Here is a 144,179-nt window from a genome sequence, read left to right as displayed (position 1 = left end):
TAAACCTGAAATCTCTGGTGTTCGATAGGAGGAGCTGTCAGGCCTTTACAGGCCTTTGCTGGTAAAGGCCTTAGCATGGGTAGGCCAGCCTTTGGCTTTGTCCTTGGTTCACTTGCCAGCTTCATGTCAAGTCCTTGGTTCACACGCCTGTAAGATCTGTGTACAGTTTAGTTTGTCCTGTTTGCTGCAGCTGTAATTATGTTTAGTCTACATTTCCTGGGAACCCTTATCTCGGGATTGCTCTGCCTTGTTTTGCCTTCACAGGCTCGAATGCTTTTAAACATGTATCCTGCCTCAATATCACCATTAATAGCCTTCTTCGTTTTGTAGACAGTCAGTTCTTTAATGTACCTTTTTGCTCCTAATAAAGTATTACTGCTTCAGGACTACCTGCCTGGACGAGTTTGCTGTCAGGGATGCTAGGGGTAAACGCCTAATCCTGACAGGAGCATCCCTCAAAATCTTCTTCTGCATTCCTGACAGAAGTGACACAAACATGCTTCATAAATATATTCATCACTACTCAGGAAACATTGATATTTGTTGCTCAAACAATTATTCCAGGACAATGACTCCAAAACATTATAGCAAAAAAAAAGTTTATTCTATTGTACACGCTAGCTTTGCCAATGGGCAGTATGTTAGCAGTGATTATGAGCATTTAGGTTTTTAATGTGCTTTTTAAGAACTGGTTTTAAAGTTTTGCTGATATATACTTTTTGTGACACAGCTCTTGGGGAGTATTGGTTTAGTAGAAAGGATGAATTCTTAATACCGTAAATAAACACAGTGATGTGTTAAAATAGACATAGGTATGTGGAACCATCAATAAGGAAGGAAGAAATTTTTTTTTCATAATGGGTTTTGTGCTCATGGATATATAATGATTCTTTTATTTTAATGCCAAGGGTCCATCTTACTGCTTGGTACGATTGGCTTTTAGTGCTATCTATATTTACTTCAGTGGGCTGTTTCATCCAGTACGGTTGAGTTGGGATGATTCAGTGAATGGATTGGACTCAAGATCAAGCAAACTGTGGTACAAAAGAAATTTCACCAGGAATAGACTAGTCAGGGATTGAAATGGATGATGGTCTAGAATGGTCTGGACTTGCAAAAAAGAATTGAATTAGGTAGTATTTTATGTCCCTCCAATTGTGTGATTGAGTGTATGATTGATTGCTTGAATCATTTGATTGCCTTCTACAGAAATAATTCTGAAAGACATCTCTGAAATACTGTACTTTGATGCTTGTTCTCTCTCTCTCTCTCTCTCTCTCTCTCTCTCTCTCTCTCTCTCTCTCTCTCTCTCTCTCTCTCTCTCTCTCTCTCTCTCTTTTGGATTGTAATTATTTGATTGGCATTTATAACTTGTTTGATTGTATGGATTTGATAAAGCAGATATGGTACCATTTGGTAGGAAACTGGATTAGACATAATAAAAATTAATGAGGACTGATACTATTAGGACAATAAGAGCTAATGGTATTGGAATATCTTGCTGCATCACTGAAAGAACACTTTTTTGAGAGTAAGCAACAATGGATAGTCTTAAGTAGGATTCTGAGTATACCTCCTTAGGATTGCTCTTCAACAGTGCAATCCAATGCAGAGCTACTCCAGTCTAATCCCACTGATTTAAATAAATTTAGACTGGAGTAACTCAGCATAGAATTGCATTAAGCAATATATTTGATTCATCTTTGGTTCTTTCCTGCCTCACAACTCTATCATTCTACATCAAAAAAGAATGAAAGATCAGCATTGCCACAGATACAGGAAGCTCTGCTGCTCATGATGACAAGACCCATTTACTGAACTGCAAAATAAACCTGCAATTAAAATGACTTTTAAGCAAGTATGTAGGAGTAACAGCAAGATTGTAAATTGAAAAATGGAAGTATCTGGAAAATAAATATGAGCCGTCAGAATCTAATTGTTTTCCTTTCATCAAAACAGCAACTCATTTTTCAAAACGTATGTCACCAATGAAGTTAGCTATAGTCCTATTTGTCTATCATTTACCTGTCTTCTAACATGTCTGAAAGTGTCTACTTATTTGGAAAGCAAGTTAAGCTTCTGCTTATTTCTTCGAGGGTGGTGAGGAAATGATGAGCTATCTTGGTGTATCAGGAATAGTAATGAAGTGGAAGCAACCATTTGATGTGTGTCTGAATCCTGTAAATGAAGTGGCCCTTGAATTAAATTTATTTAAAATCTGGCAAATATTACTTGGCATGTTTGTCAATGTGCCATATAATTATTAATTTGTTCATTGAAGCAACTGTATAAATAAATAGAAAGCAAAGTGCCATGATTAAGCTAACATTAAAAATCCAGGGTCAAGAAGCTCCTCTGTACAGAGATCTAAATAGCTTTCCTGGGTCCTATTTTTACATCGCCATACAGATCTGCAGGTCTATAACTGTGAATTAATTGGCACACATTTAGATGCCAACAGGGCTTTTGTATTCTGAGTGCACATTTTGTCTTCTCAGAGTGAGATGTTAGTAATGGAGGTTTTAATATTACCCCTAGGGGAGCACCAGAAAATCTTAACAATTTCCTTCACTAGAGTATTTTCATTAGAGCTAAATGCTGTGCAATTTACATTTGAAATCAGGTGTAGGGTAAGTATAATGTAACAAGACATATTCCAGTGTTAGGTCTTTTTTGTGCAAATATTCTTTATTTACTGCTACATACCTGCAGAAGAAAAGTTTGGGATTAATTTTTTTAATCTAGTCTTTAAAAAAAAAAGTGCTTCTAATTGGGCTGTTATTAAGATAACAGAAACTGTGACAGTGTTTGTTCGAAATACCTAAAGTACAAACCTGAATAGCTGATCAGTTCATTATTAATGAATCAAGCACATAAATCTCAGTTTATAAACAATAATTGTATGAGTTGTATGCTAAGCAGAATGCAAATGCCCCCAACTTCAGGTTAACAATGATGAAGATCTTCCAACAGATTTTTTGCAAACACCTGGCTCCATGTTTTCAGCACAGCGTTCACCTTATATGAGTGGTTCCAGTAGCATGTAACAACACTGGCATGAAAGGAACAAGTGAGTTAGTAGCTTGATCAGAACAAAGAGAAGCTGCTATGATTCTCTATCCATCCAAAGGAGAAAACAGAAGGGAGTCCAAATTACGGCTGGCATTTTTGTAAATTTCAGGTTCGGGTTTATTGGGCCTGGGTTTTTTTTTTGGTAAATCCGTAATAATAAACTTTGCGATTTTTTCCTATGGAAAATGGGGTGACCCCTTTGGGACCCCATAAAATTGTGCCCCCTGACCCAATCTTCACCAAACTTTGGGGTTCATGTAAGGACAGTCCCTTTAAGCTACGCTGCAAATTTGGGGGCTCTGCCTCTAAAAATGTGCCCACAGCAGCTCGAAAAAATCCCCATAGACTACAATGGCCCTATTTCACATGGGAATTGTCAAGCCAACTTTCCCATGATTGATTTCAATGGGCCCATGCAAAGCAATGGGAGGACAGGTCTAAGTTCCAGTGGAAAAGCAGAGAGGTATGTGAGTAAGCACAGGCCAATGCCTCCCTCCCCAAAAACTCACGCAAGCCCTTCACAACCAGACACCAACCCAATCCAGCAGCGCAACAAACCACATAGAGAAATCTAATGGAGCTGACTCTTTACAAGAACCTGAAACACAACACACCACAACAAAATCAAAAGTGGGGACACTTTTGCCATCTCATGCAAAACCACAATTTGACACTATGCGCAAGATGGAGGCTAAACAGCAGCACCCAGTCACGCTCTGGCAACAGATGCCCAACAAAACCCATGTCCAGCCACACAATGCCAGGTAACTGGAGGTCTGAGGGCACCACTGCCAGCCCAGATATGGCACCAAGCCAATTCAACACACAGGAAAAACCCCAACAACAACCAGGCATGCAACAAAGATACATACCCACACTTTTCCCTTGGAAGGAAGGCCTCAGAAAGTGAGAGGGAGAAGGTTCATTATGCACCCAGGTCCTCCTTTCTCTGCAGTCCACCAGGTGGAAACTGTGGTGCTGTGGCCACCTTTCATCATCACTGGCTCTCGTCTTCCCACCTGCCACCCCTGCAAAGAAGAAAGTTAGAGGGGAAACTTGGCCATCCTCTCATGAAGCAAATGCTTCATGGGAATGACCAGAGCCAGCGTCGCTGTGTCAGATGAGAGCAACTGTGTGTAGTCCTTAAAGGCCTCAAGGACCTCCATGGTTTGAGAGAGTCAACCACTCATCCTGGTTGAGATGGCTTTCTTGCCACAACACATCGCTCTCACGGAACAATGCATTGAGGGCTCTCCTCTGCTCCACCAAATACTCAAGCATGGCTTGGGTGGAGTTCCAGCAAGTGCTAACGTCACCCTTAAGGCTGTGCTCCAGCAAGTCTTTCTGAATCTACTTCTCATGCAGCAGAAATTTGTCCTTCAAACTTTGTGAGAATTGACTTGTGAGATGCCGGCATTTCATGATGAGTCACAGCGTCCAGTCTGGATTCATCTGAAAAGCCCAAACCCAGGGCATCCCTCACCACAAGGTGGACAAGGTGGCTGCACTGTAAATCCATGTCTCCAGGCCCAACGCTGCTGCCACCGCCCTGATATTTTTGTCGCCACCCATCACAATGAATCCCACGGTGACACCCCTGCCTACCCAGGATGCTAACTGGTGTCTGATGGCTGCGGCGATGTTGTCTGACATGTGTGCCGCATCAAATTGCTCGGTGTTGAGCAGAGCATGGTGATAGCTGGCCTGTCGGCCCTCACCCTGCCTAGCACTGCTCCCCACATGCCCACCCAAAACCTTGTCAGGTTGCCACCAGTGTGCAGTTAGGGAGAGTTACCCATGCTGCGACTGTGGGCTACTCCAGATGTTGGATGTGAAGTGCACAGTTCACCCAACAGTGCAGAAAATTTGTGTCTTCACATACTCCCTGGCAGCCCTGTACAATGAGAGTATCATGGCCCTGCTCATCATGGTGCAAGCAGGAGATGTGTACCAGGGAGCCAGATCACAGAGCACCCTTCGGAAACTGACTTTCTCTACAATGCTGAAGGGCAGCCCATCAAGGGTGATGATCTCACTGATGAGACGAGTGGGCCTTCCCACTGCCACTTTAATCCCACCTCTTGGCACCCTAGTGCCAGCCTCAACAAGCATCTTGGAGAGAGTTGCTTAGTGTACCTTCCCTACTGGAGACCCTGTACTGTATGCAGCGGGGAGAGCATGAGGTGAGGGCGGTGATTGACTCTTCCCTCAGCTGGCTCCTGGCCCCTTGGCCACCGGCTCACCAGCCTCTCTCTCCCCCTGAAGAAGCACCAACTGGTGGTGCTTCGTCAGATGGTTCTGGAGAACAGAAATTGAGAGATTATTAAGGTCCCTCCCTCGACTGATCCGGGCCCTACACAGCTGGCACTGTGCTTATCGTGGATCCTCTTCCACCTGGAAGTGCTTCTAGACCGAGGATGTGAGGGGACACCCACACTGTAGAGCAGCTCTGGGTGCCACCGGAGGCCCCTCTTTGAGGAGCTTGGGGCAGACATGCTGTGACTAGAGGACGCAGGGAGAGATGGCAGCAGGGGAAGGTGTTGAGATGGCTGCACCTTTGAGTGCACCGCCATCTCTTCCTCTTGCACCTCCTCCACCCGCTCCTCCTGTCACCCCTTAGAAGGACTACTGGGGTGTGAAGGAGGCAAAGGTGATGTTGGCCCAGCACCTCTGCAAGCTCCTCCATGACCCTCCTGGACCTTGGGGGGAGCTCTGAAAGACTTGCATCCATGAAGCTCAGTTCAAAAGACAGCCCAGGCTACCCCTCCTCCCCCTGCTGCTGGGAAGGCTCAACAACAGCAGGAGGAGGAGGGAGAGCCTGAGCAGCACCTGCAGTCACCTCTGCAGTTGGGGCAGCTCCAGAAGCCCCCTCAACAAAGAGTCCTGCGTGGATTCTTCATCACACCACTCCTGCCAGAGACTGGGTTGGCTTATGGCGGCTCTGGAGCTGGTCTCTGCTCAGGTCGTGGGAGAACTGCAGCCCTCCCCTTCTCTAGTCTGCTCTTTTGCTTTGCCCCCAGGGCCCTTCTGAGCTGCACCCCTGCCACTCTGGGAGCCAGCATGGTGTCGTGGTTAAGAACAGTGGTTTGGACCGGTGGAGTCTGATCTGGAGAACCAGGTTTGATGCTCCACTCCTCCACATGAGCAGCGGAGGCTAATCTGGTGAACTGGATTTGTTTCCCAACTCCTACACATGAAGCCAGCTGGGTCACATTATCTCAGCCCCACCTACCTCACAGGGTGTCTGTTGTGGGGAGGGGAAGGGAAGGTGATTGTAAGCTGGTTTGAGTCTCCCTTAAGTGGTAGAGAAAGTCGGCATATAAAAACCAACGCTTCTTCTTCTTCTTACTCTTCCTCCTCTTCCTCCCCCCCCAGGCCAAACTCTGGCTATTTGTAATGCAGGGAAATTAAGGGCCTATCTATCTATTCCTGTTCCTGCCCTGAAAACCTTATATGGATCCTCCCCCAAGAAAACAAAGGGTTTTTGGGAAGAAGAAAAAGAGGCACTAACCTAACCTTGAGTTAATAATTTGTTGTTTGTTGGTTTGTTTGTTAAACAAATACCTGGTGATGAGTTCCTGGTCTAGACCTGTCCAAGTTTAACCTCTCACACTATCCTGCAGATGGATTTAGGATACTTTTTTAAAAATGGGAAGTACCTGCACTGAGAATATTAAACCCTATCTAACTCTGTCCTCTACGGATGAATTCCCAAGGAACCAGGAGGAGTTTTTCCTACAAGGAACTGCTTTCCTAACCATGGAACTGTAACTCTAACCTCAGCCAGTCTCAACAGAGCCTGGGACAGAGCCCACAAATAAAATGTTAAGTGATTATTTATTTGGAAATCAATATCATTCGCTCTTTTTAAGGCCTAACAGAAGCCTAATTGGTAAGAAACTACAGCCCTACAGCTATGGTTTAAATTTGAGGGAAATGTAACTCAACAAGTTTCTAACAGGCCCTTATTAATGCTAGTAGTGTCTCTATGGCTGAACAACAAACCTTTCAAGAGAGTATGCTAGACTCAATAATACACCAGAACCTTATGCAGACCAGAGAACATAGACACCAAACTGCCACCAAAAACCTCTCTCTTAAGGAAACAATGACATCAATGACAACTACAAAGCAGCCCCCCCAAACATTGATTCAAATCACCCCCTCCTTTCAGGTGAAAGCCAGCAAGATCCGAAGCAGAGAAAACCCCAACATCCAAACAGTGCAACTTTGAAACTGCAGTGGAGAAAAGGAAGCAGGGCCTCCCCCAAAAAAATAATCAAATCACCCCCTCAAACTACAAAAACCCCTCCCCCACAAACCAACAAGCCAAGGCCTGCTGGCTTCTAGCAAAATTTAAAAAATAAGCCCCAAATACAATAACTAGTTTAAAAGGAAAACAATGATATCTCAAACTGTTTGATGTCTTCTCCTCCAGGCAGCAGGCAGGAAGGAATCCAATCCAAGCAGCAGGTTGTAATCCAGCAGGTCAGGATGAGGATCCAGGAAAGCAGAGGGAGAATCAGGCGGCAGGAGCTAAAGCAAAGCTTTGCCACCAAACTCTCTCAAACCTCTGAGGAATGGCCTAGCCTGGAAACCAGATCTACTTTTATAGTCTTTGGCCAAGCACAGAAAAGTCTGAAAATAATTCTAGCAAAGATCACCTTCCTTACCTGGGTACCGATTGGCCTCTGAGAATTCCTGGCCCTCCTCCCTCCCCCGTCTAGGTTGTCCTCTGTCGCAAAAATCAAGGTAGACTGCACCAACTGGCTTTGCAGCCATGCAAATTGCACGGCTGCCATTGGACACATGGGAAGCTCCAGTGAGCCTTCCTATTGGCCACTCCAAGATGCCTGCTCTCTCCCTCTTGCTGCCCTGGAAACTAGCCAGGGGGTAAGAATATGAAGAAAGGAGCTCTCCTTTTAACATAACAAGGGCCACAACAGATACTGCAGAAGGCGACTATCTGAATCCCGAAAAGCCAAATATCCAGCTTTTCTCATGAAGCTCCTATTCAGCTTTGAGCTGCTTCCCAGGTTTTGGAATTCGGTAAATCTGAAACCCGAACGAAGCCGAAACAGCTAATTTCAGGTTTATTTTCGGTTCGGGTTAATTGATATGCACAACCCTAATCCATAGTGATATTTGCCCTACAGCCTTGGCACTGGCAGAGACCACTGGCAGAGACCACCTCACCATATGTCATGTCACTTCCATCTTGCATATAAATACATTAGTGACAGTGTTGAAGGGGGCTTAGGAGAGAAGAGGAATGGAACTGTGGAAATGATGCCACATGAAAAGCTGCAAAATTGCACATTGTGTCACTGTGTCAAAAGATTACCAGTATTTGTCTGTACTGACAAAAATAAAGGCAATGTGTCTTAATGACTGTCAATATCTCCTCAGTGGGTGCCAAGTATTAGGAAATGGCTCTCTTCAAGTGGTCATCAGGGCTTGGAAGAGGTGCTTGCTCTAGATGAAGGGAGGGGTCAGTATGAAAAGAAAGCACAGTTTAGATTATTGAGTGAGGGAAAGAGGAGGAGGAAGAGGAGGAGGAAGAGTACTCTCCTTGGAAGTGGTTAGAGCACCTTGGGCTGTAGAACAGGGATGTTTGAATACTCACCAGTTCAACTTATGCCCTGTTTTCCAGTCACTAACAGGGAGTACACAATCCTGGCTGCATATTAGAAGAGCTTTTTATACTTGGGATTTAGTTGTGGGGAAACATCCCTAACAGCATAAATTTAGGATCAAGTTCAAAGGTTTCCTGAAATATTTTCTGAAGTTCTGTGTATACCGATCGCCAATATTTTTTATTTTTGCAACAAGTCCACCATGAATGGTAAAAAGTTCCTTCCACATCTGTACATTTCCAGCATTTAGCTTGGGGCAAATTGTACATCTTCTTAAGCTCTTTGGGTGAAAGGTACCATCTAAAAAACATTTTATACCAGTTTTCTTTGATGCTCTGTGAAGAAGTGAACTTAATCTCTGATGTCCAAAGTAGTTCCCACTGTCTCATCAGAATAATTTCTCCAAAGTTCTGCATCCATTTGCTCATACAGGTTTTTACTTGTTCTGTCCCAGTATCATATTTTAGAAGAAGTTTATATATGTTGGTCAGCAAATGATCTTTAGTTTGAGTCTATCAACTATTTGACAATATGTAAACCAAGAAATTCTCATACCCTTCTTCAATAGATCCTGGAATAGGTATCATGTCTGCTGGAATAAAAAGTAAAATCTTTTTCCCTGGGATGCTTTGATCTCCAGACATCAATTAGATTCCAATCTTCAAGAAAGGTAAAGACAATTTTTGGCAATTTATTTCCTTTTGCATGACCTGTTTTATCTAATTTAGGATCCATGGCACTATTCATGTCACCAAAAATAGGAATTTCCCCTTGATGGAACTCTTACAGAGTGTCAAAAAAATTCTTGAAAAACTTTTCTTTTGCATTGTTAGGTGCATATATGTTTGCAATTGTAAGCTTATTTCCATCTGAACCTTGTGTTAACGAAATCAAAAATCATCCTGATTCATCTTTAATGACGTCAATTAGAGCCAATTTGTTTCCTTTAATATAAGTAGCAATTCCTTTTTTTAATGGAGAGGAAGAAGAATATGCTGATCCTAAAGCCTTACATTGGAGAAGACCTTTCATCTTTGTTTTATATGAGTTTCTTGCAAACAAATCACATCCAAAAATAATTTCACCAATTTCTGAAAAGTTTTCTTTCTTTTGATTGGTGAATTCAATCCATTGATGTTAATTGAAGTTATCTTGAGGTGATCCATCTTAGTTGAGTGCCCTCGCTTTGTCTAGTTTAAAACTTTCATCTTGCACTTCTCTTTCAGTCGTAGTAGGTGTAGCTGAAACTGACTCTCTCAAAAGATCGCTTGAAGAGATTCTGGAGAAAGTACCTTCTTGACTGTATCAAGCAACTTCTTCACTTCTTGTTGTTCTTGAGTCGAAGTCAAGGGTTCTAGATGTGTTAACTGTCTTACTGTTTCATTTAGACTGTGTCTTCTTTGGGTTTTTAATGCTTGGATTAATTCTCAATACTGCTGGGCTGTGCATTCTGAGCCCCTTGTAAAAGGTGTCTATGGATGAGAGGAAAGCTCTTCTATGAGGATGTCTGCTTCTTCTTTGTTTCTGACAATTCTGGTCCCAGTGGACAGAGAAATCCGTAAAGCGTATGGCGCAATCCAACAGAAACAAATCAATTTTTGATGCAACAATGTTCTAAGTTCATCAAATTGTTTTCTTTTCTGATTGACGCTGGGTGGTAGATCAGAAAAAAACTTGAATTGTTGTCTCTTTGTAGGTCAGAGGATCATTCCTTTGAAGGCGGAGGATTTTGTCTCTTGCTCTTTGATGCGTGAATTTCATCAGAATATCTCTTGGTACTTTCTTTCTTTTGGCGAAAGAGGAATTATTCTATAAATTTTCTCTACTTGTAGAAATTGGTTCTGTAAATTATTTTGATCACAGAGAAGAGCTTGTAATTCTTGTTCCAGATCTGATGAGCCAAATTGCTCCTCAAGGCCTCTAAATTTAAGATTGTTTTCTCTATTAATTATTTCTTGCATCTCAAATCTCTCTTCGGATTCTCTATGTTTCAACTCATGAAGTTCTAAAATGGCTCTTTGTCCCATTAGTTCTTTCTGTCTTTGCTGTAGAGATTTAATCTCTTTAATATTGTCATCAATCTTTTTTCAATCTGTGAAAGAGTCTTTTGTATTTCTTCAGTTTTCTTCATATTTTCCTCAATCAGTTGTTTCAAAGAGTCCTTCAGATCATCCATCTGTTCTGGAGTCTAAGTAGCTGGTGTTTCTTTTTGTTTCCCTTTCTTTGTTGTTGTCTTTGATTTCATAACAGGTTGTGGTTGATCTTCTGTTTCTACTTCAGAAATTTCAGGAAGATTCTCTAAGAACGTTAGCAGCCCCTCCAGTCATAACAATAATTCTTGGCAATTTTTTTCTTTTTGATATATTCAAATACTTTTTCATAACTTTTTTTGGGGGGGAATGGTTAACACTTAGAGTAACTGTCAGATATAAAAATATACACAAACAACCTGATAGCTGCTTTGTTGACTTCAAAAACAAATTCTGTTGACTGTTGGAAACTATGAAACTTATCACATGACCGGGGTACGCCCCTTCAGATAGCAGTAATTCAAAGTTAACTTCTTCAAAGCAACCTAAGAGTAATTTGCTGAGCTTCTAAGTATCTGAATTGTATAAAATTATATTAAAAATACAATTCCGTTGGAAACTTTCCACCAAATCCTCTTTGTCTTATACAGATTTTATAGTCATATACAATAAATTTTCAGGGTTCATATGATTTGTGCATTAGCATGTTAATGGGTTTGTTGGATTAATAAAATTCATTTTGTAAAGGTAAAGGTCCCCTGTGCAAGCACTGGGTCATTCCTGACCCATGGGGTGACGTCACATCCCGACATTTACTAGGCAGACTTTGTTTATGGGGTGGTTTGCCATTGCCTTCCCCAGTCATCTTCCCTTTACCCCTAGCAAGCTGGGTACTCATTTTAGTTGGCGTTAATTAATGGATTGAATATTTATTACTTAGCCTGTAGTTAATAAGGAAATTGAATAAGAAGAGAAATGGCAGTAATTGTGAAGGTGCACAAAAGCCTTGAAGTGTTAATATTAGGAGGAAAGGAAGCACTAGTAGCAAATAGAAATATTCCAAACGAATTGCAGTTCAGTTTTAAGTTTCTTGACCGGTAGATGGCAGTATAACACCAAGATATCCAAACCATCACTCAGGTTTCTCCCTGATGGGAACTTCCAGTTGAGAGGAAGAAGAAGGGAGAGCAGCAATGGCATTGTCTAAAGTCCTCTTCCTTTCTTATGGAGAGAAAGAAAAGAAAAAAGGCCCCTTTGCTTGTCGGCCTCACATCCAAAACAGGTTGGGGTAGCAGGAGATAACAAACAATCCTGCCTTCCAGTCACTTGTTGAAACAAATGCTCACCTTGCCAATTAGTTGGGAGGGGTGCCATCTGGAGCTGCCCTTGTTTGGCACAGTGCCAGCAACTCTGGTAAGCAATTGCAGCTCAGCCCCCCCCCCCAGGCTCCTTTTGAACATCCCTTTCTCTTATTTACTCTGACAGCTTGGGCAATCTCAGTCACAGCTGTCTTTGTTTTTATTGTCCCAACCCCCATCAGTAAATTTCTCCCCCCTCCCCTCATGTCTTTTAACCGGTCAGGGTGGAAGCCAAACGCAGTCCCTCCTTCTGCCTCGGCAGCAGTTAAAACAGTCTATATTTATTTATTTGATTCTTTGCTTCCTGGTATGTATCTCAAGCAAGTCTCACCAGCACCACCCCCCACCTCTCCAACCAATACTGCACCGCGGTGCACCCCCCAAATGGGGAAAAAATCCAAGACGCAGGGGATCTCACGCAAGCCGCCCCGTTGCACTCAACCCCAGGCTAGAGGCAAAAACAGTGAAAAACACCAAGGAGGAGGCTCGACACCAAGGGTGCCGAGCAAAGAGAGACTCGCTAGCCGCCGCACAGACTCAACTTTAAACTTAACTTTAAAAGCAGTACACACACTCCCACAGAGGTGAGCGGTCACACACCCCTCGGCAGAATGGGCGAAAGCCTTCTTTGGCTTTCCCCCCCCCCACAGAAACTGCCCCCCACAGACTCTGCTCCCCCCCCCCACATACACATGGGAAAAAAATTAAGATTAAAGCCCCAAAAGGGGTCTTACTGTGGATGTCTTTTGTTCCATCAGGAGGGACTGGGTAATCCAATACGATTCCATTTAAGCACGGGAGGTTTTGCCTTGGATTTGCCGCTCTCTAGATGCATAGGATTGGCTGATCCCATTCATCCCAATAGGGAAAAGGGGGGACCCATATCTCTGGACCCCCTGATCCCATCTTTACAAAACTTGGGGGTTCTTGCAAGAAGCCTCATCTGAAGCTACGCTGAAAGTTTAGGGGCTTCACCCCCAAAAATGCACCCCCTGCAGCCACAAAAAGGAGCGAATGTGTACACGCACACACCCCCACGGGGATTTCTCTCTCACACAAACAGATACTCTCTCTTTCTCTCCTCAGGCCACGCAGCAGCTGGGCTCACGTGCTCAATCGCGACTGTTTGGCCAGAAGAAGACCCTGCTTGGCTAACGATTGGCCACGGGAGAATGCTGCTTACTAACTAACGGTTATGCTGCTGTGCCGAACCCTGAATTTGCTGAATTTATTTGCCGAACACCCCGAACTCGCCGAATTCAGCTCCCCGGTTTCCAGCCTTTTTTGAGTTCGGTTCCATCCGAACTAAAAACCGCTGAATCAGGGGACATTCGGCTGTTTTTCTGTTCGGGCCGAACCGAATCGACAGCCCTAGTGCCACTGTCCCTGAACGCCGAAAGCTCAGGAATGCACTGTAACTGTTAGAAAGTTCTTCCTAATGTCTAGACAGAAACTCTTTTGAAATCAACCCGTTGGATCTGGTCTGACTTTCTGGGGCAACAGAAAACAACTCAGCACCATCCTCTATATGACAGCACTTCAAGTACATGAAGATGGTTATCATATCATCTCTCAGTTGTCTTCTCTCCATACCCAGCTCCTTCAACCTTTCCTCATAGGACTTGGTCTGCAGACCCCTCACCATCTTTGTTGCCCTCCTCTGAACAAGTTCCAACTTTTCTACATCCTTTTTAAATTGTGGTGTCCAAAACTGAACACAATACTCTAGTTGAGGTCTAAATAGAGCAAAATGATACCATCACCTCGCGAGATCTGGACACTATACTTCTGTTGATCTGCCCAAGACTGCATTTGGCTTTTTAGCTACTGCTTCACAGTGTTGACTCATGTTTAGTGTTTGGCCTACTAAGACTCCTAGATCCTTTTCGCGCACACTACTGCTAAGACAAGTCTCCCCCATCCTGTAATTATGCATTTGATTTTTTCTACCTAAATGCAGAACTTCACATGTATCTCTGTTGAAATGCATTTTATTGGTTTTAGCCCAATTCTCCAGCTTGTCAAGATCATCCGGTATCCTGGCTCTGTCTTCTACAGTATTTGGTACACCTCCCAATTTAGTATCATCTGCAAAAAAAAAATTAAAATGTATTTGAATTTTATTACATACATAAATATAAAATTCACAAAATTGGGGGGAAACCAATCAACATTACATACCATTACAAGTAAAGTAATAATAACCGGGAAAAACCAGCTGCGCATATTAAAGTCAGCAAAAACATTACTCTTCTTCCTCTCCATGTTCAAGATATTTAAAAGTTTTTTCCATTCTGAAGATTATTGGGATCCAAACAGCGTCCAGATCTTTCATGGCTATCATTGTCAGGCCTGCTCTCTGCATTTAGGGATAGTTTTGGTTTCACACAGATGCTCTGCTGTGCTCAAGGACTGTTTTCCTAACTATCGCATTCCTCTTAGGCTTTGAAGCTCACGGGAGCTCGTGGGAGCCTGGCCTGTTGGACGGAGGGGTTACCATGCCAACCTGTACTATCATGATATGAACTATTCCCCCATATATTCTGTTGTATGTCCCTTTTGCTCCATTCCTGCCTTTTTATTTTTGCAAGCTCTGTATGCCTGTGTGGTCTCCATTAAAGTCAACTCTATTTCGGACTTCCTGTCTGCGAGTGTTGCTTGGGAGTGCATCGGGAACAAGTGCTTACAATCATTTTTATAATAGGTCAGCTTAATTAATACATAAGTTTGTTTAACCTTTATCCAATTATTTAGATCTGGGAGTTTATTTTCTTTCCAGTATCTTGCAAAGTTAATTCTAGCTGTTGTTATCATATGAAGGAATATGTCTTGAAGATCATTTTGCATATCTGGAATATAATTTTATACAGTTGTTTCAGGTTTTTCTGGAATATTTTTTTCAAGACTATTAGATATAATTTGGGTCACTTTCTTCCAGTATGCATTAGCTCTTCTACAACCCTACCACATATGTAAAAAAATTGGCTTTGGCAAGGTTGCAGTACCAACAATTACTAGTGTCTTTGGCTTGGCTCAGCATTTTTTGTAATCTGTTGGGAGAAAGATGCCACATATGTATAATTTTAAATAGGTTTTCCCTAAGCATAAGTAAAATTAGAACCCTTCGTGAATATAAATGTCCATTTCTTTACATCTAGTTCCTATTCCAATTTTCTACTCCATTTCTGTTGTACAGGTGGCTTTATTGGCCTATTATTTGTAAAAAAAAAAAAAAGCATAAATCGTACTTACAGAAATTTTGCTTGAAATTAATAATTGTCCAAATTCATTTAAGGCCCTAGGAACTAATTTGCTCTTTTGAATTAACTTTACTAAATAATTTTGAATTTGAAGATGTCTGAAAGGAGCTAATACTTTTCTGCTTTCCTCAGGGTGTTCTATATAGGAGATGATTTGTTGGTCTTTTAACCAGTGTCTATATTTATCATAGTCATTTAATTTATAACTAAGTCAGGATTGTTTCGCTATATTCTCTACCATCATATCTGTCATGATTGATGCTAATAAATATTTTCCTGCTTTAATTTATGCCTTATCTGATCCCATACATTTGTTAAGATGTTAACAACCCTACTGTCATTGTTGTAATACTTTTTCCTATGATCTTTTTCAATCCGTAACCATTTCTCCAGTGGAAACTTATAAAATCTTGTTCAGTGTTAACGAACGATAAATTATCTTCTGGAGCAAGCCAGGCTTTTAAACCTTCTATTTTAGCAGCTAAATATTACCCAATAAAATTCAGATACCTGTTACACCTTTCTCACCTAACTCGTATAAATTATTATATTTAACTCATGTTTTTTTTATTCTGCCAAAAAATTATTGCAAATCAGTTGCCATTCCAGAATATATTTTTTGAATTTCAATAAACAAATTTTTGAATTAATTAAGTTGATCCTAACAAAAAAGGAAATCTTCAGTTTCTGCCAAGAGTGAATTTGGGTTGTCATCCCCCAGATCACAATTTAACTTTTCATTTTCCTTTTGATCTTAACCAGATACCTAAATATTTGACTTGATCAACAATCTTCATCCCTTCTAAAGTTTTTATACTATTTACTTTATTCTTTGTTAATTCTAAATAAAACTGTATAATCTCTGTTTTCCCTTTATTTAATTTGTATCCTGAAATTATCCGAAAATTGTTAAATTTCTTCCAATAAAATTTTACTGGCAATTTCTACCTCTGTTAATACAGTTACTATATCATCTGCATATAAGCTTATGTTCAATCCCATTTATATTAATTCTTTTTATAGCTCTATTATTCTTTATAGTAATTACTAATGGCTCAAGTGAGATGGCAAATAATAGAAGAGAAAGAGGGCAACCTTTCCTCATCTTTCTTGAAATATTACAAGGAGCCAATAATTCTCCATTTATCCTTATTTTTGCATAAGAATTGGTATAAAATATCTCCATAAAATATTAACAAATAAATCTATTTTTATTATATTGTGCACAAATATATGTTAAAATGTAGGCTACCTAAAAAGCATGAACAAATATTAACAACACATACTCAGTTGATATCAATACATAAAATGACCAAACTTCGACCAAACGCATTTCAGCCTTCTATAGGCCTTCCTTAGTGGTCATACATAAAACAATCCTGACATTTATATACACATTATACAAAGTAAAAAATATATAAAAGCCTTTTGAAAAAGGAAAAAAGTGAAAAAGTCAATTATAACCTTATAAATTATATACCCATATAACCTTAATAAATTATATACCCAAATAATTTTTTAAAAATTAATTGTATGGTTACCTTTTATTTTGTGTGGCTTATGTAGAAATATTTAGTTTATGTGTGTTAAAACATGGTTGCCACCTCACACCTAGTTCAAAAATATTATATTTTTAAAAAATGTAGTTATACTGTCCATAAAAGAATTTTTCGATAACTTCCTCCCTTTCCTTAAAATTGTCCCATATTACCCATTCAAACTAACCTTGTATATGATATCAAGCTCATCAGGATGTGTATAACATCAACAAGTGTGAAAGAAAGAGTGGCATAATCTTTACTGCATTGGCACTAGCAGTTAGAGTAAACCTGACTTCTTTCCCACTGGTTTTAGTCTCTGTTTATATACCTCTTGCTAGATCAAGTAACACTGCACGAAACTGGGCCCTGGGAGAATTATTTGATGTCATCAAAAACAACCATCCAACTATCCCAGTTCTTATGGCTGGTGACTTTAATGCACGAATAGGGCCAGATGATAATACTCTCTTTCAAAATCTTATAGGGTTGGGCAAGATGGCGGAATGACCGCACCTCGCAGGAGCGGGAGTGAAAATACCTGTTTTGTGGCTAAAAACTCCACTCTTTGGCCCTGGGTCAGAAGATTTTCTTCAGAAAACCCAACTCTCAATAGAGAGGAGGAACGTTGCTACCCAACAAGGGTTTTTGGACGTACCAGCAGGCAACTTCAGGCAAGTTCTATATAATTCCAACCTCCCAACCGACTACCCCCTTTTTTTCCTTCCCCTTCCCCTCCTTTCCCTTTTCCTTAATAACGCTACCCCCGTGCACACAGAGATTAAGTTATTAAACTGGAAAGAACTTCACTAACTTTGTCCTTTTAAAATTTCCGAGGAATCATCCGCCTGAGGACGGGAAGGAGAGGAGGCAGCGAGGTGACGACGAGGGCCCCAGAGGCTGGCGGCATGTGGAGAATTGTAGAGGTGGCGGCGTTGACTCCGGAGGCAGTGACATCTGGTGGAGGTGAAGACGGGCGAGGTCGGTGGCCCACAAGAAGTTGCAGAGGCTGCAGTGGCGGCCCTAGGAGCGGCGGTGGCAACTCCGGAATTCGCAGCATCTCGGCGGCGATGAGAAGCGGTGGCGACTGACGGGGCCGGGTGGTTGTGCGACGGCCAATGCTGGGGCGAGGTGGCGACTAGTGTTTCGGGCCGCGAAAACCCCGGCTGAGAGAGGACGAGGAATTGACGGGAGCAGTTGATAAAGACGGTCACTTTAACAAACTGATCCTTCTCGGCCGGGACATTGAGAACTTCCGGTGACGCGTACCTGCAATATTAGAGTTAAACTACATCTCCCAGGAGGCTTTGCGGTTAACTTTGACTATGGCTTAAAGACAATAACGTGCAAGATTCAACTCAGCCTGCCGGACCTTACACTTTGCAGGCTAGTAAAGGTTCTGGGGAAATAGCGACCTTAACTGAGGATAACTGGCTGGGACAACTGATTAACATAGATGAATTTCATAGATAATTTAATATAAATACTTTATTGTGCCTTTGACATATTGCGTAGGGAAAAAGTGGAGATCATTGCAAAAGGGTAATTAGTGGGTTCAAATGATTTACTTATATGAAACTCATAGTGCTACTAAGATAGATAATTAACTTCTGGTAATTTACTGGGTTAATCTCATTGATAAGAATCTCATAGAGGATTGATGGCTAACAATTGATTTTGACTCTGATAATTGTGACAAGAGCATGTTGGAAACAAGGATAATCACATGAGCGATAAAATAAGCAATAATTTAAGGAATACTAATTGAATTAAATAATTTCATACATATCAACAATAAGCTATAACACTATAGATTCACTCGTGCATGTCTGGTACATACAAAGAACTACAAACTAGAAGATGAATTTACAGATGTAATTTAATGAAAAAAATAGAAAGACATGGAAAAAATCTATCCCCTCTAAAAAAGACTTGGAAGATCTGGAGAAAGAAGAAGAAGAGGAAGAACTAGAAGGAGAAGAAGAATAACCGATAGAACAGTGATGATATCATCAACAATCAACCAGTGGGACGAAAACCAAGAAGGAAAAGACACTGGAAAAACTGGCAATCCAACTAGCCGCTCTCACAACCCAGCACTGTGCCAGGACGACACGCACCCTCTGCACTTCACGTCGGAGAAATCTCTAGTGGATTAACTCCTACCGACCCATCCGGGTCTCGGATTACAAGTGCCCCAGTGAGGGACAATTCTCCTTCCTCTGATGAGGATCGCACCTGGGATCCCCCTGCCCTCAATCTGGAATCTCCTCTTGATCTGTCAAAAAACGGGCAGGGTCTGCAGTGAGCGGAGCGACACCACAGACCCCTGCAGCTTCTTCTGCAAAGCCCAAGGCTCCTGTTATGGTGAGTGAAGTTGAAAATACTGTATATGTGGATGTAGTATTACAACATTACAAACGAGGCCCCAAACTACAAGTTAAAGCCCTCATAGACTTGGGCTATGGGCACTCCTTAATCAATGAGGCCACTTTCAATGCACTTAAGGTTAAGTCTGAGACGCTACCTGACCCTATCCAGTTTGCTCAGATGGACGGCAGTACCTTTAGGGGTGGCCCGGTGGATCGTCGCACTCGCGGCGTCGCAATGGGTATCGGCTCTCATTGGGAGCAGATAGACTTCACTATAGCCCCCATCCGATACGAAGTCATTTTAGGAATAAACTGGCTAAAGGGGCACAGCCCCTCTATAGACTGGAAAGCTGATACTATCACTTTTTCCCATCCTGACTGCGCCCAGCACCGACACAAAGTCGCTGTAGTTCTTCCGAGAGCCTCAGCCTTAGTCTCTGACACCCCCCTCCTCTAGTACTACCTGTTGAGTATCGAGATTTTGCAGACGTTTTCGATGTAAAAGAATGCAATGCTCTACCCCCCCCCCACCGTAGGGTGGACTGCGCCATCGAAGTGGTGGGGGACAGTAAACTTCCTAAAAGTAAAATTTATCCCATGAGCACTGCCAAACATACTGTATTAGGGGCCTTTTTAGACAAAAACCTTGCTCGTGGTTTCATTCGACCATCTTCAGCTCCCTACTTAGCTCCTGCTTTCTTTGTCCGTAAAAAAACAGGCGACTTATGCCTGTGCATAGACTTTCGGAAGCTCAATGCTGTCACTCAAACTAATGCCTACCCCATCCCTTTAATTTCAGATATCTTGGGACAGCTAAAGGAGGGGCTCATTTTCACTAAACTGGACTTAGTCGAAGCCTATTACAGAGTTCGCATTCGTGACGGGGATGAGCCCCTCACAGCCTTTTCCAGCTGTTTCGGTATGTTTGAGTTCCTTGTCATGCCCTTCGGATTACAGGGGGCTCCGGGGGTCTTCATGCAATTCATAAATGAGATCCTCCATGATTTGTTATACCGGGGCATGGTGGTTTATTTGGATGATATCCTTATTTATTCTAACTCCATGGAAGAGCATGTAGCTTTGGTGCGAGAAGTGCTACAACGTCTCCGGGACAATCAGCTCTATGCCAAGGTATCCAAATGCGAATTCCATCAAAAACAGTTGACATTTCTGGGTTACATTATCTCGCACCAAGGTCTCACCATGGACCCCGCCAAGGTTCAGTCGGTTGTTGGTTGGGCTCCCCCCTCAACTCGTAAGCAAGTGCAACAATTTCTTGGCTTTGCAAACTTTTATCGGGGATTCATTCCCAACTTTGCCCAAATTGCTCTGCCAATCACTGATCTCCTAAAGACTAAGGGCAAGGGGGCTTCAGCCTCTTTACCCACAGCTAAGATTCAATGGACTCTCCAATGCCAAACTGCTTTTGATACCCTTAAGCAACTCTTCACTTCTGAACCGGTTTTAAAACATCCTGATCCTGATCGTATGTTTATAGTGCAAGTGGATGCTTCAGATGTAGCCATGGGAGGTGCTCTTCTGCAGCAGGGCCATGATGGTCTGCTGCACCCCTGCGCTTATTTTTCTAAAAGGTTTGCACACTCCCAACTCAACTGGCACATTTGGGAAAAAGAAGCGGCTGCCGTCTACCATGCTCTAACTACATGGCAACAATTCCTTTAGGGTTCCAGGGTCCCCTTTGAAGTCTGGACCGATCACAAAAACCTGGAGGCCCTTACTGGGACCCATAAGCTGTCCGCGAAACAACTTTGGTGGGCTGACTTCTTTTCCCAATTTCGTTTTGTACTCAAACATGTCCCTGGTATGTATTAGTCAAGTTTATTTAAAACAGTCATAGACCAGAATATAAATAAGAACACAATTAATCCATAAGTAAAATAGCTTACATACTACCAATAAACAGCTTATTAAAATACGAATTTACATAAGGCATCTTTATACGCCACTCCGCCTTTTCTTAATTTTAAGAACCAGCCAACCAAATTTGGCAACTTTACAGGTAATCTCCTGCTGCTTATCCGATAGCAGGATTGAAAGAAGAGACCTTCTATTTTCATGAGGGTAACATGCAATTATAGGCACAATCAGGGATTCTCTAATCTGCCTATATATTCTACACTCAAAAAGAATATGTTCTAAAGTCTCTACAGAGCCATCACCGCACTCACATAGACAACTTCCATATGGCACGCCTCTATATCTTTCCTCTAGAACAGCTGTGGGTAGCATGTTATATCTTAACAAGGTAAAAATCCTCCTATATTCCTGGTTATCCAATAACTTAATATATGGCATCATGACCACCCTATTCAACCCACTTATATCATAAAGAGGGCTCCTTAGCCTATTCATATCGTGCTGTCTTTCGACATCCAATATACGGAGTTTAACCATTTATCTTGCCTGAGCATAGTCATTTGTTTTGTAAAGTTGTTTCGACAGGCCATAGTAGCTCAGTTTTTGCTCAATCATCTTACTCCAAGGGGAGACAAAGGTATCTGCCAGGGTGAGTGAAACAAGTCGCCCAGGGAAGTAAATCAGCTTAAGCCAGTAAAAAATGGCAGCGATCCAAACTCTAGCCTCGACCGTAACCATTCCAACCTCCAGTCGAATGGTAGCATTTGTCCCTGGTAAGCAGCACGTACTGGCGGACGCTCTCTCCAGACTCCCCCAGTATTCTACCAAAGTTGACCGTCCCACAGTCTCCTTATTCACCCCGGCACAAAGGGATCTCCTACCCACTCTGGCCGTCCAGGTCGCAGACCCAACGTCAGCCCCACGCTGGGGGGGAGGGTGTCCAAAAACCAAACCCAGCTCCCTCGCCCGTCTCGCCCACCCCCCCAGCGCCCGTACACTCGGACGAGCCGCCCTCTCCACCCTCTCCTCCGATTCCCTCTTCGGTTCCACAGCCAGCCTCGTCCACCTCGCCGAATAAGGTGGACTTGCCTGATTCCTTCCTGGACTCGCTCCGTGCCCTTTGCCAGGCTGAGCTCTCCGCTCACACTCTCCCTCCTTCCCTTTTAGAACGTGGCGGTTACTGGTACAAAGACTCCAAACTATATGTGCCCAAAGAATTGCGGAGGGAAGTCTAAAACTAGCCCATGGAGCTAAAACGGCGGGACACTTTGGATTCTTAAAGACCCTTCACTTGTTGCGCAGGCGGTTCTGGTGGGCGGGAATGCTTACTGATTTGGACTCCTTCATTCGAGGTTGCCCAACTTGTGCCACTGTCAAACGTTCTCAGGGGAAACCCCCCGGACTCTTGCAACCGTTGGAAATCCCCTCTAGACCCTGGGAGGTTATTGCGATGGATTTTATGACTGACCTCCCTCTTAGTGAGGGTAAGACTGTTTTATGGGTTGTTACTGATCTTTTCTCCAAACAGGTACACCTCATCCCGTGCGCAGGTATTCCCTCCGCCCCAAAATTGGCCCGCCTCTTTGTGTCACATGTCTTCCGTCTACATTCCTTCCCGCAGAAGATAGTGAGCGACCGCGGGGGCACCTATGTGGCTAAATTTTGGAAAGCTTTCCTTAAATTGGTGCTTTCCATCCCCAGACTGACGGGCAAACTGAACGTGTCAATGCTGTGTTGGAATGTTACCTTCGTTGTTATGTCAATTACCACCAAGATAATTGGGTTGAATTGTTGCCTTTTGCTGAATATGCCTACCACAATGCTGTTCACCAGTCCACAGGTTTCAGTCCGTTTCAAGCAGTGTATGGTCAAGATTTTGGTCCTATCAACCAACTTAATGTCTCCAGGGGGGAGGGTGATGTGGATGTGGCCACATGGGTAGAAGCAATTCACACCACCTGGCCCTGGCTAGTTAAAAATTTGGAACGAGCCAAACGTAAATACAAGGCTCAAGCTGACAAGCATCGGTCTCCTAGCCAGGACTATAAAGTGGGTGACTTAGTCTACCTGTCTACCAAGAACCTTCGATCCACCCGTCCTTGTGACAAACGTAGTGCCAAATATGTGGGACCTTACCCCGTTTCTCGTATCATCAACCCAGTTACAGTGGAACTCTCTCTACCAAAGGCACTAAGGCGTGTCCATCCAGTTTTCCATGTAAGCCTTCTGAAACCTCACACTTCCTCCCCAGAGTGGCACCCCGACCCACTTCCACAGCAACCGGTGATGGTGGGGGGGGGAGGAACATTTCGAAGCTGCTAAAATCCTGGACTCTCGCATTCGCCACGGCTCCCTCCAGTATCTCGTTCGTTGGAGGCACTTCCCCCCTGCCTATGACAAATGGGTATTCGCCCGCGACGTTGCCATCCCTCAGCTAGGACGTGCCTTTCACTCCGCCTACCTCCACAAGCCAGCCCCCTTTCAGGCTGGGAGGGGGCCCTAAGGGGTGCAGGATGTCAGGAGCGGGCCTGTTCTCGATGCTTCTCGACTCTCTGGGTTGTTTTGAATTTCTCGCAGCTTCTCACAGCTGCTTTGCTTTGCTCGTCTCAGCCAAGGATTGTTGCTCTAACGAACATTTTATCTCAGACATTCCTTCTGGCTCTTCTCCCGTGGGAGAAGGAGTTGCCATGCCAACCTACACTATCTGCTATGCCAATATATGTTACTGAAATGAACCAGCCAGCCATTCCTGGCTTAGTTTTATGCAAGCTCTGTTTACCTGCATGATTTCCAATAAAGTCAACTTGCCTTAGGACCACCTGCCTGGGTTGTTGCTTTTGGGGATTTTACGGACCAAGGGCTTACATAACAGAACTAATGGACAATATACAAACATATGATGAAATGGCAGGATACAAACTTAACAAATCAAAAACAAAAATTTTTCTAGAAAATACAACGCAAGAAGAAGAAGCAAGTATAGCTGCACAAACCAGTTGTATTATATCTAAGAAACTGATAAAATGTTTGGGGATATTTATACCAAAAAATAATCAAGATCTCTTTAAATATAACTACGATGCAGTTTGGAACAAAATAGAAAAAAAAATTCTCTTATGGTCTAAACTAAGAGTTTCTTGGTTGGGTAAAATTGCTATTGTAAAAATGAATGTACTACCAAGGTCAAACTTTCTCTTCCAAATGATTCCAATAAAAATTACCGATAAAATACTATCTACCTGGCAACAAAAAAATCAATAAATTTGTATGGGAGAAGAGGCGTCCAAGAATAAAATTCAAAATCATGAGTGATGCTAAAAAAAGAGGAGGACTTGCTCTTCCAAACCTAAAATTATATCATCAAGCAGCAACTTTGGTTTGGATTAAGGATTGGGTAACTTATCCAAACAATAGGAATATTAAATTAGAATTAATTAACTGGCAAGTTGGTCCACATCAACTTCTTTGGGGGGGAAATCCCAAAAAACAACCGGAAGAAAGAAGAGATCACCCGATCGTGGACATGATTACAATGTGGAGGAAATTAAAATCAAGATTAAGTCCTAACCCTTCATTAATGATGGCTCCATTTAGTGTCTACGGCACCACAATGGACAGAAAGCAATTTGGATCTTTGAGGTATCGAGATATAATAAAAGACGGAACATTTAAAACATTGGCAGATATGCAGGAAGATTTCCAACTGATGTCTTGGATGACATATCACCAGCTTATGTCAAGATTTAAGGAAGACTGCACAGTCAGGGGTAAACTCAGAAAAGAGGCGGAATTTGAACAACTAATGGGCAAAACAACACAACATCTTCTAGGAAAGATCTATAAGCTTTTAATATCGTTTGACACTGAGGAAGAACATGTTAAAATCTGTCAAATTAAATGGATGTAGAATTTATACTAAACTATAATGATTGAAGAGTGGGAACAGCTATTTCGGAAGAATCTTAAGTTTACTCTTTGCCAAAATATCCAGGAAAACTGGCTCAAGATCCTGCACAGATGTTATATAACTCCTAGCAACATTCAAAACATGAATAGTAAATCTTCGGGACTTGTTGGGAATGTCATAAAATCAGAGGCACCTTTTACCACTGCTTGTGGACATGCGAAGTTGTTCAGAAATTTTGGGGAAAAATTCATATGAACCTCGAAGGCATCTTGGGACAGAGCATAAAATATGATCCCAAACTCTTCCTTCTGAATAAATCACCAGATACCATGAACAAAGATCAACAGATTATATCAAAATATCTTGTAACGGCGGCGAGAGTTGTCCTGGCATCACTTTGGAAAACAGATAAGATCCCCAAACAATAAACATGGATAGATAAATCCTTGGAATACATTACGATGGCACAACTAACAGAAAGATAACACACAGGAATATAATCAAGAGAGATGGAAATCCTTTTATGAATATATTACAACTATTTGATAAAAGGATTAATTAATTCAAGCTGTTTAGATAAGAAAATATGGAATATGGTATTATACTTAACAGAGGGGTAGATATACTTAAATGTCAACAAAATGATGTTTAATTAATATTACCTTCCCTTTTCCTATTTTTACTTTCTTTATACCCAACTCACAATGAATTTTTTTTTTTTTAAAGTCTTATAGGGAATTTTGATTAATCCTTCCTGAGCTCCCTATGGTACACTAGAACTTCTAGGGACTCGGTAATTAACTTGGCCAGCTTAAGCCTGGCCCAATTTGCTATTCAGAGAAATCTAATAATAGTAAATGGGCGAACATGGGTTGACCCTAATAGAGACTTTACTTTTTTTAGTCAAAATGGTGCCAGCATTATCTATTATTTTCTGGTTCCACTTGATCTCCTACCTTTAATCACTAAGATGGGCAGTGACCATCTCCCTATTTCTTTTACGGCCAACCTAACGATCTAACATCATCCCACTATCAAACACTGCATCAATCCCAAAAAGCCTTAGCATGTGTTTACTGTAGTCCTGAGCTTGACTCCTTGGTGCACTGCAGAATGCAGTTTTTGGAGGTGACCTCGCTGAGAGCTGCCATTTTTGGGCAAGAGTCTGCAGCTACTGTTCTAAATGTTTTCTTCAGATTAACTGATTTATTTAAACCCTTATTTACTAAGGAAATTACTTCAAACCCACAAGTCTTATTTAAATAAAATTCTTGGTTTAACTGTGAGTGCAGACTCCTCAAATGTGCAATATCCAGGAAACAGAACTCAAAAGGAACAATACTGTCTCAGTATTGAAGGAGCTGTTAACCATTAAAAAGAACTACAAGGATTTGGTAAATTGGAGGGGAAAAGAGGCCTTATATAAAAATTGGCGGAGCTTGATTACAGCATTCAGCTAATCTGTCCAAATGAAGGATGATGTAATCTCCCCCATGCATTGTTTCATACAAAGACGTGGGAGGGGAAGAGATGAAAAGGAGGAAAAACAACAACTTTGAACAGAGTCATTGGCATAATCAATTACAGCACATCCAGTTTGCTGACTCATTTAGACCTTTACTTTATTTGTAATGGTGTGTAATTGTATATAGATGTCTGGATGGGCATTATGCAATTATGTATGACCACCGAGGGAGGCCAATATAAGACCAAAACATGTTTGGTCTAAGTTTGGTCATTTTATGTATTGGCATCAACTGAGTATGTGTTGTGAATATTTGTTCATGCTTTTTAGGTAGCGTACATTGTAGGCCTAGTGTTTTTAACATATATTTGTGCACAATATAATAAAAATAGATTTATTTGTTTATATTTTATGCAGTATCTAGCTCAACCTCTTCGGTTTCCTTTGACTCCCAGGTTGAGTTTCTTCTTTCCCCTCCCTTTTTTCAGTTGTTTTATAAAATATCTCCACCCATTTCTGAAAACTGTAACTGAATCCAAAAGTATTTATTGTCTCCTTCAAAACATATGTTTTACCCTGTCGAAGGCTTTCTCTGCATTGAGAAACATAAGGACTAGTTTTAATTTATAGTTTGCAATTGTTTCAATTAAATCATTTGCTTTCCTTATGTCTTTGAGGAATAAATACATTTTGGTCAATTGATATATATTTCCCTATAATCTGTTTCAATCTATCGGAGAGGATTGTAGCGAGTATCTTACAATCACTGTTTAGTAGACTAATTGGTCTGTATGAACTGGGAGAAGTTTGGTCTTTATCTGGTTTCAAAATAACCACCACAGTGCTCTCTGACCAAGAGTCAGGAAATTCCCCTTGTTTGTAAATATCTTTTATTGCATTTAGTAAGGGATTTTTAATTAAATGAAAAAAATCTTTATAAACCTCCAAAATGAAGCCATTTGGGCCTTGTGCCTTATTAAGTTTTAATTTTTTGATCACAGACTCCAATTCTTGCGTCCTTATCTCCCTATCCATTTCTTCCTTATCTTCTTTTGATAATTTAGGGATTTCAATTTTCTTTTAAGAAAGCTTTGATTGCATTTTTATTAGGTTGTTCGGAGTTATACAAAGTCTGGTAGAAATCATGAAAAGTGTGTAGGATTTTTTTATTGTCATAAGTTAACTTACCATCCCCTAAATCAATTTTTGCTATATTTTGATTGGCTTTAATTTTCCTAACTTTATTAGCTAATAATTTTCCAGCTTTATCTCCATATTCATTATATTTTTGTTTTGTAAATAATATCTGTTTGTGAATAGATATAGTATCCATCTGCGCTAATTTCAATATCTCTTGTCTAATTTCTATCATTATTTCTTTGCTTAGCTTCTACCTAAATGCAGAACTTCCCATGTATCTCAGTTGAAATGCATTTTTAATATGCATCGCCTCTATTCCTTCATCCAAATCATTTATAAAGATATTGAACAACACAGGGCCCAGGACAGATCCCTGAGGCACTCCACTAGTCACTCCTCTCCAAGTGGATGAGGAACCATTTAACAAGCACTCTTCGGGTGCGATCTGTCAACCAGTTATAGATCCACCTAACAGTAATAGGATCTAAACCACATTTTCCCAATTTGTCAACAAGAATATTATGTGGAACCATATCAAAAGCCTACCTGAAATCAAGATAAACTATGTCTACAGCATTCCCCTGATCCAGCAAGGTAGAAACCTTCTCAAAAAATGAGATAAGATTAGTCTGACATGACTTGTTCTTGAGAAACCCGTGCTGGCTCTTAGTAATCAGATCCATCCTGTCTAAAAGCTGAAGGACTGACTGATGATTTGTTCTAAGACTTTTCCAGGTATAGAAGTCAAGCTGATGAGTCGGTAGTTACCCAGATCCTCCTTTTTCCTCTTCTTGAAGATGGGGACATTTTCCCGCCTCCAATCTTCTGGCACCTCACCAGTTCTCCAAGAATTCTCAGAGGCCCTGAGAACTTTGTTTCATTTAAAGAAACTAGGTGTTTATGTATTACCCCAATAGTAATCCTAGCCTGCAACTCCCCTCATCATGTGTTCTGTTTTTGCCATATTGAGCACCGTTTCTGTTGCAAGAGAAGATTGAGGAAAGGTAGGAATTGAGCAGTTCTGCCCTCTCTTCATCTTCTGTTATAATTTCACTTTCTGGTCCCCACAATGAGCTTATCATGTCGTTGTTCCTTTTAATACTCTGAACATAGGAAAATAACCCTTTTTTGTTGTGTTTGGCATCTCTCGCTAGACTAAGCTCATACTGAGCTTTAGCTTTACAAACACTCTCCCTACAAGCACTGGTTATTTGTTTATGTTCATCCTTGGTTATAAGGCCCTCCTTCCACTTCCTAAATGAGTCTTTTTATTTCTCAAATCATTAGAAAGCTGTTTATGGAGCCCCCCAGGCCTCTTTAGCCTCCTCCCTTTTTTCCTTCTCATAGGAATCATTTGTGAGTGTGCTTTCATTATTTCACTTTTAAGAAATTCCCACCCCTCTTGAACTCCCTACTCCTTAAGTATTTCTGACCATGGGATTCTACCCAGTAAAACTTTAAGTTTGTTAAAATTTGCTTTCCTACACTCCAACCTATATGTCTGATTATGTACAGCTTTTCCCTTACCCAAGATTGTAAATTCCAAAATTACATGGTCACTACTACCCAGGGGGTCCACTATTTTCACCTCGTCAACCAGTTCTTTCCTGTTGGTGAGAATCAAGTCCAAGATAGCAGACTCCCTTGTTTCCCTCTTCACTTTCTTGAAAATGAAAATGTCAGCAAGGAAAGTCGGGAATTTATTTGATTTTTCACTTGTAGCAGAGTTGGACTTCCAATAGATATCCGGGTAATTGAAATCTCCTATGACCCCTGTGTCCCATCTCATTGAGAACTTTGTAATCTGGTCTGGGAGAGTCTCATCCAAGTCCTCTGGTTGGTTTGGTGGTCATTAGCAGACCCCCACCATAATATCACTATTATTTCTTGCTCCTTTTATTTTTACCCATAGACTCGACTGAACTTCCATGCTCAGATTCATGTAGTTCTTCACAAGTATACACATCTTTGACATATAATGCTGCTCTCTCCCCTTACTTATCTGTCTATCCCTTTTAAACAAGTTGTACCCCTCAATCATAATATTCCAATCATGAGTGTCATCCCACCAAGTTTCAGTAATGCCTATGAGGTCATAGTCCCCTTCCTGCATCAGGATTTCAAGTTCTTTGTGCTTGTTTCCCATACTCTGTGCATTAGTGTAGAGACATTGGAATCCATGGTTTATATGCTCCAAGGTTTTTGATTCTGTACTTGCCCACGTGTTAATATTTCCTCGCATACGTGCCACTCCCCACAAATCTTTATTGCTCTCATCTCTAGTTATTGTCATCATACTAGGCTTTAAGTTTTTGTCTCTCTCCCCATAGGATTTAGTTTAAAGCCCTCCATATCAGGTTTGCAAGGCTCTAACCAAACACATTTTTCCTACACTCGTGAGGTGCAAACCATCTCCTGATAGAAGTGCTTAATCTCAAAAGCATAAGGCATGATCCAAAAATCCAAACATTTCCTGACATATACAGCCAGTCATTAATTTGCAATATTCCTATTTCCCTTCCAGAGGAGCCAGCATACAAGTCCAGGACCAGCCCAAGATGTAGTTTGTTGTCGTGCTGCTTTAAAAAAAAAGTTTATATATAGACTCTCTTTTTTTCTGTTTTTCTTTCTTTCTTTCTTTTTTTTGCTGTAAACTGTTTTGGGTCCTTGCAGGGGGAAAAGCAGAGTACAATAATAAAATAAACAAAAGACTCCTGCAGCAGCAGCTACCCCTCTGGATAAGGAAGAGTTCCAAAAGCCTTGACTGTGGCAAAAGGCAAAAGGGAAGATAACAGTGGAACAGCCAGAGCAAGGCAAGAAAGGAGAGAGGCAAACTTCTTCAGCCCCTTTCCATAGTCCATAAACTTTCCTCATTTTTGTACTAATCCACAGTCTCAGGAGGCTCATGTTGTTATAACTCTGCTCCTCCATTTGTTTCCAGCTGCCTGCAGTCGATTGTTACATTCACGAGACACACACAAAGACGCAAGTTGATGGGCTGAACAACATGAGTACTTAATCTCCCTTCCATGGCTGATCAATCTAGGTACAATTCCTCATCTATACTGGGTTGAGAGCCATATTTCCTTTTGAAACTGTGCAACCAGCTGGCTTTTTTGTTTCTTTAATTCTTCTTTCACAGCAAGGAAAGAAATGGCAACTTTTAAGGGCAGTGTGGCACTCCTCACATTCGATTTCATATGAGCAGCTTCATCACTTTGCATTAGTTTGATACACATTCCTTGCAATTCCAAAGGTTTTGAAAGAAAAGATAGTAGCATTGTTAAGCTGTCACTCCAAACTTTGCTGTACTATCGATCTGACACAGGAAGGTTATTATGCTATTGATCTAATGTCAAATGGGTGGTGAAGCAACAACTTTGATTGAGAGATTGTTATTCAAACATGCCCTTTTGAGAGACGAAAAGTGCTTTACAGTGAATTTACATAATTTTGGTAACACTGGAACCTCTAGATGCTTTGCTTTCTGCAGCTGCCATCAAGGTAGTTGATGCTCAAGGTCTCTTCCCAATAGCAGCTCTGCAGCACTGCCATTAGCCAAGCTTTGATTGTGCAAAGGCCTTTATTTCACTTCCGGCTATCTACTCTGAATTTATTGGCTATATGCAAACTACAACATTTGCTCACTTCTGCTGATCCCTCTTTCATTGCAAAGTACCCCATGTTGCTTCTCCCCCTCTCTTTCCATTGCTTATCATGCTTTTGTTCTTGAGCTTCTGCATTCTGCCTAATTTATACTGGCATGCCCTGCTTCCTTCTTTACCTGTATTTAATATGCCTTCTTGTTCCAACCTTTCCTTTAAATCTCCAACTATCCTGCTGCTCCTCCGTGGGTTTCACACTGCCCTTCATAAAACATTTGCCTTGTTTCTGGCCGTTACTATTATTTATACAGCTTTAGCCACTGCAAGTGGCAGGTTTATGTTATTCGTTGTGCAATATATTGTATGCAGGTAGGGACTGTATTTATGATGAAAGACCACACATGTTTTATACATGGCACTCTTCCTTTACAACAGCAGGAAGCAACAAACAGGAAAAGCCAGAGCCTTGCTTCAGTGCATTTGAAAGAGGAAAGCTGTGCTAAGCTTGCATTTCATTTCTTGTCTCAAACTCTAAAGACTGGGCATGCTCTGTAGCAAAGAAGTAATGTTATATTGCCTGTGAGGCATCACCCACACATTGAGGCCCCACACCAGCATGGTGTAGTGGTTAAGAGCAGTGGTTTGGAGCAGTGGACTCTGATCTGTAGATGTAAGCACTTGTTCCCGATGCACTCCCAAGCAACACTCGCAGACAGGAAGTCTGAAATAGAGTTGACTTTAATGGAGACCACACAGGCATACAGAGCTTGCAAAAATAAAAAGGCAGGAATGGAGCAAAAGGGACATACAACAGAATATATGGGGGAATAGTTCATATCATGATAGCACAGGTTGGCATGGTAACCCCTCCGTCCAACAGGCCAGGCTCCCACGAGCTCCCGCGAGCTTTAAAGCCTAAGAGGAATGCGATAGTTAGGAAAACAGTCCTTGAGCACAGCAGAGCATCTGTGTGAAACCAAAACTATTCCTAAATGCAGAGAGCAGGCCTGACATTCTGCTCCCCTTAGGGCCCCCTCCCGCCCTGCAAGGGGGTTGGTTTGTGGGGGTAGGTGGTATGGAAGGCGCGCACCAGGTGCGGGGTGGAGACATCACGTGAACGAACCCATTCATCATAGGCAGGGGGGAAGTGCTTCCAACGAACCAGATACTGGAGGGAGTCCAGGATCTTAGCAACTTCGAAATGCTCCTCCCCCCCCCCACCATCACTGGTTGCTCCGGAAGTGGGTCGGGGTGCCACTCCGGGGAGGCAACATGAGGTTTCAAGAGGCTTACATGGAAAACTGGATGGAGTCTTTGGAAGGGAAAGTTCCACGGTTACCGGGTTAATGATCCGAGAAATGGGATAGGGACCCACATATTTGGCACTGAGTTTAGTACATGGGTGGGTGGACCGGAGGTTCTTGGTGGACAGGTAGACCAACTCGCCCACTTTAAAGTCCTGGCTAGGAGACCGGTGTTTGTCAGCTTGAGCCTTGTATTTACGTGTAGCCCGTTGAAGATTTTTCACTAGCCAGGGCCAGGTGTTGTGAATTGCATCCACCCAAGCTGCCACATCTTTGCCACCCTCCTCCCCTGAAACATTGACATGGCCAATAGGACTAAAGTCCTGGCCATATACCGTCTGAAACGGGCTGAAACCTGTGGATTGATGTACAGCATTGTTATAAGCAAACTCAGCAAAAGGCAACAACCCAACCCAATCATCTTGGTGATAATTCACATAGCAATACTGCATTAACATGTTAAGTTTGCCCATCAGTCTGGGGGTGGAAAGCACTAGAGAGACCCTGTTCCACCCCGACCAGTTTGAGGAAAGCCTTCCGGAATTTTGCGACATAACTACTTCCGCGGTTGCTCACAATCTTGCACGGAAATGAATGTAGTTGGAAGACATGTGACACAAAGAGGCGGGCCAACTTTGGGGCGGAGGGAATGCCGGCACATGGAACGAGATGTACCTGTTTAGAGAACAAGTCGGTAATAACCCACAAAACAGTTTTCCGTCACTGAGAGGAAGATCAGTCATGAAGTCCATAGCGATTACTTCCCAGGGTCTAGAAGGGACATCTAACGGTTGCAATAGTCCAGGGGGCTTCCCTTGGGACCTTTTGACAGTGGCGCAGAATGGGCAACTGCGGATGAACGAGTCTACATTGGCATGCATGCCCGCCCAGCAAAACTGCCTGCGTAATAAGTGGAGTGTTTTCAGAAAACCAAAGTGTCCCACGGTTTTGGCTCCATGGGCCAGTTGCAGGACTTCTCTTCGTAACCCCGTAGGCACATACAGTTTCGAGTCTCTGTACCAATAACCTCCCCGTTCTAGCAAAGAAGGGGGAAGGAAGTGAGCAGAGAGGTCTGCTTGGCAGTGGGAATGGAGAGAGTCTAGAAAAGACACAGGCAGATCCATCTTACCCTGAGAGGTAGGTGGGACAAGGTCAGGTTGAGTGGGTGCAGAGTTCGGGGGTGAAGCGGTTGCGCAAGCGGCTCGTTTTGGCTTCTGGGTGTCGGAGGAGCAGATGGAGCAGGCGAGGGAGTCTGGTTCAAGTTTTGGGTGGCGGTCTCCCCCCCCCCCGAGCGTTCATGACGACCAGTCCAGAATGGGAGCTGAGTTGGGTCTGGGATCTGATTTGGACTGCCAGCGTAGGGAGCTCTCCTCTGTGCGCAGGGGAGAAGAGCGATTCAGTGGGGCGGTCTACCTTGGCAGGATACTGGGGAAGTCGAGATAAGGCATCAGCTAGCACATTGTGTTTACCGGGGACATGCTTGAGCACGAAACGGAATTGGGCGAAGAAGTCAGCCCAGAGTAGTTGTTTCGCGGACAGTTTACGGGTCCCAGTGAGCGCCTCTAGGTTTTTGTGATCTGTCCAGACCTCAAAGGGGACCTTAGAACCCTCAAGGAACTGCCTCCAAATAGTGAGGACATGGTAGACAGCAGCTGCCTCCTTTTCCCAGATGGGCCAGTTCAGTTGTGAGTACACAAATTTTTTAGAGAAATAAGCGCAGGGGTGTAATAAACCGTCTGTACCTTGTTGCAAAAGAGCACCTCCCATGGCCATGTCAGAAGCGTCTACTTGTACTATAAACATGTGTTCAGGATCGGGATGCTTTAGCACAGGTTCGGAGGTGAACAGTTGCTTAAGGGTTTGGAAAGTGGTTTGGCACTGGGGAATCCATTGGATCTTTGCTCCGGGCAACGTGGCTGAAGCTCCCTTTCCCTTAGTCTTAAGAAGATCAGTGATTGGGAGTGCCACTTGAGCGAAATTGGGAATGAACCCTCGATAGAAGTTGGCAAAACCTAAAATTGCTGCACCTGTTTGCGGGTAGAGGGTGGATCCCAATCGATCACGGACTGTACCTTTGTAGGATCCATGGTGAGACCTTGGTGCGATATAATGTAGCCCAAAAATGTCAATTGTGCTTGGTGGGACTCGCATTTGGATGCTTTAGCATAGAGGTGGTTGTCTCTGAGGCATTGTAACACCTCCCTCACTAGCGCAACATGCTCGTCCATAGATTTGGAATAGATAAGGATATCATCCAGATAAACCGCCACGCCTCGGTATAACAAGTCATGTAGGATTTCATTAATAAATTGCATGAAGACCCCCGGAGCCCCCTGTAATCCGAACGGCATTACAAAAAATTCAGACATACCAAAACAGCTGGAAAAGGCAGTGAGGGGCTCGTCTCCGTCACAAATCCTAACTCGATAGTACGCTTCGACTAAGTCCAGTTTAGTGAAAATGTGCCCCTCCTTCAGTTGCCCTAAGATGTCTGGTATCAAAGGGATGTGGTAGGCATTGGTTTGAGTAACTGCATTGAGTTTCCGAAAATCGATGCATAGGCGTAAATCACCCGTTTTCTTGCGGACAAAGAAAGCGGGGGCTTAGTTTGGGGCAGAGGACGGTCGGATAAACCCACAAGCAATATTCTTGTCTAAAAAGTCTCGTAAAACAGTACGTTCAGCAGCGCTCATAGGGTAGATTTTACTCTTCGGAAGCTTACCATCCCCCACTACTTCAATGGCGCAGTCCATTCTGCGGTGGGGGGGTAGCGCATCGCACTCCTTCGCATCAAACAAGTCTGCAAAGTCTCGATACTCAATGGGTAGCAAGGAAGGAGGGGTGTCAGATATCAAGGCTGGGGCTGTTGGAAGGACAACCACAATTTCGTGACGGTGCCGGGCGCAGTCGGGGTCGGAAAATGTAATAGTATCGGCTTTCCAGTCTATAGAAGGGCTGTGCCCTTTGAGCCAGTTTATTCCCAGAATGACTTCATATTTGATAGAGGCTATGGTAAAGTTGATTTGTTCCCAATGAGAGCCAATGCCCATCGCGACGCCGCGTGTGCGGCAGTCTACTGCCCCCCCCAAAGCTACTGCCATCCATTTGGGCGAATTGGATGGGTTCGGGCAGTGTCACTGATTTGACTTTAAGAGCGTTAAAAGTGGCCTCATTGATCAGGGAGCGCCCACAACCAGAGTCTATAAGTGCTTTGACATGTAACTGGGGGCCTCTTTTGTAATGTAACACTACGTCCACATATACAGTATTTTCAACTTCACTCACCATAACAGGAGCCTTGGGATTCACAGGAGAAGCTGCAGGGGTCTGCGGTGTCGCTCCACTCACCGCAGACCCTGCCCATTTTTTGACAGATCGAGAGGAGATTCCAGATTGAGGGCAGGGGGATTCCAGGTGTGATCGTCATCCGAAGAAGGAGAACTGTCCCCCAATGGGGCACTTGTAATCCCCGGTGGGTCGGTAGACACAGATTCACTGAGGGCCTCTCCGACATGAAGTGCAGAGGGCGCATGCCGTCCTGGAGCTGCGCTATGGGTGGCTGCGGTGCCTCTGCGTTGAGGTCGTCCACGGGTCCGGGGGGTCCGTCCCGTCGGGGAGGAAGAGTGAGGTCCGGACGGCGAGGACAGGCAGATGCAAAGTGACCCATATTGCCACAAACGAGACAGGCTCCTCTCTGGAACCGGGATTCGCGGTCTGGTACGGGCCGCGTTGGTCTCCGAGGAGCGGGGGTCGAGGCTTTCGAAGGAGGTTTTGGATGATTGCCCCCCTCTCTGGTCCGATGGCGGACTAGAGATATGAACTGGCGGCGGCTTTCCAACTCCTCAGCCAGTAAGATCCAATCTTCCAGGGTGTCGGGATCCCGTTGCATATACGCCCAGTTCAAAATATCAGGGTGAAGCGCTTCCCGGAAATAGTGTATTCGGGTGGCTTCAGGCCAATCCACTATTTTGCTGGCGAGTTGTTGGAACTCATCTGCAAATTCCCGGACGGGAGTAGAGCCTTGCCAGAGTTGCAGGAGTTCGGCTTTAGCCCTTTCTCCCAAGAAGGGATCCTCGAACCGTCTCCACAGAGCGAACATTAAATTGTTAAGAGAGCGGATAGATCGGGCCCGAGTGTCAAACTGGAGGACCATCCAGTCGGCCGCTTTCCCCGTCAATAAAGAGGCCACGAAATGAACCCGGCTGTCCTCGGTAGGGAAGTACTGTCCTTGTTCCCTCATGTAACTATCCACATGATGTAGGAAACAGGGTAGAGTTTCAATTGAGCCGTTGTAGGTCGTTTTCAACCGAGGTTGCTTCCATTGTATGGGCAAAGGGGCAGGCGGTTGTCTTGGGGGCGGCAGCTGCGGTGCTCCAGGAGCTGGCACACCTGGTGCTCCGGGGTCCGGCGGTTGCCCTGGAGGCGGCTGAGGCGGCGCTCCAGGAGCTGGCACAACCAGGGCCCCAGGAGCTGGCACAACTGGGGCCCCGAGAGCTGGCACAACTGGGGCCCTGGGACCAGGTAGAACTGGCTGAGCTGGTACCAGTTGGGCCGGAGTAGCCAGTGCTTGTTGCAAACGGTCGTTTTCCCAAAACAAACGTCCCATTTGGTCCTGCAGGCGGGTTACACTGTCATTCAAGTCCCGGTTTTGGCTCCACAAGAGGTGCACTTCATCTCCAGTTCCCCCCGTACGCCGGGCCTGGCTAACTCGAAGACCAGTAGCCCAGTGGGATCCGTCCCCGTACAGGTCTTCCTCGTCGGAGTAGTCTGATTCTGGTAGACGTTCTGCAAGGCGCCGTGCACGTTGTGTAGTGCGAGACGGGGCAAAGACCGGGGAAAATGTGGACCCTAACGAGAGTCCAACTCCTACAGTGTCTTTAGGGCATATATCCGCAGCCGCTCGCACACGGTTGGCGGCCAATCGTTGCTCCTTCTCCCTTTCGGCCTGAGTCTTGGCCGCCGCTGCATCCGCTGCTCGCAACTGTTCCTCAGCCTTCTTTTGGTCGGCGAGGGTCTGGGCAGCTTCGAGCTTCAAGGCTGCGGTCGTGGTGACGATCGGAAGGGCCTCTTGCTCTAGAAGAGCGAGGAGCAGGGCAGATTCCCCACCAAGCAGAGGTTGCACTTGGACAGCCAGTGCGGCTGCACCAACCCCGAACGTCGGGGTTAACAGTTGTGTTAAATCGGCCACCGTGGTTGTGGTCGGGAGCAGTCCCACAAATAATAACGCCGTTTGGACAGCGACCTGTTGTGCTTCCGCTTGACACACAGCAGGGTCAGGTACTAATGACAGCGGGGATCCCCCCGCCGGTGTGCCCGCCATGGCTCGAGGTGAGTCGGGGCGGATAGGGGCCACTGCCGAGTTCTGTTGAGTCTCTTGCAAAGTCAACCTCGCCAACAAGCGAGTCAAGGTTACCAAGTCCTCCTGTGCAGCACGCACTTTGTCCAACAGCCCATCCAGGACCAAGAGTTCGTGATAGGCGTCCCGATCCAAGTACTCGGACGTCCAAGGCTTCACGTCGGCAAGGGAGCGCCACTGAACCTGAATAAGTTCCACTAGGCGGTTGATTTCTGCATCGGTCCGTACAGCTTCGAGGAGCACATCACGCAGCAGAGTAGGGTCGTCAGGGCAGGTTGGCGTTCCCAACAGCAGGGCCCAGTAGTCCAAGTCCTCCAGGATTCCACACAGGGAACTTGAAGCTGAGATACAGGTGAACCCTCCAGGGCTCTAGCCAGGCAGGTAAAAGGAGAGAGTTATTCCTGCCTTAATGTAAGCACTTGTTCCCAATGCACTCCCAAGCAACACTCGCAGACAGGAAGTCCGAAATAGAGTTGACTTTAATGGAGACCACACAGGCATACAGAGCTTGCAAAAATAAAAAGGCAGGAATGGAGCAAAAGGGATATACAACAGAATATATGGGGGAATAGTTCATATCATGATAGCACAGGTTGGCATGGTAACCCCTCAGTCCAACAGGCCAGGCTCCCACGAGCTCCCATGAGCTTCAAAGCCTAAGAGGAATGTGATCGTTAGGAAAACAGTCCTTGAGCACAGCAGAGCATCTGTGTGAAACCAAAACTATCCCTAAACGCAGAGAGCAGGCCTGACAGTAGAACCGGGTTCAATTCCCCACTCCTCCACATGAGTGGCCGAGGCTAATCAGGTGAATTGGATTTGTTTCCCCACTCCTCCACATGAAACCAGCTGGGTGACCTTGGGCTAGTCACACCCTCTCAGCCCCATCTACCTCATAGGGTGTCTGTTGTGGAGAGGGGAAGGGAAGGTGATTGTAAGCTGGTTTGAGTGTTCCTTAAGTGGTAGAGAAAGTCGGCATATAAAAAAACCCACAACAACAACAACCACACTGATGATGTTTGAAATGGGAGGGAATTACACAGTGGCTTCCACCTTACAGAAGTGCAGCAGTGGCATACCTCATGATTTTCCATTTAAAACATTGCTGCTGTGGAATGGGAGGCATCTTTGAAAACAGTAAGGCTGTTATTGCAATTGCCATTATAGTCATTTGATCATTATAGTCAGTAGAATACTCATATGGACTGCTGAGAGTCTTTGCTTTGTTTTGTTTTCTTTTATTGAAGTTGATAAAGTAGAGTTTGCATATCTAAAGATGCTGAATTTTCAGGAATGTGATCACTACTCCAGAACTCAAGTATCTAGTGGCCTCTTTTTAGATTGATTTAGTACCAATCCTTGTCTTAGTGGCATAATGGCATAAAAAGTATCCATAACAAGGAATCCACCCTTTGAAAATATGTTATTATTATTAATATGCAAATATTTCTAGTCTGGTTTCTGAAATGGATTTCAGTTTTCCATTTGATAAAGTTATTATAGGCCAAGGCAATGAAGAATATTTGCTGCTGGAAGCATGAACACTACAGCATCTACTGTATCACAGACAAATATCTGACAAGTTGTTTAACGCCTTCAAAATTGTTTAACACCTTCAGTCTTTATTATAATACAGATTCTTGCATACAGATTTCTTAAGAATGATAACCATACTTAATTCCTGCTCTTGGAATCTAGGGATAATACTTGCTTAAAAGACTTGTTTCATCCATTAACAGCAGGGATACAAAAACTGGGAATTCATTAAAATTTGGGGTCTGTTTCCTTTGGATTTATTAATATCACCTAGCGCTTTAGTTCAGTTCCCATTCAGCTTTTTAAAACAGTAACTGGTGCATAGTAAACCCTTTGAACTGGTTTAAATACATTCCATACAGATGAATGTCAAACTCTGGTAGCTATACTGCAATATATAGTATATAGCTATACTATATATTTATATGTGTATTTCCTTATTTACTTCATTAATACCCTGCCCTTCTCACCTATGGTGACCCAAAGTGGGTTACATGGTTCTCATGTCTTCAGTTTATCCTATGAAATCAATATAATAGAAAGTTTGATCAGAAAATTAGATCAGGGCCTAATTACACAATATATGTTCCTCAGGTTCTCCCAGGGTCCCCATAATCAGAACTAGGAATTCAGTTTCCAAAAGTGTGTTTTATCTGCCCGGGGAGCCCAGAGCAGTATACATTGTTCTCCTCTCCTCCATTTTATCCTTACAACAACCCTTTTAGGTAGGTTAGTCTGAGAGAGAATGCCCGATCACCCAGTAAATTCCATGGCAGGCAAGGATTTAAACCAGGGTCTCTGCTGTCCTAGTCCAACACTCTAACCACTGACTATACCATCATGGCAGCCTGTATTGGTACCTGTAACAGCTGTAAAGAACCACCTGGACTAAACACTCCAAACATCTGATGCATGTTTATCTAGGGACTATATCAGTCCTGTCTTGTACCACCTACACTGGCTCCCAATTTGCTTCCATGCCCAATGTGAGGTTCTAATATTGACCTTTAAATACCTATATGGCACGGGGACAGTATACTTTAAGGACTGGCTACTCTCATATGGCCCTGACCTGGATGGCCCAGGCTAGCCTGATCTCGTCAGATCTCAGAAGCTAAGCAGGGTCAGCCCTGGTTAGTATTTGGATGGGAGACCACCAAGGAATACCAGGGTTGCTGTGCAGAGGAAGGCACTGGCAAACCACCTCTGTTAGTCTCTTGCCATGAAAACCCCAAAAGGGGTCGCCGTAAGTCAGCTGCAACTTGACGGCACTTTACACACACACACACTCAGAGGATCCGATCTAACCACTATGACCATCTTTGGAGGCTCTACTTTGGGTGCCCCCAACATCTGAGACTAGAGTGGTAGCAACCCAAAAAAGGGCCTTCTTGGTTATGGCACCAAAATTATGGAATTCCCTTCCCAGGGAGATTTCACTGTCCCCTTCTTTTATTGTATTTCACCAATGAGTGAAGACTTCTGTTATGTCTGGCATTCCCTCACTTATTCTCATTGGATCTCCTCATCCATATGCCCATGTTTATTTTAATTGTTTAATCCTTCATGAAGCCGAGTGAGAAAGGTGGACTATAAATAAATACTACTCTGGTTATGGGGTCAGAATAATTAAAATAAAAGTGTGGTTTACTCAACCAAAAGAAAAGGTAGGGACATCAGGAGTAAGACTCTACATTGGTTTGGAGAGAATGAAGGCAGAGGGAAATAGAAAGAGTTAGGACATCTCTTGGAAATTACTCCTAAATTACAGACTGTGGTCAATTGAGGTCCTCAATACAACAGGGTATTATGATCTAAAATGCTGAGAATAATAGTCTACGCAAAGATCTACGCAAAGATCAGAGAGATCTGTGAGAACCTCCAGTCCACGCAAGGACTAGAGAGATCTAACTTCCCTGTCTTCCTACACCTATATTTATATGTCTTCAATATTAATTAAATAATAGGGGAGCAGAAATTACTGCTGCAGTTCAACCTCTGCATCAGTCAAGGTTGAGTGATCAAAGTAGCTTCAAGGTTGCTGCTATCTTAGATACCATCAAGTTGATGTTCCCGAGAACACCAAACCAGACAGTTCAATATCATTATAACAGTCAGCTATATCATTATAGCTTAATATCAACATCAAATAATTATAAATTGTAATGTTAATATCAAATACTTGTAGAGATTCTAATCTCGGGTTTATTCATCTTTATAAAAAATACATACAATTTCTTTAAGCATGTATTATACTGTTTCTTCCCCTAGCATCTCACAAGCATTTACTTCTGTTAGGCATTGGGAGTAATGTGTTTCTAATGACCATTTGGGGATGAGAAATCAGTATGACAAACACAGAATTTATTTAAAACAAACAATGAGAAACTAAGAAAGGACTTAGTTACATATCTTGTTATAACACTGCCAGTTACTAAGTTTGTTTATGTACTGTTTTTTTAACTATATTGAATACCTATGGTTTATGAATCTAAGATCATTATAATATACTCTGTCTAGCGTCTCTCAGTCCCCCTTTTACTGGGCTCCATTGGGTTGCAGTAAAAGTCTCTACCAGCCTCTTTAATGGGCTGCAGAAGGAAACATCCTTTAGAGGTTGAGGGAGACTAAGGCTTTTTCTGCATTGGCACTTGAACTCACGTTAACTGCTGTTCTTGGCCGGATCTTTATTTTGCTTCTGCACTATTTTCCTGTCCCTCGAGGTTCCACTCGGCTGCACTCCTGGGTTTCCTTGCGTTTTCCCGATCCTGTCTTTTTTTTTTAATTTATTTTTATTATTTTCAGTTTTTATAGGTATACAGAAAAAAGAAGGGGAAAGGGAGGGAAACATTAATTGAAATTCATTTTGACCAAAAAAATTTCTACCCCCTATTAGTTATAGTACATTATTTCCATATCACAGATAAACTAAGCTTAATTGCAAAATAAGACTTATTGTTATTTTTATAGTCTTATTGTTATCTTTTAATTTTGATGTAATCATAAAAAGATTTCCATTTCTCTTGATGTTGTTCTAGTGTGTTGTCTTTCAGCTATTCCGTTAATTGTGCCATCGTTATATACTCCAGGGATTTGTCGATCCATCTTTGAACTTCTGGAATGTTTTTTGTTTTCCAAATAGATGCCATCACTACTCTTGCTGCCGTTACAAGATACTTTGATACCTCTTGTTGATCCTTGTTCATCTTATCTGGTGTTTTGTTCAGGAGGAACAGTTTGGGGTCGTACTCTATACACTGTCCCAGAATACCTTCCATATTCATATGAATTTTTTTTCAGAATTTCTGAACAGATTCACATGACCACCAACAATGGTAAAAGGTGCCTCTAATTTTATGACATTTCCAACATAGCCCAGACAACAACTTGTTCATATTTTGTATATCACTTGGCGTAATATACCATCTGTGCAGCATTTTGAACCAATTTTCATGAATACTTTGACAGAGGGTAAATTTAAGATTTCTTTGAAACAGTTGTTCCCATTCTTCAATTGTTATCGTTTTGTTGAAGTTTTCCATCCATTTAATTTGACAAGCCTTCACTTGTTCTTGTTCTGTGTCATGTGACACCAAAAGTTTGTATATTTTACCTAATAAGTGGTCTCTTGGTTTGCTTATCATTTGTTCAAATTCTGTTTCTTCTTTTAATTTTCCCTGGATTATACAATCTTCCTTTAATCTTGACAATAATTGATGGCATGTTAACCAGGATATCTGTGGGTAAGCATCTTGAATATCTCGCAGAGATTTGTTTGGCATTTTCCTTTATTAAGTCTCGATATTTTATTGTCCCATATTTTCATTTTTCCACCATAGATCCATAGGCATTGAAGGGCACCATCAATAACAAAGGAGTAGGGCTTAGCCTTGATTTAAATTTTCGCCAGGTCTTAATCATATTTTTGATAATTGGATGTCCCTCAATTTGTTCCATATATTTCGCAGGGTTTTCCCCCCAAAGTATGTAATGTGGTCCACATTGGAGGTCCGCCAGTTCTAATTTGGTGTCTCTATCATCTGGATACATTATCCAATCTCTTAGTCGTGCCAGGGTAGCAGCTTGGTGACATAATTTTAGATTATGTCTTAACACGATTTATTTAACCTTCTCAAATTTTGTCCAGTGTCAACACTGGGAAATTGTGTGTAGAAGCCTTGTGTAAGCCACATCGAGTTTTCTCACAAAACATGCCCCAACACGCCCATCAGTTTCTCCCGTCTACTCTCTCCTCCCCTCACCAGGTCCTCCCAGTTCAACAACCCCTGTGCAATGCTTCTGCCCATAGTGGCGATTTCGATTTCCGTCTAATCTACATTGGGACGGAAATGGAATGGCGGACTCGTGGTTAAACAGAGGCATCCAGCACCAGTGCATATTGAATTTGGAAATCGGATTAGAAAAGTGTGAGTCAATAGAGTATTGAACCCAAGGTAAAATCAGAAAGCAGAATAGAGCCAGCATCCCCACACATGATGTAAGAATTGGCATATTATCAAGGTATCTACAGTGTTAGATAGAGAGAGAGCCAAGAGCCGCTTCAACAAGGCTAAAAGGAGACAGAACCCTTTGGATGAAATGAAAGCACTTCTTGCTCCTCCAGCCTTTCTATATAGAGAGGTACTCCTTGCCTATTTAGCCTTGATGTAGAGAGAGACAAGCCTCTGAATGGATTTCAATGAGGCTTACAAAGGATTTTAATAGGAACTCAGTGATTCCAAAATAGGAAAATTCTAAAAATCTATACAATGTACATCATGATCTATATGTCAAAGGCTGTGACAAGGTTCACAGAACAGTTGTACTGGTTACAAACCAAATGGCTAGAGACTGGATATAACAAAACCGAAGAAGAATGGTAATGGCAGTAGAAGACAGTGATGAATGCAACTAGAAGTGCAACTTCTTAAAGATCACACCATAAGTATAGCCTGTGGCCATAGTTACAGAGATAACAGGACATTTTATAGGCACTGGTGGGGAAGATTATTACCAGCGGAAGATGAGGAATGGAATGGAAATAATGCTCCTGCATCTATATTGCAGGCCAGCATGATGTAGTGGTTAAAGTGTTGAACTAGGACCTGGGGAAACCGCTTTCAAATCCCCACTTGTACCATGGAAGCTTGCTGGGTGACCTTGGGCCAGTCACACACTCTCAGCACTGACCCAGTCTAGTATCTGGATGGGAGACTTACAAGGAATACCAGGGGCGTGACATGGAGGCAGGCAATGGCAAACCACCTCTGAACATCTCTTGCCTTGAAAACCCTACAGGGTCACCATAGCTGTGATTTGAAAGCAAAAAAATATATCTATTTTGAGCACAAATATGCACAAGTTGCAGGAACCTATATAGAAAAGACTGTTGAAGTTACAAGGAGGAAAAAGTGAGGTAAGGTAGTTTTTCAACTGTCAAGATGAAATAAATCTTCTAATGCACAATGAAATTTCCACTAGTTAGGCAGTTCTACATGCACACACTTTTGCAACACAAAAGTCATTCCATTCTCCCCCCCATGTTTTCTAAAAAAAGAACTCCAAAAGATATTTTAAAAGTATAAATTAAGTATTTAAAGAGCACTTCTAGACAGCTGCTTTCTGTGGCAACAGTATCTCTAAACAGGGATTGAAGGGAAAGCACCTCAAAGGGGAAAAATAGCAAGGGAAGCTGACACTGCTATTGGTTCATTTGCACCACAGTCACTATGCAACCTGGATCAGCACAGGATAGTGACAGTCTCTAAGTGAATTGCGGGGGGATTTCAAGACAGGGCCAAAGAATGGCTGTTGAAGGGACAGAAATCCTGGCAATCAAGCCTGTATGAGAGCCATTTCACAGTCTGCTGCATTAGGCAGTGTAAAGTGCCACCAAATTTGCAGCCAACTTAGGGAAACCCCAGAGAGGGGCTTTTAGGCAAGTGAGAAGCAGAGGTGGGTTGCCATTGCCTTCCTCTACAGCATCTTCCTTGGTGGTCTCCCTTCCAAGAACCAATCCTGCTTAGCTTCCAAGATCTAATGAGATCAGGCTGTACTGTGTCACCTTCCCTCCTTGCATTAGGCAGTGCAGCATCTAAATGTGGCTTTTGGACAGTGTCCAATATAGCTAGTTGTCCATTTTAATTACTAGAGTTGTAACTAAGCACAATCTAGCAATGGTGAGGACAGTCAATAAAGCTCATTCAAGGCAGGAATGGCAAATGCCAGGGAGTTTTCATTAAGAAAGAAAAGTGATAAAGCAGCACACTGGGAGCTGTATTAGAATATCTGACCTGTCCAAAATGTTTAGAAGCAGTAGCATTTGCTTCAGTCCCAATATTTTCTAAATTAGTATTTGTATTTATTTCAGGTTTGAAATGTGAATATGGGCTCCCTGATTGGTCATGTATTTGGCCCAAGGAAAGGTTGCTAGAAACTTTAATACCTTTCAGAATTCAAGTTTTCATTCCTGGAACCATATTCTTGGCAGTTTAGGGGACATTTGTGCAATCATATGTTTGTGTCTGCAAGAGTGGAAACAGAATGACTTTGTCTTGGCCTCAATGCTGAATACCATGGTGGTATCATATGGTGTGAAGAGCAGCAATAGAACCACAGCATCCTTTACCATATGTTGATAATTTAAACTGCACCACACACTATCAATTAAAGCCTTCTTTGAATACAATACTGGCAAGACTTGCACTTCTCTCTGAGCTTTTGCACTCATTCAAGATCTGGTTTCAGCATGTGCATTAAGTTCATTGCCCAGTTTGTCTGCACACCCAAGCTTCTCAGCCTGGACAGGTGTTCTCCTGGAATGCTGCATGTCAGTTCTTTGCACAGACACCAGTCCAGTTTAAATGAGATGCCGAGCCCATGCAAAGTCATACAAAAAACTCTCTTGCCTCACCAGCATCACATTTAACCCATTTAATCACATTAACCCTTTCACTTTGTTCTGTATTAGACTGACAGTGTAATCTTAAACAGAGTTTTACCCTTCTAGACCCATCAACTTCAATAGACTTGGAAGGAAGTGACTCTACTGGACTCTACTGTGACTCTACTGGAGGCCTTCTGTTAACCAGTGCCCAGAAACTGAATTGCAAAATTGTGTGTTTTTTTACTTTCCCTCAAACTTCTGCAGTAAGTAAAGTAATGAAAGAGGTGCAGGTTTGCCACATCACATTTGCCACTCTGCTCTGGTATAAACAAGGTAATGAAGAACTACAGGTTTGTCCTCAGAGCTGTTGTACTTGTACATCTGGCATTCTGCAAACTATATAAAACAGAATAGTTTAGGAGGGCATTTTTATAAAGGTAATATTATAAAGTAATGATTGGGAAGGTAGTTAAATAAAAGGAGTAGCATCATAAGTGATTCTACTGTGTACAGCATGTATTATACAGTGTACAGTATGTATTATCTTGCTTTTACTGCATTGTTTTCTTGCATTGTTTCAGATTTTGGTAATCTTAGTTTCTTTACATTGCTTCCTAGATGTTAAATCCTATTGATTGCATTGATTTACATTGTGTTATCTGCCTTGAGCCTCAGTGAGAAAGGTGAACTATAAACAGCATAAATAAAATAAATAATTTGAAATTACACTGTATCAAGGGTTTGTCATCTTTAAATGGTGTAAACACTACACAATTGTTCCACATTAGCTGAAAGTCACCTGGCAACATTCAAAAGCCTTTTGCACAGAAGGTAATAACATGGGAAAGATGGGAGGGATTAGGCCAGGTATTTGAGCATGGTCAGAAAAAGAAATATGAGAAAAGCCAATTAGATTATATAAATGATTATATAAATGATACACAGTATTTTGGCATAACAATATTTAAAAGAAAGAATTACAAAATGCTGAACTAGAGAGAAGCATAGACAGAGACAGACAGATCAGGAAGATGATGTGATCAAGTTACTTTTATAAACCAGTAGGGCTGTCGATTCGGTAACATCCAACATGAAAAACAGCCGAATTTTCCCTGATTCGGCGGTTTCTACTTCAGATAGAACCGAAGTCAAAAAAGTGGGGAAACGACGAACCAAACTCGGAGAGTTCAAGCGGACGCAGAATAAATTCGTACAAGTTCGGCTCCCCCGAAGCAGCATTCTCCCATGGCCAATTGGTGGCCAAGCTGGGTCTTCTTCTGGCCAATCAGTTGTGAATGAGTGTGTGAGCCTGGCCGCTGAGCAGCCCAGGGAGAGAAAGAGAGAGTGTCTGTGTGAGAGAGAGATCCCTGTGGGGGAGGGTGCGTGTGCACATTCGCTCCTTTCCATGGTTCTGGGGGGCATGTTTGGAGGTAGAGGTCCCAAACTTTCAGTGTAGCTTGAGGGGACTCTTCTTGCAAGAACCCCCAAGTTTTGTGAAGATCGGGTCAGGGGGTCTCGAGTTATGCGGTCCCCCCATCCACCCATTGGAATGATAGGGAGCAGGCATCTAGATGTGCATCTTAATGTGCATCTTAATGTGCATCTAGAGAGCGGCAAATCCAAGGCAAAACCTCCCGTGCATAAATGGCCAGACTCTGTGTGTGTGAGTCTGCTAGAATCGTATTGGATTACTCCTGAGTCCTGACTCCCAGTCCCTGCTCCTGATGGAAGAGAAGACATCCATAGTATGACCCATTTTGGGGCTTTTCTCTATAACTTTTTTCCTGTGTGTGTGTATGTGGGGGGAGATTCTGTGTGTGTGTGTGTGTGTGTGTGTGTGTGTGTGTGTGTGTGTGAGAGAGAGAGAGAGAGAGAGAGAGAGAGAGAGAGAGAGAGAGAGAGAGAGAGAGAGAGAGAGAGAGAGAGAGAGAGAGAGAGAGAGAGAGAGAGAGAGAGAGAGAGAGAGAGAGAGAGAGAGAGAGAGAGAGAGAGAGAGAAGGGGGAAGCCAAAGAGGGTGGGTTTACTTGTTCTGCTGGGGGGTGGGCTTGATTGCCTCTGTGTGGGACTGTGCTTTCTGCTGTTTTCACCGGTTGCCAACTTCGTGTGGAGTTAACTGTGGGTCAGTGAGTCTCTCTCTGGCTGGCTCCTATTGTTTCCAATGGGCTGTGCAGCCACTCCTGTTGTTTATAATGGGCTAGCCTGTCATTCGTTTTAGTACATCCCATGTCAGTGAGTCTCTCTCTGTCTGACCCGTTCTCCTTTGTTAGGAATTTGTGTCTTCTGGTTCGGGGGGGCTGTTCTGCTGTGGGGGCTTGATTGCCTCTGTGGAGTGTGATTTGGGGGGGTTACCTGTCCTGGGGGGGCTTGATCTCTTTGTGAGTGTGATTGTTGCTGTGGAAGATTTGAATCCAGCAGCATGACATCTATCAATACTGAAGATACGCAATATGCACAGGTTGCACTTACACTAGTAGCATTATAAGATGCACTTTGGCTGTGTTGAAATGAAAAGATATGTACGTTACCCATGCTAGTTACGCTGTTTACTTACGCTTTGAGCAGGATGCACTTTCGGCGTACTTACATCGGCTCTTAGACGCCACAGACTGGCTTCTACTGTGGGGGGGAAGCCAAGGGGGGGGTGACCTGTCCTGGTGATCCTTTGCGAGTGTGATTGTTGCTGTTTTCACTGGTTGCCACATTTGCCTGGAGGTCAGTGTGGGTCGGTGAGTCTCTCTCTGGCTGCCTCAGAAACAATGGGAGGTTTTGCCTTGGATTTGCCGCTCTCTAGATGCACATTAAGGATTGCCTGCTTCCAATCATTCCAATGGGTGGATGGGGGGGACCGCATAACTAGTGGGGCCTGACCCAATCTTCACAAAACTTGGGGGTTGGAGGAGAACTGCCATGGATGCGCAACGACTCGTGCACCGGCTCAGGGCCGCTGGGGGGCAAAAAAAACAGCCCCCCAAGCAAGCGGCACCCTCGGTGCAAGAGGGGATGCTGAAATTGGCGCAGGCAAGTGCGCCGTCCTAGTAGCAGTCACTGCCAAGAAATCGGCGGAGAATGCTCAGACGGACTGCAGCTGAGAAGCGGGCTCCATTACTTTTCCCTACCGGCAGCCGGGACAAGCGGCGGAGATTCTCCTATTTGAAAACAGCAAGTACTTCTTCTAACTGAACCTTATTGAATTGCACTACTGAGGTGTTTAGCAGCTATTTCCTGAATAACAAGCATCCTTTTTATTTGCTATAACTCTACTAACGGGACTAAAAGTGAAACTTGGCTTTCTGCCAGCTGTTGCGCAGTTTAAAATCCAGTGTGCCCACTACTGAAACTATCCATACATAGTTTTGTGAGCTGGAAAATAGTTGGCATGAAATAAAATTCAGAAGAATGCGTAGACCCTGAATTATTCTCTAAGGTCTGAACTATAAATCAAGTTAAACTCCAGTCTTTAAAGCAGATTCCCATGTTGGTGTATTGAACAGTAAAAGCCACACACCCCCTTTGTGGATTACAAATTGCAGCCAAATCAGAACTAATGAGAGACAAAGAAAAGAAAGAAAAGCATCCTAGAGAGTATTTTAAAGACTCCAAACAATTGCAAATGCAGCAGACTCTATCACAACCAAGGAGAGCCTCAGTCTCCAATATAAACTTAACATCAGTGACTCCAGCCCTCTCAACAGTTACCCCTACTACAGCCAAGATGGGGCCTAAGCCAAAAATGGAAGACACTCTTGCTTCTCTACATGAGATGATGGCTAAAACTCTTTAAGAGGTTACAGCTATAAAAGGGGAACTTAAAAAATCAGTGGCTATCTCTGCATTAAAAGATTCAATTACCTCTTTAACAGCAAGGCAAGATAAGGTTGAAACCAAGTTGCAAAAATGTTCACAGGACAACAAAGATTTTTTTAAAAAAGTGGACACTTTGGAACTTTCGGTAGAATCAAGCCAAGAAAGAGAAGACAAGAGAGATGATCCTATTGCAATGTTGGAACTTAAGGACAAAGAAAACTGTATTCGTATATGTGGTCTTAAAGAGAAAGCAGAAGGAGGGGATTTAAAAAGTTTTTTAAAGGTACACTTGGCAGAATTTCTACAGGAAGATGAAGATGTCACTGAAGGAATGATTGTAACAGCCTACAGGATCAACTCAGCTTGTGCAAGCAAGAATAATGTGCCAAGAGACTGCCTGATTCAACTTTTTTCTAAAAGCCATCGAGATCTTATTCTAAATCAACATTACAAAAATCCACAGGGCAACCCTGTGAGGTTAATGAAGGAGATTCCTGTTAGACTACTCAGAAAAGAAAAGAATTCTCAGATATTGTGGAAAGGCTGAAGCTCAATGGTATTCAATATAGATGGGAGTATCCACAAGGTATTTCTTTTTTCTACAAGGCCAAAAGGTTCAAAATTACAGATATTCTTAAGGCTGACCAATTTTTAAGAAGATATGACAAGGATCTTCTTAAACCACCACCAAAGGATCTACCAGAAGAGGCCAAATCTGAAGAAGCAAGTGGAGGGATACAACCAACTGACCTAACAGAAGAGGAGTCTCTATCAGATGATAAAGATGGCTGAACTGTTTCAATTACATTTGAAGGGAAAATAGGAAGGAAGGGGGGTGGTTTTTTGAAATGTTTGCAATTAAAAATTGGGAAAAATAAAAATGGAAATAATTGAAAATTAATATGCTGCAGGTATTGTTGTGGAATATTAACGGTTTGAATTCTTCCAAAAATGATAAAAGGTTTTTTTATCATTTACAAAAGCCTAAAGCTAATATTTTTTTGTTTACAGGTAACACATATCTTGCCAAAGGACACTATAAGACTAGAGCAACCAAAATTAGGAAAACTTTTTACAACATGTAACGACAAGAAAAAGATTAATGGAATAGCCATGTATGTTCCTTTGGTAATGGAACCAAAGATTATATATAAAGATAATGAGGGTAGAATTTTGTTGATAGAAACTATGATTGGATATCAAAAAATATTGTTGGTGGGTATTTATGTCCTGAATATAAATCAAAAATTGTTCTATAATAATTTGGGGGGAATATTAGCAGAAAATGCTATAGACAAAATGATATGGATGGGGGATTTTAATGGGGTAATAGAACCAAAACTGGATAGATCTGCGGGGGGGGGGGGGAACTGTGAGGGTAAGTTACCTGGTATTTTTAATGATGTAATAGATTGATGGGAAATGTTTGATATATGGAGATTGTCCAATGGGAATAAAAAGGGATATACATATTTTTCATCCAGGCACCTTACATATTCAAGAATTGGTATGTTATGGCTTTCTAAAGGATTAATGAATACATCAGATAATGCGGAGATATTACCTAGGGTATTGTCAGACCATAATGCTGTTACAATAAGAGTCAAGATAGGAGATAGGAGAATTAGACCTTGGTCAATAAATGAATATTTATTTTAAAATAAAAAGATTGTAGATAAAGACAGATATACAGAATTACTTTATTGAAAATGTAGACAAGGGAACTACTGATACAATGGTTTGGGACGCCGGTAAAGCAGTATTTAGAGCATTTTGATCCAGCAAAAAAATTTCTTCTTTAAAAAGAAGAAAATTAAAAAAAACAATATTAGAGGAAATTAGAGAGACAGAAAAACAAATCAGGAAAATACAAGATAAATTACTCAAACAGGAAGAGGTTAACAATTTGAAAAGGTTACAAGAACAATATGAATTTTTAATTACATCTGAAATTGAAAAAAAGATAATGTTTAATAGACAAAGATTTTTTGAACACGCTAATAAATCTGGTAAGTTGTTAGCCTGGCAGCTCAAACATAAAGAAAAGAAACCTCCAATATTAAGGATTTAAAAAGAAGGTAAATTAATAATAAATAAATAAAAAATATGGAAACATTTGTAGAATATTATACAAATTTATATAGAAGGAATCCGGTGTCAGATAAAGAAATAGATGTCTACTTGAAACAATTTGAATGGGAAATTATATCACAAGAAAATAAGGATTTGTTAGACTCTATGATAACTTTGGAGGAACTAAAAGATGCAATTGGCAAAAGTAAGTTAAATAAATCTCCAGGCTCAGATGGATTCACAGCATTTTATTATAAAACTTTTGAAGAGCAATTATCTCCACATCTATTAAAGGTTATGAATTCTTGCTTGCAGAATGGTTCCATTCTCCAGACCTGGAAACAAGCAAATGTAGTATTAATACCAAAGCCGAATTCAGATTTGTTAGAAGTTAAAAATTATAGACCTATTTCACTATTGAATAAAGATTATAAACTTTTTGTTGATATTTTAGCTACTAGATTAAAGAGGATTTTAAATTATTTTATACATGAAGATCAAGTGGGTTTCCTTCCAGGAAGAATGATTAATCAAAATGTTAGAACAGTGATAGATTTGTTAGAGTATGTAGAGCATAATACAACTCCAGTTGCCATGATTTTTTTAGATGCAGAGAAAGCGTTTGATAATGTAAATTGGAGATTTATGGGGGAAATTGGAGTTTATAGGTATGGGAGTTGGTTTTAAAACAGCTATTGAAAGTATATACACTCATCAAACCACTAGATTGTTGATTAATGGTATATTATCACCACAGCTAGAAATCCAGAAGGGAACTAGGCAAGGATGCCTCTCTCACCTTTATTGTTTATTTTAGTATTAGAAGTTTTACTCAAAAAGATTAGACAGAAGGATAATTTAATAGGTATAAAATTTGGGAGAAATCATTATAAGGTTAAAGCTTTTGCAGATGATTTAGTATGTTTTTTAACTAACCCTAACTGTCAAATTGAAAACTGGAATAGTACTATGGAGGTATATGGAAAGCTTGCAGGATTTAAAATAAACAGAAGTAAATCCAAAATATTGGTTAAAAATATGACTCTCTCACAGCAACAAGAACTAATGGGTAAGACAGGATTCATTATCGAATCTAAAATAAAATATTTGGGGATATGGCTAACCTCAAATAATCTTAATTTATTTCAAAATAATTATATTAAAACGTGGCAACAAATTGTTATAGATTTTTAAAATTGGGGGAAATTACCGTTATCATTATGGGGGAGAATCTCAGTGGTTAAAATGATAGTATTACCTAAGATGCTTTTTTTATTTCAAAATTTACCAATTTTAAAAGGAGTAAAAAAATTTAAAGCTTGGAAGAAAGAAATTTTGATTTTTTTATGGGGAAAAGAAAGACACAGGATAGCATATAATAATTTAATTGAATTAAAAGACAGGGGGTCTGGGCTTACCAGATCTGAGAATGTATTATGAGCATCCTGCTTTGTCTGGCTAAAAAACTGGATCCTATTAGAGAATCCCAGATTTATTTAATAAAGATAAACTGATGGGATTTAGTAGAAACAAATCTAAGTTAGAATTAGCATTAAACAAGGGAAATAAAGGAATGATAGCAAGGATATATAAATTATTAATTGAAGTAAACCTAGAGCAAGAAAGGATTAAACCAGTGATGATAAAATGGATGAGGGATTTAGGATATAATATTGATTTGGAGATTTGGGAGAATCTCTGGAAAAAATAATTTAAATTTACAATTGCTAATGAAATAAGAGAGAATTTATACAAGATGTTTTATAGATGGTATATTACTCCAGTGATGATAAGTAAAATGAAAAAAGGAACTACGAATTTATGTTAGAAATGTGGAATGGAAAAATGAACTTTTATGCATGCCTGATGGACTTGTAAAAAGATTTAAAAATTTTGGAGAAAGATATTAAAGGAGACTAATAAATTGATTAATAATAAAGTAAAAATGGATCCTGCTTTTTGCTTATTGGGAATTCCTAAAGATAAAATGAATAAAAATGATAGAGTCATATGCCAATATAGTTTTGCAGCTGCAAGGAATACAATAGCTAAATCCTGGAAGCAAGTAAATAGACCTCAAATTAAAGACTGGAGAGAGAAATTATGGATATATATGCGGATGGCCAAAATGACAGATTCTCTTCATGGAAAAGATTTGGAAGAATTTAAAAATATATGGTCAAAGGCCCTCGCATATTGGGACAAACTGGCGAAATTGAATTTTACTAATATAGTGAACGAGTTATAGATGCAATTTAGAAATTTGAAAATATTTTTATGTGTTTAATTATATACTGCTAAGACACTTCTCCAGACATTGTGGTGGATGGACACTTTTAGGGTGGGTGGTGGATTTTAAGGATACTTTGAAATGTTTTTAACTTACTATATAAGGAAGTCTGAAAATTTTGTCAGTATCCAAAATATTGTCGAAGGCTTTCACGGTCAGAGTTCATTGGTTCTTGTAGGTTATCCGGGCTGTGTAACAGTGGTCTTGGTATTTTCTTTCCTGACGTTTTGCCAGCAGCTGTGGCAGGCATCTTCAGAGGAGTAACACTGAAGGACAGTGTCTCTTTGTCAGTATCCGTTTGTATTTTTTCTTTTTGTTTTGTTTTATTTTATAAAAATTAATAAAAAAATTAAAAAAAACTTGGGGGTTCTTGCAAGTACGGTCCCTCCAAGCTACACTGAAGGTTTGGGACTTCTACCTCCAAAAATGCCCCCCCCAGAGCCGCGGAAAGCCGCAAATGTGTTTTAATGGCTTTATTCCAATGGGCAGATTGGGGGGACCCCTTCCGGGCCCCATAACCCGGGGGCCCCTGACCCAACCTTCACAAAACTTGGGGGTTCTTGCAAGAAGGGTCCCTTCAAGCTACACTGAAAGTTTGGGACCTCTATCTCCAAAAATGCGCCCCCCCGGAACCGCAGAAAGCCGCAAATGTGTTTTTAATGGCTTTATTCCAATGGGCAGATTGGGGGGGACCCCTTCCGGGCCCCATAACTCTGAACCCCTGACCCAATCTTAACAAAACTTGGGGGTTCTTGCAAGAAAGGTCCCCTCAAGCTACACTGAAAGTTTGGGACCTCTACCTCCAAAAATGCCCCCCCCCGAGCCGCGGAAAGGCGCAAATGTGTATTTAATGGCTTTTAACGGCCGAATTTATTTGTGAACTCCAAATTTCATGCCAAATTCTACGGATCCGAATTGGGGGAGTTCGGACTTTGGCATTTCCTGAATAAAAACAAACCGAATTTTGCTGGATCTGAATTTTACCGAATTTTCTTTTCCAACAGCCCTATAAACCAGTGCAACTAATAATCCTGTCTTTGTAGACTGGAATATTCCTTACATACTTGGGGACAAGGAAGCAAAAGGTTCTAATCCCAGGTTTAGGGATGTTTTCATTACAATTGTGGGAAAGACTTTCATAATTTTATTTGTGCAAATTTAAAGATGGGAAAAAATCACAAAATAAAAGGCTTGAATCACTTGCATCACCAACACTGTTGTCTAATGTGTTACCCCATCCACTTGGATGGAAATTTCCATAATCTGTCTATAATATTGTAATAAACTGTGCCCTGCAGAAATAATATGTTTTTAATACACAGTACAAATGAACCCCCCAAAAATGACAAATGGAACACAGAAACTGAAAAAGACCCAAAACGCTGGTTGGTAGGTGTCTGAGTGAATTGCTACTGTTTACAAGAAATCATTGTATCCTTCAGAAGGTTTAAAATAGGATTAGACACTGGCCTATGCTTAACAAAGGCTTTTGAACATATAAACCATCATGCACAGACCATAAGCTGCATGGGTTGGGGAGTCAAAAGATGCCAGAGGATAAATCTGAGGAAAGAGTGGCTGATACAGATATTTCAGATCTGCTGCCTTCCCTCAGTCTGACCAATCTGTTGTGGAGAGAAGCCATCAGGATTTCTCTCTCTCTTTCTCTCTCTCTCTGTGCCACTAAATTGCTGGCCAACCTGCCTGCTCACCACCTACCCAAGGTATTCACCCAACATGACACCTGGCTCCTTCATAATGTCAAGAACCCACATTTGAGAAAATGTGTGAAGAATGCTGTCAGAGAATATACATTTTTGATGGCTATATGTTTCATGTATGAATTTCAGTTTGTGAATAACAGTGAATTTCACCTCTATAACATGAATCTTCCAAAGATCATCATTATACTGCCACATCATAATTCTTTATGTTTCCTGCAGTATGGCACAGTAATCTTCAGAACACAAAATGTAATTAAAAATAACTGTTCCATTTAGGCCACCCGAGAAACAAGAACCACTGAACCCTTGAACAGCCAAACTGTCAGTAGCTTCAGGCAATTCAGTTATTTACAGTCCAATCCTGTGCAGATTTTCTCCTGCCTAAACTCACTGATTTTAATGTACTTAAAGACTGGAGTAATTCTGCGAAGGATTACAGCGTTAATCTAATTCACTGTACACGATTATTTTCAAGGTACAAGATAAGACTTGTAAACCATTTTAAACACTGATTGGTACTAAGGAAATAATAAATATTAATTACATTTACTTCTCATTTTAATTATTATGAAAACTAATTCCCAACTTTCTACCACATTCTGTTGTGATCAAGAAATAGAACCCTCCCCCAAGGGCCTGTGCTGAGGTTCAGACTCAACTCTCAATGGCCAGGGTCACCAGGGACAGGAAGCAAATGAAGAACCATGCTTGGTGACACTGTTACCGTGAGGAGAGTACCACGTGACCATCATGTCAATGCTTGGGACTGACAGAGAGGCTGCAGTGTCAGGGCTGATTCAAACTACTACCTGAGCAAGGTATGCCTGTTGCTTCCTCCCACGCTGCCCCAGGGGCTGGGCTCAGACTCAGTCAACATCAGTGCATATCCAAGAGCTAAAGCCCGTTGCCTCCCATGCAGCCAATGACCAGGAGCAAACCAAGCCCTTGCAGTTCATTAGCATCCTCCTCACTGGGAGGATGCTTGGATGGCTTGGACAGAGAACTGGCCCTGTGCGGGATCTCCATATACAGTCACACGCTTAAGTACTGGAAGCCTTTGCGATTTAAAGCATGCATACACACGAGCACTAACCATCCATTCATAACAGTGATTCTGATATTATCTTGATACTTACAGGACAATGATTAGCACATTACCTTTGATACTTTTTGCAGGACAATGATTCAGCTCAAACCCAACCCCTTTCTGACTATATATTTCTCTTCCTACACACTTGACACTGAGAGACACTGTCCTTCAGTAGTAGAAAAGGGCAAGAGTCCAGTAGCACCTTAAAGACTAACAAAAATATTTTTCTGGTAGGGTATGAGGTTTCGTGAGCCACAGCTCACTCCTTCAGTGTTACTCCACTGAAGATGCCTGCCACAGCTGCTGGCGAAACGTCAGGAAAGAAAACACCAAGACCATGGTCACACAGCCCGGATAACCTACAAGATGTCAGCCCTTGGCCCACAGAACCAGAAATCACCACAAAGTCGTATAGAGTCCAAACAGATGGATTTTACTGATCAAATAGGCATACAGTGCAAACGAATAAAATGACAGCTATGAAAGGCTCACTAGCTGGGAGATATTATAAGGCAGGAAAGGCGGGAGATTACACGCAGGAATACAGTTTCCCAGGAGCTGAGTTCCCAGGCTTAGGCTTAGGCATGCGACCTTGGGGGGCAGACAATACAGCACAGAGACAGAGGCAATAACGAAACCGAGATAGCAGCCTGACATTCTGCTCCCCTCAAGGCCCCCTCCCAGTTCGCAAGGGGGCTGGCCTGTTCGGGTAAGCAATGTGAAAGGCGTCAACGAGGTCGGGGGCGGAGACATCCCGTGCGCGCACCCATTCGTCATAGGCAGGGGGGAAATGTTTCCAACGAACTAGATACTGGAGAGTACCATGGTGAATACGGGAGTCAAGGATCTTGGAGACTTCGAAGTGTCCTTCCCCCCCCACCATGATGGGTTGCGCAGGCGGTGGGTCCGGATGCCACCGTGGAGAAGCAACATGGGGTTTGAGGAGGCTTATGTGGAAAACAGGATGCACACGCCTCAAAGATTTGGGGAGAGCCAGTTCCACTGTGACAGGGTTTATGACCCGAGTAATGGGGAAAGGGCCAATGAATTTGGCGCTGAGTTTATGGCACGGTTGGGTGGACCGGAGGTTTTTGGTGGAAAGGTAAACCAAAGCACCCACTTGCAGATCACCCCCGGGGGAGCGATGTTTGTCAGCTTGCGCTTTGTATTTACGTTTGGCCCGGTCGAGGTTGCTAACGAGCCAGGGCCAAGTGGTACGGAGGGCGTGTGCCCAGGAGGCAATGTCGGGGTTCCCCTCCCCCTCTACATCATCTGTAGGAACGATGGGACTGAAATCTTGTCCATACACAGCGAAAAACGGGCTAAAACCTGTGGATTGATGCATGGCATTATTGTAGGCATATTCTGCTAAAGGTAACAGTTCTACCCAGTTATCCTGGTGGTAGTTAACATAACAACGCAAATAACATTCGAGTACAGCATTGACACGTTCAGTTTGACCATCAGTTTGAGGATGGTATGCACTAGACATTCCCTGTTCCACCCCCACCAACTTGAGGAAAGCTTTCCAAAACTTAGAAACGAAACCACTTCCGCGGTCACAAATTATTTTACGCGGAAACGAATGTAAACGAAATATATGCGTTACGAAGAGGCGGGCCAGTTTCTGAGCAGAGGGGATCCCTGCACATGGAATCAAATGTATTTGCTTAGAAAACAAATCAGTAACAACCCACAACACAGTTTTACCCCCACTGAGAGGGAGATCAGTCATGAAGTCCATAGCAATCACTTCCCAAGGTCTGCTGGGCGTTTCAAGAGGTTGTAGCAATCCCGGGGGTTTGCCCTGCGATCGTTTCGCAGCGGCACAAACGGGACAGCTGCGGATGAAGGAGTCAATGTCGGAACGCATTCCCCCCCACCAGAACTGTCTGCGCAATAAGTGAAGGGTCTTCAGAAACCCAAAGTGCCCAGCTGTTTTGGCTCCATGAGCTAAATGTAAAACGTCCTTCCGGAGAGCTTTGGGTACATACAATTTTGAGTCTTTGTACCAGGACCCCCCTTGTTCCAAAACACCAGGAGGTAGGGTATGAGCGGAACGTTCTAAAAGGCACTGGTCCCGAAGGACCGTCAAAAAGGATTCGGAGATGGGGAGCTTGGAGGGAGCCCCCCCGTCGGTCCCGGAGATTTGAGAAATAGTTATAGGGTTATTGCTTACGTGCGGCGGCGCGCAGACTGCAGGCGGCTGAGCAGTCGGAGGGGTAGGAGGGGCGGGAACTCCGGTCTGTTGTGGTGGCGGCTGGGCAGCCGGTTGGGCTGGCGGAGCTTGCAAGTTAGGGAAGGTGTGTTGATGCTGGGATCGGGTTTGCACAGCCAGCATAGGTAGGGCCCCACGTTGCATAGGGGTGAACAGAGAGTTGGTGGGTCTTTCGAGTTTTACCAAATATTGTGGTAAACGGGAGAGGGCATCCGCGAGAACGTTCTGCTTCCCAGGGACGTGCTTCAGGGTGAAACGGAACTGAGCAAAGAACTCCGCCCACCGTTGTTGTTTCGCCGATAGTTTATGGGACCCCGTGAGGGCAGCTAGATTTTTGTGATCGGTCCAAACTTCAAAGGGTACTTTAGACCCTTCCAAGAATTGCCGCCATAAAGTCAGTGCATGATGAACTGCAGAGGCCTCTTTTTCCCAGATGGGCCAGTTTAATTGAGCGTGCGCAAATTTTTTTGAAAAGTAAGCGCAAGGGTGAAGAAGACCGTCCGGTCCTTGTTGGAGGAGAGCCCCTCCCATGGCTACATCGGAAGCATCGACTTGTACAATGAACATTTGATTTGGGTCTGGGTGCCGTAGCACCGGCTCCGAAGTGAAGAGGCGTTTGAGGGCCAGAAAGGCGGCTTGGCATTGCTCAGTCCATAGGATTTTTGCGGAGGGCAAGGCAGCCGAGCTTACTTTTCCCTTAGTTTTCAGTAGGTCCGTAATGGGTAGAGCCACTTGGGCGAAGTTAGGGATGAATCCCCGATAGAAGTTTGCAAATCCCAGAAATTGCTGTACTTGCTTACGGTTGGTGGGGGGAGTCCAATCGAGGACGGCTTGGACTTTGGCGGGGTCCATGCGAAGACCTTGGTGGGAGATGATGTATCCCAAAAACGTGAGTTTGGTTTGGTGAAATTCACACTTAGCTAGTTTAGCGAACAGTTGATGGTTACGCAGGCGTTGTAGAACTTCTCTGACCAGAGTCACATGCTCGTCCATAGTTTTCGAATAAATGAGAATGTCATCTAAGTAGACCACCACCCCACGATATAGAAGGTCATGTAGGATTTCATTGATGAGTTGCATGAAGACCCCCGGGGCCCCTTTTAATCCGAACGGCATTACAAGGAATTCATACATTCCGAAACAGCTAGAGAAGGCAGTGAGGTGTTCATCTCCTTCGCGGATACGGACTCGGTAGTAGGCTTCCACCAAGTCTAATTTAGAGAATACACGGCCTTCCTGTAATTGTCCCAAAATATCCGATATTAATGGGATAGGATAGGCGTTGGTCTGGGTAACCGCATTGAGCTTTCTGAAGTCAATGCACAGGCGAAGGTCGCCCTCTTTTTTCCGGACGAAAAACGCGGGGGCCGAGTTTGGGGCATTCGAAGGGCGAATGAACCCTCTGGCGAGGTTTTTGTCCAAAAAGTCCCGGAGGACAGTGCGCTCGGAAGCGCTCATAGGGTAAATCTTACTTTTGGTTAATGTGCAGTCCCTTACTACTTCAATCGCACAGTCTGAGGCCCGGTGGGGGGGTAAGGCATCACATTCCTTAAGGTCGAAGACATCTTCAAAGTCCCGGTATACAGCGGGTAGAGCCGGTGGTACTGGAGCAGTAGAGGTTAACGCTGGAACGGGCGGAAATGGCAGAGCAAAGTTTTGCCGATGCTGGTCGCAGGTGGGACTAGCGAAAGAAATAGTGTTTGTTTCCCAATCAATACTGGGACTATGTCCTTTAATCCAGTTAATTCCCAAGACCACGTCAAATCGGATAGGGGCTATAGTGAAGTCTATTTGTTCCCAGTGGGAACCAATTCCCATTGCCACCCCTATGGTGCGATGATTAACTGGACCCCCCTGGAATTGGCTCCCGTCCATTTGAGCAAATTGGACGGGGGCGGGTAAAGCCTCTGAGTCGGCTCTGAGGGCAGCAAACGTGGCTTTGTTTATGAGAGTGCGACAGCAACCGGAGTCAATTAGTGCTTTGACGGGGATTCGTGGACCTCCGTTAAGTTGTTGTAAAACTGCATCCACGTAGACGGTGGAGTCCACTTCTTTGATTTTGGTAGGAGCATTCGGTTTGATAGGAAGATCCTGAGAGGTCTGTGGAGATGCTCCATTCACCACAGACCGGAGCCGTTTTTTGACAAGTCGAGGGGAGATTCCAGGTTTAAGGCTGGAGAAATCCAAGGGTTTTCCTCATCCGAAGAGGGAAAGCTGTCCCCCAATGGGGCACTTGTAATCCGAGACCCGGCGGGGTCGTTGGAAGCAGGCAGGGAGGCTGGGTCCCCGGCATGGAGTGCAGAGGGTGTGGGCCTTCCCGGAGCTGCGCTGCGGGTGGCCGCGGTGCCTCTGCGTGGTGGACGACCTCGGGCGCGGGTTGTCGTGCTGGGACGAAATAATTCCTGGCGGCGTGGGCAAACGGCTGCAAAGTGGCCCATTTCTCCGCATGTGAGACAGGCACCCCTCTGAAATCGGGCTTCACGTTCCTGGAGCGGACGTGGGGGATTTCGCGGGACGAGCAGTGGTGCCTTGGGTTGAGGCTTTTGGGTGCCCTTCTCCTTGTGTTTTTGACGGACGAGAGAAATAAAGCGGCGGCGGCTTTCCACTTCCTCGGCTAATAGGATCCAGCCTTCGAGGGTATCGGGATCGCCCCGCATGTAAGACCAGTTCAGAATGTCAGGATGCAAGGCTTCCCTGAAATGATGGATTAGGGTGGTCTCGGGCCAACCTACAATTTTACTTGCCAGTCGCTGAAATTCATCGGCAAATTCCCGAACTGTAGCAGAGCCTTGTTTTAATTGTAAAAGTTCCGTTTTGGCTCTTTCTCCCAGGAAGGGGTCCTCAAACCTCCTTCTCAGGGCAGTCATGAAGTTGTTGAGGGAACGAATCGCACGAGAGCGGGTGTCAAACTGGAGGACCATCCAGTCAGCCGCTTTGCCTGTCAGGAGGGAAGCTACGTACCGCACCCGGCTATCTTCCGTGGGGAAAAGTTGACCTTGTTCTCGCATATAACTGTCCACTTGATGCAAGAAACAAGGCAAAGTCTCAAGAGATCCGTCATACGTAGTCCTCAATTTGAGTTGCTTCCAAGGGCCGGGCGCGGGCTGACCCGGTTGCACGGGTGGTCCGGGCGGAGGAGCAACAGGAGCTCCAGGAGGCAAGGGTGGGGCAGGCACATTAGCAGGTGGTTGCACGGGTGGTCGGAGCGGAGGAGCAACAGGAGCTCCAGGAGGTAAGGGTGGAGCAGGCACATTAGCGGGTGGTTGTACGGGTACCGCCTGACCCGGTATCGGAACGGGCTGTCTCTGAGCTATCAGGGTTTGTTGTAATTGCCTGTTCTCGTGAAGCATAAGTTCCATTACTTCTTGGAGTTGATCCACACGGTCGGAGAGCTCCCGATTCTGGGCTCGTAAAAGATGAACCTCCTCACTTGGGCCCCCAGTAAGATGAGGCTTACTGGTTCGGAAGCTCGTGGCCCATTGAGAGCTATCCCCATATAAATCCTCGTCTTCAGACTCATCTGAGTCTCGACGTCGGTCAGCCAAACGGCGTGCGCGTTGGGTCGCACGCGACGGGACAAACGCCGGGGAAAAAGTTAGACCTGATAGTCCCAGTACATAGTCCTTGGGGCGCGTGTCCACGTTCGCCTGATTCCTTGCTGCAGCCGCCCTGGCTGCTTCCGCCGCCTCTCTCTCTCTTGCGACCCTAGCCGCTTCGGCGGCTTGCTGATCCGCAAGAACTTTGGCGTTCTCAAGTCTTAGGGCAGCCTCTGCCGTAATGCGCGGCAAAAGTTCTGTCTCGAGGAGCAAGAGTATGGGGTCAGGTTCCCCGCCCAGCAGAGGTTGTACTCGAACCGCCAGTGCGGATGCCTCGGCTCCAAACGTCGGGGTCAAAACTTGAGCCAAGGTGGCTACCGGGGTGTCCTTTGTACATTCCACAAGGAGAAGAGCGGTGCTAATAGCGACTCGCTTGGCCTCAGCCTGGCAGCTGGCCGCATCCGGGATCAGGGAAAAACCCTCCGGTGGGGCTCCCGCCATGGTAGAAAGAGTTTGTCGAGAAATAAGATTATCCAAAAGTCCAGTTAATATTTGTAAATCCTCAGTCGCCAATCGGGCATCGTCCAGTAATTGATCCAAGTCCTGAAGATCTAAACGAGCATCAGTATCCTCCGATGTTAACATCCAGAGACGTCCTGTAAGAGATTGCCACTGCGCGTGTACCAGTCCCCTCAAGCGGCAAACCTCTCGGTTCGTCCGGAAAAGTTCAGCAATTAAGTCCTGTAACAGAGTAGGGTCCTCTGAGAAGGGCTCCAGGGTAGTAGATCACCTGGAGAGCTGCACAGCTCCCATCCAAGTGGCAGGCGAACCCCCCTGGGCTCCAGCCTGGCTAGGAGAACGGTGAAGATGTAGGATAGCTGTCATAATGTCAGCCCTTGGCCCACAGAACCAGAAATCACCACAAAGTCGTATAGAGTCCAAACAGATGGATTTTACTGATCAAATAGGCATACAGTGCAAACGAATAAAATGACAGCTATGAAAGGCTCACTAGCTGGGAGATATTATAAGGCAGGAAAGGCGGGAGATTACACGCAGGAATACAGTTTCCCAGGAGCTGAGTTCCCAGGCTTAGGCTTAGGCATGCGACCTTGGGGGGCAGACAATACAGCACAGAGACAGAGGCAATAACGAAACCGAGATAGCAGCCTGACACAAGAACCAATGATTCTGATAGTGTTTAACAAAAGCATTTGTATGACTTTGTTGCCTATGTGTCTTGTTGGGCATTAATTTGCTGTTTCTGGGTTATTGTTAAATTGATTATATGGTGATCCCATTCTACAATAACGACGGGGAAAAAAACCCCTTTATTTTACAGGACATCATCTATCCAGATGCAAAATGAAGAAACACATTCTGGAAGGGGAAATTTCATCCCAAAAAGGGACACAAGTCTGATGGGAATTTAGCTCTGAGATTTTTTCCCCCCAGACTGGAACCTGGGAAGTTACCGTTGAAGTAATATTCGACTCAACCCTGATTCAGTGCAACAAACATATTTGCCAGCAGAGGGCAGAACATACACATGTAAACGCTGCTACAGCCACTTAAATGATCAATCCACAGCTCCAGAACTGATGCTCCACTTCTATCTGTTTAATCTGCCAAGGCAATATAGTCATGGAAAAGAATATCTTCTGGATATCATATGACAATACAAAAACCATTATTCATTAAGTGTAAACCGAAAATAAATAAATAAATAAAAGCCGGGGGGCGGGAATACCATGAGAGACTTTTAGCAAGAACACCCCATTTGTTTCTCACAGATGCTTTCACCTGAGAGTAGTGATCAAGTCTAATGCAGAATAAATGTCCTCATGAGCAGATTCTTTCAAGCACTTGACACTGGGAATTAGAATTTCCCAATGCTATTAGCACTTAGCAGTTGGAACTCCAGACTGGCCAAGAACGAGGGATTAAGAGGTATTTGTCTAAACTAATTTCACTCTGTATACTGGGTCTATGGAGACCGGTGTTACTCTGCTGGAATTGTGCAACACTGCTAATTGGCTACAAATTTAACAGTGGCAGGGTTCCCACAGGAGCATGCTACGTATTCATTAACTGTACTTGCCTCGACAAATCTATTTGTGGATTAAGCGTTTGTGGCATGAGGCTCCCTGGGCTGTTTCTGAACAGTTGGTTAATGATATGCTATTGTATTAACTTCCTCCATTCTGTCAGTTATTAACGAGACAGAAACAATAACTGAATAGAGTCCCATGAGATCATTTCAGGAATCGTGTTATAATTTCATGCTCTCTTTGGGGTCCTCAGTGTATGTCACCAAGACAACAGAGAAATGAGAAGCTAACATGCATTCCGTTTGCAAGTTCCTAACACCGTAGATCAGTTTTCAGTAGACTGATGAAAATTCAAAAGCTATGATGTCCAAGCACAGGCAGGGCTAGCACATCTGTCGAGTAAAGGAAACAGCCCTGAAGGGACACCTAGGATGTCTCCCTGCTGCTGCTGCTGCTCACCCCTAGGGGTTGCTGCTGCCTGTATTGTGCCAGCAGTACTGCCACAGAGAGAAGGGCAGGGTCACCTGAGCAGCAGCCTTTGCAAAAGTTTCCCTAACAATATTTTCATTTACTAGCAGCCCATAGCAGGCTGTTGCAATGCAAACAGGTAAGAGCCATAGCCCACGCCGGGGCAGTCAGCCATGGGGCAGTCTGGCAGGCAGATATTTGGTCCTTAGATATCAGCTCAGATCCCCTAAGGGGTTATCATTTGAATTTTTTCAGGAGGTGGGAAGGAGGGAGTAAAGGCAAAAGTAACAGAAGATGAAGCAAAGCTAATATAATTAAACATATTTTGGCTTTGCCAAGATTTGGAGGACAACACCTCAAGGGAAACTTCTTGCTCTCTCCAAGTTGATAAAGGACAAGGGCAAGTTCATTTTATGTAAACCGGCAGGTGATCATGAAAATTGGCACCTGGCAGGAGTTGCATTTACACTTGACAATGAGCTTCTACTCATTTTTCGATGCAAAATATTAGAGGTGAATTAATTAAATGAGTAGCAGCAACAAGCTCTTGGCCATCAAATCTGTGAGCTTCTTCCTCTTATATTATTGTTATTTGCAGGTATGTATCAAGATTATAATTTTCTGATTGGATTTCCACTTCCCCCTATGCCATGTGCCCCAAGGTGATTACACATAAATTATTACAATTTCACATTAAAGAGAAAGAGAAACACAAGCTTGTCGCTCAGGAGGAATAGTCATTTCATTTGCTTCAAGAGCTATTAAAGTTCATGAAAATGACCTTGGTCCAGCTACACACTCATAGCCTAACCTACCTCACAGGGTTGTTGTGAAGACAAAATGGAGGAGGAGAATGATCCACATTGGGCATGATATAAACGAAGTAATTACATACATCAGTAAAATAAGCAAGTGCCATTCAAATGAGCAAAAGAGAAAGGCAACATAAGCAAGTCAACTAAAAAATAAGTCACATGTTGACTGCAGCCAAAACCTCTAGTGAATTATGAAAAGTCAGTGTGGTACAGAGGTAAGAGAGCTGGACTAGAATAGAGATGTCAGCAGAGATGCGATGCCATACAGTCCACCTCCAAAGTAGCCATTTTCTCCAGGGGGACTGATCTTCGTAGTCTGGAGATCCGTTGTAATTCCAGGAGTACTCCAGCCCCACCCACCTTAGCAAGAAAGGAAAGGAAACATGGAAGCACCCGTTCAAGCTGAGCAATAAGCTGCATTCATGTACAAACCCTGACTTCTCCAGAGCTTTTTATGCCTCGGGATGTAGCCAGAATCTCTTGTATGCCAGGTGTGAGGCAAAAATGTTTTTTATTCCCCCAAGCTTTAAAAAAAAAAAACCATCTTTCCTTTCTTGAAGCTTTTATTTGTGCTCCCTGCTATCTTGAAGTGCTTCTCCTCTCTCTCAATCCATTTTTACTATTTATTGTATGCTTTAAGCTAGGAGCTGCTGTTTTGTGACCTTAGGCTGTTACACTTCAGATGATTGGTTGTTTTGAATAAGCAAACTTGCTCCCACCCAGAATGCCCCCCTGCACTAGCGTGGCCTCTCCACACCATTGCCGGCACCACGGAGAGGCCGCACCGGCAGAGGGGGGAGGCGCGGTCCCGCTGCGCTCTGCCGCCAGCAGGACTGGCCTCACCACCAGCGTAAGTGCATGTTAACACGCGTCTACATGCACTTACGCTGGTGGCAACATCACGCCGCCTCCACAAAACTTTCAGCTCAATTCTCATGAATGGGATGTTAGTAATTTTAAATCGCTGCATTAGAAACATGTTATACTATCTGTATTTAGATTTTGATTGTTCTGCATTGACCTATGATGGCTCTCTGGTATACTCCCCAATCACCACCTTTTTAGCCAATATTGGCATAACTTTCTCCTTTATTCCCCACAATCTGCTTAGGCACAATCTCCTTTCTCAGCCTCCTCAAGTCTGGGAAGTGGGACCACAGGTCTATGAGGATTCATCTCCTGAGCTGTCCAGACCAGGCGTCCCCAACCTTTTTGACCCTGTGGGCACCATTGCAATTCTGACACAGATTATTGGGCACAATCACAGAATGGCTGCAATAAGAGGTGGACTCAACCACAAAATGTCAGGGAGTGAGATTATGCATAACTCTAATATAAACTCTTCAGCATTTCAGGAAGAAGCTCTGTTTAACAGATGCGTTTTAAAATGAACACATTGTTTTAAAATACGTTCTTGCACACAGCTTACCTTCAGTCACACAATGAAAAGCCATGTGCTGTGGTGGCAGCTGCTGCTGAAGAAATACTTTTTAAAATCTGCAAAGCCAATCAGATCTCCAATGGCCAATCAGAAACCCTTATGGGCAAAAGCCCCACTTCCTAAAAACACTTAGTGGGCATCTGAAAAGCTTCAGCAGGTCCCAAGGTGCCCCCAGGCACAACGTTTGGGACCCATGGTCTAGACAATCTTGCTGCTGCATCCATACTGTCAGATGAAAGCTCCAGTCTTAAACCCTGTGATGGAGCAAGGAATGAATAGCAAAGTGCTTTTTTTTTTTAACAACACAGAGCTTGGAGTTTTATTATGTCTCTTCCTTCTTCCTTTTCATCATTTGTGTTCCCTACTTAGCTAAGGAGATCCAGTACTGCTAAGATAAAAAATGGGGCTCACATTTTCTATGCATGCAGAACAAGAAGTTGTACATTAGGCATACGGCGTGCATGTCAAAAGGAATCAGAGATGGGCTGGTTGCCTAACTAATTCGTCTGATACTTCTGCCTGTCCTAAAGAATTCAAAGGGTTATAACATCAAGAAAGGGATCATGTGCATTTGCAGTGGGAACCAGTGAGGTAAGCAGCCTCTGACCTTGCCACCTGTCACTGTACATTCCAGACAAACTTCATGTTTTGTTGCCAAGCTGGGAGCAAAGGCTGAAAGATCTCAGCAAGGTCTCTCCTTGGCCAGCTGTCCTAATATTCCTTGATAGTTGAGGGGAAAAACAGTGTTTGAACAAACACAGCATGCCCATCAGAACAAAACAACTAACTGAAGTCTCAGAACTTCATTTCAGAAGTCACATTTGTCCTCTAATATTGGCTTACTGTTGTATTTCTAAATGCTTCTATGTAAGGTCCCTCTCTTTCCCTTTCAATGCTGCCTCCCGTTACTCAGTAGTAACCTCCTGAGCATTTCTTAATGAAGAAACTTTGTTCAAAATCAGAATGCTCTACATATGGAGGTAGAAAACTTACAGCCCATTCCTGAGCCGCGCCGGCGGCCACACCCAAAGACCTTTGGAGGCGGGCGGCGATGGCCCATGCCAGTGCAAGGGCCCACAGCGCTGGCATCTGGGAGGCGCATGCCGGCATTTGTGGCCCCAGAGCCGGTGTGCCAGGTGGACGCCGGTCTCCGGCCGCTAGAGCGGCAGCGCCAGGCCCGAACGCCGGCGGAGGCTTCTGCCGGCATCCAGACGCCAGCAAAGGCCGTGGCAGCAACCCAGGAGGCGTTCCCGGGGCATTACAGTGCCGGCCAGGGGGTGTTAGGTGGCCGTTAGGCCATTAGGCGGCCTCCTGAGCCGTTTTAGCTCAGGAACGCCCTTTTCCCCCCCTTTTCTATGAGGGTTGCACAGTTTTTTTGCACTGGGTGGAGGTTTCGGCCGGGCCAAAACCTCCTAAGCCCGGCGCATGCATTCCTCTCAGGAATGCGCTGTTAGAGTACTGACCATTATTGTCTCAGCATAGCTAGTGACTCTGCTGAATTTCATGAGCCCTGAACATGGTTCAACTGGCAGGATGCCTCTTGTGCCACCTTTAAAAAGAGAAATCATCCGGCATGATTAGAATCAGACGCTTTCTCAGGATTGACATAGAGCAGTTACCATGATTGGTACAGTATATGAGTATATTCATCAGTGCAACTGCAATATTGTGGAACAGTGCAGCCAGTGAAGTTCACTTACTAATGGCAAGATCTGTTCCCAATACCGAACAATACTCTCCATGCTGTTATTCAACGTGTATGAGACCCATAGTAAGAGTGTACTGGAGTTGGTTGTTTTCAGTATGTGAATGCAGCCACCTTTATATGTCATTAAATAAGCCACCAGATTGCCTTGAGCCAATACCTGCGTGTTGTGGTCAAGTGACTAAAAGAATAAACTGAAACTGAATCCTGACAAGATGTAGGTGATATTGATTGGTGAAGCATCTGCTTTGAAGGAGGTCTCACTCATCATGTTAGATGGGGTCCTACCTATTTTGACAGACATTGTGAAAAGCCTGGGAATGCAGGTGGACCTAGCTCTATTACTAGATAAACAAGTGTTTGCAGTTGCAAGGGGAGCTATTTACCACCTACATTTGTTCTAGAAGGACTGCTGATTGGGCCACATAGATCCATGCAACAGCAACCTTAATGTTTGACTATTGTAACATGCCCTACATAGGGCTGCCCTTGAAAAGGAAATTGCTATTAATCATGACAAGGAGGAAATCAGCTGCACACTCACAGGAAAGCATTCTGTAAGACTTAATGGGGATTTCATTGCAGGAGAGACCACTCCCACAAATATGCCAGAGCCCCTGCATTTGACCCTAAAGATCATCTCACCTAGCTGCCTGAGACCTGGATAAAGTGATCCAGCTTGATATCAAAATAGGGAGGTGGGTGATCTAGCAGGAATTTCCTTTGAGCACTCCCACAAGTCCAACTGCTGGATTGTTCCACAGAGCACACTGATTAAAGACCTTTAGTTTAAAGCCTCTAGAGCTGCCTCTCACCCTGACTACAATAACCAATTCAGCTTTGCTGATTAATAACCTAAGGATATACAGTTCTCCTCTCCACTCAGCCTACCCCAGTAATTCAGTCCTGAACCTAGGGAAATGTCATTACGCCACTATTCAGCCTCCTCAAGTGTCTTCCTGGGTTCAGTGCCCGAACATCCCCATTCCTGACCCAGTTCTGTGCCCAAAATTCAAACATGCCAATGGGAAACCATACCCTGCACCCTCAGTCTATCCCACTGTGGATCCCAAGCTCTGCGCAGAATTGAGCCAATGACAGAATCCCCTGCTGAAGCCTAGCCATTTCATATCCTATAAAGAGGGTATCTCAAAGCCCTCCAACTTTGTAATCGCCTTTACACTAGATCCTTCTTTCCGAACTTTGCAGCTGGTTTCCCTTCTGTGCTGACTCACTGAACCTCCCTCCTTTGGCTCCCAGAATCTTTGTTCCTCGCTTGGATCCCCGCCTGTCGTTGGTTCTTCTCTCCATCAGTTTCCCATAACTGGATTCTTTGGACTGCTTTCCTCTTCAGGACCAGGGAATATATGTTTTTCTTTCTCCCCCTTTATTTCCGTGATACACCCCAGTTTGCCTGACTGCTATCCAGTTTCTTCCCTCTAGTGTCCCTTAATAGGCGATCGCTAATAAGCACGAAGGTATGTGATTTTATTGTTTCATTGCATTTCTTTTGCTGAAATACTGTCTCATTTGATTATTCTTGCTATTCTGTTCTTTTTTCTCATTCTTTATCTTGCTAGGTTGAATAAAAATTATTCTTATATCCATTTATTTTCTCTGTTGCTCTTTTGGAGTGCTATCCCAGAGAACCTGGTATACCCTATACAGATTGATCATGACTTTAATTGTCCTGGTGACACACACCTAAATCAGTATGCAAAAAGGATGCTTTGTGCATTACAAGCCTGACACATGGACTTGTTTGGGCAACAACATCTTCAAAATCATGTACTGGAGTAGGATTTTTGGTGCTGTTGGTCCTTCTTGCATGGGACCAGGCATAGGATTCCAAAGTGCCCGCTGAGGGTATTCCCGCTCTAACTGTCCATTGCTCACCCTCAAGCCACTGAGCGGCAGGATGAAAATGGCAGGAAACAATGCTGCTGGCACTTTGACTTTGTTTCCAGGTGAAGACCCGGAAGTGACATCACTGCCTCCCACACAATGCTGTAGCGACTGACCCAATCCTTATGGTATTTTCCATAGAGTTTGGGGGACTCCTGGAGCATCACAGGGGGCAGTTATGTCACTTCTCGGTCCTCACAGTGAAGTTAAAGCATCAGTGACATTTTCCCTTTACAGGCCCAACCCCTAAACAGCTCCCGGTCCCTTTATTTATTTATTTGTTTGTTTGTTTGTTTGTTTATCTGTTTATTTATCTGTTTATTTATTTGTTGGATTTATATCCCACCCTATCCCAGCCATGGCTGGGCTCAGGGTAGGTAACATCAATATACACCATAACATACAATAAAACAATCAATTCATACAGTATTAATTAAAACCAACAGATTTTCAGTTAAAATTCAATTAAAACAGAAATAATTAAAACCCCTAGACAAGGAATCTAAGATCTTGGGAAAAGCTTGGAGGAATGGAGCCCAAAACATTAAAAAAAATGCATAGCAAGAGAGAATCCACCACATCTCCATCACAAGGACTCAAATGTCTCAACAAAATGGAGTCTCTTCATCCAATATATTGGAAATGCCCAAACACTTCTACTGTCAAATGTCCCATGTGCTAACAATAGCAATTACATTATCCGGCAAGATGCTCAAATGTTTATTACTCCATTAGGGCATTGTACCACTATCTGGTCTAATCCCAATAGAAACAGCTTTTACAGTGTTAAGTTATTTTTGCAGAAAACTCACACAAGCGAATGATTTGCAGCTAAGAGAGGAAACCACTAAGTAGCAAACAGACTTCGTTTTTAACCAGCACGGATCTTTATTTAAATTTATGTTTTTAAATTGTGCATTACTGAATGCAGGCCCACAACACACTTGGAGGATAAGCTTAATTAATTTATAGAGCAGAATATCAAAAACAGCTAACAATATGGGCACTTTCACACAGCCCAAATAATGAACTTTCATTCCACTTTCAGTGCACCTTAACGATCGTTTGCAAGTGGGTTTTGCCAGTAAAATCCACCTTCAAAATGCATTGAAATTGGACTGAAACTGCATTATTTGGGCTGTGTGAAAGTGCCCTACGTATTTTCATGAATTGGCTCCAGAGAGAAGCCATCCTCATCTCCACATTCAGAGTTGTGGTGGCTCTAGCACAGGATAGAGGCCTGGCCTCATAAGATTGCCATCCTCCAGATGCACAACCAAAATAACAGCACACAACTTGTTTTTCTATCCCTTTTAAGCAGGGGTGGGGAACGTCAGGCCTGGGGGGCGTATAAGGCCCGTGAAATCATTTGGTCTGGCCCTTCATGGGTCCTGGCAGATCTCTAGCCCAGAAGGATGCTGCCCTGCCTGAATCTCTTGGGCCCAGCTGGGGACAGGAGAGCTCAAAAGCGAGTCGCTCTATGTAGCAGACATTCTGAGCTGTCTCCGGTTGTGCCTCTTGGCTAAATGTTTGACCAAATATAGCAGGCTAATTTTTAAGTTGATAATTTTGTATGGCCCACGAATAGGGCTGTCGATTCGGTTCGGCCCAAACCGAAAAACAGCCGAATTTCCCCTGATTTGGCGTTTTTTAGTTCAGGACGAACTGAACTCAAAAATGGCGGGGAAACGGGGGAGCCGAATTCAGCGAGTTCGGGAGTTCATGAATAAATTCAGCAAATTTGGGATGCAGCAGCATAACCGTCAGTAAGCAGCATTCTCCCCCGACCAATCGGTGGCCAAGCTGGGTCTTCTTCTGGCCAATCAGTCAGGATTGAGTACTGGAGGAATCAGCTGCTGTGCGGCCCAGCCGGGGAGAGAAAGAGAGAGAAATCCTCATGGAGGGGTGAGTGTGCACATTCGCTCCTTTCCATGGCTGCAGGGGGCGCATTTTTGGGGGTAGAGACCCCAAACTTTCAGCGGAGCTTCAGACGAGCCTTCTTAAAAGACCCCCCAAGTTTTGTAAACATTGGGTTAGGGGGTCCCGAGATATGGGCTCCACCCCTTTTCCCTCCCCCTTTTCCATTTCCGTGGCTGCAGGGGGTGCTTTTTTGGAGGTGCAGCCCCCAAACTTTCAGCATAGCTTCAGACAAGCCTTCTTAACAGACCCCCCAAGTTTTGTAACGATGGGTTCAGTGGGGGCAGAAATATGGGCTCCCCCCTTCTCTCTTTCCGTGGCTGCAGGGGGCGCATTTTTGGGGGTGCAGCCCCCAAACATTCAGCATAGCTTCAGACGAGCCTTCTTAAGAGACCCCCCCCCCCAAGTTTTGTTAACATTGGGTCAGGGGGTCCCGAGATATGGGCTTTCCCCTTTTCCCTATTGTGATGAATGGATCACCCGATCCTGTATGCATCTCCAGAGCGGCAAATCCAAGGCAAAACCTCCTGTGCTTAAATAGAATTGTATTGGATTACCCAGTCTTCCCAGCCCCTCCTGATGGAACAGAAGACAGCCACAGTAAGACCCCTTTGGGGGCTTTGATCTATAATTTTTCTCCTCTGTGTGGGGGGGGGAGCAGAGTCTGTGTGGGGGGGGAGGGAGCAGTTTCTGTGGGTGGGAGGGGAAGCCAAAGGGGGCTTTTGCCGGTTCTGCCTGGGGTGTGTGTGCCCCCTCGAGTCTCTCTCTCCCTGGTTTGAGGGGGGGCTTCAGTTGTGTGTCCTCAGGTTTTCCCTCATTCATAAGATTGGTTCTATTTTGTTGCTTGCTCAAAACTGGTTTTCAAATGGTGACTTAAAGAATGCATTTGCCTGGTCCCGAGTCCGATGCAAAAGGGGAAATTCCACCCCCTCCTGCTCATTATGCATAGCTAGCTGCCTCTGTCCCTTTCCATGATTTGCAAACTCCCAGGTGTCAGGTGTTGCTTTGAATGGTTGCAAACGTGTTGCTTTGCATGGTTGTGTTGCTTTGCAGTTGTGTTGCTTTGCAAACTTCTTTGCACCTGCCCCGCCCTTGCTCCCCGCAGCTCAGCTGTTTGTTGGGGCTGGGAGCTTTGTGCATGGGCGGCAAGCTCTGCTCAGAGATGCACATTAAGGGTGGAGGGGACCCCTTTTGGGGCCCATATCTCAGCCCCCCCGACCCAATCTCTACAAAACTTGGGGGGTCTTGCAAGAAGGGTCCTTTGAAGCTCTGCTGAAAGTTTGGGACCTCTACCCCCAAAAATGCCCCCCCCGGAGCCGCAGAAAGGTGCGGTTGTGTTTTTAATGGCTTTATTCGGCTGAATTTTTTTCCCGAACTTTGAATTCGCGCCGAATTGCATGGACCCGAAGCGGGGGGGTTCGGACTTCGGCATATCCTGAATTCAGATGGGCCGAATTTGGGCGAATCTGAACTATACCGAATTTTTTTTTTCCAACAGCCCTACCCACGAATGATGTTATAAATATCCAAATGGCCCTTGGCAGAAAAAAGGTTCCCCACCCCTGCTTTTAAGGATTCTAGAACTGCCAGGGAAGAACGAGGCCACAGCAAAGTCACGTCTGAAGGTTGGTAAAGTCATGAATAATGCAAAGGGAGCCTTGTAGCAGTTCAGCAGGAACTGTGAAGTAAATGCCCCAGCACAAACGGCCTGAGAGTATTTTCTGATGTGTGAATGCTCCTGTGCTTCATTTCAATAGTCTATCATCCACCCAAACATGGATCTTGCACTATAGCAATCACTGGCAACTGGATCTTCCTGTGTAAACATCCAGGAGATGCTATAACAAAATTACCAACAGTGTATGGACACTGCTTGACTGTCACTGGTCATTTATGCAGGGGCACTTGGACTCACGTTCAGCCCTGGTCTGACTCGGTTGTTTCTCAGAGCTCTGCATGAGTTCTCCGTCCATTCGAAATGACTTCACTGCCAGCCCTCACAATGTCCGGGTCTTCCCATTCCTCTGTTAATCCGCCTTTTCCCTTTAACCTGAGCTAAGCCTGGCTGAGCAAATGAAAGGCTTTTTAAAACCGAGGCTTGCATTTCTCCCCCGCCCCTTCTTTCAGATTGCTCTTTTGTTTATTGTTCTTAAAATGCTTTTTTATGCAGAAGTTGGGTTTTGGGGGGGATTTTCTCTCACAATGAGCATTGCAATTACAAAGCAGCATTTAAGGGGGCGGGACTTGATTTGAGTTTGGAGGCTGCTGGTGCAGAGATTCCCAACAGGAAAGTGTGGGTCCAGCCAGCAACGAACCTCAGGCAAAACTCTCATGCATAAATGACCTAAGTGTGAGAGAACAGCCTCCTCTACAACCCCCTCCATGCTGACAAACCTTGCTGTGATCTCAAGGGGGGGCAAGCAAGTCTTTGGCTATGCAGCTTGCTTTGTATTGCCTGTGCAGTGGGTTTGTTTGAGGGACAGTCTGACACTGCATGTTTAAAACATGAAGTGATGGTCTCAAGCCCTTTAGAATCATCCTGATTGACTTCCACTCCCACCCAAACCCATAAGCCATTCTCCCTGATCACACACATATGTGATTGCTCAGTGGTAGAAAGTGGTAGAAAGTACCCTGCACATTCTATCTTCACACTTCTAGGACTAAACTACTGTAATAATAGTATGTTCTAATCTTAGACTCTCAAATGCCCTGGTTCATATTAAACCCTATCTATGCCCATGTGGTTGAAATAGTTGTGTGTTTTATTTATTTATTTATATTTTTACCCCACCTTCAGTCCCTGGCCAAAATCAAGCTCATGGTTTGCATTTATCAATGCATTTATCAATGCAATAAATATTATAAAATACAATAAAAACAACAGATAAAAACAATGAAGCTATCCCCATAAAATCGGAGTAAAACAACAGATGGCGCTCCTTTATGCACACAGGTTCCAGTATAGGGCCGAGAAAGATGATACATAAATCAAAGGAATAGAAAATGATGAGAGGGTAGGGAAGCCAGCATTGATGGGAAACCATAGCTTCTCTCAACTATAGACCTAGTGGAATAACTCCATTTTGCAGGCCTAGCAGAACTCTTTAAGGTCCCACAGGGCCCTGATCTCATTAGGAAGGAAGTTCCACCAGGCCGGAGCCAAGGCTGAAAAAGTTGAGGACAGCCAGATATTCTTCGGCTGGGGACCACCGGTAGATTGTCATCAGCCAAGTGTAAAGTTCTTTGAGGGATGTAACAGGAGAGGCAGTTCTGCAGATACAAAGGTCCCAGATCGTGTAAGGCTTTAAAGGTTAAAACCAGCATCTTGAACCTGATCCTATACTCCAGCTGGAGCCAGTGCAGTTGATGTAGCACTGGCTGAATGTGGTCCTTCTGAGGGTTCCCCATAAGGACCATTGCTGCAGCCTTTTGTATCAGCTGGAGCTTCCGGATCAGTCTCAAGGGCAGCCCTACATAGAGCGAGTTACAGTAATCTAGCCTAGAGGCGACCATTGCATGGATCTCCATGGCTAAGTTGGGGCAGGAGATGTAAGGGACCAGCTGCCTGGCCCAGCAGAGATGGGAAAATGCTACCTTGGCCACGGCTGTGATCTGAGCCTCCAGATCACACTCAAAGATCACACTCAGGCTCATTGATGGTGGGTGCAGGTGGTAATTGCACAACGAGAAGGGCAGGGTGCTGGCACCCCACCCCAAAGCCACCCCACCCCAGCCACAGGACCTGGGTCTTTGATGGATTTTGTTTCAGTCAGTTCTTCCTTAACCATCCAGTCATGGCATGAAAGAACCTGGCCAGTGTGTCTGAAGTGGAGTCCGGATGGCCATCCATCAACAGATAAAGCTGGGTGTCATCAGCATACTGCTGACAACCCAGGCTGAGACTCCGGACAAGCTGGTTGAGGGGGCACCTATGGATGTTAAATAACATAGGGGAAATGATTGCCCCCTGCAGGACCCCACACACCAAAGGGTGCAGTGGCACCCTTTGAAACCTCCTCTCTAAGCACCACCTGACCCTGGAGGAAAGAGCACAGCCATTGAAAGGCTACACCCCAAATCCCAATGTAGGTGAGGCAATGGTCTAAAAGATAGAGATAGACCATGTTGAAGGTTGCTGAAAAATCTAGCAATATCAGTGGCCTTGGCCAGTCTTGATCCAGCTGTCGACGGAGGTTGTGAGGACGACCAAAGCTGTCTCCATCCTGTGGCCAGGGTGGAAACCCAACTGAAATTAATCCAAAGCCGATGTCTCATCCAGAAAAACCTGAAGCTGCTCAGCCGCTGCTCTCTCAACTACCTTACCCAGGTACGATAGATTTGATACCAGGCAGTAGTTGGTAAGAGATCTAAAGACTTTTTTTTCAAGAGTAGATGCACCACTTCCTCCTTCAAACACCCTGGGAAGGTCCCTGTGCTAAAGGACAGCTTGATAATCTCTTCCAGGAGAATCCACACCGAAACTCGGCTGGCCTTAACCAACCAAGACAGGCACAGGTTCAGGAGGCAGGTGGTGGGTCTCACAGCTAACAGGATCCTGTCAACATCATCTTGGGAAAGCCAGCTGAAATGTTCCAAGAACAGACCTGAAGACGGGCAAGGGACCTCTAGTTCCATCACTTAATCAATGTTTGTAAGGAGGTCATGGCGGAGCGACAAGACTTTATCCAAAAAAAAGTTTGAAAATGCCTCACAGTTATGGGCTGAATTCACAATTAAATTTGATTGTCCCTCACAATTAAATTTGGTTTTAGGGTTGGTTCACAATTTGGTTGGTTCACAAATTTGGTTGTAGGGACCTAATTATTCTGTACAGTTAAGCCGAGCGAGAGCTAGCAGACACAATTGAGGCTACGTAGTAATCCTTCCCAGCAGCCTTCACTGCCACCTCATAGGCTTTCATAAGCATCCTATAAAATGCTCTTGTGGCTTCTTTGCAAGCCTGTCGCCAAACTCGCTCTAGCTGACTAAGCTTCCGTTTCTTGCCCCAGGGCTCAGTGGTAGACCATGGAGCTCAGTTTTGACGGGGGCAAAGAGGGCGTCGAGGTGCAATTTCATCTTTGGCCATGGAAAGTCATCAATGCCAGTCTTCCACAAGTGTATCTAGAGAATCTCCAGGGGGAATAGGATCTTGTAGAGCCCTCTGGAATCCAATTGGATCCATGAGTCTACACAGGCAAGCATAAATCAGCTCATCGCCCAAACAGGGTGGGTGCAAGAAGTCCATCCGAGCCTTCAGGACCAAGTGGTCTGACCAAGGAACTTCCTCAAATGGCATCAGAACCACATCTATTCCAAACCAATCCCGTGTGTGGCCCGCTTGGCGTGTGGGACCCAAAATAAATTGGGAGAGCCTCAGTGCCACCATGGATGATACCAGGTCCAGAGCCTACAATGAAGGGGTGGCATCTACATGGACATTGAAGCCCCCCCCCCAGTACTATTAGCCTGGGAAACTCCAAGGCCCGGCTGCTGCCACCTCTAGCAAGTTCAACAGTGTATCTGCCAGTGTGTTGGGAAGCCAGTACACTAGCCAAATAGCCAAGTTCTCCTCAACTTCCCACACCAGGCCTACATGTTCAATGCCAGAGATCTGTGGAGTGGGTAGAGCCCTGAAGCAGAAAGCCTCCCAGATGAGCAATGCCACCCCCAGCTAGCCCACTGTCCGAGACTGATGGAAAATCAAGAAACCTGGTGGAGTAAGATCTTTCAGGGTGAATGTCTTGCTTCCTTGCACCCAGGTCTTGGTCACGCACACCAGGCTCACACCCTGTGAAATAAAATAACTCTGCAGGGTGGCAGTCTTATTGCTAATGGGCCTGGCATTACACAAAAACAGTGTCGGAGAGTACTATTCCTAGCCCCCCTACCATCATGCCTTGGGATGGGACGCAGACTGGAAAGAGTCTGAGCTTGTCCATATCTCCAGCTCTTTCCTTTATACCATCTGCTCCCACTGCCATACCTCCTGAACCCCTCAGTAACTGGGATCATAGTTTTTGTTTCGAGTCATTCAACTGGGTTTCTTAAAAAAACACATGCTTTCCATAACATCTGTAAAGCTTTGATATATTTGGTTGTGATGATTAACCTCTAGCAATAACAATTGGCTCAGCTGCCTTAATATCATAGAAGGGAAGGAAAAAGAATTTCTGACTGGCCATTGGCTGGGCTGATCCAAAAGGGTAGAAAGGGCCTCAGAGGAGAAAGGACTTAGGAAAGGAAGGTTGAACGAGAGATGGTCTAGAGGACTGAAAGGCAGAGGAAAAACTCTCACAAAAGAAAGCAACACGAATTGGTTCTTGACTTCCAGTTGGGCAAGATGGCGGAATGAAGCCAAAATACCTGTATTGTGGCTAAAAACTCTGTACTTTAGCCCTGGGTCAGAAGATTTTCTTCAAGAAACCCAACTCTCAAGAAAGAGGAGGAATGTCGCTACCCAACAAGGGTTTTTGGATGTGCCAGCAGGCAATTTCAGGCAAGTCCTATATAATTCCAACCTCCCAACCGACTACCCCCTCCCTTTCTTTCCCTTCCCTTCCCTCCCCTTCCCTTTTCCCTAATAATAATACCCCCTTTGCACATAGAAATTTAAGATATATAAGATATTAAACTAAGAAGAACTATACTAACCCTGTCCTTCTTGGTTTTCCAAGGAATCACCCAACCAAAGACGGGAAGGAGGCGGCAGCCCAGTGATGAGGGCCCCGGAGGCTGGCGGCGTGTAAAGGCGGTGGCGCTGATTCTCGAGGCGGCAGGGTCGGGCGAGGTTGGCCTGTGGAAGGCGGTGGAGGCGACGGCAGCTCTAGAGGAGCCTCCGGGATTGAGGCTTTTTCGGCGGAGACTAAGAACGACGGCGATTGACTGATCGGAGCAGAGGCAGAGGCATCCGGCCCTGGGGCGAAGGGGCGACAAGAGTTTTGGGTCATGAGGGCCAGGAGAGGATGAAGAAATGAAAAGAGCAGGCAACAACGACGATCGCAGGGGCAAACCAACCCCTCCCCGATATTGAGAACTTCCGGTGACGTTTAATTCCAACTTTAAACTACAATCCCCAGAAGGCTTTGCAGACAACTTTGGCTTAGATCTAAAGACTATAACCTGTAAAACTCAGCTTAGTCTACCAGAATTCACATTCTGCAGGTCAGTAAAGGCTTTTGGGAAAATAAGGACCTCAAATGGGATTAATTGGGGATAATTGACTGGGACAATTAAAAAATATAGATGCATTTCTTAGATGATTTAATATAAATACTTGAGTGTGTTTATGATATACTGACAAAGGAAAAAGTGGTGATCATTTCAAACTGGTGCTCAGCGAGCTTAAATAATCTACTTTTATGAAAATCAAAGTGATTCTATTGAGTTAATTGGCATTATCTATATAAACGATCTGGTGTGAATAATAAATATATATCTAAATAAGGCCAATTAATACTTAAACCTAAAGATATTAGATATTACATATATTAATTGTGTATGTCAGGTACTTATAAAGAGTTGCAAACTAGAAGGAAAACATATAGATATAATTTAATGAAGAAAAATAGAAAAACGGAAAAAAGCGGTAATCCAACCACAAGGAAAAATCCAAAAGAGGAGGAGAAGGAAGAAGAAATAGAAAACTTAGAAGAAACTGTAAGCCATCAACTACAACAAAAGAGACCTAGCCAAATACAAGCTAATATGGAGAAAGCATTGGAAAAATTAGCTAACCAACTGACGGCTTTAACAACTCAGCTAACAGGAACGGAAGAAAGACTACAGGCAAAAGTGGATCAAATAAATAACAAGATGGATAGAGTAAACAATGAATTAGAAAGGTTGACTAAAGAATGTAACTCTGTCAGAATGGACGTTCTGAATGTACAGACGGAAATGAAGACAGTTAAACAAGAATTGGTTACAGGATTCCGGGACATAAAACAAAAAATAGAGGAAAATACTAAGGATATTCTAGATAACAGATAAGATATAAAGAAAATCAAAGTGAGACAAATTAAAACAGAGAGATCACAATTAGACTGTAAGGCATGGAAAGGCAAAACAGAAAACAGATTAGCCACAACTGAAATGCAAGTAAGAGAGAACAATCTCCGCTTTCAAAAAATCTCAGAAGACATGATACAAGAAAGATTAGAAGAAGATATGACTCATCTGCTTGCCACATACCTGGAGATTGAAGAGGAAGCTATTGATATTAGAGAAATATACAGGGTTAATTCTAAATACGCTACAACAAAAAACTACCAAGAGAAATTTTAATAAAATTTGCAGACAAAAGAATAAAAGAGAACATACTGAGCAAACAAAGAGAGGAATCATTAATTTACAAGGGGAAAGAAATACAGATTTTCCTAGATTTACCATTCTCAGTTAGAAAAAAAAGGTGTGACTTTGATTCTCTACGTAAGATACTACATGAACTGGAGATAAGGTACAGATGGGTTGGACCATATTTTTTAAGTGTTCTACTCCCTACAGGTAGAATACTAATAAGAAACATAGAAGAAGCTGAAGAACTAGAAGAAGAACTTAAAATGAAGAAAAAGAACAAAGATGACAGACCCGGCAGGTCAGGCTCACCTCGAAATGAAGATAAAAATTCTGCTACAAATCAAGAAGGCCTACTAGATGAGACAGAGGCTTACAAATGAAAAATAACGTAATGGAAGGCCTAGAAATACTATCTATCAATATAAATGGCCTGAACACAGTACAAAAGAGAAAGAAGACCTTCCATGCGCTCTCCAAATATAAAGCAAATATAATATGTCTTCAAGAAACGCATATAAAAAGAAAATACTACTACTTACTAAATGATAAACGTCTTGGAACAGTCTATGCATCTTCAGTGTCGGAAAAGAAAAGAGGCATAGCAATATATATTAGAGATCCTACTATTAAAGTGCTGGAAGTAATGAAAGATACAAAAGGTAGACAGCTAACACTCAAACTACAACTGCCAACAGGAGAAATAAAAATATTAACTTCCATATATGCTCCTCTGACATCAAAAGAAGAGTTCTTTACAGAACTCTTTACAATATTAGAACAACAACTAGAATATGAGATCATTGTTATTGGGGACATGAATGGAGTTCTGGACAGTAAACTGGATAGATCTAAAAACCAAAAAAGTGGCAAGCTTCCAAAAAGTGTTAAACTGGATATGCAGCGTCTTAATTTACAAGATATCTGGAGAATTAAGAATCCAAATGTTAAAGACTATACATTTTACTTGGATAGACACAGGTCCTACTCGAGGATTGATATGTGCTGGACCTCGGCTACCTTGGTGAAAAACTTAGAACATGTTAAAATATTACCCTGGACTTTGTCAGATCATAGCCCTATAGTAATAAAATGGCGAAAAAAGATGACGACAACATTTAGATGGAGACTAAGTGATACACTCTTTAATAAAAAGACAGATCTGAATGCGTGCTGTATAGAACTTGAGGAATTTTTACAGAGGAACAAAACCCCAGGGTATGAGTCAAGCAACGATCTGGGACTGCTCAAAGGCCTATATGAGGGGTATTTTCATCTCCATAAACTCAAAAAATAAAAAAGAGAGGGAAAAATCTTTGACAGAACTTCAGACTAATCACGCACAGCTAGAAAAAACCCACCAACAAACAAATAGTAAGAAAATCCTGAAAGAGATTAAAAGGACAAGACATGAAATTGACTTACTTTACACAGATGAGATGGCAAAAAAACTAAAATTTGTAAAACAGAAGCGTTTTGCACACGCAACTAAGCCGGGCAAATACTTGGTGTCTGTGATCAAAACAGAAAAACAGAAAAGAGCGATAACCTCAGCAAAAGTAAATGGGTGGATAACACACAAAGAAGATGAAATAGCACAGTGCTTCTTAGAATACTTTAAAGATCTTTATAAGAAAAAGTTACAGAACGAACAAACTGAGGATATAACAAATTACATTCAACAGAACCCTTTTAAATCAGCTCTCCAAGGACGATATAACTCTCTTAAATCAAGATATTACAATAGTACAACAGGCAATTAGGAAATTAAAGAGCAGGAAGACTCCTGGACCTGATGGGCTCACAACCATGTATTATAAATCGTTCATAGAAGAAGTGGCACCAACATTAGTAAAGGTGATGAATGAAATGTACAAGAAAAATAAAGTTAACAATTGCACAACCAGAAACAGGTATTAAAGAACTTATAAACTATATTAAAAAATATGGAGAGCTGCCAGGTTACAAACTTAATAAAACTAAAACAAAAATCTTTCTTGAGCATACAACTAAAGAAGAAGAATCAAATATAACTGCTTTTTCAGGATGCACAATATCAACTAAACCGATAAAGTATCTAGGAATAACTTTTCCAAAAGAAAATCAAGATCTATTTATGCATAGCTACCAAACAGTATGGAATAAGATTGAATGTGATCTTCAAACTTGGGCCAAACTAAAAGCTTCCTGGCTAGGCAGAATAGCCATAGTTAAAATGAACATCCTTCCAAGATTAAATTTTCTATTTCAAACAATTCCTATTAAAATTTTGGATAAGATATTAACATCTTGGCAACAAAAAATCAACAGATTTGTTTGGGACAAAAAACGTCCCCGAATAAAATTTAAAATCATGATGGATGAAAAGAAAAGAGGGGGCATGTCGCTTCCAAATTTAACAATATACCACCGAGCGGCAACCCTGGTATGGATTAAAGACTGGATCATGCAGACTAATGAAAGGAGTATTAAATTGGAACTTGCAGGTTTACAATATGGAGCACACTATTTATTATGGGGGGGGGGGAATTGGAAGAAAAATCTAGAAGACATTGGGGGCCACCCAACTGTAGAAAACATGGTGGCAGTTTGGCAGAAACTTAAACCAAGATTAAGTCTTACTGGATCATTATTGATGGCGCCCTTTAATGCTTACGGTACTGTAATGGACAGGAAAAAGTATGGGACAATACAATATCAGGATTTGGTGAAAACAGACGGCACACTAAAAACACTATCAGAGATACAAGATAGTCACCCGCAGATGTCATGGCTAACCTATCACCAGCTAATTTCAAGATTCAAGGAAGACAGTCTAACCCGGGGAGTATTGAAGGTAAAAACAGAATTTGAACAGTAAACCGACTCAACACCTACTAGGTAAAATCTACAAGCTATTGGTGACATATGATACAGAAGATGAACAAGTGAAGTCGTGCCAAATTAAATGGATGGAGAATCTAAATGAGATTATAACAATCGATGAGTGGGAACAGCTATTTAGTAGAAACCTTAAATTTACTTTATGTCAAGGGATTCATGAAAATTGGTTGAAAATGTTACATAGGTGGTACCTTGCGCCGAGAGATATTCAAAATATGAACAATTTGACATCTGGTTTATGTTGGAAATGTCGCAAAGCCAGAGGCACTTTTTATCATTGCTGGTGGACATGTAAATCAGTCCAGAAATTTTGGAAGAAAATACATAAGAACGTAGAAGGCATTATCGGTCAAACTGTAACATATGATCCCAAACTATTTCTACTGAGTAAAACTCCAGATAACATCGACAAGGACCAACAGGATATATTAAAATATTTAATTACAGCTGCAAGAGTAGTTTTAGCATCTTTATGGAAAACAAACAGAATACCAAAAATTGAGACCTGGATTGATAAAGTTTATGAATACATAACAATGGCACAATTAACTGAAACATCACAAAAGGATACTCAAAAACAAAATAGAGACAAATGGAAATCTTTCTATGAATATATTAAAACCAAAAAATAACTATTAAACTCTATGAGTTACAGCAGGATTAAATTGGAGATCAAATCCACTCTGCTACTAAGTTAATGTAATACTATATTCTACAAGGGGGTAGTACTAGGCATATCAATGTTGAATAATATTTATGTAATATTTTTCCCTTTTCCTTTTTTCCTTCTGTACCCCTATTTATTATTGAAAATCAATAAAATATTTATTAAAAAAAGGAAAAAAGGAAAGCAACACAAGAGAGAGGAGCTGAACACAATAACTGAGTTGCAGAGAAAAGTTCACATATTGAAGTTCACATATTGATTTGAAATTACCATCAAGATCTTTTGCGTTGTTGCTGTCTCACAAAGGGAGCTTACACTCTCAAAAGCTTACCCCCTGACTCTTGTTGGTCACTAAGGTGCTACTGGACTCAAATCTAACTGCTTTACTGCAGACTAACACAGCTACTCTCTGAAACTATCTGGTAAGGGGTGCAATTCATTCATGATTCCCATAGGATTCCACTACTGAGATAATAAAACGTTTTCAAATTCATCCTACTATAGTCACCACACAATAATCCATCTTCCTTCCTTCAAGATGAGATGCATAATAGTAAAGGAGTCCTATATTTCACGGGAAGCTTGCATCTCCTCTTAATTATATGTGGTCTGCTAATTCATTAAGTGAATGGAAGAGATGGTTCTATTCCCAGCTGTACTAATGAGAACCTGTTGGACATGGGGCAAATCACCTGACCTTTGTGGCTGTGTTTAGCCTTTTAGAAAAGATATATTAAGAAACAGTACTTCACAAGTGAGGTTTAATTAGACATTGTTAGTGAAGCACTTTGATCCGCCTATTCAAAAAGATTCCATTTAGTTATGGCTCTGATGTTTTATTTTACACTTCAGCTTCTATAGACTAGGAGTTCATGAAATATATCACATCAGCACATTAACAGATTATGGTTGTAAACAGGTTTTTTTTTTTTTTACTGACCCCCGTTCTTGTTCCTTTACCGGCAAGAGATGTTTGCAGATCACAATTCTCATCAGCATGCTATGAAAAGCTTCACCTATTGATTTCTGTAGATCAAGTTGCTATTAGACACAAGAGCAGGCCAGGCTGTTTTTAATGGTCAGGTGGCAACCCCCTCCCTCCACCCACACACACACGCATATGCACTATAGCATATTTATACGTGGTTGCAACCCTCAGAAATGCATTGTTTGTAAACTAAAAGCTAACTTTTGTAGCATCTTAGGTTTGTCCCTTATGAATCACACATTAGGAAACATCCTAAAGTTTAACCTATCTCCTAAAATGTCCCTGGAATTAAGGCAAAGTGGGTTTTTTCCTTTAAAAAAATATTTTAGGCAATTTCAAGTATTAATAATACATTTATTGCTTTCATAGACCAGGAAAAAAATCAAGTTTGTTTAAACATGTTAAATTTTATCATGCAAATCTGTAAAAACAATTGACTTCAAGTGGTCCAGAATATATTTGATACATTTGGGTTGTGACTGAAGTAAAATAATAACATGCAGGCTTCATTCATGCCAGCTTCCTCCCCTCTTAATTCCCCTTAAGTTCTGAAACTGAAATCACAGTCCTTTAAATAGCTAAAACTTGGTTCAAAATTGAGATTCTCCTAGATAAAAACAATTTAGTGTTTTGTGTGGCGTTTAAATGTATACTGCCAAGCATCAAGGGACTTCTAAGTGTTATTACGAACCTGTGGTCCCCAAAGGACATTATCATGAATGTTCCCATCTACTCTCCCTAAATTGATCATTTGGTATAATCCTGTACTAGATATAGTTTTCCCAAAAGCTCCCTATCTGAAATTCTCTTACATTTTACTCTCTATCCCTCACCAATCAAGGCACTTAAAAAGATAATATCTTAAAATATTCTCTCTTTTTAACTTCAGATTTCCTGGGAAGACACAAAAGGAAGGGGAAATTCCAGGGCTCGTTGTGCTCTGCACAGCAAATATTCAAGAGCACTTTCTCTGTAGCATTTATCAGTGCAAACCCACAGCTAGACTGTTGTATTTAGACATGAGAAACTCTTAAGTCCACATCCACAAAGTTGACTTTGGTGTCTCAGCCGAATCTACCTCACAAGCTAAAACACAGCTCATACTTCCTTGAAAGAAGCATTGGGAGAGAAATTTAATAACTTGTTTTACCGTATATACCCATGTATAAGCCGACCCGCGTATAAGCCGAGGTGCCTAATTTCTCCCCCAAAATGGGGGGAAATTAGGCACCCGCGTATAAGCCGAGGGTCGGCTTATAACCCCTCCCCCCCCGCAGGCTTACCTGACAGGGCTCCTGGCGAAGGCGGTGGTGGTGGCGGCGGGCCCCCTGCAGGAGGCTTCCAGGGCGGGGGGAGCCAGGCACGCCTGGCAGCAGGCTTCCCCTGGCCCTTCCAGGGCGGGGGGAGCCAGGGGCGCCCGGCAGCAGGCTTCCCCCAGCCCTTCCAGGGCGGGGGGAGCCAGGCACGCCCGGCAGCAGGCTTCCCATGGCCCTTCCAGGTCGGGGGGAGCCAGGTGCGCTCGGCGGCGGCGGCTGCGCGGCCTTCTAGAGGCCGCAGCAGGCTTCCCCCAGCCCTTCCAGGGCAGGGGGAGCCAGGCGCGCCCGGCAGCAGGCTTCCCCTGGCCCTTCCAGGGCGGGGGGAGCCGGGCGCGCTCGGCGGCGGCGGCCGTGCGGCCTTGCAGCGGCCGCAGGAGGCCCTCACAGGGCGCTCCTGGCCAGGGGAAGCCGCATGGGCCCGGCAGCGATGGCGGCGGTGTCAGGCTGCTATCTCGGTTTCGTTATTGCCTCTGTCTCTGCGTTGTATTGTCTGCCCCCCAAGGTCGCATACCTAGGCCTGGGAACCCAGCTCCTGGGAAACTGTATTCAGCCTGTACGTGTAATCACCCGTCTTTCCTGCCTTATAATATCTCCCAGCTAGTGAGCCTCTCATAGCTGTCATTTTATTCGTTTGCACTGTATGCCTAATTGACCAGTAAAAGCCATCTGTTTGGACTCTATATGACTTTGTGGTGATTTCTGGTTCTGTGGGCCAAGGGCTGACATTATGACAGCTATCTCTTCACCATTCTACTAGCCAGGCTGGAGCCCAGGGGGGTTCGCCTGCCACTTGGATGGGAGCTATGCAGCTCTCCAGGTGATCTACACCCTGGAGCCCTTCTCTGAGGATCCTACTCTGTTACAAGACTTAATCGCTGAACTTTTCCGGACGACCCGAGAGGTTTGCCGCTTGAGGGGACTGGTACAGAAACAGTGGCAATCTCTTAAAGGACGTCTCTGGATGTTAACGTCGGAGGATACTGATGCTCGTCTAGATCTTCAGGACTTGGATCAATTACTGGACGATGCCCGATTGGCGACTGAGGATTTACAAATATTAACTGGACTTTTGGATAATCTTATTTCTCGAGAAACTCTTTCTACCATGGCGGGAGCCCCACCGGAGGGTTTTTCCCTGATCCCGGATGCAGCCAGCTGTCAGGCTGAGGCCAAGCGAGTCGCTATTAGCACCGCTCTTCTCCTTGTGGAATGTACAAAGGACACCCCGGTAGCCACCTTGGCTCAAGTTTTGACCTCGACCTTCGGAGCCGAGGCACCCGCACTGGCGGTTCGAGTACAACCTCTGCTGGGCGGGGAACCCGACCCCATACTCTCACTCCTGGAGACAGAACTTTTGCCGCGCATTACGGCAGAGACTGCCCTGAGACTTGAGAACGCCAAAGTTCTTGCGGATCAGCAAGCCGCCGAAGCGGCTAAGGTCGCAAGAGAGAGAGAGGCTGCGGAAGCAGCCAGGGCGGCTGCAGCAAGGATTAGGAATCAGGCGAACGTGGACACGCGCCCTAAGGGCAATGTACTAGGGCTATCAGGTCTGTCCTTTTCCCCGGCGTTTGTCCCGCCGCGCGCGACTCAACGCGCACGCCGTTTGGCTGACCGACGTCGAGACTCAGAAGAGTCTGAAGACGAAGATTTATATGGAGATAGCTCTCAATGGGCCACAAGCTTCCGGACCAGTAAGCCTCATCTTACTGGTGGCCCAAGTGAGGAGGCTCATTTCTTAAGAGCCCAGAATCGGGAGCTCTCCGACCGTGTTGATCAACTCCAAGAAGTAATGGAACGTATGCTTCAGGAGAACAGGCAATTACAACAAACCCTGATAGCTCTGAGACAGCCCGTTCCGATACCGGGTCAGGGGGTACCCGTACAGCCACCCGCTAATGTGCCTGCTCCACCCTTGCCTCCTGGAGCTCCTGTTGCTCCTCCGCCCGGACCACCCGTGCAACCACCCGCTAATGTGCCTGCTCCACCCTTGCCTCCTGGAGCTCCTGTTGTCCCTCCGCCCGGACCACCCGTGCAACCGGGTCAACCTGCGCCCGGCCCTTGGAAGCAACTCAAATTGAGGACTACGTATGACGGATCTCTCGAGACTTTGCCTTGTTTCTTGCATCAAGTGGACAGTTATATGCGAGAACAAGGACAACTTTTCCCCACGGAAGACAGCCGGGTGCGTTACGTAGCTTCCCTTCTGACAGGTAAAGCGGCTGACTGGATGGTCCTCCAGTTTGACACCCGCTCTCGTGCTATTCGTTCCCTCAACAACTTCATGACTGCCCTGAGAAGGAGGTTTGAGGACCCCTTCCTGGGGGAAAGAGCCAAAACGGAACTCTTACAATTAAAACAAGGCTCTGCTACAGTTCGAGAATTTGCCGATGAATTTCAACGACTGGCAAGTAAAATTGTAGGTTGGCCCGAGACCACCCTGATCCATCATTTCAGGGAAGCCTTGCATCCTGACATTCTGAACTGGTCTTACATGCGAGGCGATCCCGATACCCTCGAAGACTGGATCCTATTGGCCGAGGAAGTGGAAAGCCGCCGACGCTTCATTTCTCTCGTCCGTCAAAAGCACAAGGAAAAAGGCACCCAAAAGCCTCAACCCAAGGCACCACTGCTCGTCCCACGAAATCCCCCACGTCCGCCCCAGGAACGTGAAGCCCGATTTCAGAGGGGTGCCTGTCTTACTTGCGGAGAAATGGGCCACTTTGCAGCCGTTTGCCCACGCCGCCAGGAAATATTTCGTCCCAGCACGACAACCCGCGCCCGAGGTCGTCCACCACGCAGAGGCACCGCGGCCACCCGCAGCGCAGCTCCGGGAAGACCCACACCCTCTGCACTCCATGCCGGGGACCCAGCCTCCCTGCCTACTACCAACGACCCCGCCGGGTCTCGGATTACAAGTGCCCCATTGGGGGACGATTTTCCCTCTTCGGATGAGGAAAATCCTTGGATTTCTCCAGCCTTAAACCTGGAATCTCCCCTCGACTTGTCAAAAAACGGCTCCGGTCTGTGGTGAATGGAGCGTCTCCACAGACCTCTCAGGATCTTCCTATCAAACCGAATGCTCCTACCAAAATTAAAGACGTGGACTCCACCGTCTACGTGGATGCAGTTTTACAGCAACTTAACGGTGGCCCACAAATCCCCGTCAAAGCACTAATTGACTCCGGTTGCTGTCGCACTCTCATAAGCGAAACCACTTTTGCTGCACTCAGAGCCGACTCTGAGGCTTTACCCGCCCCCGTCCAATTTGCCCAAATGGACGGAAGCCATTTCCAGGGGGGTCCAGTTGATCACCGCACCATAGGGGTGGCAATGGGAATTGGTTCCCACTGGGAACAAATAGACTTCACTATAGCCCCTATCCGATTTGAAGTGGTCTTGGGAATTAACTGGATTAAAGGACATAGTCCCAGTATTGATTGGGAAACAAACACTATCTCCTTCGCTAGTCCCACCTGCGGCCAGCATCGGCAAAACTTTGCTCTGCTATATCCGCCCGTTCCAGCATTAACCTCTACTGCCCCAGCACCACCGGCTCTACCCGCTGTGTACCGGGACTTTGAAGATGTCTTCGACCTTAAGGAATGTGATGCCTTACCCCCCCACCGGGCCTCAGACTGTGCGATTGAAGTAGTAAAGGACTGCACATTAACCAAGAGTAAGATTTACCCTATGAGCGCTTCAGAGCGCACTGTCCTCCGGGACTTTTTGGACAAAAACCTCGCCAGAGGGTTCATTCGCCCTTCGAATGCCCCAAACTCGGCCCCCGCGTTTTTCGTCCGGAAAAAAGAGGGCGACCTTCGCCTGTGCATTGACTTCAGAAAGCTCAATGCGGTTGCCCAGACCAATGCCTATCCTATCCCATTAATATCCGATATTTTGGGACAATTACAGGAAGGCCGTGTGTTCTCTAAATTAGACTTGGTAGAAGCTTACTACCGAGTCCGTATCCGCGAAGGGGATGAGCACCTCACTGCCTTCTCTAGCTGTTTCGGAATGTATGAATTCCTTGTGATGCCGTTCGGATTAAAAGGGGCCCCGGGGGTCTTCATGCAACTCATCAATGAAATCCTACATGACCTTCTATATCGTGGGGTGGTGGTCTACTTAGATGACATTCTCATTTATTCGAAAACTATGGACGAGCATGTGGCTCTGGTCAGGGAAGTTCTGCAATGCCTGCGCAACCATCAACTTTTCGCAAAACTTGCTAAGTGCGAATTTCACCAAAGCAAACTCACGTTTTTGGGATACATCATCTCCCACCAAGGTCTTCGCATGGACCCCGCCAAAGTCCAAGCCGTCCTCGATTGGACTCCCCCCACCAACCGGAAGCAAGTACAGCAATTTCTGGGATTTGCAAACTTCTATCGAGGATTCATCCCTAACTTCGCCCAGGTGGCTCTACCCATTACGGACCTACTGAAAACTAAGGGAAAAGTAAGCTCGGCTGCCTTGCCCTCCGCGAAAATCCTATGGACTGAGCAATGCCAAGCCGCCTTTCTGGCCCTCAAACGCCTCTTCACTTCGGAGCCGGTGCTACAGCACCCAGACCCAAATCAAATGTTCATTGTGCAAGTCGATGCTTCCGATGTAGCCATGGGAGGGGCTCTCCTCCAGCAAGGACCGGATGGTCTTCTTCACCCTTGCGCTTACTTTTCAAAAAAATTTGCGCACGCTCAATTAAACTGGCCCATCTGGGAGAAAGAGGCCTCCGCAGTTCATCATGCTCTGACTCTATGGCGACAATTCTTGGAAGGGTCTAAAGTCCCCTTTGAGGTTTGGACCGATCACAAAAATCTAGCTGCCCTCACGGGGTCCCATAAGCTATCAGCGAAACAACAACGGTGGGCGGAGTTCTTTGCGCAGTTCCGTTTCACCCTGAAGCACGTCCCTGGGAAACAGAACGTTCTTGCGGATGCCCTCTCCCGTTTACCACAATATCCGGTAAAACTCGAAAGACCCACCAACTCTCTGTTCACCCCTATGCAACGTGGGGCTCTACCTATGCTGGCTGTACAAACTCGATCCCAGCATCAGCACACCTTACCCAACGTACAACTTCCACCAGCTCAACCGGCTGCCCAGCCGCCACCGCAACAAACCGGAGTTCCCGCCCTTCCTACCCCTCCGACCGCCCAGCCGCCTGCAGTCTGCGCGCCGCCGCACGTAAGCACTAGCCCCATAACTGTTTCTAAGATCTCCATGGCCGACGGGGGGGCCCCCTCCAAAATCCCCATCTCCGAGTCCTTTTTAACTGTCCTTCGGGACCAGTGCCTTTTAGAACGTTCCGCTCATACCCTACCCCCTGGTGTTTTGGAACAAGGAGGATCCTGGTACAAGGACTCGAAATTGTATGTCCCCAAGGCTCTCCGAAAGGACGTTTTACATTTAGCCCATGGAGCCAAAACAGCTGGGCACTTTGGGTTTCTGAAAACCCTTCACTTATTGCGCAGACAGTTCTGGTGGGGGGGAATGCGTTCCGACATTGACTCCTTCATCCGCAGCTGTCCCGTTTGTGCCGCTGCGAAACGATCGCAGGGCAAACCCCCGGGACTGCTACAACCTCTTGAAACGCCCAGCAAACCTTGGGAAGTGATTGCTATGGACTTCATGACTGATCTCCCTCTCAGTGGGGGTAAAACTGTGTTGTGGGTTGTTACTGATTTGTTTTCTAAGCAAATACATTTGATTCCATGCGCAGGGATTCCCTCTGCTCAGAAACTGGCCCGCCTCTTCGTGACGCATATCTTTCGTTTACATTCGTTTCCGCGTAAGATAATTTGTGACCGCGGCAGTAGTTTCGTTTCTAAGTTTTGGAAAGCTTTCCTCAAGTTGGTGGGAGTGGAACAAGGGTTGTCTAGTGCATACCATCCTCAAACTGATGGTCAAACTGAACGTGTCAATGCTGTACTTGAATGTTATTTACGCTGTTATGTTAACTACCACCAGGATAACTGGGTAGAACTGTTACCTTTAGCAGAATATGCCTACAATAATGCCATGCATCAATCCACAGGTTTTAGCCCATTTTTTGCTGTGTATGGACAAGATTTCAGTCCCATCGCTCCTACAAATGATATAGAGGGGGAGGGGAACCCCGACATTGCCTCCTGGGCACACGCCCTCCGTACCACTTGGCCCTGGCTCATTAGCAACCTCGACCGAGCCAAACGTAAATACAAAGCACAAGCTGACAAACATCGCTCCCCCGGGGGTGATCTGCAAGTGGGTACTTTGGTTTACCTTTCCACCAAAAATCTCCGTTCCACCCAACCGTGCCATAAGCTCAGTGCTAAATACATTGGCCCTTTCCCCATCACCCGGGTCATAAACCCTGTCACGGTGGAACTGGCTCTCCCCAAATCCTTGAGGCGTGTGCATCCTGTTTTCCACATTAGCCTCCTCAAACCCCATGTTGCTTCTCCACGGTGGCATCCGGACCCACCTCCTGCGCAACCCATCATGGTGGGGGGGGAGGAACACTTCGAAGTCTCCAAGATCCTTGACTCCCGTGTTCACCATGGCAACCTGCAATACTTGGTCCGTTGGAAACATTTCCCCCCTGCCTATGACGAATGGGTACGCGCACGGGATGTCTCCGCCCCCGACCTCGTCGACGCCTTTCACATTGCTTACCCAGATCGGCCAGCCCCCTTGCGAACTGGGAGGGGGCCTTGAGGGGAGCAGAATGTCAGGCTGGACTCTATATGACTTTGTGGTGATTTCTGGTTCTGTGGGCCAAGGGCTGACAGGCGGCGGTAAGTTGCCCCCTCCCTCCTCCCTGCTCCCTCCTCCCCCCTCCCCTACCCTACCGTATTGACCCACGTATAAGCCGAGGCCAGCTTTTTCAGCCCTTTTTTTGGGCTGAAAAACTCGGCTTATAGGCGAGTATATACGGTATATATTTAAACTATGCATTATCTGTAAGTATCCATTTTATGGCTGATTCATTTTATGGCTGATTGTTCCATAGTGGTTCACACTGGAGAGGACATTGGGCACGGGGAAGTTTGCATAGCTGCATCATTTCTATCTGGTGGAGCAGAATGAGCCATAGGAGCATTCCACTGTCACAATGTGTGGATGGTTCTTTCCAAGTGTGGCTAACGTGAAGGTGTCGTCTCAATAATGTATAATTGCCATGGACACTGGGAGAGTAATTTGTCAGTAATCATTTTCCTTTTCTGCTAAGAATTTAGGGTGTCAATTAGGGTTACCAACTTCAGCTTGGGAAATACCTGGAGATTTGGGGGCAGAGCCTGGAAATAGGGATTTTCAGGAGCAGAAGGGGCTCAGCAGGAATGAAATACATCCCTGCCCTCTACCCTCTAAAGCTGCCATTTTCTCTAGAGGAACTGATCTTCATAGTCAATTGTAATTGCACAAGATCTCCAGGCCATACCAGGAGGCTGGAAAACCTAGTGCCAACTACTAGCATTATGCTTGTGTTAGTGGGCTATTATCACAGTGGGACCACAGAGTAGCTCTGCTAGTCTTGTAAAGCATCTAGAGAATCTTGCTTTGGATTAATTCTCCGAACCTTGGAGAAAAAGTTCTGAGCATGCTATCTCATAAAGAAGAAGAAGAAGAAGAAGAAGAAGAAGAAGAAGAAGAAGAAGAAGAAGAAGAAGAAGAAGAGTTGGTTTTTATAATCCAACTTTCTCTACCACTTGAGGAAGAATCAGACCGGCTTACAATCACCTTCCTTTCCTCTCCCCGCAACAAACACCCTGTGAGGTAGGTGGGGCTGAGAGAGCTCAGACAGAACTGTGACTAGCCCAAGGTCACACAGTTGGCTTCATGTGTAGGAGTGGGGAAATCAACCCAGTTCACCAGATTAGAGTCCACCACTCATGTGGAGGAGTGGGGAATCAAACCCAGTTCTCCAGATTAGAGTCCACTGCTCCTAACCACCGCTCTTAACCACTACACCCAAGTTTGCAAAACAAATTTCCTGTGGCTAGTATCTTGATAAAGACACACCAAAATACTTATATCAAAAATACACCCTGAAAAAGATAGTTACAGAGGGAGCTGACAAAGGGAGCTTTGACTCTTAAAAGCTTATACTTCGAAAATCTTGTTGGTCCCTAAGGTGCTACTGGACTTGAATCTAGCTGTTCACCCTGAAGAAGAAATGTGATCAAAAGACCTCTGCCAATCTACATGTATTATCCAAATATTATAAATTGTCCCCAGCACCCTCTCAACTAAAGACATAAGACAACCAAAACTTGGGTTTAACTAGTTTATTTAAGTGGTTGAACTCTTTCATAAAGTATTAAGGGTGTGCTGGGCAGCCTTTCATGGTGATCTCCATTTTGGCAATACCATCCTGGCTCAAAACACAGGCAGCAATTTACTTGCCAGTTTTGTTTATTCTCAACTGCACGTTAACTGTCAAGAGGTGCTCAGCTTCATCTCCCTCTACTAATGTGCTGCACAGACAACTAAGGGTTTTGTTGATGCTGCTCAGGACCCAGGGTGTTCCTTTCCAAACCCACCTCACTGAAGACTGAATTATGGTATGATCTGGGACAGCTCCCCACCTCATCAAAAGATGATATTTCAGGGTGCTCACTACTTCATCCTACCTAAAATAAACAACCCACTCCATTCTAGATAACAAAGTTATGGCCTAGCCAGTTCTGGGACCAGGCCTAATTATCCCAATTCTTCCAGAAGCAACATGAAGCAGGTAAGAAATGTTCCCACCAGAGAAATAAAAAAAATCATGCTCGGCCCCGAATTGACCAGCTAATCCCATGTTGCCCCTAAGCAAACACCTGCATGAAGAAGACGAAGAACACTTTTATGCTCTCCCCTTTGCCATCCTCCCACATAGTTAAGCAGTTAACTGCCCCAGCCAATCAGGGCCTTTCCCCTCATTTGATTTTGAAGGGATGGGATGGCAGCATCCCTGGCCCGCATGCCCAAGAATTAATTTATATGGATTACTGGCCCTCAGTCATTTTGAGTGTTATGTTGAGAGCTCACCTTGTTTACTTAAACACCAAACAATCACTCATTGCAAATCACTAGACAAGCTTTGCTTCTATAGGGGTGAAGAAATGGCACATTGTTTCCTGAGACTGAGCTGATAGTTTTTTCTTATCATAATTGTTATGATAAATAAGCAGAGAAAAGCAACATGCATCTCTTAGCTTCACAGAATATATATAGATTTCTGAAAAAGCAAATAATCACTACTTATTTTTATTGTTATTTATACATCATGGACACAAAAGTTGTTAGTGCCTCAAATAGCAAGTGTCAAGGTACTGCATATCCACCCAGTTGGTAAAATAAGTCAGTTAATTTGGCAGGTAAGTATTAAGTAATCATGTTGTCAGAATAAGGGAAGTGGCTAAGAGAGAAAGACAAAGAAGAATGAAAAAAAATATAAAGGGAGAAGCAAACAGGAAAGAACCAAAGAGATCAGAGACGAGGGGTTTTGTTCTCAGCCTCATTGAACTGCTGCTTATCTAATTACTTTGGCATTTATAAGGTCTTTTCCAACACAGTGTCAGAGAACCTGACAGTCTTCTCTACCAAAAGGCTACTATACATCTTCCCAAATTACACTGAAACATGTTGGCCAAGACTTTCTTTTCCTTCTGGAATCAGAAGAATGAACACATTTCATCCAGCTACAGCTGCCAAATCTCATTTTGGAGGGCTTGGTCATGTGCCTATCAGGGTGGCTAACAGAAATTCAACAGATGGAGCTCTTCCCATTGCCACGATGCTGATGCAGGGAAAGCCATAATGCATAAAACTCCACTTGCCATACAGCTGTTAGAGGCAGAGAAGCCCTTTTGGGGGGTTAAGAGGGTTAGGCCTACATCCATGGTACTGCTGACACAATAGAAAGAGAATCTGTGCCTTTTTGAGCAGAGGACAATGCTGTTTTCACTGGTGGTTTAAACCTAACACTGCATAGTTCCCAAGCCAAGTCTCTTGTACAATGTGATTAATGATGACAGTGGGAATCAAAGCTCCTCCCAACTAATAGCATGATCTCATTTTCAGTTCACGTGACTCTCATTTGAATCTATTTTTAAAAGCTTATCCAATTTCACTCATTGACTTTGAGAAATTACTTTTGTTCACATTTCACAGCTTCTTCAGCGTGTTAAGATTCTGTTATCCTCAGGACTTTCCCCAATAGAGAATGTCCCTGTAAAGTGGCACTCTTGAGAGACCTATGCTCCTATGCTAACAAGAATTGTTTGAGCAGAAAACCCATCACAATTTTGCTTTCAAAACTCCAATGTGAGTTTTGGTTACTGCAATGTCTGTTTTTGTCTCTAACTATCCATCTATTTATATCGTAACCCATCATTCCCCCAAAAAAATCAGGAAGGATGCCATAGATCCTTCCCTCTATTTTAAGCATTTTTATACTTATATTTGTCATCCTCATACTCAAAAAGAAACATCTCACCAAGAGAGAGCAAGTGTGTCTGTGTGTTTTCAGGGGATATAATACACAAAGTCCAGAAGAGTGTCATATTTCTCAAGTGGAGGAAAAGAAAAAGCAGAATGGCATCACGAGTACATAGAGGAAACAAAAAAGGAAAGGGGAGGACCTTAACAGGTGCTAGATTATCATTTATTATGAAGAAAATAAGCCTGGTTTTGGCTGGGAGGGCTAGAAATGCAATAAATAAATAAATAAATGCTATAGCCAAATGTGCTTCCGATTAACAACTTCTCTTCTTTGGAAGCAATTGGATTCTACTACAAGATTTTTGTTGGCGGTTGAAACAGATGACATTCTGGTACCTCAGAAATAATTTGATGCAAGCATCATACCAATAGTGATACCATGGATGAGTGTGAAATACACATATATGTTTTAGATTAATGGCTGGTAATGGGGGGGAATCTGACATTAATTAGCTGATTCAGTTGCAGATTGAAAGCTCACCTGTTTGTTAATATTTGCAGAATGGCTGAGTACCTATGGCTCTTAAGTTTCTTTTAAAAATTGCTTAAATGTCTTTAAAAATTGTCCATAGGAGCTACACATTATCTGTGAAGGGCTAAAATGTACCATCTTGCCTTTAAAAGCACCCGATAGTTCTCATATTAAAAACAGAAGCATGAATCATATCTGTTGAAAAGTGTTTGTATATTAGAGGGTCAAGTGACATAAAGCTCTGGCTGTTATGGTTGTTCTTTGATGGCTGTTTCATACAAGCAAGCCAATGTTGTATTCTTTGAGAAATGAAACTGCACGTGTGAATTTACCTTTCAGACAGTATGGACAGAGGGTTGCACGAGTTTTTGCTGGGAAGGGGTAAAGAGAGAATGTAGTTGAGGGGAGAAAATAAAGCAAGAAGCTGGCAAGGCAAAACTGAGAGTCAGCATAGGTTCCACTTGGCTAGAATAAGCAGTCTATTTACCAGAATTGGAGGGACAGAAAGGAGGGCCACAATGAAAAGTGCCATAAAACTTCAGACCTTGATGTCCCTATAAATGATGGCCATCCAACGAAGCGGGGAAATATGGCAGATCTTATATTTCCCAATTTTCCTGCATGCCCTCATGCCTGGTCTCTTTATGGACCACTTTGACTCATTTTCCATGATGGATATTGAGAATATCCTGGGATCTGTGAAGCTAACTACTTGTGCCCTGGATCCTTGCCCAATCTTGCTGCTAAAATCATGTAAAGACTACATCGAGTCCTAGTGTTTGTGTAAAGTGTCATAAAGTCAAAGCCGACTTCTGGTGCCCCCAGCAAAAAGCTTTCAAATCAAGTAAGAAGCAGATGAGGTTTGCCATTGCTCTGCTCTGCAGAGTCATGCTTGGTACCTAAGGTACTTGGTCCCTTCCAAGTAGGGCTGTTGATTCGGTTCGGCCTGAACTGAAAATCAGCCGAATTTCCCCTGATTCGGTGGTTTTTAGTTCGGGAGGAACCGAACTCAAAACTGGCGGGCAACCGGGGGAGCCGAATTCAGCGAGTTCGGGAGTTCGTGAATAAATTCGGCAAATTCGGGGCCGTCAGTAAGCAGCATAACCGTCAGTAAGCAGCATTCTCCTCCCCCGGCCAATCGGTGGCCAAGCTGGGTCTTCTTCTGGCCAATCAGTCAGGATTGAGTACTGGAGGAATCAGCTGATGTGCGGCCCGGCCAGGGAGAGAGAGAGAGAGAGCGAAATCCTCGTGTGTGGGGGGGGGTGCTTGTGCACATTCGCTCTTTTCTGTGGCTGCAGGGGGCGTATTTTTTGGGGTACAGACACAAAACTTTCACTGGAGCTTCAGATGAAGCTTCTTAAGATACCCCCCAAGTTTTGTAAACATTGGGTCAGGGGGTCCCGAGATATGGGCTCCCCCCCTTTTTCTTTCCATGGCTGCAGGGGGCGCATTTTTGGGGGTACAGACCCCAAACTTTCAGTGGAGCTTCAGATGAAGCTTCTTAAGATACCCCCCAAGTTTTGTAAACATTGGGTCAGGGGGTCTCGAGATATGGGCTCTCCCCCTTTTCCCTCCCCCCTTTTCCCATTTATGTGGCTGCAGGGGGCGCTTTTTGGGGGATATAGCCCCCAAACTTTTAGCATAGCTTTAGACAATTATTCTTAAGATACTACCCAAGTTTTGTAAAGATGGGTTCAGTGGGGGCAGAAATATAGCCTCCCCCCTTTTCTCTTTCCATGGCTGCAGGGGGCGCATTTTTGGGGGTGCAGATCCCAAACTTTGAGTGGAGTTTCAGACCAGTGTTCTTAAGATACCCCCCAAGTTTTGTGAACATTGGGTCAGGGGGTCCCGAGATATGGGCTTTCCCCTTTCCCCTTTCCCCTTTCCCCTTTCCCCTATTGGGATGAATGGATCAGCCGATCCTGTGTGCATCTTCTCCAGAGCAAAACGTCCCGTGCCTAATTGGAATCATCTTGGATTACAAGTCCTCTTCAGCCCCTCTTGATGGAACAGAAGACAGCCACAGTAAGACCCCTTTGGGGGCTTTAATCTATAATTTTTCTCCTGTGTATGTGTGTGTGGGGGGGGAAAGCAGAGTCTGTGTGTGTGTGGGGAGGGAGAAGTTTCTGTGGGTGGGGGGGAAGCCAAAGGGGGCTTTCGTCGGTTCTGCCTGGGGTGTGTGTTCCCCCTCGAGTCTCTCGCTCCCTGGTTTGAGGGGGGAGGTTTCAGTTGTGTGTTGCAAAGGTGTTGTTTAACAAGGTTGTGTTGTTTTGCAGTTTTTTGCAAATTTCTCAGCTGTTGTCGGGGCTGGGAGCTTTGTGCGTGGGCGGCAAGCTCTGCTGAGAGATGCACATTAAGGGTGGGGGGACCCCTTTCAGGGCCCATATCTCAGCCCCCCCTGACCCAATCTTTACAAAACTTGGGGAGTCTTTCAATAAACGTCCTTTGAAGCTCTGCTGAAAGTTTGGGACCTCTAACCCCAAAAATGCCCCCCCAGAGCCGCGGAAAGGCGCGATTGTGTTTTAATGGCTTTATTCGGCCGAATTTTTTTTCCGAAATTTGAATTCCCGCCGAATTGAACGGATCCGAAGTGGGGGAGTTCGGACTTCGGCATATCCCGAATCCAAACGGGCTGAATTCAGCCGAATCCGAACTATACCGAATTTTTTTTAATTCAACAGCCCTACTTCCAAGTGCCGATCCTGTTTAGCATCTGAGATCTGATGAGATTGGGTTATACCATGGTGCCTTCCCTCTCCAAAGAGTCCTTAGTATCTATAAATCAATCACTAACTCAAGGGACCTTCCCTCAGCCACTCAAAAGGTGATTATCTGTCAACTATTTAAAAAGCCATGCCTTCAGAAAAAATGTGGCCAATTATTACCCAGTCTTTAATGTATACTTTCTGGGCAAAGTGATTGAGAGAGCAGCCCCAGGTCTTCTTGGATAACATCTGCTCTAGACCCTTTTCAGTCTGGTTTCAGACTGGGCTATCAGACAGAGACAGCATTGTTGGCTTTAGTTGATGACCACTGAATTTAGACAAAGCTTATGCCTCCCTGTTGTTCCTACTGGGATTATCTGTCACCTATTGTCACCTTTGCTATAGTGGACCATGCCATCTTGTTGAGGCACTTGGATGAATTGACCACATTGACCCATACCATGGTTACATTAAGACAAGACTGCTGCAATGTACTTTTACATGTATCTCCCCTCAGAATCAATTAAGAGACTCCAGCTGGTGCAGAATGCCATAGCTCAGCTATTATCGGGAACCAGAAGGAACATGAATATTACTCCCATTCTGCAGTAACTCCATTAGTTGCCTATCAGTTACAGGGCTCAATTTAAGGTACTAGCTATCACCTACAAAGTCCTTCATGGCCTTGGCTCCACATATCTGCAGGGCCACCTCTCCACCCAATGCTCCACCACAACATCTTCACTCATCTGAGCAGGGCCTTCTGCAGGGACCAGCCTGCAGATGAGCAAAATCAACAACTGCCTATTCATATGCATTCTCTGTTGTGGCCCCCACCTTATGGAATAGCCTGCCTGATGGGGTTAGAAAGGCTCCCATTCTCCTAACTTTCTGAAAAATATGCAAAACTGAATTATTCATGAGGGCCTTTTCCACAGGAAATAGAGCTGCACTAGAGTAGTTAGCTCTACAGTGTAACAATGTGGATCAGAAAGAAGCTTGGGGTAAAGAGTTAGGGACTGTAGATTATAACATTGTGTATAATCCATACTACCTGTTTCTATAAATGTGTTCCAACTATGTAATTTTGCAAAAGTTTAATGTGTCATGTTTAGGGTTGCCAACCTCCAGGTACTAGCTGGAGAACTCCTGCTATTACAACTGATCTCCAGCTGATAGAGGTCAGTTCACCTGGAGAAAATCGCTGCTTTGGCAATTGGACTCTATGGCATTGAAGTCCTTCCCCTCCCTAAACCCTGCCTTCCTAAGGCTGCACCCCAAAAACCTCCCACTGTTTGCGAAGAGGGATCTGGCAACCCTAGTCAAGTTAATACTTATGCTTTGCTTCATCTATGGTTATATCCAGATTTCTACAAGTCAGATCCTATTGCATTGAGTACTGGATGTTCCACCCTTTTGGTTGTACTGATTTATACTGTGTAATCTGCCTTGAGTCTCAGTGAGAAAGGTGGATTATAAATACCATAAACAAATAAACAAAACAAATAGTTGCATAGGGTCAGAATGTAACGGACTGGATTTCGGCCCGTAACTTCAGAGAACTATGAACTGAAAATAGCTCAAGGCTTTGCTCTTGGCTGCTATTCACAGTATCACAATCCTCCCCGTTTTATCAAATTAGAAAAGGCTTAACACCTGTTTTAACCTTTTTGATAGTACAATATTTTTCTCACGACATAGTTCCTTCGTTTCTCTGTTTAGGTACCGTATATACTCGCGTATAAGCCGAGTTTTTCAGCCCAAAAAAAGGGCTGAAAAAGCCGGCCTCGGCTTATACGCGGGTCAATACGGTAGGGAGGGGGGAGGGAGGAAGAGAGGAGGGAGGAGGGAGGGGGGAACTTACCGCCGCCGCCATTGCCGCCTCCGCCGCCATTGCTGCCGTGCCCGCGTGGCTTCCCCCGGCCAGGAGCGCCCTGGAAGGGCCTCCAGAGGCCTCCGGAGGCCCCGTCGCCGCCCCTGCTGGGCGCAGCGAGGTTGCTGCCGGCCGGCGCTGGCCTGGAAGGGCCTCCAGAGGCCTCCGGAGGCCCCGTCGTCGCCCCTGCCGGGCCCAGCGAGGCTGCTGCCGGCCGGCGCCGGCCTGGAAGGGCCTCCAGAGGCCTCTGGAGGCCCCGGCGCCGCCCCTGCCGGGAGCAGCGAGGCTGCCGCCGGCCGGCGCCGGCCTGGAAGGGCCTCCAGAGGCCTCTGGAGGCCCCGGAGCCGCCCCTGCCGGGCGCAGCGAGGCTGCCGCCGGCCGCCGCCGGCCTGGAAGGGCCTCCAGAGGCCTCTGGAGGCCCCGGAGCCGCCCCTGCCGGGCGCAGCGAAGCTGCTGCCGGCCGCCGCCGGCCTGGAAGGGCCTCCAGAGGCCTCTGGAGGCCCCGGAGCCGCCCCTGCCGGGCGCAGCGAGGCTGCCGCCGGCCGCCGCCGGCCTGGAAGGGCCTCCAGAGGCCTCTGGAGGCCCCGGAGCCGCCCCTGCCTGGCGCAGCGAGGCTGCTGCCGGCCGCCGCCGGCCTGGAAGGGCCTCCAGAGGCCTCTGGAGGCCCCATCGCCACCCCTGCCGGGCACAGCGAGGACCCTGCCGGCCGGCGCCGGCCTGCGCACCTGGATTGAGGTAAGCCTGCGGGGGGGGAGGGGTTATAAGCCGACCCTCGGCTTATACGCGGGTGCCTAATTTTTCCCCATTTTGGGGGAGAAATTAGGCACCTCGGCTTATACGCGGGTCGGCTTATACACGGGTATATACGGTAACCAGCAAATGAATTGACACCTGTGTGAATCTTTCTAACTTTTATTAACAAAAGGAAAGGTTCTTTTTAATAAACAAGACAGTATAACATATAGTACTAATATTATTGAACTTATACAGAATGTAATTAAGCAGGCAAGTATAATCAATTCTCCTAACATTATTTTAATGCATATTAAAACTAGTTGTCTGTTAGAATAAATCAGAATTCAGTCTCTTATTCATTGCTCTTAAGGAATATCAAATAAGCCAGAAGGATCCTAATACTGTATCTTACCAAGCAAGGGTCCTTCAATCTCTGAGCTTCAGTCCAAGGAAATCTGATTTGGTCCTCAGATTCATGCATAGTTATAGCAAAACATATCTATTTGATCAATCTCTGAAGTCACTTATCACAATCATGTGACTATTGCTAAGTACCTGGTTGGCTATCGTAATAAGCAAGTCAGCATAAACACATCTGTTCACTTTATCACATGATCAATACATATCTGAAATAGCTAGATAGAAGACCAGAAACTATCTCATCAAAATCACCTTTTAAAACTTTCCCAAACTTTCCCAAAAACTTTCCCCGATTATATCAGCTTAAAACTAAAACTGCAAGCAAAGGATGACATAGCAAACAGGTGTCTCCTTGTACTGGGGATGAGATCATTGCTACTGTGACAAGAAGACCCTGATATATCCTTCTCCACTATGCATGGAGTCCTCCAAGCTATCCCTTCACCTTCAATAAGGAATGTAAAAATAGAGGGAAGCAAGAAGGTGCCCAGGACTTCCATGGCAGTAAAAAGCACAGAACAGCATATAGAGATCCTAACGTCTATGATCCATAGTGTGAACTTAGGATATCAATACAGAGTCTAGTTTAACATTCCAGGCATTAGAAGTCTGGAAAATAAATATGATTTGTACAGATTTTGAGATTAGATTTGGAGGTGGTCCCATTGTTAATGTTCAAAACTGAATTACTGTTCTATATTAATTTAAAGTAATATGAAACAAATGTAAAAGTATTTCCCATAGACTCTCCTGTCCTTAGATCCAGATTGTTAAACTATAGAAACCAGCATCCTTTACCCAACTTGCACTTCTTATAAACTGTCAGAGGCAAAGTCACTCATTATCACATTAGACTTGTCCTGATAATAGCAAAAAGATTTTCTTCTTTGAGGCTATATGAAGTGAAAAGACTGACATTTTTATTTTATGATGCTTCATTGACAGAAAACTCTTGTCTGACACAGTATCCCATCCACTAAAGCTTATCACATCTCTTAACTTGCCTCTTTCAATCTGAGGTATTTATAACTGTTGCAGTCAGTCTTGAAATAAGTACAAAGTGAAGGCTACTGTGTGTTACCAGTCAAGCGGAAGGAGACAAAGGCAAATAGAGAGGAATGAAAGATCTGATATACTGAAGATCTTGACAATAGTGGAGAAATGGCAGCTTTATGGGAGTCACAATTGCATGTACAAGCACTGGCAGCTATTTTGTTCAGATTCATCTGCTGTCCATTAATATATTATCCTATTATTTATTTTCCTTTCTCTTTTTTTATCTATTGTCTGATGTTTGCAGCTTTGCTTCCTGTGGCTCTTATGCAGGATTGTATGCTGATTGAGCTGATTTCATCTTCAGAAATCACATGGCACTCCATTAGAGTTGTTTAATACTAGACATAAATGGGTGATCAAACTGAAAAACAATTTGCTTTGGCCTTTTAGTTATTAATGGTCTTCCCAAACACAGAAGATTTTTTTTAAGTTCTACATAATATGGACATCGTTAAGATGGGGGAAAGCAAGGGGGAGAAAGAATTGTCAGATCTATAAAACACCATCCCTGATGCTAAAATTCTGTCTATTTATCTGCTCCATTTTTATGCTGCCCTTTCTCCAAGAAGCTTAGGGCAGCATACATGGGGTTCTCTCCTCTACAACAAGCCTGTGAAGAAGGTTAAGCTAACACATAGCAACTGGTCCAAAGTCTCATTCTTCATCATTTTACTTGGCTTCCAAGAACACAGCCAAAAATCCATTGAGAAGTATTTATTCCTCACTCCTTAGCCATCATTAAAAACAGATAAATGGTTTACTTATATGAAAGAGAAATCTGGGCCATCATGCACCAAGTACTTCATCACAACCATCCTAAACATATACTTCCTCAAATAAGGAAATTTCTGAATTAATTTTGACTCACCTCCACAGACACAAGCAGTGAGGTGGAGAATACAAATATAACAAATTTTTTCCAATCCACAGTCCAATTAGCGTCTTATATACACTGCCCAGCATAACAGCAAAAAGGTTAGCCAAGGTCATCCAAACAAATGGTTGGAATACCTAGAGGTATTTAAGTACATCTTGAATTGGGGGTTATGTTTCACAGATAGATTGTCATAAACTATTCATGGCTCAAGACAAGAAGTTGAATCCAAAAGTTTTGCGCCACTGGAAGGGGAAGGGTGTTTTTGCAGACTTCCCCCACCCACCCACTTCACCTCACACTGCTCTGGAGGATCCTCTGTCTTCTAGGAGCAGGATTTCAAGGAGCTCAGTGGGTGCTGCAGCAGTGGTGAGGCAAGAAAGTTCTCTTCCACTGGCGGAACGGCCCTGCATTGGCAGAAAACAACCTTTGGATACAACCCAAGGTCTTAATTAGAGATGGAGGGGACTAATTAGGGTTAGAGGATAGAATGAGTAATGAGGGAGAATAGAATATCTACATTTACTTGTGTGTATTTTTAGCCTTTCTTCAGAGCAGAAGGAAAAGTAAAATATGTGGAAATGTATTGATATGAATGGTCAGTGTTCAAATGAAGCTATATTTATGTAGAACTATTAAAATATTGATTTTGACTGCAGACTGTTTGAAACTTTCACTTAGTTGTAGTTTTCAAATAGCAAAGCAACTTGTTGTCATCATTTAGAAATCCAAGCTTAATGCTTAATGGAAAATATCTGAAAATACTATAACCAGGTAACTTAATTCATTATTATCATTACAGCTATGAATTTTACAATATAAGTAAAATTATTTTGTGTTCAGTATACTTGTAGGTAAAGTGGGTACTACTTCTGTCTGTATACATGGAGCCGGATAAGCAACCCAGCTGTGTAAAGCTGTCTATTTATTACCAAAATGTTCATAGTAGAAGGCGGTCTCTCATTTTATCTACTTGATGTGGTTGTTATGAGGTTACGTTCTATCACACTGCATCATTTTGCTTAAAGAATTATTATTTCTTGTTTGTCAGTTTCACCACTGAAAGTAGAAGCACAGAAGATTGCTGGTGTGGACATAAGAAGAAGAGTTGGTTTTTATATTCCAATATTCTCTACCTTTTAAGGAGAATCAAACCGGCTTACAGTCTCCTTCCCATCCTCTCCCCACAATCATGGATTGGAAACTTACTTCCCAGAAGCTGCCCTCTGACTATAAGGTTATGAGGGTGAGGTCAAAGGGACCCAGATGTGACCCGTGCTAAAACATCATGTTTAGTTTTGCCCTTAGCTGAACACAGAAAGTGACACACATGTGGTAGATAATGTGGTCCATAAGTACAAAGAAAGCTAAATAGATCTTTCCTGTTCTATGTTTCTAGTTTTGTCAACAAGGCTTCCAAAGCTTTTAAATATATATATATATATATATATATATATATATATATATATATATATATATATATATATATATATATATATATATATATATATATATTCTAACCGTTAAAATACAAATAAACACACCACGCATCACAACAAAACAAAAACACAACACAATACAAACATTCAGACATGCTTTAATTGGGTGAACATATAATATTTTGTTTTCATCCTAATTTTTCCCTTATAATAAATTGTTCTAATTTAAACTTATTATAAAATTATTATACAAACTACAATTTAAAAGATAATTTATCTCCTAATATATATGCTTTATATTTGTGTAATAAAGCAGCCTCTATTAAATCATATTTATCCATATGTAATTACCGTTAACAAACTACCAATATCATCTTATGTTTAACATTATTCATTTCTATTTGCTCTTTTTGCTTGCATAGTAAATCTAACCAAAATTAAATGATATCTCATTTACAGTTGCATATTAACTTTTATGTAATGACAGAGTTCCCTAATAAACATTTCCAGTAAAGCCTTGTAGCTAAACATATTCATTTCTGTTTGTGCCAACTTCATGAGACATATGAATAATACAGGTTCCCATTTTTTTTTAAACTCTGCGCTAGGTTTTTTATTCACTTGGTTTGTTAGCTTAGCCATTACAAGTCAAAAATGAAAAATAGTGTTGTAAAAAGACACTTATGAATGAAAACAACAACACCAGGCTAAAGAATGGAACAATATATATAATTAAATATACAAGAACCATACATGAAATGCTACAATGTATAGCAATCTATATAGTGTCTAAGCATACATGTAGACAAACATTACAGTCCAACCTCACATGGGGATAAATAAGACAGAAAAATCCAACAAGACATGAAGAATACTGATGTCAGGTAAGTGTGGATGCTGAACAATGATCCAAAATGGTAACACAAGTGGTACGGGGCAATTGAACGGAGAAACCCCTCTGATTGGAAGCCCATTCCTTGAATTGCCTCCATTTCCTGGTGGAAGGCTTCCTAGCCTGTGTTAAAATTTCCTGGACCTCTCTAGGGACCCTCATTTCTGATACTGGATGAACCACACTGTCACGTGCAGTCTGGGTACATCATGATGTAATAGGTCTCCCCATGTGAGTAAGTCTGGACTTTGTGGGAAAGGGCATATGGTGTGAGCTCTAGTCCTGCGGCAAACCCATAAACAGACTTCAGCAGACGGCAAATCCACGAAAGCAGTTTTATTGGGTAGAATCGACAGGTTTCAGAAGCCATATTCAAAAGGACACTAGTAAGGGTCAAAGGCAAGGCACATAGCATATATGGGAGAGCAAAAGGAGATAACCGGTTACCCAGGCAACCCCCCCTCCAACAGGCAGGAAGGAGCACTCGGCGAATCCCACAGTATGGGAATCTATGAAGACTAAACACGGGGCTTAGACTGGCCTTGGACAGAATAGCACACCAGCACCTGGAAGCAGCACAACAGCACTACCACATACCATCCTCATGGCCTGCTCCTGACATATGGTTTGAGCATGCCAGTCTGAGGAGCTCTGGGAACCATTTTGTCTGAGCCAAAATGGTGCTATTAACAAGCTTAGTTCAACTATCTTGCCCAACACCCTGGAGAGGAGCAGGAAGGGGGAGAAAGGCATATAGAAGGTAGCATGACCATGTGATCTGAAAGGCATCTCCCAATAACTACCTGTTGTTCCCCACTAAGGAGCAAAACTGTGGGGCCTTTTTGGACTCTCTGGTGATGATTAGTGGGAATCCCCATCTTCTGAAAACCAGCCAGAGGTACTTTTACTAGAGGGACCACTCGTGGTTTGTTGTGTACTCCCTGCTGAGCCTGTATGCCCAGATGTTCATAACCCCTGCAATATGTATTGCTCTGAGAGACACATTGTTTTGGGTGGCCAAGTCCCAGACCCTTATAGCCTCTATGCATAGGGATCTTGAACCTGTCCCTCCCTTCTTTTTGATATAATAGATGGTGTTGTCCGACTGGATGAGCACATGGGATCCACAAAGAACATCTGTAAAAGAGGTAAGGGCAAATCTGACTGCAAGGAGTTTCAACTTTGCCTGTTCTTGGGTCCATAGGCCCTGTACTTACCTATCTCCACAATGCAAACCCCATCCCATTAAGGAAGCATCTGTGGAAAGCACCTGATCATGAGACCAGTAACGAAATGGAATACCTGAAAAAAGATTGTCATCAACTAACTACCATTCCAGGGAGCGAATCACAGCCCTAGTAATTAAAAAACAGAGAAGGGATGCATGTACAATTGGTTTAAAACAATTCATGAACCATAATTGCAAGATACGCATGTGTAGTCTCGTATTCGGTACCACAGCCGTGGTGGAAGCCATAAGGCCTTTGAATCCATAGCAGCTGACCACGTGCAAGTCCCTGGTATCCCCAGGAATCGATCGGCAGAATTAAGTCAGCCAAAGCTACCTCAAAACTGCCTCCCAAGTTCAGTCCAATGGTACGAGTCCTAAACACAAGAATGATGAACTCAGTCAATAAATTAGTCACTTTTTGAAGAAAGTCTGGAGGACAGAAAAAAACATTTCTACACACAACAGCAGCAGAAAAGGAACTGAGGAGTGAGAGGGTGCCCCCCTTGGATCATGTGATGGTTTTGGTGGGAAGGAATCATCACGATTGTTCCAAGGGGAGGGGCACCCCCTCTGTATCCAGGAGGCTATAAAAATCTTCTACCGAAGGGCAGGCCTATGCACACACAGTCCCATATGTGGGGCTTCACAGAGAACTGAAAACGAACTGTGACTAGCCCAAGGTCACCCAGCTGGCTTCATGTGTAGGAGTGGGGAAACCAACCTGGTTCACCAGATTAGAGTCCCCAGTTGGGCTGTGCAAAAAAAATTGGAAAATTTCAGGTTCGGGCTTATTGGACCTGATTTTTTCTGATAAACCCAGAATAAGCCAAATACCCATACCAGTAAATATTGGTTTTCGGCTTATTTCCAGGTTTACCAAAAAATTTGGGTCCATTATACTCTATGGGGATTTTTTCAAAGCTCCTGTGGGGGCATTTTTGGAGGTAGAGTCCCCAAATTTGCAGCATGGCTGCAAGGGACTCTCCTTAGATGCTCACTGAAGTTTGCTGAACTTTGGGACAGGGGGTCCAACTTTATGGGTCCACAAAGGGGTCTCCAGCATCCTCCAGGCATTTGTGAGCATAGCTGTCCATCAGTTTTCAGGTTCAGAAGTTCAGAGTTGCCAAGGACTAGTGGAAAGAGCCAACTGGCAAGCTGGCACCTCAAAGTCTGGGGGTTCCATTTATATCCTGGGTGCACAGCATGATGTCCATGCAAATTAGCTTCCAAACTGAGGAAATGCAAGAAAAATAAGGCACTGAAAACATTTCTTTTGGTGGCAAATTCTGATTTCAAGAGATGGTCATGGTGTGGGGAAATGAAGCCTCTACTCGGGGAGACCTTCAGTTTCAGAGCAGGTTTTCAGAGGGGGTGATATCAGAGCCAGCCGAAGACTCAGCCACAGGGGCTGTCTGAAGGAGATTGTAAGCACTTGTTCCCGATGCACTCTCACAAGCAACACTCGGAGACAGGTAATCCAAAGAAGAGTTGACTTTAATGGAGATCATACAGAACTTTGCAATGATAAAAAGGCAGGAATGGGGCAAAAGGGACATACAGCAGACTATATGGAGTAACAGGTCATATCAAGATAGCACAGGTTGGCATGGAAACCCCTCAGTCCAACGGGCCAGGCTCTCACGAGCTTCAAAGCCAGAGAGGAATGCAGTCATTAGGAAAACAATCCTTGAGCAAAGCAGAGTATCTGTGAGAAACCAAAACTATCCCTAAACGCAGAGAGCAGGCCTGACAGAGATTGCTCATCCTCGCGGGTGAGGAAGTCTGCTTTGGAAGTACGGTGGTGTGAGCACCTGTTGAAGTCAGCTCTTTTTAGTTGGAGGGTATATCCCTCCAAATGGGACTGGTGAGCCCTGTCTTTTAATCAACCCTTATGTTTTATCCAAATTAACCCACTGAATGGTGATGGATGGATGGTTGTGTGGCTGGATGGTTGGTAAGACCAAGTTGGCTCCAATTACACAACTTCTAACAAATCTAGTCAAAAAATATAGAAAAATGGGAGAAAGCACAGAGGTGTTCATCTGAGTAAAGGTGAATATAGGGCTGTTGATTCAGTTCGGCCCGAACTGAAAATCAGCCGAATTTCCCTTGATTCGGTGGTTTTTAGTTCAGGACGAACCGAACTCAAAAATGGCAGGAAAAGGGGGGGGCGAATTCAGCGAGTTCGGGAATTCACGAATAAATCCGGCCAATTCGGGGCCGTCAGTAAGCAGCATAACCTTCAGTAAGCAGCATTCTCCTCCCCCGGCCAATCGGTGGCCAAGCTGGGTCTTCTTCTAGCCAATCAGTCAGGATTGAGTACTGGAGGAATCAGCTGATGTGCGGCCCGGCCGGGGAGAGAGAGAGAGAGAGGGAAATCCTTGTGTGTGTGTGCGGGGGTGCTTGTGCACATTCGCTCCTTTCCGTGGCTACAGGGGGCGCATTTTTTGGGATACAAACCCCAAACTTTCAGGGGATATTCAGACAAGCCTTCTTAAGAGACCACCCAAGTTTTGTAAACATTGGGTCAGGGGGTCCTGAGATATGGGCTCCCCCCCTTTTTCTTTCCATGGCTGCAGGGGGCGCATTTTTGGGTGTGCCGACCCCAAACTTTCAGCGGAGCATCAGACAAGGCTTCTTAAGAGACCCCCCCAAGTTTTGTAAACATTGGGTCAGGGGGTCCCGAGATATGGGCTCCACCCCTTTTTCCTCTCCCCCCTTTTCCATTTCCGTGGCTGCAGGGGGCGCTTTTTTGGGGGTGCAGCCCCAGACTTTTATCATAGCTTCAGACAATCCTTCTTAAGAGACCACCCAAGTTTTGTAAACATTGGGTCAGGGGCCCCCGGGATATGGGCTTTCCCCTTTTCCCTATTGGGATGAATGGATCACCCTCGAGAGATGCATACATATGGATCTCATATTGGATACAAATGGAATCATATTGGATTACCCAGCCTCCCAGCCCCTCCTGATGGAACAGAAGACAGCCACAGTAAGACCCCTTTGGGGGCTTTAATCTATAATTTTTCCTTTCTGTGTGTGTGGGGGGGAGAAGCAGAGTCTGTGTGTGTGTGGGGAGGGAGCAGTTTCTTTGGGTGGGGGGGAGCCAAAGGGGGCTTTTGCCGGTTCTGCCTGGGGTGTGTGTTCCCCCTCCAGTCTCTCTCTCCCTGGTTTGAGGGGGGGCTTCATTTTTATGTCTTCAGGTTTTCCCTCATTCATAAGATCAGTTAGGTTATTTTTGATGCTTGCTCAAAACTGGTTTTCAAATGGTGACTTAAAGAATGCATCTGCCTGGTCCCAAGTCCAATGCAAAAGGAGAAATTCCACCCCCTCCTGCTCATTATGCATAGCTAGCTGCCTCTGTCCCTTTCCATGGTTTGCAAACTCCCAGGTGTCAGGTGTTGCTTTGCACTGTTGCAAAGGTGTTGCATTGCGTGCTTGTGTTGCTTTGCAGTTGTATTGTTTTGCAAAATTCTTCACACCTGCCCCGCCCTTTGCATGTTTGCAAAGGTGTTGCTTTGCAGTTGTGTTGCTTTGCAAAGTTCTTAGCACCTGCCCCGCCCTTGTTCTCATCAGCTGTTTGTCGGGGCTGGGAGCTTTGTGCGTGGGCGGCAAGCTCAGCCCAGAGATGCACATTAAGGGTGGGGGGACCCCTTTCAGGGCCCATATCTCAGCCCCCCCGATCCAATCTTTACAAAACTTGGGGGGTCTGGCAAGAAGGGTCCTTTGAAGCTCCTCTGAAAGTTTGGGACCTCTACCCCCAAAAATGCCCCCCCAGAGCCGCGGAAAGGCGCGGTTGTGTTTTTAATGGCTTTATTTGGCCGAATTTTTTTCCCGAACTTTGAATTCCCACTGAATTGCACGGACCCGAAGCGGGGGAGTTTGGACTTCGGCATATCCTGAATCTAAACGGGCCGAATTCAGCCGAATCCGAACTATACCGAATTTTTTTTAATTCAACAGCCCTAGGCGAATAGTTGAACCAAAAAAAGGCGAATAATAACTCGGCTTTTTCAGGAATTGCCTATTCTGCTTCGGGCAGATCCCAGGGTTTTGGCATTTAATAAACCCAAAACCTGAAAATTACCAAAACTGCTAATTTTGGGTTTATTTTCGGTTCAGGTATATTGATATGCACAACCCTAGTCTGCCACTTATGTGGATGAGCGGGGAATCAAACCCGGTTCTCCAGATTAGAGTCCATTGCTCTTAACCACTACACCATGCTGGCTCTCCTTAAAGGATTGCACTTGTCTTCCTCTGTTGGCTTTTGGTGTTAAGAATCGAATTTGGTACACAGGTCATGTGAATTTGAAACTTCCTGCCTGAACTGTATGAGCAATACACTCCACTAAAAGATATCATTTATAGGTATCATCAAATGTAGTACATTGTACCGTATGATTCTCAATGTGAAATAATAATCAGAATGCATGTGAACCCAGTGCTATCTTGCCATAGTACTAGCATGTCTGGTTTCCCCACCTGTCTTTGTAGAGCTTTTTGCTTGGCTAGATTGAATGCTAGCCCTTCTATGGTAATGCAGGGCAGAATTCTGAATATACCATACTCAGACAGGATCTGCCCTTGCTCTTCTGGCTCTATTGACTCATTAGCCCATGCCCTTTTGCAAGGCCGCTTTTACGAGGAACTTCGATCGCACTATATTTCCCCCCTTTTAATATACAAATCCAATGCCTCTGTGACTGACATAATGCCTTTTTTACTAAGTGATAGGGACCCCAAGGCTACATTGTCAGTGGCAAGATTTGTTTCAGTCCTTATATCCCTCCAACACTAGATATATGCTGCTCAAGATCAATTTATCAAGGAGCTTCTAAGGGAGGAAAGGAAAGGAAAGGAAAGGAAAGGAAAGGAAAGGAAAGGAAAGGAAAGGAAAGGAAAGGAAAGGAAAGGAAAGGAAAGGAAAGGAAAGGAAAGGAAAGGAAAGGAAAGGAAAGGAAAGGTCTCCCCACCTGAGTATCAAGTATACCAGTAATTATATTATAAAAGAGAGATCTTGTGATTCATAGAATTATTGATAAGGAATGCCATTTCCCCATTTTTCCTTCTTTTATGCAAGTTGCATTTGGTCATGCATATTACAACCATAGCTGCAGCTGTATAGATCAACCATTAACACATAGAACCATAGAATCATCGGGTCAGATGGGACCATACAGGCCATCTAGTCCAACCCCCTGCTCAATGCAGGATCAGCCTAGAGCATCCCTGACAGTGCTTGTTAGGCCACTGCTTAAAGACTGCCAGTGAGAGGGAGCTCACCACCTCCCTGGGTAGCTGATTCCACTGTTGAACAACTCACTGTTGAACAACTGTAAAAAAAAAAAAAATCCCTAATATCCAGCTGGTACCTTTCTGTCCGTAATTTAAACCCATTATTGCGAGTCCTATCCTTTGCTGCCAACAGGATCAGCTCCCTGCCCTCCTCTAAGTGACAGCCCTTCAAATATGTAGAGAGCAATCATGTCCCCCCCTTAACCTCCCCTTCTCCAGACTAAACATTCCCAAGTCCCGAAGCCTTTCCTCATAGGGCCTGGTCTCCAGGCCCTTGGTCATCCTCGTTGCTCTCTTCTACACCCACTCCATTCTGTCCTCATCCTTTTTGAAATGAGACCTCCAGAATTGGACACAATGCATACATGATTTAAGACTGCACATATTATTTAAGACTTTGCTTTTGTTAAATACCATAGCCCTAAGGCTCAAGGGTATGTGCTACCTATCCTATGGGTCTGTAATCCTAGATTGCCCAGTTTCAATTTGGCAATCTACAAACATGAGTTAGGAGGTTCCACCAGGACAAGAATGTCTACCTACACTGGGTGGATGTTGTGGTGGCTACTGAAATACATTTGCATGGATAACGGCCCTCTTGTCAATCTTCCTTGTCCCTTCCAGATAAAAGGCTGTAATAATGTACATTGTCCTCTGGCCAACAAGGATGCAGGACACTTCCGTGCACCTTCCCAACACATAATTACTATGTAAAATATTACAGTAGCAGCAAAATGGTACCCAATGATTGTCCAGCCATGTAATTCCAATATCCCCTCCTGTCCAGCCATGTAGTCCTAATATCCCCCAACTAACCGAGACCTACAAGATAAATAATTTTCTTTAAATCTGAGACACTGTTGCACCGCTAAGCAATTATTACATTCCTGAATAAAAAGGGAGGGAAGGAATTTGATAAGACATGAGCTCAAAGCTTGACTATCTAATCAAAAAAGAACTAAAACATTCATTCTGACATATAAACCATGCAGCTTCCTCTCTTCATTGTTAAATGGAATCTTTAAAAAAAAATAGAGGAAAAGAAGTAGACCAATACATTTGGATCACTGCTATTATATTACTTTCACCGTATTATAAAGCTCTGTGTCCCTGTTAATAAAGGTACTCTGCAATATTATACATCAGAATGATAAATGTGTCAACTTGTACACTTTACCTTCATAGTAGACTTAAAAAGAAGAGAATGCACAAAGCATTATCATACAGACCTATGGCCAGCATGATGTGGTTTTATTTTAGAGATATAGGGGACACAGTATACTGGGATTTGTATTAGACATCAGATATAGTTAGCCAAGTCATATGAAATTATTATTTACAAGCTGCATTGTGCAGAACACCTCATTTCTTCCTGCTCAAAGTTGATGAACATTATGATTTTCATTACATGTACCAATCAAGAACAGTAGAAAGGATCTTGATGTTAGGAGGTTCTTGTTTTGGTGGAAGTTTACATTTTCCATTGCTGTTTTGTGAACTAGCCCATTCCTTGGGCTGGAGATCAAACTACAAGATGTGACTACTTACTTAAAGGGTTGGATCTAACCAACTTTTCTGCTGGTGAGAAGGAAGGCCACCCAAAAAGTGTATGCTGGCAATCATGGAACCTACCTTTACAAAAGCTATGTGGCATGGGGGGTGTAGTAAGGAGACAAATAGGATGGGATTGAGGAAAATCTGCCTGGATCCAACCCATAACCAACACATGAAATTTATGCATCAGACTTTTCAACTCTTTGGTCCACCAATCTCCAATCTCCAAGTCCTGTTGATTCTCTTCCTCTGAGCCCTTCCTAACTCTAAGGCCTATGTGTGTGTTTTCAACACTTATCTAGATTCTTTCTCTTATTTTAACTCAGTGCCTTCCCCATGCCTTTTCCTTAGGCCACTGCCTTCTTCATTTACCATTTTCAGTCTAATAGTACTAATTAACTCTGTTTTCATAATTTTCAGACTTTTCCAATTAGGTGCCTGGTCTGCACTATCAGCTTCCTATCTGTTGCATAGTGCCTTTCCTCTTCCACTGTGTAGTATTTTTCCCATCCCTCTGTCTCATTGGTTCCTTCTTTCTCCAGTCTTTTATTTCCATTTATCAACTTTTCCATAGTTTTTAGCTAATCCATCTATACTTCCCCCAGACTCCTGCTTTTTTGCCATTGCCTTTTTTTCTCCCATCCCTCTACCCTCCTATCTCTAGTTTGGTTATTCTCATTCACCTCCTGTTTCTCTGCCTACCCAGCATTCTATTCTCCTTTCCTGTCAACAGAACATAGTACCTCTTGTTCTTCAGCCTCACATGAGACTTACCACAAATGTGACTTTTGTTCACCACTTACATTGTTAGTTAAAATTCTACTGCTGAAATATTCACCCTGAGCAATTAGAATGGTATCACTACAATTGAGCCAAACAATGTGAAGTATATGACAGATAATTTGGCAGTTTTAGCCAAGAAAGTGTGATTAAAATATTGTGTGTGTGTGTGTGTGTGTGTGTGTGTGTGTGTGTGTGTGTGTAAAGTGCCGTCAAGTCGCATCCGACTTATGGCGACCCCTTTTTGGGGTTTTCATGGCAAGAGACTAACAGAGGTGATTTGCCAGTGCCTTCCTCTGCATAGCAACCCTGGCATTCCTTGGTGGTCTCTCATCCAAATACTAACCAGGCTGACCCTGCTTAGCTTCTGAGATTTGACGAGATCAAGCTAGCCTGGGCCATCCAGGTCAGAGTGATTAAAATATTAAATATTATTAATTTATCTTAGTAACTTGCAACTCTATGTAACAGCCTCCCCACATAACTATTCTATATTGTATTGTGTTGCCATGCCTTTTAATATATTTTGTAAATCAGAATCTTCTCAGACCCTCATAGCTAAAAAGCAGACCAAGTACTAAGGTGACCCACATAGGAGGCAGAATAAAACCCTTTATAATACAAATGCTTAAAAGGATTTAACTCTTCATTAAATAGTGAAATGTAATGTCCTAGCTGAAAAGTGGTTTGAAAACACCAGCACATACTTTTAACAGTCTGCAAACCTGGTCATGTGACTACAGATTTCTAGAGTTTTGAAAAGGGCATGTGTGGATACGAGGTTTCTTCATGAATAGCCCAAGACTGAGGGTGTGTGTAATTCCTGCCATATATCCCACAGGATCTCCTGGACAATGTCTTCTTACAGGTGGACAGAAAATGAGAAGAACACACACCATTCTATTTGTTTTTCTAGGTGTACTGAAAATGGGTGCATCACAAATTACAATGTGCAGTTTCCAATTCCTATGCCTAGGGCATATGTGGAAGCATGTGTACAGTACTGATCAATATATCCAAATATATTCAATTAGGGAATCATCCAACTCATCATCCAACCCATCGGGGCAGTCCTAAGAAAATGTTATACTTGATGGAGCAACATGATAGATGTAGAATGGACCTGAACAATAAGACTATACGCAACCTGTTATGTACAATCAGCAGATAAACAGTAATAACTCCCCATGTGCATTATCTTGTGGTTTTAATCAAGTTTCCAAAAGGAAATCTTGCTGATAGGAAATGGAGAAATTTGAAATAACTTCAGATAGAGGTACTTCCTGCTTTGCATTCCAAAACATCTGAATTCTCATTACAAGTACTAAAAGGCTACCCATGCAAAGATTGTGGGAGACCACTCTGATATCTGTATTACCTTCTTTCATGTTCTTCCATATTATCCAAAAGCACTTCTCAGTGCTACTAGGAGATGCAGTGTGTTTTTGCATCTGCTTATCTGTGGGCTGTTCTTCAAATCACTTATTTCTCTGTAAGCTTTTAAACAGCTGGGTTTTCCCCTCACAGAAGTCCTGATTTGGCTTATTGAAATCTATACAAAACAGCAACCTACATGTATTAGTGTTCTAAGAAGGCTTTCTCTAATACTGCACCTGCCTAAATTAATTTGAGATGCCTAACCAGCAGTACAATAACTACATTGAACAAGGTCATAAAGAAAATGCAGGCATTTGGGAGGCAAAAGAAAATCTAACCCTCTACCTCTATTGTGAAACGAGAAATTATACAAGTTAATATGCAAGTCTCTTATGGAAATGATGCAATAATCATGTGTCTCTACATTCATTATGAGATAATTAGTTTTAATTGCATATTAAATTCTGATTGAATTAAAAGAGTTCAGGAGTTTGGGGGGGGTTAGCCTTCCCTGGCAATAAGGCTGCTGTCCGCACTGTTTTGAAATGCAAACGAGCAACTGTTCTAAAGCAATTACAGTGACTTTCAAGCTCCCCTTCTTAAACTCCACTCTCCTTCTCTAATGTCAGTGTGCCCTCCTTGACATCGTTCACTTCAATGGAACATTTCTAATCCATTTAAGTTCATACCCAACTTGCATTGCAGTAGTAGTCAGGTAAACAGGTATATGTTAAACAGTGAGCCCAAGTGAATTCCTCAACCACTCATCTAGAGCACAGCCTTCTGATACTGACATTTTCAATTAAGCCCTTGCCCTGGCCCTTTTGATGACAATAACCTAATCCATATACAAATCCATATACATAAAAGAACTCTTTAACTAAGGGAGGGGCTTTAGCCCAGTTCTAACCTGTTCTGCATGCAGAAACTTCCAAGTTTGATCCTAGCCATCTCTAACTGAAAGGATCGGGTAATAAGTATAAAATTCCTCTGTCTTTAGTACTTTAATGATAGAAAGAACATTTGTAAGAGTGACTTCTCCTGACAGAGCATCAGAATGACAGAAGAAATTACAATTTGCAAACTTTTCCCAACAATACAGTTTTTAGAGACACATAATGCCGCCATTTTGATTACATTCTATTCCTGTGCTGTCACCCCCATGTTTGGAAGCCAGCATGGAAAAGAACTTCCATAATTCCTTCTGAGAAAAGAATTGCCACTTTTATCTTATTTTCCCATATCCGATCAAGCAAAGAGCTGACAAAGAAACAGGAATTTGCAGGGTGGGTGCATTTTGTACTTCCTTTCTTTGTACAGTCTTTGTACAATAAAATTTCTACATCTTCCTGAGTAATGTTGAGATGGGCAAACCCTTAGTGTGGAGTCTACCCATGTCATCCACCACAATGGCAAAGGAAAGATTAAAAAAAGGACTCCCGTTAAGACAGAGGCAGGATGAGTAATGCATTTGCTGCCTCTAGCAGACACCTTCATTACACTTAAAGGTGCTCTCAGGGGGGCCAGGTCTTCCCTCACCTTTCTTGCCTATGATACTAGAGTGACTGGATATTTCTTTGACACAGAATACAAGAGTAATTGAACCAAACTGGTTAAGTCTGATAACTACACATGGGCAGAAGAAGGGATGTCATGCTTGCTTCCTTTTGCAGTGAGATTTGAAAGCATTGGAAATAATTAAGATATTGATTCCCCATCTCTTTCTGACATGCAGTCAAGTACGCCTCAATTGCATGCCCTTCTTGCTGGGTTAACTGGGTAGCATTTATTACCTCTACAATACATGCATCATTCAATAGATAAATAATTTTATTCCACATGTTGAATTTCCACGTACATTTCAACTATACTTGGAGATTTGTTTATTTACTTACTTATTTTTGCTTTTCCTCATGATCTTCTTGAAGGTCACTTATTGTTACTGGAAATGCTTTGTTTGAAAAGTTAATGTGTTTTATTTTTCGGTGAGTGGCTTCAAGGAGATAGGTATTGAACTATCACATTCCGTGCTGTAAATTGTAAATAAGTAGAATGACCATTTATTGCTTATTTATATCTGAAGGTCAGTATCTCAAGGCTTACTCTGTTCAATAGATAGTGGAACAAAAGGGCATTCTGGCATGAAGATTGTTTATGTTTCACAGTGAATTAGAGATCATTGTCTGCTAAACTACCAAAGATCTTTGGAGCTGTGATTGCCCCCCCCCCCCGCTCCACTTGTGGCATCCCAGAGAGCAGTCCTAAAAGCTCCGGATGAGAGCCTAAGTCTCTCCTCTGTTGCTCCAAGCTGGTGAAAAACAAAGTGCTTAGACAACGGCAAGGGGTTCTGATGCCACACACAAAAATATTAAAATACATAATATAACTTGTCTTAATATACTTTTCTGAGTCTAAAAATATGCCAGACCAAAAGAAACATATTTACATAAAAAGCAGACAAGGTCAAATAACAAAGAAAGCCCTTAATTAGTTGTAATCAACTTTAATTTGCATACCGTATATAATTCCTAAATGATTGTTAATAATAACTTTATATAATGGACTTCCAATTTTCATGAAAATGGCACATTTTGATAAGCAGACACAAAACCCTAGTACTAATAAGGTTTAATTTGCATACATTAGACTGATTATCCAAACAAAAGGATTACAGTATTACTTCCCCATACCTTTACGTCCTTATTATGCACATTTATTAACTTCACAAAAGCTATCTGTTACTGACAAACAATAGCCATGGGTGAAAGAGAAATCTTCAACATGAATAAAAACATTTTAATGCAAAAGAGCAAAGTTTATACTGTATAAATGCTTCACTTAACTCTTTCTTAGCAAAAGGCATACATTCTGTAAAGCCTATTCATTGGAAGGATTCATCCTTTCCTCATGCATAATATTATTGGATGGCATAATATTCAAAAATCTAGCACTTACTATATTAATTTGGGTCACAGTTCTGTTCACAGTTACTCAGTAGCAAACACGCTTCAGGGTAACAGTATTACCGTGCATATAACTGCACAGGGAACTCTAGCATTTGTGAGCAATTTGTCTGAAACGACCTGTAAAAATGATTGAAAAGTATTCAGATAACATGTTTGCAACTAGAAGACTGAGCTTTGAACCCAACCATCATCACCAGCATAAAATAATAATAAATATTCCTAAATGCTTATTTTTCAGAAGTATAAAGAGCAACATAGGTGGTGTTTAAAATAACTGGCAATTATGATCCTTTGTGCTGGAGAAGGCAAATAGGAACTTCCGGCCATTTATGGAGGATCTGTCCTATTGATAAGAAATACTGGATTGAACATCAGTAAAGCAATCAACTGAACATGTACATCCAGATCTTTTGATGTTTATGTTGATGTACAAAAACTATGAAATAGACCTCGAGAATCAATATCTAAGTCACAGCAAGCATCTTTTATGCTAAGTTTTGGAAAATAATATTCAGGGATGAGTCATTTTGACCAGATTGAACAGGGAGACAAACATGCATGGAGCAGAGGGCTAGATTAGATGTCCTCTAGTCCAGCCTTCCAACCCTAGAACTCTATGTAACCAATTTATCAAAAACAGGCAACCCTTTATCACTTCATAGGAACACCAAACCACACTGTTTCTACATATGACAACAATATATCAAAAACAACCTATTAAAAAGAGTCCTGCATGAGTCCAGTTTCATTACTGTGTGTTGTCACCTGCAAATGTTTAGAATTTTATGCTACTATTTGGGGGGGGGGCATAAATATATGCAACACTGGAAGCTGTTCCTCAGAAGATCATGGATACCCCCAGCAATTAACACATAAGGTAGAAAGAAGGGAGGGAGGTCTTGTTAACAGACCTCAAATCTGAACACAAATTAAATTCCAACTCAGAAACAAGCCAATGAACTTGAAACTTAGATTGCTACTTCAATGTCCCCTTTACCATGTTTTGTGACACAGAGCTCTCCTGGTGTGCAGTGGTGTTAATGAGGTGGGGAAAGAAGGGGGTTAGAAAATGAAGTGTTTTTCACTGCTGGCTGTTCTGTCAAGGCACGTTGCACCCATCTTTATGCTGATTTTCTACATCTTTGGAGAAAACTGAGCAGGTACTGTGAGCAGGTACTGGTCGCAAGTTCTCTTAGTAACTGAAGTTGTTACTAATGTTATGGTCAGTGGTAAGCCACAGCCTGTTCTATTGAACTACATTCAGGTGAGTGGCCAATCTTCTGTAAAATTGTTGGTTATGAATCTCTTGGCTGCAGTCAACATTCTTTGGGTTAGACACTGGAAGAAACGTGCAGTTCCAACAACCCAGGAATGTCTCTGAAAAGTTTAGGACCTGGTTGAAATGGGCAAGCTTATAAATAAAGAACATTGTAGAATGTGTTAAAACTGTGCTGTACCATATGCAAAAAAAAGTAGATTCCTTTAATTACTGGAACACTCATCTAGATTTTGTAAATATTGAAAGGACAGGTGTTTTACTATAAAGTTAATTGGATTTTTTGTTTGATTTTGATATTTTGTCACTGTTTGGTATTAAAATAACTTTAAAAGCTTGTTGCACACAAGCGTAAGGATCGCTTTGCACCTAGGAGGTCAGACTGAAGATGATAATTCACAAAGACCTGGTTTATATACATTTTATACATTTCTTCTTTCCTAAAAGGAGCTTTAATTTTTAAAAGAGCTTAAGCGGGACTGGCAATCAGAGATGGCTGGCCAGATATGTCATTGAGCTAGGAAGTAAACAGGCATGAAACCCTTGGTCAGCCTGCCAGAGATTATGAGCAGTGTGTGAACCTCTATTACATTTTCAGCTCCTCCAAGGATATTGGGGGGCTGTGCATGATTCACCCTTCTATGTGTTTCCTTCACAACAACCCTGTGAGGTAGGTTAAGCTGAGAGAAGTGATTGGTACAAGAGCATTTAGGGAGTTTCATGGCTGAGAGGGAATTTGTACCCAGGTCTCCACAGTCCTGGTCAGATACTCTAAGCACAGCCTCCGAATAGCTCAGTTTCTCCATGGATGATGGGTTGTTCAGGTTGAAGAATCAGACAAGAGCAGAAGCTTGATAAGACCGGGTGTCCTGTTGTTGTTCTTCCCTTATAATACCAGATAGTTCCTGAGCCACTAGCTAATATTGCCCTCTGGCCATCTCTGGAAGATAGTTGGAAGCAAGCCAGCAAATACTTCCTCTGGAAAGGTACCATAGAAAGTAAGGAGGCTGTGTCTTATTGCAGGATACCCAGTTATGGAGGCTTTCATTCTCCATTGGGACCACCAAGCCCACAGCAGAAGCTGCATGTATCCTCCACCTGATTAAGCTAATTTATCACAGCTGTTGCACTGCAGCTGGTCATAGACTCTTCAAATATCCCCAAACTACAGAACTGCAAGCCTCACGCAAGCCCAGCAGGCGTAGGAGGCATCTGCATGTAACTCCATCTGCACTACAAATAGCCAATGACTCGCTAACTGTAATCAGGCCATTATGAATCAGCAAAGTCTTTCGGTGAAACCTGCATTCAACTGTTTCTAAATGTTATATGAATATTATTTAGTCATTTAGAAAGAATGGTGAGCACAACTGTTCAACAATACTAAAAAGAAATTATTTCCAAGGCAAATAATAAAATTCTAATTTGTCCAAGATCAAGCATTGTACAACGTCAATTTTCTTCATGTAAAATTGATTTGCTCTTTCTTTTGGATTAGTCAGTGAATCAACCACCATATTACTGTGCTCTGGGCAGCGCCATCCCTCAGAGAAAGCCGCAGATGGTTGAGAGAAAAATAAATTGTTCAAAAGTAAGACCAGATAGCTGCCTCTATCTTCACCATGGTAGCTCAGAAAAGCACACTTTTCTTATGAGAAACAATTAATGGCTGTTGAGAAAAGCTGTGCATTTCCTGCAATTTTACATAGCACCTGAAAGTCAATAGCATTGTACATGTTCCCCAAGAAGATTCTTCAGTAAACTGCATTACTTGTGAATGCATTACTTCAGTAAACTGCATTACTTGTACACACTCCAGATTCCACTTAATTACATGCACACTTTCTGCAAAGTACATGTTTTTAAGGTGTCACATATATGAATAAGCATGTCTGACTTAAGAACTCCAATTTATCCCATCCCTCCTCCTGCCTTCACAACCGGTGGGATGGAAACTACATAAGGGTCCCCAGGACTCAAGCTTTGGGGCTCTTTTTGTGGGCCATGAGCAGCGGCTCTTCTGCTTCCCTTTCACGCTGCCACCATTCATATATGTATATATCTAGGCCAAGATCTAACTGGTTTGTGTGTGTTTTTCTTTCCCTGAAACAATTCACACTCAGTCAGCAGGGATGAACAAAAAGGAGTTAACTTTGATTCAAAACTTTAAACTACACTGGAGTGCTATTAGCACACAGATACATTTCTTAGCACTTGAACTTTTGATCCTTAACTTACTTCATTCTTCCAGTCCTCTCAGTTACAAACTATCTTTCTTACATCTTCTGACTGGTGCTCTTTCACACCACAGACTGAATCCCATCTTCCTCTCACACAGCTTTCCCTACTCTGTTTCAACTATCCACTGTCAACTGTTAACCTTCCTTCGACATTGTGTCAGCTCTCATTGGCTTCACTCTGAGAGAGATGGAAGTGGACCTGTCCATCACACTTGGACATGGTATGCCTGTGCGTTTCTGTTGTGGTATGCAATTCTCTGCAGTCCTCCCAGCTCTGGTATTTATAAAGTGGTTTGGACACAAGGGCTTCTGTGAGATTCGTAATGTCCTGTGTTCCATCTGTCAGCAATGTACCTAGTTGCGTGTACGGTTAGACAACGGCTCCTGAGTAGATGAGGGTGGCTTCCAGCCTTCTCCTTATGTTTTCTTGCTGACTGTTCTGCTGCTGGCCAAAAGGTAACCTTCACATTCTTGCCAGCATCAGCCATAGTGAAATGTTTGCCACATGTGTACTTTTCCAAAACAAGCTACTGGGGAAATGCTTTCTGTGAACCTGTGGTTGTTTGTTTCCTTGTTGCTGTCCTAAGTGATTGCATCCCACTTGCCAGGAAAAAGTCTGGTGCTGCCTGAGTCATCATGCAAAAACCTGGAACTCTGCAGGACAGGTCTTGGGCGTTTTATCAGAGTTGCCTCTGCCAAGACAGCTGCAGAGATAGGTGGGTGATATGGTCACAATGATCATTGATCCCTGTGTGTTCACCTGGCAAAGGGAAACATAGCTGCAGGAGAGTATGCAAACTCATTTCTGCAGAGCTCCCTTGAGTTTGTTTGTCCCTGATCTCCAACAGTTCACATCACAGTGGGGGGGGGTGTTCCCCCCATTTGTTCTTTCTCTTGTTGTCTTCTGTGTGCATAGATGGCAACAGGCTGATGTCAGCAGGGCATGTTGAATGAATGAATGAATGAATGAATGAATGAATGAATGAATGAATGAATGAATGAATGGTTTTATTTGAATTTAGCCATAGGCCATTACAAACATGTCAAGGACACCACAGATACATAGTAAAAGGAAATATTAGGTTAATAAAATTCTGGATTAATAATAAATATACATAATAAAACTATTATGAACAAGATGGCTGCCCATCTTGTAAATCGATGCATACAAAAAAATAATAATTAAAAATTGTGGTTGTGTCCCAATCGGCCAATGGGACCTAGCAACCATTAAAATCAACTTGAAGGATCAGCTCCCTTAGCAGCCATATTGGCCCTTATTTTCTTTGCTGCCAGAGCATACAGGGCAGTCCTATGAGAAACAAACCTATTGGCATGTTTTAACAAAAATAATAATTTCTCGGCACTAGGACAAGTGTTTAGGCCAGAAACCAACCCGGCAAGAAATTTAGCCCTGGGTTCCACGTATAGAGGGCATTCAAATAAGTAGTGGTATAAGTCCTCCAGAGCAGATGTTCCACAGATGCAAAAAGTTGGTATTTTGGAATTCGGCAATAACGCCCGGACAATACAGCCATTGGCATTGCTTGAAACTGTAGGGACGTAAAGGCTGCTCTAAACTTTGGGTTTGGTATGTTGGCTAAATAAGAAGCTCTAAGATGGTCAGTTTTGAAAAGTTTAAACCAAGGAGCAGTTCCCGATTTCAGAATCTGTGTTCTGTCCATCAGGGCATCTAATTTGTAGACCCAGTCTTTAAGTTGGGAGCAGGGCATGATGGTTAGCTGCTACCATCTCTGATTGTCACAGGTTATCATTAGTATGCTAGGTTACAAGATGCAACTGGTAAGTTTCTCTGCATCTTGGAGTTGGGTGTTTTTTAATCAGTATTTCCCCTTTGCTGAGTGAGCACAGGGCAGCATCACCACTAGGGCAGCATCACCACATCAGTGCCTAGGACTAGGCTGCCATTTTATGGCAGCTGTTCAGCCATAGAGAAATTGAACTGCCATCATTGCTCCAGTGTTTTTCCAGTCTTGGCTTTGATCTTCTGAAGAGGACTTCTGGGGAAGGCATAGAAACTGCAAAAGATCTCTAGAGATTACCAGAGAGGTGAACTATGGAAGTAAAGACTGGGAACACAATCTGTAATACTCCTATCCATGCATTAAAAATATTTGGGTCCATGTTGTACATCGATTTCCAGCTAAGCAGTAAGCCTGCTATGTCCTTGGGAATTGTTTTGTGTTCAGTTTTGCATATCAATCTGACCCTGTTCAGTTCTCTTTTCCTTAAAAGCATGGGGCCTATTTATATTGGGACAGAGTCTCAGCTGGCCTGAAGCAGAACAACTACACTCTTTACCCTTATATTCCAAACTGCAATTATGTACTTGTGAATCAGAGACTTTTACTATAACCACACAAAGGCAAAACAAGGGCTCAATTCAATATTCAGGCTCCGACTCTCACTTTAACAGTGAAGTAGGGGTGGGTTTCTCTTTGTGCGCGTCCCTTTCCTTTGCAAAAAAATAAAAAATTAAACAGAGCACTAGCACTGGAAGAAATGCATTCATTTGACTTCTGTTCCTTCTGTCCCTCCCCACTGTTTTTCTATATCCTGTAAAAAAGAAGTAAATAATTTTTCACTCTGCAGGGATATTCCTTTTCACATACTGTACTCCAGATCAAAAACTACTTCAAATTATATGGAGAACAACAACCATTTTGCCTATTTGCTTGATTACAAGGAAATGTTTGGCTTCATCAAAGCCCATTTAATGCTAAACATCTGACATAATCATGTTCTTCCCATGAAGGTTTGAAACCCACCCTCACTTTTCAGGTTAGAAAGAGCTAAAAACCTTAAAATAACATGCAAATTATTATTCTATTAATCTCAAAAAGTAACAAAATCATTTCACCACCAAAGGGTTTAGGAGTATCACCAGGTATCACATGACAGGCTTATTGAAGTGCAACACAAACCTCAAATCCTGATATGTTTAGTCGGATATAAGTCCCAAATGTTTTTAATGGAAATTGCTTCCTGGGAGTGGATTAGCCCAAGTTGTATGTACTAGAACCCCAACAGATACAATCAGATAATCTAAGGAAAACAGAGCCTTGAGAACACTTTGGTTCCCTTTAAGTTTCTTCTGCAGCTGTAATACTCAGATAGTGTACATGTTGTGTCCGGCTGAAATAAGACAATTGGCTAAAAGCTGATATTTTTCCAAAATGATACAGAAGGCAGCTGCTCCACTATGAATGTCATAAATTCGACCTCCACTATGAATGTCATAAATTCGACCTAACACTACTAATGAGGGTAGGAATCCTAAAAGGTCCCAATACAAGTGCCACATTGGGTTGCTGATTGTTCACAGTTTTTATGGACTGTTCATATTTCAGCACAATACATAGAAAACCTGGCATAGTCTGAGATTCTCCATATTTCTATAAGGCAGAATTGTGCAGGTGAGCAAACTTCAATCACAGCTACTTTCAGTTTCAAAAACATGTTTGTGGGAGGGGGAGTCCTTCTGCAGGCAGCAAAAATGAATCACAAGCATACTCACAGAAACATATCCATAACATTCTTTTGGTTGTGCTCACTATTTCTGAAAACAAAAACTGCTAAATAAAATTACAAAGCTACATTGACCATAAGGAACATATGTCTTGTCTTACAAATCCATAGTTAATACCTGAAATAAAGTAGTTTCCCTTGTATAGACCTAGATTATATTTAGTTGCAATTACCATGTTGTACTCATCCCTTCACCTCGTGTTCATGATATAGTGGATGGACTGCCCATAATATACGTGTCTGGAAAGTAATAACTCAAAAGCAAGGGGTTTTTTCCCCAGCTGTTTAGGGCTGCCTCCCTGCAGTATGGAAATCAAATCTATTCATGGCATTTCTATTTTATTTGAAAAACACTAGTGCATTATGAGCAGTTTCAAGCACTGGGATACCAGAGTTCAGTTATGTGGTGGAATCTGTGAAAGTCCAATGCTGGCACCAACCCTGAACTGGGCCAGGCTGACTGCTAGGCAAGCCTGGGTGGTTGCCTAGGGCATCAGATGTTGACAGGCACCAAAAAGGTGAAAGGATCCTCTTATTTCCCATGTGCCTTTCTCCTGGGTGCTGAAGGGAAGCCACCACCTGCTTACCACCGTTCTTTCCCTTCCTCCTCCAAGCCTTGCCTGAATTCCAGCTGTCTCCGCCACCACGGCACTCCCATCAACGCTCAATAGCCCGACGGAGAGAGTGGCCTGGCTCAAGCTGTCTGGGCCACTGCTGCTGGAGCTGGTAGGGGAAATAGCCATGAAATGAAGAAATGTTGAAGCAAGTGGGGGGCTGTAGCAACAGCACACAGTCCACTGCTGCCTCACTTCAGGCTCTGTAAGAGGACAAGGAGGAGCAGGAGGTGGCAGCTGAAGGAGAAGCAGTAGCAGCTGTATATCTCCCAGATAAGAGTATCTGTAGCCCGCGACATTCTCCTCCTTGCTCTCTTTGCCAGCCATGCCGAGGGGCAATGCCTCACCATCACCTCAGGAGGAGTAGCCTGCTGATAGCCATTCCAACTGCCTGCTGGGGTAGAAGTTCTCCTGACAATGGGAGCACCTTTCCTCTAAAGAAATTAGGGCCCCCCAGACGGCACTGGCATCAGGAAATTCATACATATGCAGCAGTTGGAGGGCGGACATTCTAGCTCTACTCTTTATGGTACCATCGAGAGAAGGGATGGAAAGCTAGAGAATCATCGGTGTGCGTGCGCAGTCACCTTCAATGACCACTTTCCAAAAGCCACCCAGTGAGTGGAAAGCAAAGTTAAGATTTCAATCAGAGGTTTGAAGAACTTGAATTGGCCAGTTTTAGTTATTAGTTGTGGCTCATACTCTTCTAGTCATTATGCTGTAGTATCTCTTAGTACTCTGTGACTAGAGATAGCCAACCAACAAAGCATAAACCAGATCCACACCTGAGGGATTTTAATCCAACAGAAAGGTGTAGCACAAATTTTGGTCACCTACACTTGTAAGAAAAATAACACTTTCAAAAAGTTGAGTTATCCCACACATATATTTTATTGTGGTCAATTGAGCAGTTCCATATAAAATTCAGAGATCTACAACAGTCACTCTTCCAACATCCAAAGAGTACAAACCCGAAAATGAATACTAATAGTTAAAATTCAATAATATACATTAATAAACAAATGCAAATAATATCCTTTATACACTATTTAGTAAAATTATGAGTCCCCATTAAGAGCTGGAATAAAAGTATAAATCGGTTTGGCCTTCCTTACATTACACACCAGTCTACAGAACCTGGCCACCTGTTTTTTTATGTCTGGGAATTCATCATTAAGAAGTAGATTTACTCTTTCTGCCTCAGTGTAACCTGTACTTTTCTCAAGAAGAGGTCCCAATATCTTTCCGCACACCTCATATAAAAACTACACCTAAAAAGAACGTGTGCCCCGCTGTCTCCAGTTCCCCAGTGGCATATGGACAGAGCCTTTGTGAGTAGGGGATCTTTAGAAATTTCCCCTCCAAGAGGGCTGAGGGCAGGGCCGAACAGTTATGCCACACTATAATACTTCCCATAAATCTCAATTTAATCTCTCTCTCTCTCATTTGTATGTGAGAATGCCTGAATCTGTCTGTTGCACTGTAACAATGCAATCCTAGCAGTTTTCTGTGGGTAAGCTTTATTGACTAGACCTCAGTAGTATTCCGAGTAGACCTGCTTAGGATTAATCTCATAGCTGCCTACAACAAGTCACAAGGGCATGGGCTTCCTATTGTATGATAATGGTGTTGCATGTCCTCCCTTTATTTGTTTGTGTATTTGTTTATTGGATTTATATCCCACTCTTTCCCTGCCAAAACAGGGCTCAGGGTGGGTTACATCATCATAAAACAACATGTACATAAAATACATATTAATAATTTAAAACTTTAAAACCTCTGATTCTAACCAATGCTAAAACCTGATGGCACCATTCCAGTAACACACTTGTTAGCAGCCAGCTTAGAGGGAAGGCAACCAGGAATCTCCTACCAAGACCAGAGATTTAAATCAGATAGGTAAAGGGATACTATGGAAACCATTGCTGCCCTCAACCGTAGGCCTGGCAGAACATCTCAGTCTTACAGGTCCTGTAGAATTGTATCAGATCCCACAGGGCCCTGTTCTTACCTAGATAGACCCACCAGGCCGAAACCAGGGCTGAGAAAGCCCTGGCCCTGACTGAGGACAACCGGACATTTTTTCGGGCCTTGATAATTCCATACTATATCAAGCAAAGTCTTTACTGATAGGTGCCTGAGCCATGCATGATAAAACACATATCCAACCCTAAGACTGTAAGGCAGCACATTACATGCTGTGTGTTACAGTAATCTAATTGGAAGGCTACTGAAGTGTGGATGAGAACTGCAAGGTCTGCATCCAAAGGAAGGGACACAGCCAGATTAAAATGCCCCCTTGCCCACTGCCAATCCCACCACCGGCAAGGCAAGAGGCACAGCAGAAGGCAGCCTGTGAATCTCATCCTCAACAGAAAGGTGACCCTACCAGGAACAAGAATTGCCCCTTGTGCCTAAGCCAGCTCCCACCTCCCCAGCCCGTCATCATTTCTTTCTAGCCTCGATTCAGCTTCAGGGTATTCAGAGCTTCAAATATAAACAACGAAATAACTTTTGAGCAGTACTACGAGACAGGGAAACCATTTTATAATTATGTCAAGACTCAAGGTTAATAAATAGAAAGTTAAAATGAGACAACAGTCAGTGGTATTACAATCTAACTTTAATTCTATTGTTAGATAATTACTTGGTTTACCAACATACTAACTAGATATAGACAGTGATTATTTCCCAAATATGTTATTTATGTAATTTGCCTAAATAATGAAAAGCAAAGTAATGTTATTTGCCTGATTTGAATTAGAACTTTTATCTTCAGGTTTTCTTAGCCACATATTAGATGTCTATATTTTTCCCTCTCCGTGTTTTCCTTTTTCCCCCCTTTTATCTTTAAACAATAATAAAAACTTTTAAAGATATTCAGAGCTTCAACCCAGCTGTTTTGGAACAACCAGAACACATTTTTGGTCTGTTTTCCATATGGTATCTCTCCAAAAGTTGCTTCTTGTGTTACTTTTTGGTATGTATGCAGATTGTTACATGCTAAAAAGATGACATTACAGATCTTAAAACATACATTTAAACCATGTGCACAATATGGGTATATGAACTCCTATATCAAATGTATGTTCCGTCTGACTCTTCTTCTCCAAGAAACAGCCATGATTTGATTATTTTTCAACTTCCTGTTTCTGAATGTTTAACATGATGTAATTTATGTGCATGCATTCTTAAAATCTAGGCCAAGTCAGCTTCCTGTGTATGAGGCCTCTCTTAAAATATAGTACTAGAGGTTGCTTAAGGTGAGATTCAGTTACAAACTAAAAAGAAATTAAATGCTTTAAAGGTCCTGAAGTTTATATTATCAAATGCGATAACTGACTGGATTATTCAGATGTTGCTTCCCCTCCTTTCCTCCAAATCACCAGTCTTGCATACCATAAGTAGGGTTGCCAGGTCCCTCCTCTCCTCCGGTAGGAGGCTGTTCTTGGAAAGAGTGTGCGCGCGCATGCGCACTGACGCACACGTGTCACTTCAGGTTTAGAGCCGGAAGTGCCGCCTCGCAAAGGGCTTTTACCCTTTACCACTCAAACTAAGAGGTATAAGGCCCCTCGCGAGGTGGAACTTCTGGTTCTAAACCGGAAGTGATGTGCACGGTATGCACGCATGCGTGCACATTTGCCCACCAACCCTCAGGTGGTCGGCGGGCAGAGGGGTAAATTGCTAGGGGTTTGCCCGCCACCAGCGGGCACCTGGCAACCCTATCCATAAGGTTTATTTTCATCCTCTTGAATTACATCAGTGTAATTCAGGATAATAAAAAAATATGAAATTCTTGTAAAAGGCACACATCCTGTTCAATTCCCTCTTAACAGGGGTATCTCTGACTGCTGATGAAAACTGAGGAGGAAAATAATCAGTTAACTGACTCTCTGGTGCCAAACACATACAAAATACCATAAATTAGAAATAGTAAATATATGAGGGAAAACATTGTGTCGCATGAGCAATAAAGCCGGTATGTTTGGCAAATAAATTATTTGTTATGAATCAGCATATATAAAGACCATCATCATCTAAGCCAGACTCCACAGTGTTCATGTATCCAGGTTAAGCAAATGTCTTCCTCAAGCTGCTTGCAATCAAATCTCTAGCAAAAAAAAAAAAAAAGCAACATGACAGGAAATAAAGGGTTAATAGTTTGCTCCAGGGAAATCACAAAGGTGCAGAAAAAGTTGAGAGAGAGAGAGAAAGAGAGAGAGGAAGAAGAAGAAAGCAAACGACAAGAGGGGCTACATGAATCAGCAAAGGACTGAATGGATAAGAGGGTCAGAGATGTTCGATTAAATTAATCTATGAAGAGGGTAGAAAAAACAGCACACAATTGCAAGTAGTTAAGAAGTGAAGGTGAAATAAAATGATACTGTTTTATAAACTTGTGGTAATGAAGTTGAGGAGCTCCCTAATCATGAGTAAAAATTAGGGATGTGCTGAATTTTCAGTTGTTTCCATTTTCATATCAATACTTATACTTTCAAAGGTGGGAATCAGCACATTAATTGTTATATTTTGGGGGGGGGGGAACAGTGTTTCACTTAGAGGAATTTGGTACCATTTATTCTCTCAGTTTCTAGATATCATTTGTTGTATCCTACCCTTTCTCCAAGGAACTCGGGGTGGCATACCTGGTTCTCTTCTCCTCTGTCTTTTCCTCACAACAACCCTGTGGGGTGAGTTAGGCTGAGAGACAGCAGCTGGTCCAAGATCCCCCTGATGGCTGAGAGGGAATGTGAATCTGGGCCTCCCCGCTCTCTGGCACTCCGGCCACTGGCTCCAAAAGCAACCCACACCGCATTCTCTACACAGCATCAGGTTATCTCCTGAGAATGAGAGGCCATTCAAATAAGACATAAGAAACAGGGCAATACACACAGCATTGTGATGCTTGAGTAAACAAAATCCTATATGTAGACTCAGCCAGCTTCCATACAACAAATGTGATAACTTTAGGTAACATATATGGCTATCACATACATAACAGTAAAATTCAAATATTTTCAGAAACAGAACAAAAATTCTAATCAGGATGCTGGAAAAAAGAGGTATTTCAAGAACAGAGAAAACAAACATTTCAGCACAGTTCTAATAGACAGTGGCATCAGTCATGTATAAGGCTAAGCACAGGAGCCGGGATGCCTCAGCTGCCTGAGACACATTGTATATGGTAACTAAAAATAATGTTTTTTTTAGTTCTAACATATACAGATAATTGCCAAATAAGAGAGAAGCTGAAATTACAAAAAGAAAAGACAATATATGATAGGAAAGATTTCCCAATACAATTCCCCTTTCCTTATGTTTCAAGCGGGGTGGGGGGAGACCATTTCTCAACACTGATTGTGCCTTTTCTCATAAATTAAATTTGACAATGGTTTCATTTCTTCTATTTTCTATAACTTATTTCTCCATTCAAATTCTGAATGGCAAATGCACATTTGTCCAAGTCTTTCTGTCAAGGTTTTGGCAGCTGTTAACAAAATGTGCAGTAAAACCTGTACCTCAACAGATATGATACCAGTCTTTAAAAACAGCCCTACTATATTGGATCAGATGGTAGTTTCAACTAGCTATCTTGTGTATTTAAAAAAGCAGAAGAGTTCCAAGGAAACTTCAAACTTCTCATTCTTTCTGATCTAACAAAATAGACATACTAAACTGAAAAACATTCGACTATAGAGTAATATTTTGACTGACCACCATACTCTAGTCTTTGGAAAGCTAATTACACTCAAGTTCTTTTCCCACTCCAAATGAATGGAAGAATAATTGGCACTATCCTACCTTAGACTGGAGGGAGTTCCGCCAGCCTCAGGCACCTCCCTCTGCCATAGGCAGCTCTTCCTCCAACCAAAGAGCCCTTTAAGTTGAAGGAAGGCTCCCAACCCTGGTGGGGGGGGGTCAGCTACAGCCCTTTCACTTTATCACTTCCAAGTCATTTACTAAAATTGCCAGAGTGAAAAATGAAAGCTTAGGTAGGATGTTCATTTGTATATCAGAAAACGTACACAACTAATTCCAGCCAGGTTAGCATGTTTCCCAGGGGAGGAGGAGGGGGGGGGTTGTGGCACCTTTATACCAACAGATTCATTGAAGGATAAACATTCACAGCAACTAAGACTGCCTTAGTTTATCACATCTTTCCAAATCATACAAACTTTCCCATCTTTGCTGGTAGCTATTGTGAAGGTTGATGTTGTATCCTATGAGAAACAAGCAGGAAAGAGCTAGGCAGCATCATCTCAATTGCTCCTAAAAGCAAATCTGATGAGCATGTCTTGTTTTAATTCTATAAGCTCTTTGCATTAAAATCTGAACCAAGAATTGAAATGAAATTATCTTCTAAGGAAGCAGAGTAATTAATCCCCCTCAGTCGCAAACAACTTTTTTGGGGGGCTACTACTTCTTAACCATTCAGAGTAATCATCATTTATTTATTAAATTATCTATACCGCCATCTTTCCTTTGTGGCTCAAGGCAGCTTACAAATCCATATTTAAAACATATAAAGAATCCCCCCAAAATGGTTGCAGCCTGAGCCCATCAAAAGCCCTAGCAAATAAAATGACTTTGCAGTACTTCCTAAACTACTAGAGATGCCATCCTCCTCAGGGAGCCTGTTCCATAGAGTGGGGGCTACTGTAGAGGGGGGAAAACAACAGGTTCTGTCAATGCCGGTGGGCTATCAGGGGGGACAATCAGTAGGTGGCAAGCTGTCCTTCGTTCAGAGACATATGTACAAATCAAAGAGTCCTGGCCCATAAATATGTCATTTTCAGCTTCTCTGCTCATCCTAACAATTGGGCACATGAGCACCAGGGTCTCAGGTAGAGGTCTTCCACATCACCTATTTGCCTAGTCCCTTTAACTGGAGATGCCGGGGTCTGAACCTGGGACCTTCTGCACGGCAAGCAGACACTCTACCACTGAGCCATGGCCTCTCCCCATTCTGCCGCCATTCAGAGCCAATCAGTCCCAAATGCCTTTAACTATATGATAGGTTGACATACCGTCATGTGAAATTCAAGACACTAAATTCTATTATTTTGATTTGTTTAAAATGTTGAGAATATGAGCAGGCTGCTGTGCCCTCATAACAGATTGCAGTATCAAGGGCATCACTTAATTAAGGCCCCAGTCTTGCTATCACTTGAACACAGATCTTCATCAATATCTTACATCTGGTGCATTTGGGGGGTGGGCAGACATATGTTTGAAGATTCAGACCTTTATCTGAAAGGTACACCTGAAGAGACAGAAAAGTACAACCGTTTTTTTCTTTTTCTTTTTTACTCTTACTTGCGCTTGGCAACCATGTTTTAAATTTATACTGAACCCGCAACACACACACACACACACACACATAGCAAGCTCATTAGCTATAACCTTTATGCTTTACTCTTTGCAGCCTCCCCAAAGGCAGCCTCCCAATTCCTTGAGTTATTTAAAACAGGAATAGGAAATAAATTATATAATTACTCCATCTATTATACAATTAGCTCACCATAGAGATGGAAATAAACCTGTCTTCAGAAATGTTACTCCTATGAACAAGATGGAAAGGCATATCAAATGGCTCTGCTTCAATTTCTGCTTTCCAGGAACCTGAATTTTCTCAGTTCCCTTTTCCAGTTAATTTCTTGATGCATCTTTAGACCCATATTTAGCCCCTCAAAAATGAATAACATGTACGCGCGCACATTATTCTATTCCTTTACTTGAGTCCCCTCAACTCCACCCCCTTCCTTACAAAGCAAAAGGTAACACAGACTTCATATCAAAAGTTAGAGAGGAACTATCTAGCACCGCTATCCATATTCTCATCTTCAGATACTTAAGGATTGAGTCTTTTTGTAAAAACGGTTTTCTATTACACACAATAACTCAAATCCTCAGACCAGAAATTAGAAAAGGAAGTACAAATAGAGGATTTCTAGGAGTGCAATTTCAGATGGGAGGGGCAAATTCAAAGCAAGATTGAGAGATCTACACTTAAATAGCTTCAGAATTACACTGCAAACCAGTTGTGTATTTTAAGAGCATTGGTTATAATAACTTCATATCATAATAACTAAATCAATGGTATAAACACAGGCTACTCACTGGATTCATGCTATTGACAATGCATAGCTTGCAGATAGGCCCAGATGAATTGTAGGTAACAATAGTTAGTCAAGGTGTACAGCCAGTGAGCTGGTACAATCAAGTTAATTTGAATTGGCTGTGGTCTGAAATGCATTGAGGTGCCTGCTGACCACTCTTCCATTCCTCCCAGGCAGGAAATTTGGGAGGTTGCCTTGTTGTGGTCTAGAGTGGGTAGATACTAACATAGGGAAATTATATTGGGGGGGTTGGGGGGGAGCAGGAAGAGCCTCCCCATAGGTGCTTGGAAACAGTGTTATTGAAACTAGCTCAAGAAAATGTGGGCATCAGACCTTTTTTTCAGAGGAAATTTTCATTGTCTCCCCCCCACCCCATGGACCTCCTCTACCTGTGGAAAAAAATTCTAACACAATGCATGAGTGCTCCAAAGTACATCTCAATGAGTTCAATGGGATTTACTCATGAGTTGGTTTTTAAATAGTAGCCCCAGAAAAGAGAATTTCCACTGAACAATATTTTTACAACCAACACGCATTGGGAAGAATAATTTTAAGGAGATATGTATTGTCAGAATTAGATGTATAATTTGGAGGGAGTTATATTATAAAGCTATATTTGCCGGGTGACCAGAATCAATCAAACAAGCAAAGTAGTGGCAACTGGTTTATGGGATGCCCTTCCCCTCGAGGCTCATCGGGTACTTACATTAGTCTCTTTCACGTGCCCAGTCAAAGCGTTCCTGCTCACCCAGGCTTTTCATTAAGTGGGTCTTTTAACCCTATTTTAGTGTGCTTTTAGTCTGAAACAGTTGTTTTAAGCAGCTAATTCATCCATTTCATTCATTTATTAGATTTCTATACCACCCTTCCAAAGCTCAGGGCAGTTTTTATACTGTGGCTGGGTTTTAATGCTGGATTTTAATTAACGACTTTTGATGTTTGTTTTTATTATGCTTTATTTTGTGAGCCACCTTAGGCAGGTTCCCTGAAGAGGAGGCATAAAAATTGGCTAAATAAATACGCTAGCCTCTTTAAAAGTGGATTGATTTCAGTGGAAAAGGCATGTTTATTTGCTACAGTTGTTGCTTGTCCTTATTCCAAAAACTCGGTATTCACAATGGACCTCTAAGCAGGTTCAGAAAGGTCGGCGTTCTGTATGGAAGCTACAAAAAGAGTAAGTGGACCGTCTGAACCACTGGATTGATTTACGGCAGTGGTTCCCAACCTTTTTTGACCAGGGACCACTAGGACTTTTTTGTTCGGTGCAGGGACCCCAAGGTTCAAAATTAAAATTCCAAGAATTTGAAAATAAACTTTAATCATAACTGTTAGTTAAACATTAAACTTAGAATAATATTTGAATATATATATTTTATAATAGAGAACTTTTAATTGAAAATATTAATTTATTATGGGTTTATAACTTTGTTCGCGGACCTTTAGTTCTCGTGGACCCCTGGGGGTCCACGGACCCCAGGTTGGGAACCAGTGATTTACGGGTAAATTTCCCTCGTCCACACCCAACATTGTGCTAGAGACACACCTGTAGCCGATGTGACAGGGCTAGCGACTGCAGTAATATTTATTCCTCTAGCTACTTCCTCCTCCTCTACCAGATTTACCGGCTGGTGCCCTGGAAGAAAACCTGTGGGAAAGAAAAATGGAATTTGGGGTTGAAATTGGATTGGCGTTCTTGCAGCCACTAGGGGGCGAGCAAACACACACACACACACACACACACAAACACACTCCTTCCAGACCGAGTCGCAGAAAGTAAATAGAGCCGGTGGCGGAAAGGCGGCGCTAACCCGGGGCCCTTTGGCCACGCGCCCGACATCTGATCTGCAATAGCCGCTACCTACGTCTTCACCGAGAAGCGCAGTGTAGTAGAGCCCGGCGTGGCTGAGGGTATTAAAATATATTATTTAATAAATGGTAAATATAATATTTAATGAATGTCACAGAAAAAAAGTAATGACCTTTGCATGCAATGGAGACTTCTGGACTGGCCGGATGGAACAGCGGGACCAACAGGAGGGAGGAGGCCTTTAAACGCCTGCATGAAGCAAGGAGAAGAGTAGCCAGGGCGAATGATGGAGGGGGTCGTTCTTAAACGACTGGGAGCGAGGGAGGGGGGGCGAAAGCTGAGCTGAGCTGGGCAGGGAGAAAATGACGGGGAAAGGCGGACTAACGAAGCGGCGCCAAGGAAGAGGCAGCGGGAAAGCCCGGGCGGGGTGGCGGGGGTACCAGCGCCTGGGGTGGGAGGTGGGGCCCATTGCCTCGAGCGGAATGGCGACCCCCAGGCGGGACTGACAGGAGAGCGAGGGGATCCCGGGCTCGGAGGGAACGCAGGGGCCGGGCATTACGCGGGATCCCCCCAGTTCCCGAGTCACGGCTCTTGTGCGCCTCCTTGCCCGGGGTGGGGTGTGGGGGGGGGGCTTTTCAACCTCAGCTGCCCCCCTCCGCTGGCTGCGCTGGACCTGCGGGCATTCGCCCGGAGCGGCGGCCGGCCGGCCCCCAACTGCTCCGGCCGCCCTTGGCCCCGCCGGCCGCGGGCTGAGCCCGGAGGCGGAGGGGGGCCGCGGCTCCCCCAGCGCCAGTCCGCGGGGCAAACGGCCCCTCCGCGACCCTCGGGGGGCTCCTGGCCAACCGCACGGGGCGGCATTCCCGCTCGACGGGCTCGCGACGGCTCCCTTCCCTTCGCCGGGGCGGCCTTTCCCCGCCGCTCTGGCGGTGGGGATGGGCAGCAGCCCCCGGGCCGGCCCGGCCCTTTCGCCGCAAGGGGCTGGCGGCCTCGCCCCCCCCCCGCGCCCCCGCCTTCTGCTGCAGCAGCCCCGGGGCGCTTTTGCGGGGGAGGGGGCGCCGGGCCAGCTGCCCTCCAGCGCCCCGATCCTGGCGCAGCGGCGCCCACGGACGGCGGAGGGGCTGGTGGCCCGGCTCCAGCCGCACTGGCTCTGGGGAAGGGGCTCGGGGTCGCCGGCGGCCGGGGGCGGAGGCCAACGATCCCGCGAGCGGCCGGGATCGGGGCCCGAGACGGCCCTATCTGTCCCTCCTTCGGCCCCGGGAAACCGCTTCGGTCCCCCTCCGTGGCGACGGCGACCGTGCGGCCCCAGGCCAAGAGCCGGGGGCTTCGTTGCCGGCCGTTGGGTGGGGGCTTCCATTGCAGGCCTGGCCCGTCGGTGGGTCCCAAGGCGGTGGGCCGAAAGGGCCTCCGGGGCGGCGTGGCGAGGGCCTTTCCGCTCTCCCCCCCCCCCCGTCCCTGGCCGGGGAGAGGCCGGCAGGCGAGGCCCACGGACGGCCCCGCTTCCCGGCCCCTCTCGGCCCGCTCCGGGGGGCGGCGGCGAGGCGGCTGGCGGGGTGGGGCGAGAAGGGGGTCTTTGGCGGCAGCAGGCCGGCGCCCCCCTCCTCGAGGCGCCTCGTCGGGGTGGAAGCCTCTGCCCGTGGCGGCGGGAGGACCCCTCGACCCACCGGAGCGTTTTCGGGCGAGGCTGGGCGGGAGAGACCGCCGCTCCCCTGCGCCTCTCGCTTGTGTGGGGAGGGGAGCCGGGGGTCAGCGAAGAAGGCGCCCTTTCCTGCGAGGGGCGGCCCCGTCGGCGCTCCGCTCGCCCTCTCGGCGTGTGGCAAGGCAACGCATTTCACAGAGCGCTTGAGCGCCGTCGGGAATGGCTTTCCCAATGCTGGCAGCCTTCCCGCTGGTTTCCACACTGCCTATCCGACCCTGCTTATTTCACCCCCTTTCTCGGTCCAGTGGCTGAAAAAAAGCAGAGGAAACCGACGAGAGTTCTGGCTAAATAACGATGATGATTTATTTATTTTTTAAGACCCATTCCCCCAACTCGATCTGGAACTAGCAAAGCCAAAATATTGTCGAAGGCATATTAACATACCACACCCTCATCAGCACATTATCTCGATACTTACAGGACAATGGTTAGCACATTACCTTTGTTACTTTTTGCAGGACAATGACTCAGCTCAAACCCAACCCCTTTCTGACTATATATTACTCTTCCTACACACTTGACACTGCGAGACGCTGTCCTTCAGCGTTACTCCTCTGAAGATGCCTGCCACAGCTGCTGGCGAAACGTCAGGAAAGAAAATACCAAGACCACGGTCACACAACCCGGATAACCTACAAGAACCTAGCAAAGCCAACTTTACTCCATTTCCATTTATTTACTAGCGCCTTTGACCAAAGGTCTTGAGCTTAACCATAACAATAATACATCATACAACAACACATAATGCCAACTTTACTCATTCGTTTTCATTCTTGTGTCACCTCTGGTGGCGTTCTCGAAGCATTAGCTCCGATGCGTCCCCTTTGCAAATTTCTTTAACCCGACTAAAATAAAAGGTAAAAGTTGGATTTTTAAGAAAGGAGGACTTTGGTTTGGCCGAATGCAAAGGGAGAAAAGAGGGAAACGCACAGAGAGACAGGGGCGGTTTCTTGCAATCGAAAGTGTGTTTAGGAGAAACGAATCAGGCCAGGCAGACAGGCTGCGGGCGGAGAGGTGAGCTGGAATCCAGGCAGACCTTCTGGTACGAAGAACCTCCTAAAGAGGCTTCCCCCCCTCGGAGATCTGGCGCTCCAGCTCCCAGCCCCTTTCCCTCTGCCTCCAATTGCGTATGAAATACTTCTGCCAAGGCAGCTCCGGAGCGTCGATCGCACATTAGCATTTGAAAGAGTTATCCAGATGTTTATTACAGTAAAGAGAGAGGGAGAGATCCCAATTATAAATCCTTGTATTTTTAAATACCAACTGTAAGCGATTCAAGTAGATGCCTTTGTAAATTTCTTTGACACAATCAGTGAGGGAGGTGGAGCAGAAAGAAAACCAGGCCTGGAGCTCCCCCTCGTCCCAAACCTGGGTTTTAAAACAAACCCTTCCGCCTGACTCAGCTTATGCTTGTCACTGTGACTGGGAAGCATGTCTCGCAACTGCAAAATAATCGCTCTTCGGCGCCCATCCTGGGAATCCCGATGATTCAGGGCTTCACCTAAAACTAAGCCCCATTAATGCCTTTCGCGCTTGTTTCCCAGTAAAAATGCTACCCGGTCCAGTAAGGTTTACTGGAAGGGAAGTTCGATTTATACGATTAAGAAATACTTTTGTTCAAAATGGTTCTGGAGATCGGGCGATTTGAGTTGATGCTAGATGGCCCTTTTCCTAACGAGGGTCCAACCCTCTCATCCTTTCTGGTTGTTCCAGGAGATGGATTGTGATAGAGAGGCAGGAAACTCTGCCTGTTGGCCTGAGGTCAAATCCTACTCAAATCTGAACTGGATTCTTACATCTGAAATAACTTTTGTGTAATGATTCTGCCCCCCCCACCTCCCTTTTTTTTCCTTTGGATTACAAATCCTACTCAAATCCAGTTGATTTCAACGGAGACGTGTCTTGGGAATCGTTCCCAGTTGAAAGGGCCAGGCAGGTCAACCCCGACTCCCCACCGGGAGGGAAGCCTTTCGCTCTTTCTCAGCGCGGCTTTTCTCACTCGATAGATCCACCTGGCCCTGATTGAGGACAGCCGGACATTTTTCGGGCCTTGATAATTCCATACTATATCAAGCAAAGTCTTTACTGATAGGTGCCTCTGGCCGTTTATGCACCGGAGGTTTTGCCTTGGGTTTGCCGCTCTCCAGATGCACATTTTCCCCATCCGAATTCCCAAAACTCTGCAGGGGGGGTTTACTGTTGAGTTTTGATCATTTAGATGGGGGAAATGTGCATCTAGAGAGCGGCAAATCCAAAGCAAAACCTCCCGTGCATGAATGGGTGTTTGAAATCCGACCCGGCTCCGATGCGGCCATAAACCAGAATTCTTTCCATCTCATCTCATTTCAGGACATCTCAGTCAAAGGACTGCTTGACCCTTGTGGGTCTTGAATGAGGAAGCGAAGGAAAAAGTAATCTGTATCTACACCCCCCCCTCCGGAAACCGGATAATCTGTGGGTTTTCTTCGGCGATTAGTAGGCGCTTAGAATAACGAGAAATCGCTGGTGAAAGACCAGTCAGGAGTTCTGAACAGCCCCCCTCTCGGTCGCCTCCGCCAGGGGTGTTGGGCTTCTCCCTTGCAGCCACAAATGCGTGCCCACTGGGTTACAAATTGGCCTCCCTTGAGAGTTTTTCTGCCTCATCCTTCGACCAAACGAACTCGATCCCGGCAGTTTTGGAAGCACGCTTCACGCACTCCAGACACACATCCCCGTGTGAAAGGGATGGCACGGGAGGAATCCCATAAGAACATATAAGAACATAAGAAAGGCCCCGCTGGATCAGACCCAGGCCCATCAAGTCCAGCAGCCTGTCCACACAGTGGCCAACCAGGGGCCTCTAGGAAGCCCCAAACAAGTCGGCTGCAGCAGCACCATCCTGCCTGTGGCTCCACAGCACCCAATATAATAGGCATGCTCCACTGATCCTGGAGAGAATAGGTATGCAGCATGACCAGTATCCATTTTAACTAATGCCATGAATACCCCTCTCCTCCATGAACATGTCCAGTCCCCTCTTAAAGCCTTCCAAGTTGGCAGCCATCCCCACATCGGGGCAGGGAGTTCCATAGTTTAACGATGCGTTGTGTGAAAAAATACTTCCTTTGAATCTCTCGCCCTCCAACTTCAGCAGATCTAGTATTATGGGAGAGGGAGAAAAACGTTTCCCTGTCCACTCTCTCCAAACCATGCGTAATTTTAT

This window comes from Euleptes europaea, chromosome 16, assembly GCF_029931775.1.
Source record: "Euleptes europaea isolate rEulEur1 chromosome 16, rEulEur1.hap1, whole genome shotgun sequence".
Taxonomy (NCBI): Eukaryota; Metazoa; Chordata; class Lepidosauria; order Squamata; family Sphaerodactylidae; genus Euleptes; species Euleptes europaea.
Note: the sequence above shows the minus strand (reverse complement) of the source record.